The sequence below is a fragment of the Oncorhynchus keta genome, chromosome 7 (genome assembly GCF_023373465.1).
Source record: "Oncorhynchus keta strain PuntledgeMale-10-30-2019 chromosome 7, Oket_V2, whole genome shotgun sequence".
NCBI classification, from domain to species: domain Eukaryota; kingdom Metazoa; phylum Chordata; class Actinopteri; order Salmoniformes; family Salmonidae; genus Oncorhynchus; species Oncorhynchus keta.
Window position 1 is genome coordinate 23,277,957 of NC_068427.1, and position 125,767 is coordinate 23,403,723.

Sequence of the window (125,767 nt, forward strand, 5' to 3'; positions counted from 1 at the left end):
GCCTGGTCTCAGACAGCTGATGTGTTGTGCACTGAAGTCCACAAGCAAGGGAAAGGTGAGAGGTGGAGAGCGTGTAGATGCGAGAAGGAATTATAGCTACAACGATCAAAGGGATGATGCTGTTTGTATGTGGCTGGTATGAAAGTGAACTGTGTTTGCATGTGATCAAGGGTGTATTGATTCCACCGATTCTGTTCTGAAACTTCTTAAATAGAAGCAAACAGAACGAAACGGGATAAACATAACTGAATTTGTCAAATAGAAACTCTCGTTTGCAACTGTTGGGCAAATGATTACACTTTAGATCAGCTAGATTCAGGCAAGAGTGTGCAAGGCAGTATTTAATGTTTCAGTTTGTCACCCTGATTACTCAAATTTCTCTCAACCTACGTTGTAAAATGTAATTCATAGGCTAGGTTGCAGCAGCCTAATGATGGATATAGGGAAGATTTGAGTATCATGTAGTAACCTAAACCTATCAATGTTACATTGAACTAGGTGAATGGAATATGAATGACAGTCATCCAATATGCTGTAATAGAAATAATGCCATGCTCATTAAACATGTTTTGTTTAAACAGCACCAACCTCCACTGGTGTTAATATACTGTATGTTCCAAACAATAAGTATGTACCTGGTGGAACTGTGAAAACATTGTTGCAAGTGCTGCTCTCCAAATAATTTGTCTACACTGAGTGCACAAAACATTAAGAACACCTGCTCTTTCCGTGTTATAGACTGACCAGATGAATCCAGGTGAAAGCTATGATCCCTTATTGGTGTCACCTGTTAAATCAACCTTAATCAGTGTGGATGAACGGGAGGAGACAGCTTAATGAATGATTGACAATTGAAACGTGTATGTGTGCCGTTCAGAGGGGGAATGGGCAAGACAAAAGATTGAAATGCCTTTGAACAGGGTAAGGTAGTAGGTGCCAGGTGTACTGGCTTGCTTGTGTGTCAAAAAACTGCAACGCTGCTAAGTGTCTCAGGCTCAACAGTTTCCCGAGTGTATCAAAACTGTTCCACCATCCAAAGGACATCCAGCCAGCTTGACACAACTGTGGGACGCATTGCAGTTAACATGGGCCAGCATTCCTGTGGAACGCTTTCGGCGCCTTGTAGAGTCCATGCCCAACCATTTGCGGCAGTTCCGAGGGCAAAAGGGGTTGCAACTCAAAATGAGGAGGGTGTTCTTAATGTTTTGTACACTTAATGTATATAGTGTTGGACCACCCCAAAAAATATAGTTGTCTGAAAAAATATCCCAATTCCCCAGGGCAGTGATTGGGGACATTGTCCTGTGTAAGGTGCTGTCTTTCGAATGGGATGTTAAACGGGTGACCTGACTTTATGGTCACTAAAGAACTTACCTGGTAAAATAAGAGTAAATAATAATAATAATTCAATTGTTACACAATATCATCTCATATTGTACTTTTAACCATTACACAAAGAGGTCTCCATCTCTTGATTAAGGTCACTCAGTGTTGGATTAATGGCATTTCATTAATATTTACCAGACTTTATTGCTACATGCTCTTATGTAAGCATTATAAAGACTTCAGAACTGGCAGCAGGCATGCTTAAACTTGAATCTTCTTCTTCTTTGAGATTGGGTTGGCGGAGCGCATCCAACTTTTAGGTGCATTCCCCTGCAACCTAGTGTACTGGAGTGTGTGTTGTAACTTTAATGTGTTAGAGTTAATGTTTAAGTTTATTCTTTGAGCTGTATCTGTAAAGATATTTCTTTAGATTTACTTGCATATGTAATTGTATTGGGTTGTGTTGAATTACGCTTTTTGACTGCAAGTCCCAGAATGCCTTGCGAGAGAAATGAGTGATAACGCGCCAATTATGTGCAGGTGCGAGTTGATTGTGGCTGACTTTCCGACAGCATGGCCTAACTACATTAAATTCTGGTAATACAAAATTGGGGAACAGGTAAATTACTCTGCCAACTATTATCCTTCAAAAAGAAAACACCACCCCATTCCACTATTTAACCCTATCTAATCATACTCCAGGCCCACAGTCTGGGAGGACAGAACACTACCACTCAACACCTCCTGCGAATCTTCTGCAGTAAAAACTTGCAATCACAAGTACTTCTCTGCAGCTGCCAGCACATCCTCTATTTTCTGTGACTAACGTCCCATTTCTGCAGTACAGTTGACAACCATAGCTATGAAAGCTAAGAAACCCACTTTACTCAGGGACATATTATTCTCAACCTCTTCATTGGTCTCTGCCTACTCACACGAATACTCTCAATATCCCTCACCCTGTACCCATCCTCCTCTACCACTCTTTTCCCTGCTTCAGCATGAAACACTTTCTGTACTACTCTGACCATGGCAACCTCAACATGCTTTTCTTTCACCAGACACCAGAAACCTCTGTGCTCCAATCCCATGGTCACCCCACAGCTTACCCAGGTTTGGCACCTTAGTATTAGAGTACTCTAAAAATACTTAACATAACCATAGACCACTTAAACTGGTACAACACTTCCATATATGGGTGGCCCAAAAAATAACTGATTTTACAAGCCCCTGCAAAGCCACACCTCCAATATAATTTCCCAGTGTGACTTGCCTTTTTTAGTCAATTGTATATTTACCACCAATGACTATATTTGTTAGTGACATTGTTGTTAAATTCATTCATTTTCAGTCCTGTGGTCTTCACCAAGTGAGTGTAACAGTATAGCTTCTGTCCCTCTCCTCACCCCTACCTGGGATCGAACCAAGGACCCTCTACACACATCTACAACTGCCTCCCACGAAGCATCGTTACCCATCGCTCCACAAAAGCCGCTGCCCTTGCAGAGTAAGGGGAACAACTACTTCAAGGTCTCAGAGTGAGTGATGTCACCGGTTGAACCGCTATTAGCGCGCACCCCGCTAACTAGCTAGCCATTTCACATGGGTTACACTCACCCCCCTTTTGACCTCATCCTTTTCCGCAGCAACCAGTGATCCAGGTCAACAGCATCAATGTAACAGTATACCTTCCGTCCCTCTCCTCACCCCTACCTGGGCTCGAACCAAGGACCATCTGCACACATCAACAACTGCCTCCCACAAAGCATCATTACCCATCGCTCCATAAAAGCAGCGGCCCTTGCAGAGTAAGGGGAACAACTACTTCAATGTCTCAGAGCGAGTGACATCACCGATTGAAACGCTACTAGCGCGCACCCCGCTAACTAGTTAGCCATTTCACATTGGTTACACGAGGTCCTTCTGTAGGTAAATTATATCAAAATTAAACTTTTTATAACAATACATTACATATCATGCCTTACTTCAATGGCCATGTATTACCCCAACGCAGTGGTGCTAGGAACCTGCTGGTTTACAGGCCACATCAGGCCTGCAAATCACATTATATTGGCTTGCAAAGCTATATGTAATTCCTATTGGAATCAAGACAGAGTTAGGACATCCAATAGTTGGACTTTTTATTCACCACAACCTACATTCAGAGTAATTGTCAAACGGGACTACCTAAACCATTTAAAATGGAACAACCATTTCAGTAACAGGTGCAATATATCTAAGTAACTGATTGGAATAGTTTAGAAAAATGTAGGATATTTATATTTGTGTAGCATATGATTAATCAATCAATCCATGTAAAAACATGCAAAAACACAGATATTAAAAACGATCCCAAAAAATGGAACTGCAGTAAAACATACTGGGAAATAAAATAATGGGTGCGGTTTTGATGGGAAGGTTTTTGTCACCACAGAGTAAAACTGACACAATCAGGGTCTCACACAATACTGGTGACTTTAGGATCAACGTTGTGAATGTACCAGCCAGGGCCGGCTCCAGGCATAACCGGCATAAGCTGTCACATAGAACCCTCGGCCAATAGAGTGCCCACGAGCCCAAAAGAATGAGCTCAGTCAGGATCTCAACTGAGGATAGTAGAAAACACCAAGTGCAATTTCAAAATATGATTGTGCATCAGAAGTTTTTTATCTTGTTATGTCAGTCACTCAATTAGCTGACAATTAGCCATTTACATTTTTAGATTGGTAGTTAGTCAAGACAGCTATCAAAACTTGTAATAATCATGGCTGAATACTGACTTGCAGGGCCACCAAAAGGCTAGAGCCAGCCCTGGTACCAGCTACAGTCATTTTTCATACTTGGGTCAACCTACTATGAACTTTTTTCATCCAAATTTCTTCCAATGTGAAGAAAAAATATTTTTGCCCAAACGTATGATGGCTCTGCTGTAATGGAATGTAATTGTATTTACATCTAAGTCCCCTCCTCTTCCCTAACTTAAGAAATTATGATCACTCAACTCCACTACAAGTGTCAACTCTCTCCTTATTTGAACTGAAGCCATGTCTCATGTGCCCTCTCATCCACTGAATGATTCTTCTCCAAGCACTGTGTAGCCCTGTCAACGTTCATTACTGTATGTAGAGTCAATCACATACACAAACACAATAACATTATTACACATCAGTGTGATTTTAATCCTTGCTCTCGGACTAACTCGTTGTTTTTTTGTCTAACTTGAGTTGGGTTCGTGTTTTTTGTCTTCTCAGTCAGATCCTGTCCTGTCCTCAGTGGAAGAGTTTTATCCCTCCTCCAATACCATCCATCCACGATGAGGCTGTCCAGCATTGAAGCCTCTGAACACCTCAATCCCTGTCCTGCACTGAAATCAAGCCTCCGAACACTTAAACGTATGCCTCATTCTGTGATCATTCCTTCCCAATACTATGTAGTAGCCCCCTCATTCCCATTCCCAATAATATTTTACTATAAATGTATTTATGGAAGGTCAGCAACCTTCCCGCTAGCCATGATTGACTGAGATAATGCGTGGACTGGATATGCCGAGAGATGTGCTTGGATTGTTCTGCCATATAGCATGCCTCTCTCTAATTTAGCTGGTCAGTATGTGTAGGTAATCCTGTGTATCGCGTAGTAAAACTGCATAGGTGTTGCTCTCTACTTTCTGGAGGACCGACTTTTGAAATCAGTGGAATTCAAGTATGAGAGCGAAGGAGATGTCTCCAGATTACATCTCCAAACTAAGGGCAACCATGGCATCCGTGACAGGACACATGTTCATCTATGATAGTCTAGCCTAGCGAGCTACATTTTCAGATATTACACGTTTCTAATTTTGACAGAAAGGGGTTTAATTTCATGTTAAAGTGTACTGTTAGCTAGCTAACATTAGCTGGCTGGCTTGCTAGCTAAAGTTACGTGTATGAGCTTATTATTCGTATCTCAGAGGGATTTGCTTGACTTAGATACAGCCTAATCTTAGCGAGCTGACATTGAACCTGGTTGGTTAGCTACCTGCAGATTCATGCAGGGTAGTAATGTCATGAGTTGGGATTATGGTTTACTGTTTAGCTAGCTAGCTAGCTACATGTCTTAACAAAAGACTCCACTATGTAAGTAACCATTTCAGGTATGTTCGTAAATCGTCTGAGTGTGCCAGAGTGCAGAATAACTGATGTGTAGCTGGTGTCAGTAAAGGTTGGCAAAAACGCATAATTAAAATGTTGCCAGTGTAACAGTATAACTTTAGACCGTCCCCTCACCCATACCCGGGCGCGAACCAGGGACCCTCTGCACACATCAACAACAGTCACCCACGAAGCATCGTTACCCATCGCTCCACAAAAGCCGCGGCCCTTGCAGAGCAAGGGGAACCACTAATTCAAGGTCTCAGAGCAAGTGACGTCACCGATTGAAACGCTATTTAGCTCGCACCACCGCTAACTAGCTAGCAGTTTCACATCCGTTACACCAGCAGCACAGTTACAGTCACTAATATTCTGGATGACATGTAAACAGCCTAACCAACGTTACCACGTTCATCTGTACATACAATAGGACGCAAGTATAGACACCATGGGACCACGCAGCCATCATACCGCTCAGGAAGGAGACGTGTACTGTCTCTTAGACATGAACGTACTTTGGTGCGAAAAGTGCAAATCAATCCCAGAACTACAGCAACAGCATGCTGGAGGAAACAGGTACAAAAACAGGTACAAAAGTATCTATATCCACAGTCAAATGAGTCCTATAACGACATAACCTGAAAGGCCGCTCAGCAAGGAAGAAGCCACTGCTCCAAAACCTCCATAAAAAAGCCAGACTATGGTTTGCAACTGCACATGCGGACAAAGATCATACTTTTTGGAGACATGTCCTCTGGTCTGATGAAACAAAATATAACTGTTTGGAGGAAAAAGGGGGAGGCTTGCAAGCTGAAGAACACCATCCCAACCGTGAAGCACGGGGGTGTGGGGGTGCTGTGCTGCAGGAGGGACTGGTGCACTTCACAAAATAGATTGCATCATGAGAGAGGAAAATTGAGTGGATATATTGAAGCAACATCTCAAGACATTGGTCAGGTGGTTAAAGCTTGGTCACAAATGGGTCTTCCAAATGGACAATGACCTCAAGCATATTTCCAAAGTTGTGGCAAAATGGCTTAAGGACAACAAAGGTATTGGAGTATTGGAGTGGCCATCACAAAGCTCTGACCTCATCCTATAAAACAGTTGTGGGCTGAACTGAAAAAGCGTGTGCGAGCAAGGAGGCCTACATACCTGACTCAGCGACACCAGCTCTGTCAGGAGGAATGGGTCAAAATTCACCCAACTTATTGTGGGAAGCTTGTGGAAGGCTACCCAAAATGTTTGTCCCAAGTTAAACAATTTAAAGGCAATGCTACCAAATACTAATTGAGTGTATGTAAACAGCAGACCCACTGAGAATGTGATGAAAGAAAGAAAAGCTGAAATAAATCATTCTCTCTACTATTATTCTGACATTTCACATTCTTAAAATAAAGTGATCCTAACTGACCTAAGACAGGGAATTTTTACTAGGATTAAATGTCAGGAATTGCCAAATACATTTAAACTCAGTGTATGTTAACTTCTGACTTCAACTGTACATCAGTTACATTATGTCCATGTGTTTGTGACAGACATTGAGTGACAGTGACGGCCACAATAACAGACGTTGGGTCATTGACGTAACGTAACTGTAGCTTTCTAGGCATGGGTCCTGGTTTGTGACCCTGCTGGTATGATCATGTGACTATTCTGGCATTAGCTAATGGCAGAGCTGAGGCGGTGATCCGGTGTATCGGAGGGGTTGTCACTGACACCGGCGCTCAGGGACAAGTGGCCCATGTCTAACCGGGTGACATAAGCAGGGCCAAGGGCCCAGTGACAAGCATTCTCCGTCATCGCTTATGGCCGTTTGCCCATGCTGAAACTGATAGGGCTCAAGTGCCACCAAGAGACACCACAGGGACATGTTATCCACACCATGTGTGTGTGTTTCTGGTGTACATTTTCTGTTATGAATACAGTGGCTTGACTCTCTTCATGTGACAGGTGTCACAATCTCTCTCTCATCCTGTTTTGTCTTAATACTGAGGGTTTGAATGAGCTACAGGCCTATAGTGTGTGTCAATGAGAGTCTGTATGTACACTACATGATCGTCAAACATCTCATTCCAAAATCATGCCCATTAATATGGAGTTGGTACCCCCTTTGGTAATATAACAGCCTCCACTCTTCTGGGAAGGTTTTCCACTCGATGTTGGAACATTGCTGTGGAGACTTGCTTCCATTCAGCCACAAGAGCATTAGTGAGGTCGGGCACTGATGTTGGGCAATTAGGCCTGGCTCACAGTCGGCGTTTCAATTAATCCCAAAGGTGTTTGATAGGATTGAGGTCATGGCTATGTGCAGGCAAGTCAAGTTCTTCCACACCGATCTCAACAACCCATTTCTGTATGGACCTCGCTTTGTGCATAGGGGCATTGTCATGCTGAAACAGGAAAGGGCCTTCTCCAAACTGTTACCACAAAGTTGGAAGCACAGAATCGTCATTGTATGCTGATTTCCCTTCAATGGAACTAAGGGACCTAGCCCGAACCATTAAACAGCCCCAGACTATTATTCCTCCTCCACCAAACTTTACAGTTGGCACTATGCATTCATGCAGGTAGCGTTTCTCCTGACATCCAACAAACCCAGATTCATCTGTCAGACTGCCAGATGGTGAAGCGTGATTCATCACTCCAGAGAACGCATTTCCACTGTTCCAGAGTCCAATGGCAGCGAGCTTTACACCCCTCCAGCCGACGCTTGGCACTGCGCTTGGTGATCTTAGGATTGTGTGTGGCTACGCGGAAATGGAAACCCATTTCATGAAGCTCCCAACTAGCAGTTCTTGCTTCTATATTCAGTTTGGAACTCTGTAGTGAGTGCTTTTTTACGCCCAGCGCGCTTCAGTACTCACTAGTTCCGTTCTATGAGCTTGTGTGGCCTACCACTTCCCGGCTGAGCCGTTGTTGCATCTAGACGTTTCCACTTCACAATAACAGCACCTACAGTTGACCGGGGCTGATCTAGCAGGGCAGACATTTGACAAACTGATATGTTGGAAAGGTGGTATCCTATAACGGTGCCACATTGAAAGTCACTGAGCTCTTCAGTTCAGGCCATTCTACTGCCAATGTTTGTCTATGGAGATTGCATGGCAGTGTGCTCAATTTTATATACTTGTCAGCAACAGGTGTGGCTGAAATAGTCAAATCCACAAATTTGAAGGCATGTCCACATACTTTTGGCCATGTAGTGTATACTGTAACTACATGTCATAGTGGCAACCTAACTACATGTCATAGTGGCAACCTAACTACATGTCATAGTGGCAACTTAACTACATGTCATAGTGGCAACCTAACTACATGTCATAGTGGCAACTTAACTACATGTCATAGTGGCAACCTAACTACATGTCATAGTGGCAACTTAACTACATGTCATAGTGGCAACCTAACTACATGTCATAGTGGCAACCTAACTACATGTCATAGTGGCAACCTAACTACATGTCATAGTGGCATCTTAACTACATGTCATAGTGGCAACTTAACTACATGTCATAGAGGAAACCTAACTACATGTCATAGTGGCAACTTAACTACATGTCATAGTGGCAACCTAACTACTTGTCATAGTGGCAACCTAACTACATGTCATAGTGGCAACCTAACTACATGTCATAGAGGAAACCTAACTACATGTCATAGTGGCAACTTAACTACATGTCATAGTGGCAACTTAACTACATGTCATAGTGGCAACTTAACTACATGTCATAGAGGAAACCTAACTACATGTCATAGTGGAAACCTAACTACATGTCATAGTGGAAACCTAACTACATGTCATAGTGGCAACCTAACTACATGTCATAGTGGAAACCTAACTACATGTCATAGTGGAAACTTAACTACATGTCATAGTGGCAACCTAACTACATGTCATAGTGGAAACCTAACTACATGTCATAGAGGAAACCTAACTACATGTCATAGTGGCAACCTAACTACATGTCATAGTGGCAACTTAACTACATGTCATAGTGGCAACTTAACTACATGTCATAGAGGAAACCTAACTACATGTCATAGTGGAAACCTAACTACATGTCATAGAGGAAACCTAACTACATGTCATAGTGGCAACCTAACTACATGTCATAGAGGAAACCTAACTACATGTCATAGAGGAAACCTAACTACATGTCATAGTGGCAACTTAACTACATGTCATAGTGGCAACTTAACTACATGTCATAGAGGAAACCTAACTACATGTCATAGTGGCAACTTAACTACATGTCATAGTGGCAACCTAACTACATGTCATAGTGGCAACTTAACTACATGTCATAGTGGCAACCTAACTACATGTCATAGTGGCAACTTAACTACATGTCATAGTGGCAACTTAACTACATGTCATAGTGGCAACCTAACTACATGTCATAGTGGCAACTTAACTACATGTCATAGTGGCAACCTAACTACATGTCATAGTGGCAACTTAACTACATGTCATAGTGGCAACTTAACTACATGTCATAGAGGAAACCTAACTACATGTCATAGTGGCAACTTAACTACATGTCATAGTGGCAACCTAACTACATGTCATAGTGGCAACTTAACTACATGTCATAGTGGCAACTTAACTACATGTCATAGAGGAAACCTAACTACATGTCATAGTGGCAACCTAACTACATGTCATAGTGGCAACCTAACTACATGTCATAGTGGCAACTTAACTACATGTCATAGTGAAAACTTAACTACATGTCATAGTGGCAACTTAACTACATGTCATAGTGGCAACTTAACTACATGTCATAGAGGAAACCTAACTACATGTCATAGTGGAAACCTAACTACATGTCATAGTGGCAACCTAACTACATGTCATAGTGGAAACCTAACTACATGTCATAGTGGAAACTTAACTACATGTCATAGTGGCAACCTAACTACATGTCATAGTGGAAACCTAACTACATGTCATAGAGGAAACCTAACTACATGTCATAGTGGCAACTTAACTACATGTCATAGTGGCAACCTAACTACATGTCATAGTGGCAACCTAACTACATGTCATAGAGGAAACCTAACTACATGTCATAGTGGCAACCTAACTACATGTCATAGTGGCAACTTAACTACATGTCATAGTGGCAACTTAACTACATGTCATAGAGGAAACCTAACTACATGTCATAGTGGAAACCTAACTACATGTCATAGTGGCAACCTAACTACATGTCATAGTGGAAACCTAACTACATGTCATAGTGGAAACTTAACTACATGTCATAGTGGCAACCTAACTACATGTCATAGTGGAAACCTAACTACATGTCATAGAGGAAACCTAACTACATGTCATAGTGGCAACCTAACTACATGTCATAGTGGCAACTTAACTACATGTCATAGAGGAAACCTAACTACATGTCATAGTGGAAACCTAACTACATGTCATAGTGGCAACCTAACTACATGTCATAGTGGAAACCTAACTACATGTCATAGTGGAAACTGAACTACATGTCATAGTGGCAACCTAACTACATGTCATAGTGGAAACCTAACTACATGTCATAGAGGAAACCTAACTACATGTCATAGTGGCAACCTAACTACATGTCATAGTGGCAACTTAACTACATGTCATAGTGGCAACTTAACTACATGTCATAGAGGAAACCTAACTACATGTCATAGTGGCAACTTAACTACATGTCATAGTGGCAACTTAACTACATGTCATAGTGGCAACCTAACTACATGTCATAGTGGCAACTTAACTACATGTCATAGTGGCAACCTAACTACATGTCATAGAGGAAACCTAACTACATGTCATAGTGGCAACCTAACTACATGTCATAGTGGCAACTTAACTACATGTCATAGTGGCAACTTAACTACATGTCATAGTGGCAACCTAACTACATGTCATAGTGGCAACCTAACTACATGTCATAGTGGCAACCTAACTACATGTCATAGTGGCAACTTAACTACATGTCATAGTGGCAACTTAACTACATGTCATAGTGGCAACCTAACTACATGTCATAGTGGCAACTTAACTACATGTCATAGTGGCAACTTAACTACATGTCATAGTGGCAACTTAACTACATGTCATAGAGGAAACCTAACTACATGTCATAGTGGAAACCTAACTACATGTCATAGTGGCAACCTAACTACATGTCATAGTGGAAACCTAACTACATGTCATAGTGGAAACTTAACTACATGTCATAGTGGCAACCTAACTACATGTCATAGTGGAAACCTAACTACATGTCATAGTGGAAACTTAACTACATGTCATAGTGGCAACCTAACTACATGTCATAGTGGAAACCTAACTACATGTCATAGAGGAAACCTAACTACATGTCATAGTGGCAACTTAACTACATGTCATAGTGGAAACCTAACTACGTGTCATAGTGGCAACTTAACTACATGTCATAGAGGAAACCTAACTACATGTCATAGTGGAAACCTAAATACATGTCATAGTGGCAACTTAACTACATGTCATAGTGGAAACCTAACTACGTGTCATAGTGGCAACTTAACTACATGTCATAGAGGAAACCTAACTACATGTCATAGTGGAAACCTAAATACATGTCATAGTGGCAACTTAACTACATGTCATAGTGGAAACCTAACTACGTGTCATAGTGGCAACTTAACTACATGTCATAGAGGAAACCTAACTACATGTCATAGTGGAAACCTAAATACATGTCATAGTGGCAACTTAACTACATGTCATAGTGGCAACTTAACTACATGTCATAGTGGCAACTTAACTACATGTCATAGTGGCAACTTAACTACATGTCATAGTGGCAACTTAACTACATGTCATAGTGGCAACTTAACTACATGTCATAGTGGCAACCTAACTACGTGTCATAGTGGCAACTTAACTACATGTCATAGAGGAAACCTAACTACATGTCATAGTGGAAACCTAAATACATGTCATAGTGGCAACTTAACTACATGTCATAGTGGCAACTTAACTACATGTCACAGTGGCAACTTAACTACATGTCATAGTGGCAACTTAACTACATGTCATAGGGGAAACTTAGTGGGTCAGGGATCCAGACAAGGTGATCTGTATACAGTATGCAGGGTAAATAAGAGGACGTCACTGAATGAGTGGTGCATCGGTCTAAGGCACTGCATCTCAGTGGAAGAGGTGTCACGACAGTCCCTGGTTTGATCCAGGCTGTATCACATCCGGCTGTGATTGGGAGTCCCATAGGGCGGCGCACAATTGGCCCAGGGTCGCCTGGGTTTGGCCGGGATAGGCCGTCATTGTAAATAAGATTTTGTTCTTTAACTGACTTGCCTAGTTAAATAAAGGTTTCATGTTTTTTTTTAAGTGTGTCTGGAGCTTAGTGTGCCCAGGCCCACCAACTCAGGTGCCAGGCCCACCCAACCAGAATGAGCAAAAATGTATTTATTTATTTAATGCTCTTTACTTGTCACTCTTCAAAACTGGACATTATTTGTGTTTTTACCTAAACATGCAAACTCCATCAGATAGAATCCATAGCAAGCAGTGCACTGGGTTTGTCAGATTTGATTGAATATAACAGAACAGATGAACTGAAATGACATTCACTCTCACAGGATGGGAAGACAAATAACTAACTACCCCATAATGACAAAGTGAAAACAGGTTTAGAAATGTTTGCAAATTTATAAAAAATAAAAAAACATAAATACCTTATTTACATAAGTATTCAGACCCTTTGCTATGAGATTCGAAATTGAGCTCAGGTGCATCTGGTTTCCATTGATCCGACTTGAGATGTTTCTACAACTTGATTGAAGTCCACCTGTAGTAAATTCAATTGATTTGACATGATTTGGAAAGGCACACACCTGTCTATATAAGATTCCACAGTTGACAGTGCATGCAGAGCAAAAAACAAGCTATGAGGTCAAAGGAGTTGTCCGTAGAGCCCCGAGACAGGATTGTGAACAGGAACGAAAACCGAAACAGTACCGTGTGGGCAACAAACACTCACACATTAACAAACACCCACCACTCAAAAGTGAAACCCAGGCTACCTAAGTATGATTCTCAATCAGAGACAACTAACGACACCTGCCTCTGATTGAGAACCATACAAGGCCGAAACAGAAACCAAACATAGAAAAACATAGACTGCCCACCCCATCTCACGCCCTGACCATACTAAATAAAGACAAAACAAAGGAAATAAAGGTCAGAACGTGACAAGACTTTCCCTAGAGCTGGCCGCCCGGCCAAACAGAGCAATCAGGGGCAAAGGGCCTTCATCAGGGAGGTGACCAAGAACCCGATGGTCACTGACAGAGCTCTAGAGTTCCTCGGTGGAGATGGTGGCCAGACGGAAGCCACTCCTTAGTAAAAGGAACATGACAGCCTGCTTGGAGTTTGCCAAAAGGCACCTAAAGGACTCTCAGACCATAATAAACAAGATTCTATGGACTGATCAAACCAAGATTGAACTCTTCGGCCCGAATGCCAAGTTTTACGTCATAAGGAAACCTGGAACCATCCCTACGGTGAATCATGGTGATGGCAGGGAAAAATGACAAAGAACGTTGATGAAAACCTGCTCCAGAGTGCTGAGAACCTCAGACTGGGGCAAATGTTCACCTTCCAACAGGACAACGACCCTAAGCACACAGCCAAGACAACACAGGAGTTGCTTCGTGACAAGTCTCTAAATGTCTTGAGTGGCCCAACCAGAGCCTTGACTTGAAGCCGATCTAACATGTCTGGAGGGACCTGAAAATAGCTGTGCAGCGATGCTCCCCATCCAACCGGACAGAGCTCGAGAGGATCTGTAGAGAAGAATGGGAAAAACTCCCAATATAGGTGTGCCAAGCTTGTAGTGTCATACCCAAGAATACTCAAGGCTGTAATCGCTGCCAAAGGTGCTTCAACAAAGTACTGAGTAAAGGGTTTGAATACTTTCTGAAATCACTGTATAAAACTGCAATTTTTCCTCTCTGCCCCATGGTAAATTGTGTCATAATATGCAGCAAATTAGCTTTAAAATAGCAACATTTTCTCTCAGTCTCATGGCAAATTGTGTAAAATAGCAGTACGTTTGATTAAATGCTAATATCGGTCCCATGACTTGAATGGGATTTGTGAAACAAATGTTAAAACATTAGCATTTGGAAACAGTGCCAAGTAAACTAAACCAACGAATGTGTTGCTATCATACCTTGTCCACAAGCATGGGTAAGCAACCCTGTTTCTGGAGTGCTGCAGGTACTGCAGGATTGTGTTCCAACTAGGCACCATAGGCTAGCACTGCCCCCTTATGGGGAAAATGTGTACTGAATGTGCAGTCTTCCACTGTAATTGTCTTTAATTGAAGCATTGAGCATTAAGACCATAACACATGCATCCACACCTCTTACCCACATATAAAACTGTGATAAACAGGAAAACATGTACACCCACGTGCGCACATACACCACCCCCTGGTTGATGCTTATTTATAAAACCATTTTAGGCCTCACTCCCCCCTATCTGAGATATCTACTGCAGCCCTCATCCTCCACATACAACACCTGTTCTGCCAGTCACATTCTGTTAAAGGTCCCCAAAGCACACACGTCCCTGGGTCGTTCCTCTTTTCAGTTCGCTGCAGCTAGCGCCTGGAACAAGCTGCAACTAACACTCAAACTGGACAGTTTTATCTCAATCTCTTCATTCAACGACTCAATCATGGACACTTTTAGTGGGCTGAGTCACTGGCTTGCTGGGGCTCTCTCATGCCGTCCCTGGGGGGGGTGCGTCACCTGGGTGGGTTGATTCACTGTTGTGGTCAGCCTGTCTGGGTTGGGTTGGGTTGGGTTGGGCCCCCCCCCCCTCCCTTGGGTTGTACCGTGGCGGAGATGTTTGTGGGCTATACTCGGCCTTGTCTCAGGATGGTAAGTTGGTGGTTGAAGATATCCCTCTAGTGGTGTGGGGGCTGTGCTTTGGCAAAGTGGGTGGGGTTATATCCTTCCTGTTAGGCCCTGTCCGGGGGTGTCCTCGGATGGGGCCACAGTGTCTCCTGACCCCTCCTGTCTCAGCCTCCAGTATTTATGCTGCAGTAGTTTATGTGTCGGGGGGCTAGGGTCAGTTTGTTATATCTGGAGTACTTCTCCTGTCCTATTCGGTGTCCTGTGTGAATCTAAGTGTGCGTTCTCTAATTCTCTCCTCTCTTTCTTTCTCTCTCGGAGGACCTGAGCCCTAGGACCATGCCCCAGGACTACCTGACATGATGACTCCTTGCTGTCCCCAGTCCACCTGGCCATGCTGCTGCTCCAGTTTCAACTGGCCTGGGCCCTAGGACCATGTCCCAGGACTACCTGACATGATGACTCCTTGCTGTCCCCAGTCCACCTGGCCATGCTGCTGCTCCAGTTTCAACTGTTCTGCCTTACTATTATTCAACCATGCTGGTCATTTATGAACATTTGAACATCTTGGCCACGTTCTGTTATAATCTCCACCCGGCACAGCCAGAAGAGGACTGGCCACCCCACATATGCTCTCTCTAATTCTCTCTTTCTTTCTCTCTCTCGGAGGACCTGAGCCCTAGGACCGTGCCCCAGGACTACCTGACATGATGGCTCCTTGCTGTCCCCAGTCCACCTGACTGTGCTGCTGCTCCAGTTTCAACTGTTCTGCCTTATTATTATTCGACCATGCTGGTCATTTATGAACATTTGAACATCTTGGTCATGTTCTGTTATAATCTCTACCCGGCACAGCCAGAAGAGGACTGGCCACCCCACATAGCCCGGTTCCTCTCTAGGTTTCTTCCTAGGTTTTGGCCTTTCTAGGGAGTTTTTCCTAGCCACCGTGCTTTTACACCTGCATTGTTTGCTGTTTGGGGTTTTAGGCTGGGTTTCTGTACAGCACTTTGAGATATCAGCTGATGTACGAAGGGCTATATAAATACATTTGATTTGATTTGATTTAGTGACAGTTGTGGCTGCTTAGTGTTGTCTCTACCTTCTTGCCCTTTATGCTGTTGTCTGCCCAATAATGTTTGTACCATGTTTTGTGCTGCTACCATGTTGTGTTGCTACCATGGTGTCTTATCATGTGTTGCTGCCTTGCTTTGTTGTTGTCTTAGGTCTCTCTTGCTGTGATGTGTGTTTTGTTCTATATTTATAATGTATTTTAGATTTTTTTTTCAGGCCCTCGTCCCCGCAAGAGGCCTTTTGGTTGGTCGTCATTGTAAACAAAAATGTGTTCTTAACTGACTTGCCTAGTTAAATGAAGGTTAAATAAAATAAAAATGTTCAAGAGAAAAAGAACAAGCCTTTATTGGAAGAAAGTAATAATATACAGTAGGGAGAACAAGTATTTGATACACTGCTGATTTTGCAGGTTTTCCTACTTACAAAGCATGTATTTCTTATCATAGGTACACTTCAACTGTGAGAGACGGAGTCTAAAACAAAAATCCAGAAAATCACACTGTATGATTTAAGTAATTCATTTGCATTTATTTTTTGCATGACACAAGTATTTGATACATCAGAAAAGCAGAACTTAATATTTGGTACAGGAACCTTTGTTTGCAATTACAGAGATCCTACGTTTCCTGTAGTTCTTGACCAGGTTTGCACACATTGCAGCAGGGATTTTGGCCCACTCCTCCATACAAACCTTCTCCAGAACCTTCAGGTTTCGGGGCTGTCACTGGGCAATACGGACATTCAGCTCCCTCAAGATTTTCTATTGGGTTCAGGTCTGGAGACTGGCTAGGCCACTCCAGGACCTTGCGATGCTTCTTACGGAGCCACTCCTTAGTTGCCCTGGCTGTGTGTTTCGGGTCATTGTCATGCTGGAAGACCCAGCCACGACCTATCTTCAATGCTCTTACTGAGGGAAGGAGGTTGTTGGCCAAGATCTCGTGATACATGGCCCCATCCATCCCTCCCCTCAATACGGTACAGTCGTCCTGTCCCCTTTGCAGAAAAGCATCCCCAAAGAATGATGTTTCCACCTCCATGCTTCACGGTTGGGATGGTATTCTTGGGGTTGTACTCATCCTTCTTCTTCCTCCAAACACGGCGAGTGGAGTTTAGACCAAAAAGCTCCATTTTTGTCTCATCAGACCACACGACCTTCTCCCATTCCTCCTCTGGATCATCCAGATGGTCATTGGCAAACTTCAGATGGGCCTGGACATGCGCTGGCTTGAGCAGGGGGACCTTGCGTGCGCTGCAGGATTTTAATCCATGACGGCGTAGTGTGTTACTAATGGTTTTCTTTGAGACTGTGGTCCCGGCTCTCTTCAGGTCATTGACCAGGTCCTGCCGTGTAGTTCTGGGCTGATCCCTCACCCTCCTCATGATCATTGATGCCCCACGAGGTGAGATCTTGCATGGAGCCCCAGACCGAGGGTGATTGGCCGTCATCTTGAACTTCTTCCATTTTCTAATAATTGTGCCAACAGTTGTTTCCTTCTCACCAAGCTGCTTGCCTATTGTCCTGTAGCCCATCCCAGCCTTGTGCAGGTCTACCATTTTATCCCTGATGTCCTTACACAGCTCTCTGGTCTTGGCCATTGTGTAGAGGTTGGAGTCTGTTTGATTGAGTGTGGACAGGTGTCTTTTATACAGGTAACGAGTTCAAACAGATGCAGTTAATACAGGTAATGAATGGAGAACAGGAGGGCTTCTTAAAGAAAAACTAACAGGTCTGTGAGAGCTGGAATTCTTACTGGTTGGTAGGTGATCAAATAGGTCTGGACTTTGACTTGGCCATTCTAACACCTGGATATGTTTATTTTTGAACCATTCCATTGTAGATTTTGCTTTATGTTTTGGATCATTGTCTTGTTGGAAGACAAATCTCCGTCCCAGTCTCAGGTCTTTTGCAGACTCCATCAGGTTTTCTTCCAGAATGGTCCTGTATTTGGCTCCATCCATCTTCCCATCAATTTTAACCATCTTCCCTGTCCCTGCTGAAGAAAAGCAGGCCCAAACCATGATGCTGCCACCACCATGTTTGACAGTGGGGATGGTGTGTTCAGGGTGATGAGCTGTGTTGCTTTTACGCCAAACATAACGTTTTGCATTGTTGCCAAAAAGTTCAATTTTGGTTTCATCTGACCAGAGCACCTTCTTCCACATGTTTGGTGTGTCTCCCAGGTGGCTTGTGGCAAACTTTAAATTACACTTTTTATGGATATCTTTAAGAAATGGCTTTCTTCTTGCCACCACAGTATCTTGGACCTGCCTGGTGTGTTCCTTGTTCTTCATTACATTTACATTTAAGTCATTTAGCAGATGACTTCATGATGCTCTCTGCGCTTTTAACGGACTTCTGAGACTATCACAGTGCAGGTGCATTTATACGGAGACTTGATTACACACAGGTGGATTGTATTTATCATCATTAGTCATTTGAGTCAACATTGGATCATTCAGAGATCCTCACTGAACTTCTGGAGAAAGTTTGCTGCACTGAAAGTAAAGGGGCTAAATAATTTTGCACGCCCAATTTTTCAGTTTTTGATTTGTTAAAAAAGTTTGAAATATCCAATAAATGTCATTCCACTTCATGATTGTGTCCCACTTGTTGATTCTTCACAAAAAAATACAATTTTATATCTTTATGTTTGAAGCCTGAAATGTGGCAAAAGGTCGCAAACTTCAAGGGGGCCAAATACTTTCGCACGGCACTGTATACATACAAATAGATCCCTGCTAAAGTAAATAGATCATAACAGCTCTGGGTCCATGGTCATACATAACACATGAATGATTGTACATGAAGTCAACAACTACAGAAAAATGGTACAAAGTTCAAACAACCCAAGCCTTGGCATAAACATCCTGCCCCAGACGGACAGGCCTGTTTAAAAGAGCTGCACTGTGCAAGCTCAGCCAACAAACTATTCAATACAGACTTATTCAATACATCTTGTTTCAATACAAGAACAAAATGACCCAACACAAGTCCTACTGTTTGGGTTGCAGTTTGGTTGTGTGCCAAACTCGCCTATCCTTAACCTGACCTACCCTGCGACCTTTGTTACTTTACCAAAGCCTTCAAACAAAAAGGACAGGTACTCTTCACCGACATCCTATCTCTTTGAATGTTGTCAACGTAACGCTTCTTCTTGGTAACCATTTCACACTGAGCAACCCAAATAGCAATTTTTTGGCCCATGCCCTGTCTTTAGCTGCCACTAGATGGCGATGTAACTTCATTGGTATCAAAGAAGCAGCAAAAATCTATAATGTGCTTTTAAGTTTTAAGATGAAGCTCACATTCGCATATCAGTTATATACAAATCTCAATGCAATACAAATGGTAGCTATATGATGACTATTTAACTGAAAGATTCAAATGTACTGAGTTGTTAGTCGAGCGAGGATATTGTAATGTTTCAGTATCCTCTGCAATAAAAATGACAAGTCAGAGGAACACTATTATTTTTAAGTAGATTAAAAAGTAGAAGACTTTCGATAATGAAGAGGCAAGGCAGTCTAGTTGCACACGGTTTGTTACATGCAATTTCCATACCTTAAAGTTAGAGGAAAACCATGTATCTGAAACCAGCTAAGCTGCTTCAATCACAGTATAAGCTACAGTGAATAATTATTATCATCACAGACAAATAACAAAATCAATGTAGTCAAAAGGGGAGGAAATTCATATTGACTTATTTTAAGACTAAACCACAAACCCCACCACTTCTACATCATCTTCATCGTCATTGTCGTTACTTAGAGGGTGTCAGGTGGGCGGTCACTTCCTCCTCTCCACAGGAAACAGGAAGTGGTCACAGCTAGTCGGTCAGCGAGCACTCTGACAGCGTCCGCTCGCGCGTGGTGATGTAATTAAGTATGTCAATGGCGGTCACCACCCCGAATACCATCTGTCTAAGACAGGGCGAGCCATCCTCCATGTCTTAACAGAGAGAGAAAGAGAGAGGGAAGAGAGATGGTTATTACTACTATTGAGATAACAGACTGTGACAAAGGTTTGTGACGAAAGGTGAATTAAGAGCAATAGAACCACATCAATTATGTTAAATTACTTCTCCAAGTTCAAGATTTGGTAGATGGGAATGTTTTCCACAAAGGAAGTTGGAAACTAACTTCCCAAGCTCTTTATCCAAGGATGCAATAGTTGGAAATTACGGCAAATCAAACCAATCAGTTTACAAGAAGTTATGTAACTAGCTTCCTGTTTTCGAGAGACAGGGTTAGAGTTAGGTCCCAACGAGAGTTTCCAGTGTAACATTTCTAGTGTTGATTCAGGAGTTAAATAAATAACCAGTGTTGAGTGTGTCCGTTTTACTCTGTTGAGAGTAAAACATTCCCATCAAAACCATACCCAACATTTCCCAGCATGCTCTACTGCAGCTAGATTTTTTAAAAGATTGTTTTTTAAATCTGTGTTTTTGCTATGTACAGTACATTGACTGAATGATTGATTAATCTTATGCTACACAAAGATAAATAAAATACATTTTTATAAACTAATCCAATCAGTTAGATTTATTGCACCCGTTACTTTTTAAATGGTTGTTCCAGTTTCAAATGGTTGAGGTAGTTTCCTTTATCAATGTTCCTAACTCTGACAGTCATTATAAATACAAGGCTGCAGGTGAATACAAATTCTAACTGTTAGATGTCTGAACTCTAGCTGGATTCCAATAAGAATTACATATAATTTTGCAAGCCAGCATAATGTGACTAAATCAAACATGGCCATCAAAGTAAGGCCTTATGATATATGTAACATATTGTCATAAAGAGTTTCATTGTAATGATAACATTAGCCTACAGTAGGAGCTCACTTGGTGAAGTCCACAGGACTGAAAAATAAATTAATTTGACAACCATGTATCTGTCATTAGCAAATTCAGTCATGGGTGGTAACTCTACAATTCACTCGAAAAGGCAAAGCACACTGGGAAATTATGTTGGGTGTGTGGCTTAGTGGGGCCGTGGCTTTCAATTACAGTTTTTCTCAATTGCTAAAACACTAAAACCCATTGGCTGAACATAGTTCTCAGTTGCCTGGACTCATTTAGCTAATTATGCAGTCTGTTGTCAATACCTTAAAACATTTCACATGGTAAAACACACTCACTTAGACTTTTCAGCAAAACTCCAAACACATTCTCATTCTCAAAACACATTCTGCACTCTAATGCACATGTCATCCATACTAGTAAACACAAGTGGCAACAATCAAATACAAATAGAGAACACATGTCATTGATTGAACACAACCACTCAAAATTGATTTAACCTGTTTCAAATGATGCAACACAACCAACAAGCCAGTTCAGAGAGGAAACAGGTTGTTGAAGGTGGCAAGGAGAAAGTCTGAGAATGGATAGAAGAAACAATGTGAGAGGACGAGTGCGTATGTGAGGAGGAGGAGGGAAAGAAAGAGGAAGACAAAGAGTGGAAATATCTGATGAAATTCGAGCAAGTTATAGACCATGTTCTTATCCATGAACTGACAATGAGGGAAGCAGGACTTAGAGTGCAACCCAATTTGAGACGATTTTCTGTGTCCGCCATAGTAAGGACATTCAGAGAAGAGAACAGGTACAGTATACTACTGTATTTTTGTAATTGCAAATTTAGTGTACTACACTATATGCAGCTGTTTCAATAGACATTTGTAAAGTTAATCACTGTATGTATTGTACTGCATGAATATGTTTTGTAACTGCACAACTACTTTTTGTAGAATTGCAAGGCTGCCACATGCAGGTGGAAGGACAGCTATATTCACTTGGGAGCAAGAGGTGGTTATAGTTGGCATGGTCCTTCAAGATAATGCTATACAACTCAGAGAAATACAGGAACGAGTGATACAAGACAACACACACTTCCAGGGAATCCACAGTGTGAGCATTTACACCAATGACCGTGTCCTCCATCGTAACAGGATGCGAATGAAACAAGTATACAGAGTACCTTTTGAGCGCCAAGGGTGAAAGAACTGCGAGCTCAGTATGTGCAAGTAAGTGTACATTCAGAAACATTTACTGTAATCCAGATTGTCTACAGTACTAACACATACTATGTATGTGAATCAGAAGCCTAATTGTATTCTACAGTGTAGCACTGTCTCTGTACGACTTACAAAATCCTACATACAGTATATTGTATTTCTACACAGACAATATTTGACTTGGAATCCTTGGACAGACCCCATGAGTTCATCTTTGTCGATGAAGCAGGCTTCAATCTAACAAAGATCGATGAAGCAGGCTTCAATCTAACAAAGATCGATGAAGCAGGCTTCAATCTAACAAAGAGAAGGAGAGGCCGAAAGATGATTGGACAGTGGGCCATTGTTGAAGTCGCTGGTCAACGAGGTGGCAATGTCACAATCTGTGCTGCTATCAGCAACCATGGTGTTCTACATCACCATGTTACTCTCGGGTCATATAACACCCAGCACCTTCTAAGATTTATTGCCAATCTAAGAGATATTTTGCTTGTGATGTCGACAAAGTGCTCTGGCCTGACCCAGCCCAAAGACAAGAAGAAGCACATTGATCACATTTACTCCTTTCATTTGTCACTTTTAGTATTGTATACTGTAGTACACTGCATTGTAGGCTGTATACTGTACAATGGACAAATTGTATGGCCCTGAACATTGTGCTTTCCAATTATGAACAGTACTGACTGCTCAATAGATTTTGACTGGTTGCAGGTTCATATCAACAAAGAACAAGAATTACAGTATCACAGAGACAAAGGACAAGTTTGTGAGATGCAGGGTACAGTACTGTAAACATAGGGGTATAAGGAGGAGGAAGAACAAAAAACAAAATAGCAAAGAGCAAAGCAGAGTAGTAATTTCTGATCAATTTTGAGCTACTATGACAGAACATGTTTGCGTTCATCAAAAGACAATGACGGAAAAATATTCTTTTTTTTTAGATGAAAAATGTACTTCTCCCTGAGAATTGTATGTTTTGAACAATGTGTTTTCTATTTTTCGGTGTATTGTTTACTGACTGCTTGAGAGTGTATATCATTTTGATCACTTTGTTTATGATTTGAGAGCAGTGTTTGATTTTGAACACAGGTAAAACTGTTTTGTGGCGAATGTTTCATTTTGCAAGAGGAGTCAGAGGTTATGTAAATAGTGCTTGAAGATGAGGTTTAATGTTTTCGGGAAATGGAGCAAGGTTTCAGAAATGGTGTTTTAGCAATTGAGAAAAACTGTAATAATTTTTGGCCACCCGAGAGTGGAAGTGGTCTACGGTTATGTTGATTCAATTTTGAGCACGTCTGCTGCCAGTTCGGATGTCTTTGTACTGTATGCTTACATAAGAGCATGTCGCAATAATGACTTGTAAATATTTAGAGACACAGGCCTCTTGGTGTAATGGTAAAAAATACAATATGATGGGTTATTGCATAGCACCATTGGTGCAAACTATATACACTTCCTAGTGTTAAAAATACTTTATAAGGTGTTATTACACAACACTGACAGTGTTAATTCCCTAACACTGAAAAAGTGTAACAGTGTCAGCACTAAGCACAGTGTTCATTTAACGCTCAAAGTGTGGACCCATATAGACACTGGCCAAGTGATATATTGAATACTGCTGATTTGACACTGGAGAAGTTGCGGTCTACCAATGAGTATAAACTAAATACATGTTGAAAGTTCTTTGTCTTCTGATAAAGGTGTGGTAGTGGGTTGACAAAAATAACATGACCTATTAAGCAAAGTCCCCTCGTCTGTCCTTACACAACAGTCTGATTATTGCATCATCATCTACTGGTGGCCAGGCACCTCCAGGCACACAGTCACCAAAACACCACAGGTGGACTTTGACAACCAACACACACCTTGTTTAGCTAGTAGACCACACCACTGCCAGGAAGCAACAGGGCCTTAGAGCAAGCTAATCCGATTCATAGAGAAACATGGGAAAAACACCAGCGAGGGAAATCAACCGCTATGTCGCCTCTGGCTGGGAGAGGGGCTGGTCACCTTCAACAGAAGAGAGCAGGGCTGCATTCAGTGCGTTTTTACGTTCTGGAACGTTTGAACAGACACGCTGCTGTACTTAACAATCTATTGAAAAACGGGGAGGGTTGTGGGTTGGGGAACGCTGGCCACTGCCCTTTAAATACGTCACTCATTGCTTCGAGCCTCACCTCGCCACACCCACCAAACGGGCGCAAACGTTCCTCAAAGTCTGTTCAAGAACGTAAAAGAGCGTTTTAGGGAAATGTGTCGTTCAGTACAAACCGTTCCGCAACGTAGCAAATGTCCAGGCGAACTGAACGCACCCCAGGTGTTTCTAAGACTGTTCGTCTCTACTGTCTGACAGAGGTAACTAGCGGTGGTAGAAAAGGACAGAAGGAGCAAAGTGGGGGCTATAAAAGGAGGGAAGAAAGAGACGGCATTGGTGAGAAGATTTCTTTTAAAGGAGCGAGAGGAAAAATAGGATGATGCAATACAAGAAGAGTAGGAGTGTGATAAGAGGAAGTGAGAGTGAGAAACAGGAAGACAGAAAGATGGGAAGATGAAGGTCGATAAAAGAGAGGAAGGAGGGGTAAACTTACATTGGATCTGCTCATGCACCACCAGGGCAAAGTGATCTGTCTCCAGGATACGGGACAGCTTACCCAGGTTATCTGTCAGTCGCACCTGAGGACGACACATGACAATTAGGAAACCCTACTCAATGATGACCTTTTTGTTTGAAAGCTATTTGTTTAGGAGGTTACGGTTGAGTCGAATTATAAGAGCATATAGGTGAGGTAACTGACCTGTTTAAATTGTTTGTAAAGCACCTTGGCGACAGGGTCAGAGGCCTTGACCTTCCCAGCCAGTACTGAAGACAACATATTGCCCAGGGTAACCATCCCTAGGATCACGCTACACAGACAAAGATAGAGAGGATATGGTCATTATTATTATGACAACTGAAACATTTGGCACATGGCCTCTATGGCAACCAGGTAACTAGGGTAACCAGGTAAAATCGTACCCTGACTCATCAACGACGGGTGCCTGGTCGAAGGCCTTCTCCTTGAGGATCTTGATGGTCTTCTTGATGTTGACTGAAGGCAGCACAGTGAGGGGGGAAAATAGGTTCAGACCCTGCAGACTCAGGTTCCACCACCAGGGTTTGGACACCATCAGGTTTTCTGGGGTTAGGAAGCCCTTATCACACATCCAGTTATCACTCAGGAACTTAGACCTGGGGGGGTAGGGGTTAGAACTGGGTTAGAACTGGGTTAGAATTGGTCCTACTAAAGTTAAATCCCTGGTATCCCATAAAAAACCTTAGCAATTCTCCTTCTCCCCAAACTTAACTCCCCCACATTATCCTTTTCGCCTCAACCTCCCTCCTCTTCCACTCATCCCCCTCTTCTCTCCCTCTCTAGTTGCTTACATGTAGTTGCGGATGGAGTCAGGCAGGATGACGACACAGCGCTGGCCCTCCTTCAGCTCTGTGGCCATTCTAACTGCTGCAGCCATGGCCGTACCTGAACTACCTCCTACACTTACAGACAGACAGAGAGAGAGAGAGAGAGAGAGAGAGAGAGAGAGAGAGAGAGAGAGAGAGAGAGAGAGAGAGAGAGAGAGAGAGAGAGAGACAGACAGACAGACAGACAGAGAGACACCAAGAGAGAGAGAGAGAGTGAGAGAGAGAGAGACAGAGAGAGACACCAAGAGAGAGAGAGAGAGAGAGAGAGAGAGAGAGAGAGACCAAGAGAGAGAGAGAGAGAGAGAGAGAGAGAGAGAGAGAGAGAGACACCAAGAGAGAGAGAGAGAGAGAGAGAGAGAGAGAGACACCAAGAGAGAGAGAGAGAGAGAGAGACACCAAGAGAGAGAGAGAGACAGAGAGAGAGACAGAGAGACACCAAGAGAGAGAGAGAGAGAGAGAGACAGAGAGAGACACCAAGAGAGAGAGACCGAGACAGAGAGACAGAGAGAGACACCAAGAGAGAGAGAGAGAGAGAGAGAGAGAGAGAGAGAGAGAGAGAGAGAGAGAGAGAGAGAGAGAGAGAGAGAGAGAGAGAGAGAGAGAGAGAGAGAGAGAGAGCTAGACCATACAGTACTACACAGAGACACACACTATTAGAGAATTATGATTTTTGGGAGCACCAGTCAGTGTGTGTGACATCAACCTACCGCAGAGAAGCCCCTCCTCCCTGATCAGCATGCGTGACATGGCAAAAGACTCATCGTCATTGGACTTATACCACCTGTCAACTACCTGCAAAAGAGAGAAACATTCATATGCATTCTACCATAGCACTCAGATACAACATACAGTATGTATAGATGGTGAGTCATTTAACTTCCACAATTTGAACACACTTGAGTTTGAGCTGTCATACTGTATATTATTGTAGATCTTACTGTATCCAGAATAGTAAACCCGGCGCTACCACAGTTTCACACACAGCTCATCTCAGGAGGTCACTGTCACACACTCACAGATCTGTCTAGTACAGTAGGGATGAAGTCGTATCCGATGCCCTCCACCTCGTACTGGGTCTTATCTGTTTTGTTCAGCTCCTCTGGCTCAGCCAGTATAGAACCCTCAGGGTCCACACCCACGATCTACACAACACAGAACAACAATGTTAACTAACCATTACATCAATGGGCCAAAATAACACGGTAATAAATACATCACACACAAAGGTAACGCAAAGGCAAGTGAGGCAACTGTTTGATCTTTACTTTATCAATTTGAGATACATGTTATGGCTTTATTTATCAGTGGCAGGATTAATATTATTTTAGGATCCAACTTCATGGCTTAGCGCAATACGTTACACTACATGACCAAAAGTATGTGGACACCTGCTTGTCGAACATCTCATTCCAAAATGATGCCCATTAATATGGAGTTGGTTCCCCCTTTGCTGCTATAACAGCCTCCACACTTCTGGGAAGCCTTTCCACTAGATGTTGGGACAATGTTGCAGGGACTTGCTTCCATTCAGCCAGAAGAGTATTAGTGAGGTCAGGCACTGATGTTGGGCGATTAGTTCCAAGTTCCAATTAATGCCAAAGGTGATTGTTGGGGTTGAGGTCAGGGCTCTGTGCAGGCCAGTCAAGTTCTTCCACACTGATCTCGACATTACAATTCTGTATGGACCTCGCTTTGTGCGCGGGGGCATTGTCATGCTGAAACTGGAAAAGGCGTCCGCAAACTGTTGCCACAAAGTTGGAAGCACAGAATCGTCTAGAATGTTAGTGTATGCTGTAGCTTTAGGGGCCTAGCATGAACCATGAAAAACAGCCTCAGACCATTATTCCTCCTCCACCAAACTTTACAGTTGGCACTATGCATTGGGGCAGGTAGCGTTCTCCTGGCATCTGCCAAACCCAGATTCGTCTGTCAGACTGCCAGATGGTGTAGCATGATTCATCACTCCAGTTGATGCTTGGCATTGCACATGGTGATCTTAGGCTTGTGTGCGGCTGCTTGGCCATGGAAAACCATTTAATTAAGCTCCTGACGAACAGTTCTTGTGCGGACGTTAGTGGTCCTGTTCTGTGAGCTTGTGTGGCTTACCACTTCACGTCTGAGCCTGTCACGATTTCCGCCGAAGTTGGCTCCCCTGCCTGTTCGGGTGGTGCTCGGCGGTCGTCGTCACCGTCCTACTAGCCGCTACCGATCCCTTTTTCGTTTGTCTGTTGGTTTTGTCTTATTAGTTTCACCTGTGTGTATTTTAGTTTAATTAGCTTCCCTATATGTAGTAGTTTGACCCGCCCTTGTTTTGTGCGGGATTGTCTTTTGTTACGTGTGTACATATTAAGTTGTGGTGTATTTTATTTTCTATACTGGACACCCTGTGATTTTGGGGTTGTCTGGTATAGTGTCCTGCGCCCTGTATTGTATTGGGCTTATCAGTTTGGTGTGCAATAGTAAAGCACTTTACTCCATTACTCTCTCTCTGCGTCTGATTCCTGCACACACACCTAGTCCCGCGTGACAGAGCCGTTGATGCTCCTAGATGTTTTGCCTTCACAATAACAGCAGTTACAGTTGACCGGGGCAGCTCTAGCAGGCCAGAAATTTGACGAACTGACTTGTTGGAAAAGTGGCGTCCTTTGGCGGTGCCACGTTGAAAGTCACTGAGCTCTTTAGTAAAGCCATTCTACTGCCAATGTTTGTCTATGGAGATTACATGGCTGTGTGGTCGATTTTATACACCTGTCAGCAACGGGTGTGGCTGAAATACCCTATGGGTCTTAAATTGATGTTGTTGCCTTAAACGTTCAGCTAAATGAATTTGGAATTGTCTCTCCAAGACAAAGAACACGAGGCAGGGCAATAACATGTCAGATTGCCTTCTTATAGATCTTGAGCATTGTGTTTGTGACTCAGTGCACTACCTTGATGTTGGGGCATCTCTCCTTCAGCTTGCGGGCGATGCCAGTGATGGTGCCACCGGTGCCAGCTCCTGCCACCAACATGTCCACCTTACCTGCAAGAGCAGAGTGGCGCAGAAAGATTTGTCTATCAGCACAGTAGTACGAAAAGGGTATTCTTCACTCAATTTCTCTATCGCACACACACACATACCATCACACTGCTCCAGGATCTCCTCGGCAGTGGTGTCGTAGTGGGCCAGGGGGTTGCTAGGGTTACGGTACTGGTCCAGGATATGAGAGTTGGGAATCTCATTCTTCAGACGCCAGGCCACGCCTATGTGGGATTCCGGCGAATGAAAGCGGGCAGCGGTTGGGGTACGCACGATCTCCGCCCCCAAGGCTCTAAGCACATCCACCTGAGGAACACAAGACCAGATTACAGTTAATTCCATAACAAATGCCTACGCAATGACACACAGACACAGACACAAACACACAGCAGCCTCACCTTCTCCATGCTCATCTTCTCAGGCATGACGATGATGCAGCGATAGCCTTTAACTGCAGAGGCCAGGGCCAGACCAATACCTGCAGCACAGAGAGAGAGAGACAGAGACAGAGAGAGAGAGAGACAGAGAGAGAGAGAGAGAGACAGAGAGAGAGAGAGAGAGAGAGAGAGAGAGACAGAGAGACAGAGAGACAGAGAGAGAGAGAGAGAGAGAGAGAGACAGAGAGAGAGAGAGAGAGAGAGAGAGAGAGAGAGAGAGAGAGAGAGAGAGAGAGAGAGAGAAATACTTGCAGGTCATGTCAGCGGTACAGACCATACTGCACAACTCAGGGCTGCAGTAGATCCTAATGTCAAAGGTAGGCTGGGAGGTCTCAGTGATCACACCAGGCAAAACTCATTTTAAACGCACACACACGTGTACACACACTTGTACAGGCATACTCACACACAAAAAACACAAACAAAAATCCTTTAACTGGGGTGTAATCTTTCTGCTGTGAGTCACATAGCCAGTTCCACAGAGAGGGCCTTGTCGGTCTCTCTCTCTCTCATGCATACCTGTGTTGCCAGAGGTGGGCTCGATGATGGTGTCTCCTGGTTTGAGGATCCCATTTCTCTCTGCATCCTCCACCATCCTTAGACTGATACGGTCCTTCACACTGCCCCCTGCGTTAAAGAACTCACACTTGGCCACTACACACACACACACACACACACACACACACACACACACACACACACACACACACACACACACACACACACACACACACACACACACACACACACACACACACACACACACACACACACACACGTGTGAGGAAATGTTGAATTATGAATATGTACTGCGCTGGCTCATATTATCGTTTACTTAAGCGTAACAACATATGGGCAAAACAAACCAATTTAGAAAACACTTAAGATCTTTTAATAACACAGAAAAGACTCAAACTAAAATCCCACTATGTACAAGTTAACTATAAAGCCAATAAAAAACACAAGGGATTACATTAGAAGTTGCCACAGGCATGGGAGGGGGGGATCATGGGAAGAGACTGAGCCCCCATGAGCCGATTTGGAAAATGGGGGGGGGTCGTCCAAAGGTCCGCACACATACCACACCCACTCTCCCTTTCACACGTACACAAGTACAATAGCCGATTGGCACAGATTCCAAACTGCCCCACATCTACTATAGACAGCCAAAAAGTACATCTGAATCACGTGAAAATCCATGGAAGTACCATGGAAACAGGCCTCTTTGTCCCACTAAGCCATGTGAATCAACCAGAGATGGACTCTAAACAATCAGGCCCATAAAAAACACTCACTGGCGAGAGGGGAAAGATTTAGACCGGCACTATTATTAAGTCTAGTATTATCGTACTTTACCGGTCATTGGTCAACTGTACCAATCAATCAGAGAAAAAACAAGGATCTGTCTGAGCTAGTCGCCGGGCAGAATAACTGGTCTTTAACAAAAACAACAGATGCTACTATGTAATGACGGGAACATTTCCCTCAGAATCGACCTCCTGACTTCCCAAGACTTCCCAAGCCTTGTGACTGTCACAATCCTGCCTAGTGGCACCTGATACAAGAGCTTGCCCCTCTCCTGCCACCCCTCCCACCCCACCTTGCTACAGTGGCCCTAAGGTCACCTATTCCCACACAGCAGAGGGTCTTTCAGGTGACCATACCCTCCTCCACTCAGAGTGGACTAACCTACGTCAGACAAGACTTCTATCATACAGTGAAGCCTAGTGGACTGTAATGTCAGGAAAGGAGGCTATGTGATACCCTTACATTTACTTTGAAGTAATGACAGTATAACAAAGGGTTCACAGCTAAACTGTACTACAGGAGGAGTCTAGAGAGCCTCCTCTACCTCGCTCTTGCACACTTCTTTGGTCAATTATTTAATTCTCCCTCACTTCTATTTTATCCCTCTGTCTTTATTTCTTTCTCCATCTCCTTCTCCCTCTCTCCATTCCTCCTAACCCTCGCTCCTTCCTCTCTCTCGATCCCTCCCTCTTTGTCATGTCCTCTACTACTGGATTTATGGATTCATGCTTTAAAACATATAACTGCTCTCTTGAAGACAGCTGATCGCCCACAATGTGTAAATCAAACACACTTGCACAGTTTTTTTTTGGGGGGGGGGACAGAAAATGTGAGTTAAAAATGACACAGCCTGATAAGTTACTGTATTTCCATCATGTTGACACAAACAAGGAAGTGCAAATACAGACATTGCCTTTATCTGGTTGTCTTCTGGCTAGTGTCAATATGCTTAGTGGGTGCCGTGCTGTGTGTGTTGACTGTGTGTCATGCCTTCAAGGTTGACTGTGTGTGTCATAACATGACTGTGTGTGTATGTGTAAATACTCACAGAGTTCACACTTAAGGCCGAAGGCTTTGGGGATCTTGTTCATGCGGACCAGAGGTGTGTCTCCGATCTTCCCGAGGATGTTGGGTAGAATGCTGGGAGCTTCAGTCCTGAGAGGCGGGTATGGGATGGAGACTCAGAGACTCAATATACACAGAGAAAACATGGATCATTCCCAAATAGACAAGGAGACAAGGCAACAAAAACAAATCAAATTGTATTTGTCAAATGCTCTGCAAACATGGGTATATTTGATCCAAAGTACACTATATAAAAAAAGGTATGTGGACACCACTTCAAATTAGTGGATTCGGCTATTTCAGCCACACCTGTCGCTGACAGGTGTATCAAATTGAGCACTCTGCCATGCAATCTCCATCAACAAACACTGGCAGTAGAATGGCCTTACTGAAGAGCTCAGTGACTTTCAACGTGGCAACGTCATAGGATGCCACCTTTCCAACAAGTTAGTTTGTCAAACTTCTGGTGTGCTATAGCTGCCCCGGTCAACTGTAAGTGCTGTTATTTCGAAGACTGGGAGCAACAACGGCAAAGTGGTAAGCCACACAAGCTCACAGAACAGGACCACTAACGACAGCACAAGAACTGCTCGTCGGGAGCTTCATGAAATGGTTTTCCATGGCCGAGCAGCCGCACACAAGCCTAAGATCACCATGAGCAATGCCAAGCGTCGGTTGGAGTGGTATAAAGATTGCCGCCATTGGACTCTAGAGCAGTGGAAACGCGTTCTCTGGAGTGATGAATCACGCTTCACCATCTGGCAGTCTGACAGATGAATCTGGGTTTGTTGGATGTCAGGAGAAACGCTACCTGCATGAATGCATAGTGCCAACTGTAAAGTTTGGTGGAGGAGGAATAATAGTCTGGGGCTGTTTTTCATTGTTCGGGCCCCTTAGTTCTAGTGAAAGGAAATCTTAACGGTACGGCATACAATTATATTCTTGACGATTCTGTGCTTCTAACTTTGTGGCAACAGGTTGGGGAAGGCCCTTTCCTGTTTCAGCATGACAATGCCCTCGTGCACAAAGCGAGGTTCATACAGAAATGTTTTGTCGAGATCGGTGTGGAAGAACTTGACTGGCCTGCACAGAGCCCTGACCTCAACACCATCGAACACCTTTGGGATGAATTGGAACGCCGACTGCAAGCCAGGCCTAATCTCCCTACATCAGTACCCAACCTCACTAATGGTGTTGTGGCTGAATGGAAGCAAGTCCCTGCAGCAATGTCCCAACATCTAGTGGAAAACCTTCCCAGAAGAGTGTAGGCTGTTATAGCACCAAAGGGGGGACCAACTCCATATTAATGGGCATGATTTTGGAATGAGATGTTCGACCAGCAGGTGTCCACATACTTTTGGTCATGTAGTGTATCTTCTTGAATGTTGTTACAGTTTTGTCATTTGGAAACTTATGTAATTTGGCTACTTTTGTAACCTCTGTATCAACCTCTGTATCATGAAATCTTTGGGACAGAGAGTTTTGTAACATGGTACTGTATAGCCTATGGATTCTGTTTGTCAGTGAGACAAACACGCCTGTGCATGTGGCAGGCAGCACTGAGTTGTTGATGCCTTACATAACAACATATAACAACTTACATTTATTGAGTGGAGAGACTACAGTGTCAAACAGCCAGACTGTGCCAGAGAAATGCACACGCACATACCCTTTTCCCTAGGCCAAAATGCCAGCTCACTTCAGTGTTGCTGGAAACCATCCTAAAATTGCCATGTCATGGTGACACCAACCATCTTTTGCCCAACCCTTCCTCATTCCTGGGTCCTCTCTGTGGCTCTGGCCCTTTCAGGTGTGTCATTATGCAGGAAAATCGAGCCAGGCTATATATCAAATTCTTCCAAGTCAAAACAACATCCTGTTTTTAATGTTGTTGCTCAACCAAACGAGAGACATAAAAGTACATGGGGCTGGGTTATCTTGGTTCTTTTTTCCCCTTTCAAGTGAAGCAAGCTGGTGACTATATCTTATCTACACAAGGGAAATTAGTGGAGTCAGTGAACTATGTAAACTATACAGTGCATTCAGAAAGTACTCAGACCGCTTGACTTTTTCCATATTTTGTTACGTTACAGCCTTATTCTAAAATGGATTAAATCAAATAAAAATCCTCATCAATCTACACACAATACCCCATAATGACAAAGCAAAAACAGGTTTATAGACGTTTTTTTGCAAATGTATTAAAAATATAAAAACACATACATTATTTACATAAATATTCAGACCCTTTGCTATGAGACTCAAAATTGAGCTCAAGTGCATCCTGTTTCCACTGATCATCCTTGAGAAGTTTCTACAACTTGATTGGAGTCCACCTGTGGTAAATTCAATTTAATGGACATGACTTAGAGAGGCACACCAGTCTATAAGGTCCCATAGCTGACAGTGCATGTCAGAGCAAAAACCAAGCCATGAGGTCGAAGGAATTGTCCGTAGTGCTCCGATATCTGGGGAACGGTACCAAAACAATTCTGCAGCATTGAAGGTCCCCAAGAACACAGTGGCCTCCATCATTCATAAATGAAGAAGTTTGGAACCACCAAGACTCTTCCTAGAGCTGGGCGCCCGGTCAAACTGAGCAATTGAGGGAGAAGGGCCTTGGTCAGGAAGGTGACCAAGAACCCAATTGTCAAATTTTGACAGAGCTTCAGAGTTCCTCTGTGGAGGTGGGATAACTTTCCAGAAGGACAACCATCTCCGCAGCACTCCACCAATCAGGCCTTTATGGTAAAGTGGCCAGACGTAAGCATCTCTAAAAGGCACATGACAGCCTGCTTGGAGTTTGCCAAAAGGCACCTAAAGGACTCAGACCATGACAAACAAGATGCTCTGGTCTGATGAAACCAAGGTTGAACTCTTTGGCCTGAATGCCAAGCATCACGTCATGAGGAAACCTGGCACCATCCCTATGGTGAAGCATACTGGTGGCAGTATCATGCTGTGGGGATTGTTTTCAGTGGCAGGGACTGGGAGACTAGTTAGGATCGAGAGAAAGATGAACGGAGCAAAGTACAGAGAGATCGTTGATGAAAACCTGCTCCAGAGTGCTCAGGACCTCAGACTGGGGTGAAGATTCACCTTTCAACAGGAAAATGACCCTAAGCACGCAGCCAAGACAACACAAGAGTGGCTTTGGCACAAGTCTCTGAATGTCCTTGAGTGGCTCAGCCAGAGCCTGGACTTGAACCGGATCAAACATCTCTAGAGAGACCTGAAAATAGCTGTGCAACGACGCTCCCCATCCAACCTGACAGAGTTTGAGAGGATCTGCAGAGAAGAATAGGAGAAACTCCCCAAATACAGGTGTGCCAAGCTTGCAGCGTCATACCCAAGAAGATTTTAGCCTGTAATCACTGCCAAAGGTGCTTTAACAAAGTACTGAGTAAATGGTCTGAATCCTTATGTAAATGCGATATTTCAGTTTCTTATTTTGAATACAATTTCTAAAAAACAGTTTTTGCTTTGTCATTATGGGGTATTGTGTGTAGATTGATGAGGAAAACATGTGTTTTTATCCATTTTAGAATAAGGCTGTAACGTAACTAAATGTGGAAAAAGTCAAAGGGTCTGAATAGTTTCCGATTGGACTGTAGGTGTTCAAAGAGGACGGAGGATCAGCAGAATATGTGTAAATACTCTGGTTCTGCTATGGAGATGTGACTCACAGTTCAGAGTGGCAGTGAGGGGACTCTACGGAAGACCCGCCCAGTTTCCAAGTGCATTTGCTGGGCAAGTCAGGACGGATCCACAGCCTCTCCTCCACGCCTGCGGCTGCCTTCTCTAGACCGTTCTCCCCCTCGTGCCCGTTCACATGGACCGACCCATTCTGGGCCTTATGGCCAGCACTGTCCTCGTTCACTTGAGCCGATCCATTCATGGAGAGCTTGTGGCCGTTCAACATGGCTTCTCCGTTGACCTTGGAGCCCCCTTTCAAAATGGCAGCCACTTCGTTGGCTTGTGCGTTGCTGAGCTTGGCTGCGTTGGGGCAGACGGAGGGCTCGGCGCCTACAGAGTCCGTGCTGGAGAAAACCGACGACATGACTCACCTGAGAGAGAGAGAGAGGACAGAGAGAGAGAGGACAGAGAGAGAGAGGACAGAGAGAGAGAGGACAGAGAGAGAGAGGACAGAGAGAGAGAGGAGACAAAGAGTAACTGAAAGATTATCAAATTATTGTAGTAAAATGTACTACCCTTCTCAGCTAATATGCAGTTCTATGAAAAATAACACACACCCAATGTGGTTACATGCTGTATATATATACATTATTACCATTCCTGTCCTTACATAACAAGGACAAGCCAGGATATGTCCAGGTGAATACTGCCAGGGAGAATAGAATGCTCCCCCAACAGACCTACCCAGACTTTCACACAAGTAACCTATATAGGCTACACACTGCAGAGACTAGAGTATAAAGCACGAAACCTCGGTCTCTGCCGTTGGGTCTCTTTTATAAGGGCCGATTAGCCTAGCTCTGCATACACAGACACACACGACTTATCCTGATTACTCTATTGGATAACAATGACAACTCTCCCTTTCTGTACGGCTTGAACAGACAATCAAAGTACTACTGAAATAGCAGTCTTCTCAGAGATTGCAGGTGGGAAAGATCGAATAGAAAGCCTAACAGGTCAAAATGGACGAAATGTACAGCAACTTTGACCAAAGGTCCAATGTGGGAAATAATGCTCTGTCCAGGGTTAATTTGTAAATTCTGTTCGTGCTCAGCTGGATTGGCCATCTGTATTCAGCAGCACTAACATTCAAGAGAATTAAACAAGCAAAACACAATTGTATCATTTTAAGGCTCTTGCATTTCTGAATGTTTTAAAAGCCTTCACATCCCTACTCTCGTGACTGACAGACCATGACATGTGATAATCTGTAATCACATATAAAACAAAAGGGTCCAGGAAAGTAAGACATTCTTACTAAGTTGATGGAGTTCAAACTCGAGATAATCTCGTACAGATCCCAATGCACTTAACATTTTCTTAGCTGGCAAACACCCAATCGCCTACTAATCTCATTGCAACCCCCCTCGAGGTCTCTGATCACTACTTTTTTCCTTTTCTGTCTCCCTCTCCTCCAACCCCAGCCTCTCAGCCTCTACCCTGATAGTCATGTGTCGTCGCAATCTTCGCTCTCCTGATTCTGCCGCTTCGAACCTACTATCCTCCCTTTCCACATCCTATGACTCGCATTGTACCTTTTCCTCCCGGCCGGCTCGGCACTCCCACCTTGTTCCGTGGCTGAGTGACTCATTGCGAACTTACAGAACAGGGCTGCGGGCAGCTGAGTAAATATTTAGAAAAACTCAACTCGAATCATCTTTTCACTCTTCCTCTCTACCGCTGCTAATGCTACTTTCTATCACTCTAAATAATGTCAAGCTTCTGACTCTAGGAAACTATTTTCCACCTTCTCCTCCCTCCTTAATCCTCCACCCCTCCTCTGAGTCAGTATCGTTTCCTTGTTATTTCAGGATACCCTTTCAACATTGCATCAACACTGCTATTAGGATGAATTTATAACCTGAGTCTATATGTGTTTTTGTTTAACACAGGTTAACAGAAAAAAGTCTAATGTTTCTACTTTGTTTTTAAAGGTCCAATGGAGCAGAGCCATCTATCTCAACATCAAATCGTTTCTCGGTAACAATTAAGTACCTTACTGTGATTGTTTTCAATTAAAATGGTCAAAAAGAAACAAAAATAGCTTCTTAGCAAAGGGACATTTTTCAAGCAAGGACTGTCCATGAGTGGTCTGAGTGGAGAGGGAAAAACTGAAAAAATAACAAATATTCTTGGCAGAGAGGTTTGGAACGTGTTCTTATTGGTCTATTAACTTAACTACCACATGGTGATGCCACCATGGAAGGCCAATTCTCCATCCCACCAAAATAAATTCCAACTTCATAGTTTGGAAATAGATATAAAACACAGAGAAATGTGTTTTTGACTGCACTGGGCCTTTAGAATGTCAGATTGTGTGGGTTGACAACTCAATCAAATAACTATTATCACTGGACAGTGGTCCGTCATCTTTTCCTGCGATTACAACGAGCTTCTCCTCTGCCTGGCTGAGCATAACCTATTCTATGGTGAACTAGTCTGAACTTAAACGACTTAAACCAGGTAGAAAGTGTGTAGAAATGATCATGAACATACATGTTTTAATAATTTAATCTCTGACAAATGTTTCTTCAAATCACAGTATTTTCAATATAGAGCTATTAGCAGCGCTATTTTGGTTGATTTTTTAGGTTTCAAACCAGTAAGTTGATTAACATTCATCAAGAATATGTTCAAAATGAATGAGATGGAAACTATTTACCCGTGTCATGTAATTGCTACATTTACTATCAACATTGCATTAAAAACTGTTTTCCAGATTGGAAACTTGGGTCGCGACTGAGACAACTTGGTTCAATTTGGGTCCCGAGGCAAAACCAGTTGAGAACAACTGCTCTCGTGTAATCTACTGTACTCTACTTTTCTTTACTGTTTCTGTGCTGTCCAGACTTGTGAAACATAGACGTCGATGATTGGTTTAGATTTGGTCTGGTCACCAATCATGGACGTTGTTGTTTGGGCCAAATAAAGGCCGTCAGTGGACGTTGAAACCACAGACGGTCCGGCCCAAAAAACAGTGAAACCACAGACGGTCCGGCCCAAAAAACAGTGAAACCACAGATGGTCCGGCCCAAAAAACAGTAAAACCACAGACGGTCCGGCCCAAAAAACAGTGAAACCACAGACGGTCCGGCCCAAAAAACAGTGAAACCACAGACGGTCCGGCCCAAAAAAAGCTGTCAGTCTGCATAGAGCAGCCAGAGATGCCAGTCTACATGGAGCAGTCAGAGCTGTCAGTCTGCATGAAGCAGCCAGAGCTGTCAGTCTGCAAGGAGCTGTCAGTCTGCAAGGAGATGTCAGTCTGCATGGAGCAGCCAGTCTGCAAGGAGTTGTCAGTCTGCAAGGAGCTGCCAGTCTGCAAGGAGCTGTCAGTCTGCAAGGAGCCGCCAGAGCTGCTAGTCTGTAAGAAGCCGCCAGAGCTGTCAGCCTACATGGAGCAGCCAGAGCCGCCAGTCAGCGTGTAGCAGCCAGATCTTCCAGATCTGCCAGTCAGCCAGATTCTTCCAGATCTGCCAGTCAGCCAGAATCCTCCAGATCTGCCAGTCAACCAGGCTCTTCCAGATCTGCCGGGATCTGCCAGAACTGTCAGTCAGCCAGGCCCCGTCAGTCGGCCAGGCCCCGCCAGTCGGCCAGGATATGCCAGTCAGCCAGGATCTGGTAGATTCATCAACGTGCCTGAGCTTCCTCTCACTCCTGAGCTTCCTTTCACTCCTGAGCTTCCCCTCAGTCCCGAGCTTCCCCTCAGTCCCGAGCTTCCCCTCAGTCCCGAGTTGCCCCTCAGTCCCGGTCTGCTCCTCAGTCTAGTGGGGTTCTGGGTGAGGACTACTAGGCCATGGTCGGCGGCGAGGGTGGACTATCCAAGGTCGCGAGGAGGAGGGACTAAGACAGGTTTTGAGTGGAGTCCACGTCCCGCGCCGGAGCCGCCACCATGGATAGACGCCCACCCGGACCCTCCCTATTGTTTTGAGGTGCGTTCGGGAGTCCGCACCTTAGGGGGGTTCTGTCACGCCCTGGTCGAAGTATTTTGTGCTTATCTTCGTTTATTTGGTCAGGCCAGGGTGTGACATGGGTTTTTGTATGTGGTGTGTATGTAGTGGGATTGTAGCTTAGTGGGGTGTTCTAGGTAAGTATATGGCTGTCTGAAGTGGTTCTCAATCAGAGGCAGGTGTTTATCGTTGTCTCTGATTGGGAACCATATTTAGGCAGCCATATTCTTTGGTTGTGTTGTGGGTGATTGTCCTTAGTGTCCTGATGTCCTTGTTCTGTGTTAGTTTACACAAAGTATAGGCTGTTTCGGTTTTTGTTACGTTTATTGTTTTGTAGTGTTTCTGTTTATTCGTGTTTACGTTGTTTATTAAACATGGATCGCAATCTACACGCTGCGTTTTGGTCCGACTCTCCTTCACCACTAGAAAACCGTTACAAAAACTAAATATATAAGTGTTGATATTAGTTGGCGGGGTCTATTGGTGTATTTGTAATATCTTTTAAGACGTTTTCTTGACCAGAAATCAAAGACTTTACTTATGCCAAAAACATTTATTATGGAAAATGGTTGAAAAATGAATCTATGCCTTCATTTCCCTAAAATATAGACTTAGCTTTAATTTGACACCCAATTTGATATGCTCCTATGAACTTGACGTTGTTGCTCATGGGTCCTTTTACATGGAAATCATCCACCTCTGGCCTGCTCGCCTCCCTACCACTGAGGAAGTACAGTTCCCGCTCAGCCCAGTCAAAACTGTTCGCTGCTCTGGTCCCCCAATGGTGGAACAAACTCCCTCACGACGCCAGGACAGCGGAGTCAATCACCACCTTCCGGAGACACCTGAAACCCCACCTCTTCAAGGAATACCTAGGATAGGGTAAGTAATCCTTCTCACCCCCCCTAAAAGATTTAGATGCACTATTGTAAAGTGGCTGTTCCACTGGATGTCATAAGGTGTATGCACCAATTTGTAAGTCGCTCTGGATAAGAGCGTCTGCTAAATGACTTAAATGTAAATGTAATGGAAATGACAATAGGCACACACAGTCTGTATCCATCAACTCTAAAAGCAGCTGTTAATGAGTGCTAAGGGAAAGGAACACACACAGGAACACACACACCTGCCCGGCACACACTGATTGACTGGTTACATGATGATGATGATGCAGACCAGCTCACACAGACAACAACAGCATAAGAAGCAACAGTGTTAACCGTTTCCAAGACTCTGTAATTCAGTATGAGGCTGCAACGCGCACACCCAGGAAACTTAAACGTTCTGAGCTTTAGTTACTGCCACTGATGTTGGCGAGACCAACACAGCAACACCACACACACTACATTTTACTACAGCTACTATTAATACCCTAGGTGTGCTCTTTTGAATACCTCTATAAAGCAGGTGTGTTGGTGTTTGGCCCTGCTACACAGACCCCAACAACAGCTGGGGCTGTGAGGAGAGAGAGACCACATGGGGATATGAGTGTCCATGTGCTGTAACAAATACTGAGTGGGAGAGCACACAGTCTGCAGAAACAGATACTGCCCATTTCAATGTATGTGATGCTTGGCTCTACAGTGCTACCATGTTGGTTGCATATGCTCCAAAACATTTTGCTGTGCTACCTGGGGGAAAAAATGTGGAAGCACTCTTGCTCCTAGGAGAAAGAATCACGCCAATAATCATTTTTCGAACGATTACTTCGCTATGCTGCAGCCTCTGAGTGCCATAAAAAAATGCTTGAACCATTACTGCAAGGAAAACAGTTTAACAGTTTATATAAAACTGTTCAAATGTTATAACCCAGATTACAGTTTTTTTTCTTGCTATCGCATATAGGTGAGACCGGATTTTAACTTTCAGAAATGTCGCAGACCGTTCACGAGCCGCTTACCTTGTTCAGTCATGTTACAGTAGTAGCTAGCTAGCTAACAACCTGATAACCACAGATGAAATCTGGATTGGTCATGTCAACATCATACCTTCCAACATTTTAGATAGTAAACTAGACAAGCCGTCATTATTATGAATCACGTAGACAATCTACTGGCAAATCCTTTTCAATCCAAGTCATATGAAGAGAAATTACAGATAAAGCGTATCGGTGCTCATCTGCCATGAACATTACACATGTCGGAAATTGCAAATTCAGCAATGAGTGGTTTGGAAGGAATGCGTGGACAATTGTTAACATCGCAAACAATCACTATTTTGCTTCCCCTACCTCCTATTCGGTGGAGAGGGTGTGTGATCCAAGTCTGGGTTTACGAATTTAAAACATCTGTCTGATAGGGCCTCTTTTCCCAGATTAAAAGGATAAACATTCACATGCAACACCATGGATCAGAAAAGGTTGAACACATTGGCCATGTTGTCAAACCAGTATGACTTCTGCTGTGTTAAAAAAAAAACTGGAAACTCAGAAATCTCAGACTTCAGTGCGTTCAAGACAACTGGGTTCTGACTGGAAAAATGTGTATTGAACACAGTGTGTAAACAGTGAGGTCTCGGGAATTGTACCACTTTAGAATAGCCTATCTATAGGTCAGGGATGGGAATATTTGAACGGTTCTGGGCCACAAAAAAATTCTGAATTCATCATTGAGGGGCCGCAGTGGATTGCGGGTCTGCGTACCCATCCATCCATACCCAAACATGAAGTCAGAGCCGGTCCTAGCCTTTTGGGGGCCCTCGGCTACATTTTGTTGAGTGCCCTGCCCGCTCTCTCCTTGCAAGCAAAACATTTTAGCGGCCCCCCTCTTGACAGCAAGCGGAGAGAATTGATCTGTGACCTACAAAAACACCAATTGCACATCCCTGCTATAGGTAAACTGATAGGGCTTTCTGAATATTCAAGTAAGCCTATGCAGACTAAATTGACGTCTTACACATTTTTCCAAGGATCATATTACTTTTTTGTTGTACTTATTTAACCCTTATTTTACCAGGCAAGTTGACTGAACACATTCTCATTTACAGCAATGACCTGGGGAATAGATACAAGGGAGAGGAGGGGGGATGAATGAGCCAATTGGAAGCTGGGGATGATTCGGTGGCCCTGATGGTATGAGTGCCAGGTTGTGAATTTAGCCTCAATGAATAGTAATTTAGTCTGCCAGCTATATCGGATCATTAAAAAATGATGTTTTCCTACATTTATTCTACTAAGGCAAAACCAGGATGCACTGGTCTTACATCAGTCTACACAGTGGGAATTAAAGCACGTCATTTCCCCCAATCCAATATACCATTTGCAAATGTAAAATGTTTTGCAATTACAGGCTACACTACCTAGCAAGTACTGATTTAATAGTGTACACATCATTTTTTTTAAATCGAATCAAAATGTTATTTGTCACAAGCGCCGAATACAACAGGTTACAGTGAAATGCTTACTTACAAGCCCTTACCCAACAATGCAGTTTTAAGAAAAATTAGTGTGAAGAAAGTATTTACTAAATTAAACTGTAATAACAGCGAGGCTATATACAGGGGGTACCGGTACAGAGTCAGTGTGTTGGGGCACACAGTCGAGGTAATTGAGGTAACATGTACATGTAGGTAGAAGTAAAGTTACTATGCATAGATAATAAACAGAAAGTAGCAGCAGGTGGAGGGGTCAATGCAAATAGTTTGGGTAGCAATTTAATTAGTTGTTCAGGAGTCTTATGGCTTGTGGATAGAAGCTGGTAAAAAGTATCTTGGACCTAGACTTGGCGATCCGGTACTGCTTGCCGTGCGGTAGCAGAGAGAACAGTCTATGACTAGGGTGGCTGGAGTCTGTGGTCATTTTTAGGGCTTTCCTCTGACACCGCCTGGTATAGAGGTCCTGGATGGCAGGAAGCTTATGTGATGTACTTCAGTTGGTAGAGCATGGCGCTTGTAACGCCAGGGTAGTGGGTTTGAATCCCGGGACCACCCATACGTAGAATGTATGCACACATGACTGTAAGTCGCTTTGGATAAAAGCGTCTGCTAAATGGCATATATTATTATTATTATTATTATTATTACTGGCACTTATGCACTACCCCCTGTAGTGCCTTGCTGTCAGAGGCCAAGCAGTTGCCCTACCATTTATGATTCTAGTTATTGATTATAGGTTTAGTGTCAATCTGTTCAAGTGTCAGTCATCTATTCAGCATTAGATAAAGTGGACAGACAAACCTGTAATAAAGTGCACAGACAAACCTGTAGAGACGAATCTATTAAAAAACAGTTTTTAAGTAACATTAGACCTAAAGATAAATTCTGACATCAAATTGGTAGCTGCTATTATGTATCCTTTCTATTGTAGGCAACACTTTTCCCCCTTCCGTCGTATGCTACTCAATTCTACATATCTTCCATTCACCAGCATGTCAAATTATACGTTTTGTTAGGCTCCAAAATGTCGTAAGAGATAGATGATGCAATCGCCGCATTTTACACTGAGGAGGTTCGTTTATCTGGCCCGGGTTACCCTAGTGGGAGGAGTTTATCTCGGGTTAAAAGTGATTGCATTCGTTTTGGAACAGGGATGCGTCTCGGTCGTGAGCCAGGTGTTCCGCTCTGGCGGATAGCGAAGACCCCTAAAAACAAAAGTGACGTAATTAATTGTTATACAACCAAAAGTGATTGCTTTTGAAAAAAAACGCTTTTATCTGCCTTCCCAATGAAAACTAGTTTGAAGAGACAACATTTATTTCATGGAAAAGAGATGTTTGTTTCTGGACGATGCAACATCTGCCTTGTTGACACCATGACCAATCGGCGCAGATTACCGTTTGATATGAGACGGGCGCTCCTCCCTATCTTGACGGGCGGGACATTGCCCGGTTCATCCCAAACCAGCGTAATAGGACTCCACCATTGTCCCTGTTGGCTACAGTAGTCTACCTTGGCGCGACTGATGATGCTACTGTAAATTGTATTTCATCATGCTTGTTCATGTCACTCAGTTGTTTCAGATGGTCAAGTCACTCTACATGACACCACACAATCAATGAACCCTATAACATAACACTGTAATAGGTTAGAAAAAGTAGTAAAGAGACAGAGCGCTATGATGTTCAAGCGCCACACGTGAGGAATGATGGAGTGTTCTGAATCAGTCAAAACAATACTCAAAAATAAAAATTCTAGGGTTATTAATATCGTTCTTTGGTAGTAACATTGATGTCCACTCACCTTTGAGTTAATTAAGGAAGCTAGTGGTGATGTACCGATATGTGATTCAATGTCAAAGGTCTTTCGTAGAATGCGACTATTTTAGCATTGCCAGCAGCCCAAGAGTGACAACGGTCCAATCTGATTCGAGTGTAATTTGTCTGGTGTGTGCGTTGATTGGCTATCGTGGGGGCTTTTGTCGGTCTTGCTCTTCCAATCAGAGTTTACACATTTGTCGGTCCTTTGCGCACATAAGACGCAAGATAGATCTACCAGAGATTTTAGAAAAGGAGGAGATAAGAATCAATTGGTAAATAGATGGCAAAACGTCTCATGCTCCGCTCAGCAGACCGTAGACCAATCGTGTTACCGTTGTCATTCTGCGTCACTCAGTTGCTAAGGGAATCGTCACGTAATCGTTTCTTAAAAGGTATGATGCCTTGTTCAGGGGAGATATGGCCTATTTCAGTCATGGATCGATTCATTCTGCTGGTGTTTTGACACTTATTCACAAGTTTAAAGGTGACGTTCTAGATTCCACATCTTCACAAGGCGGGAGATGGGTCATAGTAACTGTTAAACTTGACAATGCTATTTACATAATCTGTAATGCATATGGACATAACACACATGCTCCTAATAAGACCCTTTTTACCCAATTTACCAGGAAAGTACAGGATTTAAGCAACAAATACTCAAAGGCTTTTCTAATTATTTCAGAGGATTTTAATGAAACACCTGATGCATCTGCTGATCGTTTTCCTCCTAGAATGAGTCGAAACCCTCAAAATAGTAACATTTTCATTACATTATGCAAGGATCTCTGTGTTGAGGATCTCTGTGTTGAGGATCTCTGTGTTGAGGATGTCTGGCGTTATTTCAATCCGGATGCAAAGGGTTGTACCTGGACCAACAAAACTATGTCACGTACATCTAGAATAGATTTATTCATAATTTCCCCTTTTTTGTTACAATTTGTTATAGATGTAGATCATCAGTTGGCTCCCTTTTCTGATCATCACTTGATTTCCCTGAATTTACAAGCTACTAAAAAATCAAAAGGTATTCGAGGATATTGGAAATGAAACAACACACTTCTTAAATATACTGCTCTCATTGAAAACATCAAATCATTAGCTAAAGATATTTTTGCAAGAAAAGACTTGGGTCATAGAAGTAGATTGGAATTGTTCAAATATGAAATCAGAGTGGTAGCCATTAAACGTGCCAAAGAGCTGATGCAATTAAAGAACCTTAGAGAAAAGGAGATGATGAGCAAGCTTGACAGTTTTCTAAAGAAAGATAATCTATCTGAAGAAGAGGAATCTGTATTCAAGTCTTTACAACTAGAATTAGAACAGCTTTACACGGATCTGGCAAAGGGTGCCTTTGTAAGGTCAAGAGTTAAATGGATTGAAGAGTGGGAAAGAAACACTAGTTACTTTGTTGCACTTGAAAAGAGAAACTACCAAAGAAAATCTATAACTGCACACAAAATTAACAATGTTTTATGCAAAGATCCCATTACAATATTATCATTTGTCAATTCCTTTTATGAAATCCTTTACAGCTCTCAATTTCAGGAAGATGGTTGTGAAAGCTACATTTGCCACATTCAGAATTATGTCCCTGTAATTGAGGATGATTTCCACTCAGTTTGCGATTCACCTGTGTCAATTGAAGAAATTAGAGGCTCTGAATTCAATGAAAAAAGGGAAATCACCTGGCCCTGATGGCCTGTCAGTTGAAATCACCTGGCCCTGATGGCCTGACAGATGAAATCACCTGGCCCTGATGGCCTGACAGATGAAATCACCTGGCCCTGATGGCCTGACAGATGAAATCACCTGGCCCTGATGGCCTGACAGATGAAATCACCTGGCCCTGATGGCCTGACAGATGAAATCACCTGGCCCTGATGGCCTGTCAGTTGAAATCACCTGGCCCTGATGGCCTGACAGATGAAATCACCTGGCCCTGATGGCCTGTCAGTTGAATTCTATAGACAGTTTTGGGAGTTACTAGAAGACCCGATTTTCAATATGTTTCAAGATTGCATTAAAAATTGGGAAATGGTCTCCACTATGAACCAGGGCCTTATTCCGAAGCTCGATAAAGACCCTTCTCTCATTGACAATTGGAGACCAATTACTTTAATAAATATTGATTACAAATTGATTGCTCTGGTTTATGCCAAAAGATTAAAGAAAGGAATAGATACCATTATAAATGAGACTCAAACAGGATTTATGAAGGGCCGTCACATAAGCTCTAACAACATTAGTTTAGTCTTGGACCTTATAGATTATTCAGATGCAATTGACTCAGATGCGGTTGTCCTATTTTTGGACTTCTGTAAAGCCTTTGACACAATTCAACATGAATTTCTCTTTTATTAAAGTAATTCGCATGTTTTACAAAGATATAAATAGTTCTGTGCTACTAAACCATAATACTTCCAAAAGATTCAGTATCAACAGAAGTGTACGACAGGGATGCCCAATTTTGCCATTTTTATTCATTTTGGTTGTGGAACTTCTATCTCTAGATATTCTGAATGATGCAAATTTGTATGGCTAAACCATTTTTAACAAATAAATCAAAATGTCCCAACTGGCTGATGATACTACTCTTTTCTTAAGAGACAAAGACCAGGTTGCCCCATGCCCTTAATGCTGTAACTGCATTTCCTATTGCATCAGGATTAATGCTGAATGTTTCTAAATGTGAAATCTTATGTTTATTTGACTCTGATGATAAAGAAATAGAAAATATTCCTGTAAAGGACTGTGTTAAATATTTAGGAATACATCTGTCAAAAAAACACTTAGTCAGACAACATTTGAATTTCTCTCCCAAAATTAAGAGAACTAAAAATCTATTTAATAATTGTCTACAAAGAGATCTTTCTATACTTGGGAGAGTACTTCTGTCCAAGGCAGAGGGACTGTCTCGTTTTGTGTACCCCTCATTATCGTTATGTGTAAATCCAGCTACTTGTAAAGAGATCAATAAGACCTTTCTTGACTTCATCTGGAAGAATAAGTCTCACAAACTAAAAACATCTGTCCTTTCTAACAAAAGAGCTGAAGGCCGTCTATAAGTGTTGGATTTTGTTGACATAAATAACACTTTCAAGATAAACTGGTTGAAAAAATGTTTGATCAATACTGATTCAATATGGTATTTCATTCCAAATAATGTGTTTAATAAATCTTCAATTTTTACTGAAAATGTAATTATATTCCTGAAAGATGACCTGCTGAATTGGCTAGTTTTCACCAACAAGCTTTAATGGCCTAGAAAATATGTTTCCTGCACAATTTTCCCCCACATAAAGCTCTTTTGTGGAATAATTCAGACATAACTGTAAGGAATAAGTCATTGTTCTATCCCAGCTGGCATGAGAGGAATATTGACTTTGTTCTTGACATTTTCGACAACAAGGGTAATATTCTCACATATGAACAATTTATAACATTGAAAGAGTTTCCAAAACCTTTCAGAGAGTTTATTTCTGTGATCCAAGCCGTTCCCAGTGGTCTCACTACACTTATGAAAACGCATCTTAATTTTGGGACTGATCACAAAGTTTATCCAGAACTCAGATTGGAAGGCATGGGCTTACTTGAGAGATCTTGTTGTAATAAATATATAAGACAAATTCTTCATTCACAAAACCAACTTACACTGAGAGGAAAGTTTTTCTGGAACATGCTTATTCCTGACATTGTCTGGAAAAATGCATGGTTAATGCCTTACAAATACTGTATACCAAACAAAGTTAAAGGAAGTGTAATTCAACATTTTATATAAGATATATCCATGTAATTCTATGATATCCACATTTGTGGCTATTGATGATATCTGCGTTTTCTGTGAAGAAGAAGGTGAGAATCTGTCTCACTTGTTTTTAGAATGTAAATTTGTATCAGAATTTTGGAAAAACCTTGCAAAATACTTATTTACCATCATGAACACTGCCTATGTTTTTGACATGAAAGATATAATATGTTACTATTGCAATGATAACAAGACCACTGAAATGATTGTTATTTTTCTTCATACACAAACAAAAATTCTAAATTCTGGAAAATAATTTTAAACGGTCATACAGAATTCCAAGGTGGAAACACTGGCATCCTTCTACAACTGACTCTCCGACCTGAAGATCACTGACCATGATTTGACTTTGTTTTTTTCAGAGTTCCCAGATGTCCCAGATGTGTAGGCGGTCATTGTAAATTATAATTTGCTCTTAACTGACTTGCCTAGTTAAATAAAGGTTATATTAAAATGGTCCTTCTGTAGCTCAGTTGGTAGAGCATGGCGCTTGTAACGCCAGGGTAGTGGGTTCGATCCCCGGGACCACCCATACGTAGAATGTATGCACACATGACTGTAAGTCGCTTTGGATAAAAGCGTCTGCTAAATGGCATATATTATAATAATTAAAGGCACCGTGAGTTGAGAAACCTGCCTATTATTTTCCTCTTAAGTATTAATGTCACGATTTCAAAGCTATATGATATTACAGAGAACAAGTTAATTATCTGACATCTCGGGAAAATAATTGTAATGTTTTAGCTTTACTTTATTCATGTTAATGTTAAGATTTCAAGCTAGTGCCCAATTGACTCCCATTCACTCCTTCCAATGGAGTTTCCCATCTAATCAAACATATCTCTGCCTGGATCTACTAAGTATTTTGGTCAGTACTATCCAGGGTCCTTGGGATGTTCCCTTAAACCCTATCATTAACACCTACCCTTACTACAACCTTAACCATAACCTTTACCTAACCTTAACCATTTTAAAGTTCTACTTCAATAGAGTAGGGATGTCCCAAAGATCCCGGATAGGACAAACGTTTTCTAAGGCTAACCAGCTTCAGCTTCACATTCCAGCTCAGGCTTCATCCGTACTATAACGGTGGATATTGCTCGTCCTCCTGCTGCTAAAGTGTAAATCATAGTCCACAGACGCTGAGACAAGATAGTTCGCTGACCCATTGTGACATACATTAGGTACGCGACTCTGAAACCACACCCACGAACACTCACCTCCACACAATTCCCAACCAACGCGTCTCCAGGTATAAGTCCTCTATTAATTTGAGTGTGTTGACAGTTGGAGCAATTGCGTGGCATTTTCCTGTAAAGATGACAAAAAAAGAGTAAAAAAAACAAATACAATTCCATGTTCAGATAAATAGTTAAGCAGTTAGATTAAACAACTCCATTGTAAAATAAATGTTTTAAAATTAAACATGTATGGAAACAGGTGAATTAACACTTCTCAGTTAGCAGACTCAAGCAAGCTAAAACCCACATGGTAGCGAAAACTAACTAGCAGAAATTGTTAACTACACTTTGCTGTAGGCTACTATTTACTAGTTAACAAAAAAATCATGTGTCATATAAAATATATTCATACCACCCAGAATTGTAATCAAAACTTACCAGAAAGCATGTAGTCCTTGGCTCTTGTGTGCAAGATCTTGAGAATCAGCAGTACATGTGATGGAGGAGTGCACTGTGCATGCAGAGGGTTGCAATTCCATTGAACCAAAATATGCCACAGGACCTAGAATTGCCTCATGTGTATCCCACAAAAAAAGGTTCACTGTTATAAGCTAACATTTTTGATGAATTTAAGCAAAAGTCCTGGGCTTAACTTCCCATGGAACATTTTTGGGAAATGTATGACCCTTTGAAATCCTACTTGTAACTGGTCAAAATGAAAGAAAAGTTATGTTGTAGCTATTGTGTAAAAAAGGTTTTTAGAAGTGCCACCTATATTTGAGTCATTAATGCAGACTTTGTTGTGCTTTGGTGTGCTTATCAATGCACAACAACAATCACCTTTTCCCTACACTCCTATTGATAAAAGAATGTACTGAAGTCATACAAAAGTGTTACTGAGCATGAAGTTGAAATATAATTCTGTCATTACTAAATGCGTAATGTGATATATTTTAATATTACATTTATTTTTTTGTATTTAAAAAAAAACATTTGATTAATACAATATGTAAAGCTGCAATATGTAACTTTCTGGGAGACTGACCAAATGCACATAGAAATGTGAGTTATAGATATGTCAATCTCATTGAAGGCAAGTCTAAGAAGCGGTATATTTGTTCTATGTAGGCTATTTCTATGCTTCCCTTTCTTATGTTTTGTTTTTGTGTCTTTTACTTTTGGTTTTGTACACCAGCTTCAAAAAGCTGAAAATACATCATTTTGGGTGCGTTGGTAAATTCACTGTCTATCTACTGCGATATCAGAGTGTAACAGTACAACTTTACGTCCGTCCCCTCGCCCATACCCGGGCGCGAACCAGGGACCTTCTGCACACAACGACAACAGTCACCCTCGAAGCATCGTTACCCATCGCTCCACAAAAGCCGCGGCCCTTGCAGAACAAGGGGAACTACTACTTCAAGGTCTCAGAGCAAGTGACGTAACCGATTGAAACGCTATTTAGCGCAGACTGCTAACTAAGCTAGCCGTTTCACATCCGTTACAAGAGCACTCTTGTCTAACTGTGCCAGAGCGCAGAACAACTGATTTGAGCGCTTAACACCCGTTGAATATGGCCATGCCAGTAAACGTTGAGTAAAAAACATAATTACATTGTTGCCAGCAGCACAATTGCAGTCACCAATGCCAACTCTGCTAAGGCAAGGTGTTTTCTCATTTGTGTCTGGAAGAAGCTAGCAAGCTAGCCAACTTTAGCCAGTTAGCTTGAGTGCTTCACTGCTGTTGTGAGCTCGGATCAACCCTACTCCTTGGTCAGAACATCCAGTGTGCACTCTGAACGCTCCAAGAGCGAACCCTCTGAATTTGCGAACCCCAGAGCATACTCTGAGCGCACTCAGGCACTCCAGAGTGAATTTACGAACTCACCCTCAATGGGTGTTGCGCATTTGTAAATTCTTCAGTTATTCTGCTCTCTGGTACACAGAGGAGAGTGCTCTGAAATTGGAGTAGATAGCCTGAGTGAATTTACAAATGCACCCTTTGAGTTATAGAAAATATAATTGGATACTACGAAATTGGGGAGAAAAAGGGGTACAAAAAACACAAAAAAAGAATCTATATCCACAGTAAAATGAGTCCTATATCGACATAACCTGAAAGGCCGCTCAGCAAGAAGAAGCCACTGCTCCAAAACCACCATAAAAATGCCAGACTACGGTTTGCAACTGCACATTGGGAAAAAAAGATTGTACTTTTTGGACAAATGTCCTATGGTCTGATGAAACAAAAATAGAACTATTTGGCCATAATGACCATCGTTATGTTTGGAGGAGCCGAAGAACACCATCCCAACCGTGAAGCACGGGGGTGGCAGCATCATGTTGTAGGGGTGCTGTGCTGCAGGAGGGACTGGTGCACTTCACAAAATAGATGGCATCATGAGACAGGAAAATTATGTGGCTATATTGACATCTCAAGACATCAGTCAGGAAGTTAAAGCTTGGTCGCAAATGGGTCTTCCAAATGGACAATGACCCCAAGCAAACTTCCAAATTTGTGGCAAAATGTCTTAAGGACAACAAAGTCAAGGTATTGGAGTGGCCATCACAAAGCCCTGATCTCAACCCTATAGAACATTTGTATGCGGAACTGAACAAGTGTGTGCGAGCAAGGAGCCCTACAAACCTGACTCAGTTACACCAGCTCTGTCAGGAGGAATGGGCCAAAATTCACGCAACTTATTGTGGGAAGCTTGTGGAAGGCTACCTGAAACATTTGACCCAAGTTAAACAATTGAAAGGCAATGCTACCAAATACTAATTGAGTGTATGTAAACTTCTGGCCCACTGGGAATGTGATGAAAGAAATAAAGGTTGAAATAAATAATTCTCTCTACTATTATTCTGACATTTCACATTCTTAAAATAAAGTGGTGATCTGGTAACTGACCTAAAACAGGGTTTTTACTCTGATTTAAAAAATATAATCAAATCAAATGTTATTTGTCACATACACATGGTTAGCAGATGTTAATGCGAGTGTAGCAAAATGTTTGTGCTTCTAGTGCTGACAATGCAGTAATATCCAACGAGTAATCTAACCTAACAATTTCACACAAGTGTAAAGGAATGAATAAGAATATGTACATAATATGTACATAAAGATATATGAATGAGTGATGGTACAGAATGGCATAGGCAAGATGCAGTAGATGGTATAGAGTACAGTATATACATGTAAGATGAGTAATGTAGGGTATATAAACAAGATGCAGTAAATGGTATAGAGTACAGTATATACAGTGCCTTGCGAAATTATTCGGCCCCCTTGAACTTTGCGACCTTTTGCCACATTTCAGGCTTCAAACATAAAGATATAAAACTGTATTTTTTTGTGAAGAATCAACAACAAGTGGGACACAATCATGAAGTGGAACGACATTTATTGGATATTTCAAACTTTTTTAACAAATCAAAAACTGAAAAATTGGGCGTGCAAAATTATTCAGCCCCCTTAAGTTAATACTTTGTAGCGCCACCTTTTGCTGCGATTACAGCTGTAAGTCGCTTGGGGTATGTCTCTATCAGTTTTGCACATCGAGAGACTGAAATTTTTTCCCATTCCTCCTTGCAAAACAGCTCGAGCTCAGTGAGGTTGGATGGAGAACATTTGTGAACAGCAGTTTTCAGTTCTTTCCACAGATTCTCGATTGGATTCAGGTCTGGACTTTGACTTGGCCATTCTAACACCTGGATATGTTTATTTTTGAACCATTCCATTGTAGATTTTGCTTTATGTTTTGGATCATTGTCTTGTTGGAAGACAAATCTCCGTCCCAGTCTCAGGTCTTTTGCAGACTCCATCAGGTTTTCTTCCAGAATGGTCCTGTATTTGGCTCCATCCATCTTCCCATCAATTTTAACCATCTTCCCTGTCCCTGCTGAAGAAAAGCAGGCCCAAACCATGATGCTGCCACCACCATGTTTGACAGTGGGGATGGTGTGTTCAGGGTGATGAGCTGTGTTGCTTTTATGCCAAACATAACGTTTTGCATTGTTGCCAAAAAGTTCAATTTTGGTTTCATCTGACCAGAGCACCACATGTTTGGTGTGTCTCCCAGGTGGCTTGTGGCAAACTTTAAACAACACTTTTTATGGATATCTTTAAGAAATGGCTTTCTTCTTGCCACTCTTCCATAAAGGCCAGATTTGTGCAATATACGACTGATTGTTGTCCTCAGCTGTAGATCTCTGCAGTTCATCCAGAGTGATCATGGGCCTCTTGGCTGCATCTCTGATCAGTCTTCTCCTTGTATGAGCTGAAAGTTTAGAGGGACGGCCAGGTCAGTGGTCTGATACTCCTTCCATTTCAATATTATCGCTTGCACAGTGCTCCTTGGGATGTTTAAAGCTTGGGAAATCTTTTTGTATCCAAATCCGGCTTTAAACTTCTTCACAACAGTATCTCGGACCTGCCTGGTGTGTTCCTTGTTCTTTATGATGCTCTCTGCGCTTTTAACGGACCTCTGAGACTATCACAGTGCAGGTGCATTTATACGGAGACTTGATTACACACAGGTGGATTGTATTTATCATCATTAGTAATTTAGGTCAACATTGGATCATTCAGAGATCCTCACTGGACTTCTGGAGAGAGTTTGCTGCACTGAAAGTAAAGGGGCTGAATAATTTTGCACGCCCAATTTTTCCGTTTTTGATTTGTTAAAAAAGTTTGAAATATCCAATAAATGTCGTTCCACTTCATGATTGTGTCCCACTTGTTGTTGATTCTTCACAAAAAAATACAATTTTATATCTTTATGTTTGAAGCCTGAAATGTGGCAAAAGGTCGCAAAGTTCAAGGGGGCCGAATACTTTCGCAAGGCACTGTATGTACAAGTGGGACACAATCATGAAGTGGAACGACATTGGTGGCCATTTTAAGCATGTGGGGACAGCAGACTGTGATAGGGAAAGATTGAATATGTCCGTAAACACACCAGCCAGCTGGTCTGCGCATGCTCTGAGGATGTGGCTAGGGATGCCGTCTGGGCCGACAGCCTTGCGAGGGTTAACACATTTAAATGTCTTACTCACATCAGCCACAGAGAAGGAGAGCCCACAGTCCTCGGTAGCAGTGGCACTGTATTATCCTCAAAGCGGGCAAAGTTGGTGTTTAGTTAGTCTGGAAGCAAGACGTCCATGACATGGCTGGTTTTCTTTTTGAAGTCCGTATTTGTCTGTAGGCCCTGCCACATACGTCTTGTGTCTGAGCCGTTGAATTGTGACTCCACTTTGTCCCAATACTGACATTTTTCTTGCTTGATTGCCTTGAAGGCAATGGAGCTTTTTTAAAATTTGGCACAGGGAGAAGCGTAGGCTACTGAGTGATAGTGAAAGGGGAAGATACAGTATGTCTGTTGGCTTTTTTCACCCGATTTGTCCAACTCAATACCTCTAAAATGTAAATGAAACACTATAAAGAGTGAATATAATGTCTCATTACATACATATTTGAAGGTTTGTGTCAAATTTGAATAGGGGTTTTAGGGAGGCGCTAAAGTTATCTTCACAAGTAAACTGCGGCTGTCACGGGTTTTGAGAGTCATGATGGCTCGCAGTGATGACATAAAAAAATTAACGATTGATTGAATTAACTGTTGATGAACTCAAAAGTAATTAACTTTACACTCACCATTGATCATTTCTTGATAAATAAATAGCGTTAAATATACGAGTTACACAAAGTAGGGAACTTTATTTTCAGAGGGGATGGATGTGATCTTTTTTAAAGATCTTCATTTTATTGACTGTTGGAGATTTTATAATCCCACAACTAAGGACAGCTATTATATCCCTACTATTTATTTTGTTTTTATTTAACTAGGCAAGTCAGATAAGGAAAAAAAAAACGTATTTTCAATGACAACCTAAGAACAGTGGGTTAACTGCCTTGTTCAGGGGCAGAATGACAGATTTTTACCTTGTCAGCTTGGGGATTCGAACTTGCAAAATTCTGGTTACTAGGCCAACGCTCTAACCACTACGCTACCTGCCGCCCCATAGAAAGATGAATAACTTTCTCGAGAACTGACTATGTTTTAACATCTACTGATATTACAGGTAACATGGAATTTATAAAAACATTACCGGCCATTCTCTCTGATCATAATCCCATTCTTTGTCAATGTCCAATGTTCCCAATGAAAAAGCGTGCACTGAGATGGAGCCTTAATAATACTTTATTACATAAGTCTGATTTCATCTTTCAGTTTAGATCCAATTTGAAGTATGTTTGTGAAATAAATGCCCCCTCAGTGGAGGACTCAACTATGGTATGGTTAGCTGTAAAAGGTTTCATAAGAGGAAACATAACACATATTTCCTCTAATTTGCAGAAATTAAGACTTCAGAAGATCAGTGAATTGGAATATCATTGTAAAATGCTGGAAGGCGTTTTGAGCTAAAAACAAGTAGACTGGAACTTAATGATCTGTTGCCACGTAGAGCAGAATTCACTATGCAGAGGGGGAAAAAATATTTTTTTCAAGGGAGTAGGCTGGGCCACTTACTGTTGCTGCTGTTTATATCTTGAAACAAGATCAATACAGCTGATCAGATCCCATACTAAGGGACTGATATCTGATCCTGCAGAAATAAATACAACTTTTAGAGCATGTTATTCAAATTTATACAGTTCCTCACGTAACTTTAATACTTCTGCTTGTCGGCAGTTCCTGGAGAACCTTACGTTGCCCAAACTTTTCTTTTAGAGGAACCTGTCACTTTATCTCAACTGAAAGCAGATCTTTTAAATATGAAGAAAGATGAAGCGCCTGGTATTGATGGAGTACCTCCTGAACTCATTTTCAACTTTTGGGATGAGCTAGGACCAGTTATTCTTGAATCGCTTAACATTGCTATTGAAAAAGGACAATTTCACAGAGACATCAATACGCTATTATATCCCTTATCCCTAAGAAAGGAAAATACCTCCCAAATTGTGATTATTTTTGGCCAATCAGTTTAATCGGAACATAAATTAAGATGACAAAGTTCTAGCCATGTGATTAGAGAAAGTTATTAACAACCTCATACATCCTGACCAAACAGGGTTTATTGAGGCTCGTCAGGCAAGCTGATAACATGCACCGCACCCACCACCTGTTTCTTTTTTTTAATATATATTTTTTTACCCCTTTTTCTCCCCAACTTTGTGGTATCCAATTGTCCCATCACTGCAATTCACATATGGACTCAGGAGAGGTGAAGGTCAAGAGCTGTGCATCCTCAGAAACTTAACTCAGCCAAGCCACACTGCTTCTTGACACAATGCCCGCTTAACCCGGAAGCCAGCTGCACCAATGTGTCAGAGGAAACACCGTACACCTTGCGACCTTGTCAGCATGCTTGCGCCCGGCCCGCCACAGGAGTCGCTAGAGCGTGATGAGACAAAGACATCCCGGCCAGCCAAACCCTCCCCTGACCTGGACGGCGCTGGGGCAATTGTGCGCCACCCCATGGGTCTCCCGGTCGTGGCCGGTTGCAACAGAGCCTGGACACAAACCAGACCACTGCCCCACTCGGGAGGCCCCATGCCACCTGTTTCATGTGGTTGCTAATGCTTCCAATCTGGATTCCCCATGTGCTGTGTTATCATTAGATGTAGAGAAAGCCTTTGACCGCTTAGAGTGAGAATATTTATGGGTTGTTCTTGAACATTTTGGTTTTGGGGCTACATTTATACTTATGATTCACAGCATGTATGTGAATCCATCTATTATATCTACTGGCACTACCCATTCTAATCCATTTACCATACAACGAGGATGTAAGCAAGGTTGTCTTGACTCCCTTGTGCTATTTGCTCTCGCTCTTGAACTGCTGGCACAAAGCATAAATTACGCTTCATCACATATCAAAATCAAACAAACTGAACAAGCAATTTCTCTGTATGCAGATGACATACTGCTCTACGTCACAAATGTTCAGAAACCCTCCAGCCAATAATGTCTATTTAAACAGCATTCAGCTCATGGTCTGGTTACAAGATCAACTGGTCTACATCAGCTCTACTACCTCTTAACTCAGCTAAGGGAAGTGTTCAACTACCACCCATGATCCCAGTGAAGAAACAAATCACCTAATGTACCTAGGTATTACCATAACCCCCTCTATTCACACAACTTGCAGGAAGAACTACTTAAAAACCTTTCAAAATATCAAAAAATACATCAAAGACGGTCCGCTATGGCCACTTCTTTGCATGCTAGAATCTCAACGATTCAAATGATTGTCCTCTCTCGTATCAATTTGATCAGTTCCATGTTTCCACTGCCTCGTCCTGTAGACTATTGGTCTAAACTTGACTCTGTCATAAAGAAGTTCATTTGGGGGAGAAAGAGACCACAGATTAAATATGCAACACTACAGAGGACAAAAGCATTAGGTGGTCTTGCAGTTCCAAATATAACATTTTATCACCTAGAAACCCCAATCACCAATTAATTAATTTAATTAATCTAACACCTCAAAAAAGATATCAAATGGGTATCAGTCCATCACCATTATGTGTGTTCTGCACCACAGGGGACCTTGGTACCTTTCAGCATCTGGTTGAATTCTGGGGGAAAGTCAATGATGTCATCTCTGTACTTATAGATACAATTCTGCCATTAGATCCAATAGTGACGCTGCTTTATGATGACTCTGATTTTCACTTGTCAGAACGCCAATGGAGAGTGTGGTTGGCAGAAACCACAGCTGTTTGCGGAATCCACCTCATCAGTTACCATTGCGACAATGGCTGCTCACATTTAAAGAAATTGTACTTATGGAGCTCTCCACGGACAGGATCCACAGGGCCAAGGTGTCCACTCTAGACACAGAAAAAAGCAGTAATGGACATTTCTGAACTCTTAACCAACGGGCCTTTACATCCATGAATGTGTATAAATAATGTAATACTATTTCTGAGATGTATTGTTCAGTAGATTTAGTATGTAATATAAATGTATTTGTTTTTATCTAATGATTTATTTTGCATGCTATCAGACCGCTGTTGGGGCGTGGGGTGGGGATTCAATTGAGTTTATCTATAAATGTATTGTATGAATTCTATGAATTGAAATTGTAAAAAATCTACAGCAAGACTTGAAAATGGCTGTCTCGCAATGATCAACAACCAACTTGACAGAGCTGTAAGAGGAGAATGTGCAAATATTGTACAATCCAGGCATGCAAAGCTCTTAGAGACTTTCCCAGAACAACATACAGCTTTAATCGCTGCCAAAGGTGATTCTAACATTGACTCAGGGGTGTAAATAGAACTTATGTAAATAATATATTTCTTAATTTAATTTTCAATAGATGTGCAAAATTGTCAAAACATTGGTTTTCACTATTGGGTATCGTGTTTAATAATAACAACTGAAGCTTATCAAAGCACTTTGCTATACTCCTTCATTGCAGCTGCAGTACTGGTTGTAGCGTGAGTGGAAGTTAGCGTTGACAGTGCTGAATGACAACTTAAACTTGAACTTACTCATGAAAACTGCAAATCTTTGATGTATTCGTTGAGTCTCTCAAGTCACGGTTTTAAAAGTTTTAAAACCTCACATTATCAGCTTTGCTGTGCGTTCAGTCTATGACGCGAGGAAACTGTGCAGACAAGTTGATCTTATCTATCTGATTGGCCAGCGGTAGACCTATAGGTGCACTTGATTTGCTCTCTGAGTTCTACCTTCAGACACATGAAATGGTTCAAAATGGGAACACTTTGCCTTCCCGGCGCTACTGCTGAATCATGTGCACCTTCCGCCAACAGCGCAAAACAAATATAATAAATAGGAACGCAAGGCTTTATTGTTGGGTGTTTATGCCTTGGAGACCAGTTGTGAGCAATGCAATAATAGCACAGATATAAAGATGAGTCCTCTATTTATCTCTATGGACTGCTTCTACTCGGGAGTGCCAATACGTCCGACCTGTGGCTTTAATGACTCTCAATAGCCAATGCATAGCATCAGAAATCCAGGGTTTATACAGTGCATTTGGAAACTATTCAGAGTACTTGACTTTTTCCAGATTTTGTTATATTACTTATATTTGTATATTACTTCATTAAATAAAAATGTTTCCTCATCAATCTACACACAATACCTCATAATGACAAAGTGAAAACAGGTTTATAGAAATGTTTGCAAATTTATAAAAAATAAAAAAATATCTTATTTACATAAGTATTCAGATTTTTTGTTATGAGACTCGAAATTGAGTTTAGCTGCATCCTGTTTCCATTGTTCATCCTTGAGACCTTAAATTGATTGGACATGATTTGAAAAGAGGCACAGATCTTGGGGAAGGGTACTAAAAGATTTCTGCTGCATTGAAGGTCCCCAAGAACACACTGGCAACCATCATTCTTAAATGAAGATGTTTGGAACCACCAAGACTCTTGGCCGCTCGGCCAAACTAAGCAGTCGGGGAAGAAGGGCCTTGGTCTGGGAGGTGACTAGGAACCTGATGGACACTCTGACAGAGCTCCAGAGTTCCTCTGTAGAGATGGGAGAACCTTCCAGAAGGACAACCATCTCTGCAGCACTCCACCAACCAGGCCTTTAATGGTAGAGTGGCCAGATGGAAGCCACTCCTCAGTAAGTCACATGACAGCCCGCTTGGAGTTTGCCAAAAGGCACCTAAAGACTCTCAGACCATGAGAAACAAGATTCTCTGGTCTGATGAAACCAAGATTGAACTCTTTGGCCTGAATGCCGAGTGCCATGTCTGTAACAATGTGATATTTCAGTTTACTTGCAAAAATGTCTAAAAAACAGTTTTTACTTTGTCATTATGGGTATTGTGTAGATTGATGAGGTGAAAAAAACAATTGAATCCATATTAGAATAAGGCTGTAACGTAACAAAATGTGGAAAAAGTCTGAATACATTCCGAATGGACTGTATACATCATTGGACACAGCCCACCCTGTTCCAGCTCACCCTTCCAGTCTAATCTGGGAGGCCAAGTCAAAGCATTTTTACAGTGACTAACAACCACTCACGACCAGATGTAGCACTTCCAACATCTCAAACAAGATCGAACATCAACGTGTGTACAATTTCCCTACAGACATACATTGTTTTTAGCTCAAGAATTCTCTATCCTTCCCACTCGTGCTCTGTTCTTTCTAAATGGAGTGGTCCCTTTTTATGGTGCTGTATAACAGTGTGTACCGATGAGTAGGTACAGCCAGACTGTTTGACATTTCTGCATGCTGTTTAAAGAATGATGGTACAGGTTCTCAACAAGCTATAACATTTGTTTTTCAGCACAAAAAAGACAACCATTACATAGGCCGCCTTCCTGTTACCAAACTTAACCATGATGTACTGGCAATTACTGTCTAGGGTTCTCTGTACAGAGGTGAAGAGACAGTGTTAAACTAATGGGATATTGTGTCATTGATAGGTGGAGTGCTTTGTAAATCAAGCCTGTAGTCCAACACTCACTGAACAAAGCCTTGGTTTCAGTTTGAAATAAAGTTGAAACTTTCAGACTTTGCATCCACCTCATGTTCACTTTCCATATGAAGTGCTGCATCTGGGGCAGTATTCTTGTCTCTGGCACTGTGCTTCTGTCAATTCTGAATGGAAACTACTTACAGTGCCAGTCAAATTTCGACACACTTACTCATTCAAGGGTTTTCCTTTATTTTTACTATTTTCTACATTGTAGCATAATAGTGAAGACATCAAAACATTGAAATAACACATATGGAATTATGTAGTAACCAAAAAAGTATTAAACAAATCAAAATATATTTTAGATTCTTCAAAGTAAACACCCTTTGCCTTGACAGCTTTGCACTCTTGTCATTCTCATATTGAATGCAAGTAACCAGAAGAATTCTGTATTAAATGTTACTTCAACCACACTATGGCCTTGACTCCTCCCTCTCCAGCCAAGTCAATTTATCCAAAATTATAGGTCAACAGTCAATAATATGTACTTGTAGACATAATCCAAACAGGCAAATGTTGGCATGGGAAACTGGGAAAAAAAAGAGGTATGATATGGTTTAGGAGATAATCCTTCATATCTATGGCAACTGTCTTTTTGAGCCAAGTGAACACTCAGTTCACAGCTGAGCATGTTCTGTGTGAGAAATTAGCTGAGGGAGTCAAGTTACTGGGAGTCTATGGGAAGTATTTAAATTCCCTCACTTACAGTAAGCCCAGTCTAGAGCATGATGACTCAAGGCAAAAGTAACAGTTACTCATAGGTGTTCACTATAAAAACATTACTTTTTTGTTTTCCAGAGTAACTATTTCAAAGAAATTTGTACAAATCATATAGTTTTTAAAATTGAAAACAAAAGCGTTCCATTTCTTGGGAAAAAAATAATAATAATAAACATGTCCAACATCTTCCAATTAATTTGTCATTGGGACGCAATTATATGAAAGGGCCAAGGGTGAATTGATAGGCCGCAATGGAGGCAAGGATAGAGGGATTTGGGGATGGATGGAGAGTGATAATGGAGATGGGAGGGATGGCTGTTTGGTAGATGCTCTGTTTAGAATCTTCCAGAGCGTTCTCGGTCTCTGGAGCGCCTTTTCTCGCGGTCGCGTCCACCTCCACCACCTCCCCTTCCTCTGTCCCTTGAGCGCGAACGACGTTCCCTGGAACGGGAGCGAGAATGATGCCCCCCTCTGAGGAAGAGGGGGAAAAAAAAAGAGAGCTATGAGAACTTGAGAACTTTCCCCCTCAAACATACGTGAAAACTATCACGGCAGAAAGGTGCATTCCGGAGAACACTTGAAAGCAGCATAAGTTTAATGATTAGCGTTGACTCTCAGAGCCTGAGCTTACCCCCTCTTCCTGCGGCGTCCGTATAGCTCCCTCCTCAGCTCCCTAGAGATGGGCTTCAGGTGCATGAAGTTACAGAAGCCTCCTCGAGTGCACTCCCTGTAGAGAGAGCGAGAATGCAGTCAGTGCACTCCCCGTAGAGAGAGCGAGAATGCAGTCAGTGCACTCCCCGTAGAGAGAGCGAGAATGCAGTCAGTGCACTCCCCGTAGAGAGAGCGAGAACGCAGTCAGTGCACTCCCCGTAGAGAGAGCGAGAACGCAGTCAGTGCACTCCCTGTAGAGAGAGCGAGAATGCAGTCAGTGCACTCCCTGTAGAGAGAGCGAGAATGCAGTCAGTGCACTCCCTGTAGAGAGAGCGAGAATGCAGTCAGTGCACTCCCTGTAGAGAGAGCGAGAATGCAGTCAGTGCACTCCCTGTAGAGAGAGCGAGAATGCAGTCAGTGCACTCCCTGTAGAGAGAGCGAGAATGCAGTCAGTGCACTCCCTGTAGAGAGAGCGAGAATGCAGTCAGTGCACTCCCCGTAGAGAGAGCGAGAACGCAGTCAGTGCACTCCCCGTAGAGAGAGCGAGAACGCAGTCAGTGCACTCCCTGTAGAGAGAGCGAGAACGCAGTCAGTGCACTCCCTGTAGAGAGAGCGAGAATGCAGTCAGTGCACTCCCTGTAGAGAGAGCGAGAATGCAGTCAGTGCACTCCCTGTAGAGAGCGAGAATGCAGTCAGTGCACTCCCTGTAGAGAGAGCGAGAATGCAGTCAGTGCACTCCTGTAGAGAGAGCGAGAATGCAGTCAGTGCACTCCTGTAGAGAGAGCGAGAATGCAGTCAGTGCACTCCCTGTAGAGAGAGCGAGAATGCAGTCAGTGCACTCCCTGTAGAGAGAGCGAGAATGCAGTCAGTGCACTCCCTGTAGAGAGAGCGAGAATGCAGTCAGTGCACTCCCTGTAGAGAGAGCGAGAATGCAGTCAGTGCACTCCCTGTAGAGAGAGCGAGAATGCAGTCAGTGCACTCCCTGTAGAGAGAGCGAGAATGCAGTCAGTGCACTAACTGATACAATGCATTTCTGTAGGTGTCACCATTAATGCAATGTTGAACTGAAAATGGTGTGCGTGTGGTCCAGCGGTGGAGTACTGACCCCATCTCGTACTGGCGGCAGCAGGCTTCTCTGAAGTCGGTAACGGGAGAGAGCTCGGCGTGGATGGGCTGACCGTTGAACCAGCGGTTATTCAGATCCATCACTGCCTTCTCCGCGTCTTCTTCACGACGGAACTACACAGAGACCATCACCGAGTTAGTGTGTGTGCAAATGTAGGTTCTAATGAGGCTGAGAATGACAGTGTGATTGAATGAGAAGAGGAACGTGTTTTCGTCAAAAAATGTACACAAAACCCACCATTACACACACAGTCAGTGACACACCTTCACATATACGTTTCCGACCAGATGGTCTCCCAGGTTATCGCACACGTTCATCTCCTCCACCTCTCCATACTTCTCCTCCATCTCCGTGAAGACCTCCTTAAGCAAGAGAAACCGAGGGAGAGAGAATGGGATTGACAGACAGAAGGGCGAATACACTGTTATAAATGGATTTAAATTCAAAGTACATTTCCCACACATGCTCAAAATATATTTCTATTCTTTTTCAGTATTTTATACAATGATTCCCACATGGGCTGTGTGGAGGGGGAAGAGAAGCATGGTAGACCTGAACTGCATCATCCACACCATTCAAATGGGCGTACTACCGCATCACTGACTCACCTCAAAGAACTCGTCATAGTGCTCCTGCATCTCCACATCACTGACGGCACCTAGTGGCCACAGGGGAGAAACTCACACATCAGGGACCAGTCAACGTGTTACAGTAGGTGAAATCAGCATTGTGGTTTCATAAACTACATGCACAGGATAAATATTTCTAACACCTAGGAGTCTGGACTACTATTAAAAATGTATTCAATCTAATAGCACACAGTCCAGTACAGATGAAATAAGGACGACAGCAAAGACAATACTGTCCGGAGGCAAAGGGTCAATGCGAAAAATACGCTCATTGTGCCTCTGCACACCAAGGACGACAGTAAGCCTGGACATTTGACCTTTGAGAGGACAGAGTCTTTTGAGACTAATTTTAGTTACATTCAGTGAGTGCTAAGTAGTAATGGTACGTACGGTCTGGCATAGACAATACAGCCATCAATTGATGCTAAGGAATGGGACTTAATGGGGCCTAAACACAATGTCAGTCATACTCAAAATCACACCCCATGTGTCATCTCATTTTGTACAATAAAAACTAAAAATGTATCCTAAATGAGTTTGACCACCTGAGACTAGAGCAGGGTTAACCTCTAGAATAGAATAGTGTTTTTTTGTGTGAAGCTGTAACAACGATGAATAAAATGTTTTCCTAGAATACGTGTTAGGTTTTGAATTAATAGAAACATACTGTATGCATCAAAACATAATTTGGACTATTTCAGTTACACTGACTACATGGCACCAGAACGGTAGTATACATGGTCTGTTTTACGTAACATTAGTACCCGTTGTATTACATGTATATTACAGCACTAAAGGGCAGAGAATGTATATCACTGATCATGTTAAAGGGCTAAATCTTAACATGTCAGATAAAGAGGTCAGATGGCACCTCCAAAGGGAAGTGTGGGCAAATGAAGAGAAAGATAAAATTATAACATTTTGTGCCACAGGTCCCTGTTAACAAGTGGGAAACTTACAGCGCAAACCATCGGCAGACTGGGCAGTGTTTTGAGGGTTACGGTAAATGTTCAAGAGGGCAATGGTCTGAAATACAAAATGTACATTTTTGAGATAGTTTCAGGCAGATTCCTAAAATGGTAGTTAAATAGGTGCATTTACTCCCATCCCCCTCCCTCAAAACTGTGTACTTGTGCCCCAACCAGGCCCAGAACAGGGTAGGAAGGGATGACTGAAAGAGGTTAAGATGATCCATGGGACTGGTCCACGCTGAAAGAGATGGAGCTGGAAGAAGTGAATGTCTCAGCATGACAATATTTGACTATGGAAAATGGTGGAAAATCCAATACAACCGAAAATTTATCCTACCCAAACATTACATACCAGGTCATGGAGGCTTGAAATGACCTCTAGAACTTGCTGAATCATAGGTGATTGGATGCCAAGATGTTTCTATTACTAGTTATCATTTCTTCCTTTTAATACATTTTTAAAAGTAACTTTTTGCCAGTCATTCTGAGTTTCTCAGCTGAGAAACAGAACAGTTACACATGACAGCAACAAGACCACAAACCCACGACTTACCTTAGAGGAAGCGAGTGGCAACGCATCCGCTCTGCTAGCCGGGGCTCAACAGCATGGGTACCATTTACACATTTACATTATGGCTGATGACGTCTGAATCAGTCTAACATATAGGGGCGGCAGTATTGCAAGAGCGAAAACTAAAATCCCAAACTGTTCTGTGTCTAGACAGTAACTCATGTAGATGTTTTTGCTGTCTATAACCAGGTTCTTCTCCAACCTTTTAATGCGAGTAGAAACATGTCGGATGAAAAGAAGCCATGACTGGCCTGATGGAAACATTTTTCATTCAACTTTCCAAATGTCGACAAAACAAAATACGCTAGACAAGGTGGGATCTTTTTGAGTTGGTAAAATTAATGCGAGAAATGTTGGTGGAAACGCTTTTAAGCGCAAATATTGATATATGACATGTGGTCCTCCCACTATGACTCGTCTGTAAAGCATGCAGTTTATTAGACCTCAGATGAACGTTACGATGAACTTCACAGGGTGGTGAAAGTCCAAGGTGATGAGCTTGATGCTCCTTTCCAATAAATATTGAGGGTCTTGTTCTGGTGACATGATTATCGATACTTGGCTGCCGTCTGACAAATAATCTCACTCTTTTGTCCATAATAATAATAATAATAAATGTAATCATGTAGGCTATACACGCACTCTAGCCAACAGTGCGCAGATAGCGCTGCTAGAGAGAACGTGCCAATACCAGAGTGGGCACACTGGCGATAACCCACGTTCTCTTGTGAGAAAACCATCAGTAGAGTTGAAAATGCAATGGAAACCAATTAAACAGCAAACTGTTTTTTTATGTTCACTCATCACGCAGAGCCTTTTATCTGCAATAGAAAAATATCTCACGGGGGAAAATGTGCACATCGTTTTAGGCAGATTTTCGAATATTCTCATAAAAGGTTGCCAATTGGATGGAAACCTAGCTATTCACAAACGCATGTTGGGCACTAGGGCAGGTGTATTGTCAGTTCTCTGAAAGCGCCTGAAAAATACCTAAAGTCTGTCATCTGTGCATTATAACTGTTAGTACCTGTTTTCTATGTGGAGATTTCCTGTGGATAATAACTTTAAAGATCCAATGTGAATTGTGGGGATCAAGGCATTATTTTTTGGAGTCCTTTTCAATGTCACTATCAGAGCATGTCATTCTACACCTAGGCTTAGACCTCTGAATGGCAACAGATTAAAACATATATATTTTTTAAATTGATTCAATTGGCGATATACTAAAGTGTTGAGGTAGTGTTGTGGTACCCCCTGCTACCAGTGCTGAGACAGACCCTCCGAAGCCCTGCAGGAAGCCAGTGGAGACGCAGACCTAAAATCTGAGGAGGGGGAGAGAGCTAGAATGACCTGGTGGGCTGAGAGGACTGGACCGGAGGCACTTACAGTGGGAGCCGTCTGCCGTCTGCGCACTGTTTTGGGGGTTACGGTAGATGTTTTGAATCACGATGGTCTGCAGAGGGAAAAATCAAAAAATGGTTTATAAAAATACAAAAACTAAACCCCCCCCGCCAAAAAATAGGCTATATAGCTAACTAAAACAGACTTTATTTTTAACCCACAGGTGGTGCTGAAGGTAGAGGACTGTTTGGCCCCTCTTGCTAAAATGTAAAAAGGTTTAATCAATAAAATAAGAAATCCCGATACCTAGAACCTATAGGAGGGGGGCGGACCAAATCCCGATACCTAGAACCTATAGGAGGGGGGCGGACCAAATCCCGATACCTAGAACCTATAGGAGGGGGCGGACCAAATCCCGATACCTAGAACCTATAGGAGGGGGGGCGGACCAAATCCCGATACCTAGAACCTATAGGAGGGGGGGCGGACCAAATCCCGATACCTAGAACCTATAGGAGGGGGCGGACCAAATCCCGATACCTAGAACCTATAGGAGGGGGGCGGACCAAATCCCGATACCTAGAACCTATAGGAGGGGGGGCGGACCAAATCCCGATACCTAGAACCTATAGGAGGGGGCGGACCAAATCCCGATACCTAGAACCTATAGGAGGGGGGGCGGACCAAATCCCGATACCTAGAACCTATAGGAAGGGGGGGACCAGACCCCGGTACCTAGAACCTATAGGATGGGGGGACCAAATCCCGATACCTAGAACCTATAGGAGGGGGGGCGGACCAAATCCCTGGATGTAGAGGAACCTTGAGTCTGTAGGAGGGGTAAGGGCAAAATAAAGCAGGAGTCTGTGCTTGACCGGTGGACACGCTGGGGAGTTTGTGTCTCTTCTCTGTCCCATGCAGGCAAGGCGAGCTGTAGGGAAACCTAGAGGAAGCCTAGAGTATAGATGTGCTATGTTCTAATAATCTGTTCAGTGAGAGAGATACATCTGACTTTGAGATGGGAACGGGCCACAGATAAATCCTACCACTTCAGACAACCCATTGCAGAGAGTAGGCCAACTGGTGGAAAAGTGCTAGCTGTTGCAAAAGCTTGAGATTACTGTTGATAAAGAAGACTGAAATTATGTTCAGTGACTCGGTCATATTTAGTCGAATGCAGTCACAATATGTATTAATAGGAGGGAACGATGTAGGGGTGTGAAAGTTTAAACCAAATTGGGATCATTGGTCCTTCTGTAGCTCAGTTGGTAGAGCATGGCGCTTGTAACGCCAGGGTAGTGGGTTCGATTCCCGGGACCACCCATACGTAGAATGTATGCACACATGACTGTAAGTCGCTTTGGATAAAAGCGTCTGCTAAATGGCATATATATTAATGTTAAGGAAAAAAAAATGTCCAATAAAAATTGCAGTGTAGTTATCACAAAACATTTTCCATTGTATCGGCTAAAGACATGGGGAACGTTGCGCAATTTAAATAAAACCAGAGAGAAAGAGGCAAACTTGAGTCGATTTTGGTGAATTTGGCATGCAAGAGATTACCAAGACATATACGTGTGTTTAGTCTTCGGTCTGTTGTGTATAGAATACCCTAGCCTATTCATTGATGATAGGCCCTGCTTTACTGAAGTTGCGAGACATTGCAAGCCAAGAAATTGCGAGATACAGCATTTGATTGCCAATAGATAAGCCTAGGGCACGTTTCTGACTTGTCTGCCTGGTGTCCGACCTGCCTATACGGTACCCCTCTCCTCTCTCTCCACCTAGCAGTTAAGAGCATTGGGCCAGTAACTGAAAGGTCGCTGGTTCGAATTCCTGAGCAGATTAGGTAAAAATAAAAAATGTTGATGTGCCCGTGTACAGGCCACTTAACCCGTATCAGTGGATCTGCTAAATGACCAAAATGCCAATGTTTGAGTTGTTGAAAGTGCATAAATAAAGTCTCATCTGTTCCAAAAATACAGAATCTTAAAAGAGTTGACTCAGAAATAGGCGTTAACGTGCAAGGAAAAAAGGAATCAATTATTTTTGAGTGAACTGTCCACCACTACGCCATCATTGTTAATAGTTGGGGATACCAAGTGGGGTTGCACAACTGAATGGATTCAACCAAAATGTGACGTCCAAATTTAACCCCTCGAGGTAGTACAGGTGCCATGCTTAACCATCTGAAAGGAACGCACCATAAGACCCAAACAGTTGCTAGCAGCAGCAAAGCTGCATTGTGAATTCACATGGAATCTTCAGATTTTTTGTTGTTGTTGTCACATCCCTACAACAAGGGACATCAGGCGCATGACTAAGTCAATAATCCAGCCAAATGCTTTGAGCTCTGTCAAAAAAACTAAGAATGATTACCAACAACCTGGAGAGAATAGTGAAAAACCCACTCTAGGATAGGGTCAGATCTAACAGAGGCTGGCCAGAGTAATTTGCAGTCTGTTCAAGCAGGCAACTTTCTGCATGGAATCTCTTGCAAAAGGCATGGCCAGCAATTTCAATGGAGATGCAGAGGCCATGTCACTGAATTACACTCCACTACATACACATGTGTGGATAGTGATGCTAACATTTTTAATGTGGCTCTATATTCCAGCATGTTGGATTTGAGATCAAATGTTTCATATGAGGTGACAGTATAGAATCACCTTTTATTTTAGGGTATTTTTACACACGTCGGATTTTCTGTTTAGAAATGAAAGCCCTTTATAGATCTAGTCCCCCCCATTTGAAGACATAACAAATGTCACATAGTATTAAAGTAATCAAAAGTTTAGTATTTGGTTGGTATTCCTTGCACACAATGACATCAAGCTTGTGAATTGTTGGATGCAGTGTTGCCAACTTCGCGAGTATTCAGACCCCTCTAGTGACATATTTTCAAGAAAGCGACTAGCGGCAAATGTAGCAAATTTTTCTGGTGTTATTTGAGACTTTTGGAGACTTAGTGCTTGCGTATCGTTCTTACTCTTCTCAACAAGCAGAGTGTGCAGCCGTGGGCCCCACCCCTATCCAAAGCACTCACAGGCGGTCCTCGTGCTGCAGTCAGAGCAGTAGATGTTCACCCCTCCTCGTCCACACCGCAAATTAATCGTGCATGCGGTAAGCCGCTGCTGGCTGATCCCGCCCTGGCTTACATTAAAATAAAATAAAAACTGAATTAGGGCAAGACTAGTTACCATAATGCTCTAACATTGCCATTGACAGTTTTTTCTATTGTCTCTTTTTGGTCCATTTAGATGGTATACAATTGTTTTAATTTTATGTTATGGTTAAAAATGTCATGTTTTTACTGTGACTTGTTGTAGGCTCCTAAGTGGACCATAAGATTAAAAACCAAACCAAATTAAGAAAACTTAAGCTAAAAAACAAAAATGTTTAATAAAAATATAAGTAACTCCGCCAGTCTCTCTTTTGGGTCACCTTTGCAGGTCCCAAGCCTAGATAAAGGAGGGTTGAAATTGTGACATAAAAAATAAAAAAAAGAATTGACAGAAGAAATTAAATTTGTAGTTCTAAACACATTTAGGGTGTTTTTACTCACTTTTTGTCTCTCCTACAGCGTCCAACACAATTACATGCACATGGCCAATTATGAAAATTAGGCGATGACGTCATTTGGCGACTTTTAGGATGCCAATAGCTACTTTCCTTACTGAGGAGTTGGCAACACTGGTTGGATGCATTTTTTGGTTGCGTTTCAGATTATATTGTGTCCAATGGGAAGTGAATGATGAATAATGGATTGTCATTTTGGAGTCACTTATAGTAAGTAAAAATAGATGTTAACACCTCAACATGAATGTGAATGCTACCACGATTACAGGTAATCATGAATTAAATTGTGAATGGTGAGGAGTGAGAAAGTTAGAGGGACAAAGATCATACCCCCCAAACAATGCCGATCTACCCCATTATTGGTAATGGTGAGAGGTTAGCATGCTTTGTTGTAGCCTACAACTTTCTCACTCGTCATCATTCATGATTTTTCTTCATCGTGGCATTATCAAGATTATTTACTCAATGTTTCTGAACACTTCTAAATCACTTTGAATGATAAATTACTCCAGTCATCATTCAGTTCATATTGGGAAAAACAACCACAAACAATCTGCAAATGCATCCAGAGTTTGTAAAGTCACAAGCTTGATGTAGCTAGACATTGTGTGCTAGGAATACGGGAACCATATACTAAACTTTTGACTACTTTGGTACACTATAAGTGAAATTCCACCAAACACTTACGACATCTTCAAATGGGAGGGGGGTCAGATGTGTATGAAAATGCCATCAACATCCAAAATGCTGGAGTAGAGACAAATGAACAAAAACAGAAAACAGGGAGTGTAAGGGAGCGACTCATGGGACCCCCGGGTGAATCTAGCTCTCCAGCTCTTTAGATATTTAAAATGTGACCGAGTGAAAGGGATGGAGGAGAGGATGACCTAGATTCAGGGCAGACATTTCCCTAAAAATTAGGGTTGTGACAATGCCAGTATCGCAATGTTATCCTTGGCAAAAAATGAAAACAAAAGCAGACCAACCTCTTTGGTCCTTTAAAAACCTGCTGTATGTAAAGTATTGTGTGCTATAGCTTGGGGGAAATGTTTTATGTGACTCTGGATGACACCATAATGATGCTAGTTTCCAACCTTAGGGGTGTTTTCCTGAAGAAGTTCAAATCAGCTTTGTCATTTGTTTCCTTGCCACGACACTAGCGAGTATCGCAATAATGGTATCATCCTGGCCCTACTAAGATGAGGAATTATTTGTCCTATTGGCATTAGAAACCGTACCTGTTAATTTATGATGGACTAGCTAGAAAAAAACAGTAAAGCAGGGAGACACTGTCGTTTGAGATGTTTTTGTCTGGTATACTGAGACGCAGGATGCAAGAAATGCTTTGGATATTCGAAGAGAGGTCGCTGAACAGGCTTGAACCACCAAAAATGGAGGAAGTGTGTATGTCGCTGTGCTTGTGTCAGTAGTATAGCTGCATAAAACACACTTCCTGTTTCATATATTTAGGACACTAACTTGACCATTATTTAGTGATCTACATTCAAACTCATAACTTTCATCTTTTAGTAGTGTTATTATTCAAGAGGATTATTGACAAGCCCTTCTGTTTTCATCAAAGGCTGATGCACAATCAAGCCCACATACACAAGCACACATCCATCTCTCTGCTAGAATGAATCAAAATATATGTTAATGGTGGGAGAAAGAGTTATTCACACAACATTGAATAACACTCCAATTCAATGTTAAACAATTCCACTAAACAAAGCATCAATCACTGGATCAAAGATAAACCAAAGAAAATGGCCATTTTAATAATCTTGGTTAAACCAGAACTAAAATCTCACATAATTTGGTCATGCAGCATAGTTCCACGAGAGGTTACCAATTGTCAAACCAGCCTAGAGCATGACAACCACTTCATCTTGGCAGGAGAAGTTTTACACATGCTATTCCATTTCATGCAGCACATCTGGTAGAAGCAAATATTTTAAACAAGTTTTCTTTACTGAATTGACTTACCTGGCTGAAAGTTGGTTTATTATGTAATCTGGAGCATCGGTCACCATGGCGGCAGGCACCAATTTTAAAGTAGAAAGAACAGTTCACCCTGAAGGACGAAAAATAGCTAGCTAAACAGTCCTGAAATGCATAACTAGCTAGGTACATGAGTTCACACTCATGTACCCAGATGCAAATTAAACTAAATGTGCAACATTCCATTAAGTGATCAAGTTTGGAAAACAGCAGCATGTTCAAAGTCAAATTGCATTGGATTTATCAAAGTCACATTAGCTAGCTAGAGCAGATAGTATAACTAGGACCGAGGTAAAGTTGGTTTTATATTCACACATTCGGACATTGACAATCAGACATTCAGACATTCGCCAAACGCAATTTAAAAATCAATAACTAATAAATTGATCGTCACAGAAACATAAAACTATATATGGTTTATGCTATAAATGTCTAGAATACTTTTAAAACCTTTGTTTTGAGGAAAAAAATCCAGTTGACTTGATAGAAATACATATCTATAAAATGCCATGTTTTCAATGATGACAGAATCAAACTAGGTATGATTTACTCTAGAAATGTCTAGTATACTTTTACAACCTTTGCTTTGAGAAGAAATTGCGGTTTTGATTTGATAGACATACAAAAAAAAAATAATGTCAGTCTTTGAAATCAAAATCAGTTTAAAATCGTGACTTGTGACAGATATGTGTACCTATTAAAGTGAATCTAGTGTCTCTCATAGTAGAATAATAAAATAAGAGTAATGATATTAGAACAGAGAAATAATACAAGGATAAACCTGATAGATGTTATGCATTTCTAGCCAAACTGGAATTGCAAAGGTTGTAAAAGTATACTGGACATTCATAGAATAAACCATACATAGTTTGATGATTGTCATAGTCAGTGAAAATGTTATTGATTTATATAGCTTTAAATGGCATTTTATAGATGTTAAGCATTTCTAGCAAGTCAAAACTGGAATTTTTCCTCAAAACAAAGGTTGTAAAAGTATGCTAGACATTTATAGAATAAATCATACATAGTTTGATGACTGTGACAAATGGGTGAATAAGGCCTTTTAAATATTGTATGCATTTCCATCAAAACTGGATTATTTATTAAAAACAGAAGTTTGTAAAAGTATACTAGACATTAATAGAATAAAGTATATCTATTTTTTTACAATTGTAAATGGCTTTTGGCTAATGTCTGCTGAATGTCCGAATATAAAACTATATATAAAAAAAAACTGTATAACGAGGGCCCATATCAACTAACGTTAATAAAAAAAATTGTGAACGGCCTAGTTACCTTTAGTCTCAATTTAACTTGGATACACAACATGGGCATCAGTGGAGGAATTTGGGACTTGGGAGCTAGCTAACTAGTTATCGTTAGCTAGTGACAATGTATAGCCTTGGATTAAATAAATAATTGGTACAGCTAGCCTAGCTGGCTAATTTGGCAAATAGTTGCCCAGGTCTCACACGAAATAATGCCCCAAGCCAAGCCTAAATTGTCTTAAAATGTTAGCTAGCTAACTTCAGTAATATAGCTAATGCACATTTTAGAGAGGTGGGACTGACAAACTGCTCAACACACACACACACACACACACACACACACACACACACACACACACACACACACACACACACACACACACAAAAGATCCCATCTATACACACCATTGAGCTATAAAAGAACGGTCTGTGCATACGTTCAAACAGGTTACCCCATGCTAATGTTAGCTAGCTACACTAGACGCTAACACATTGACGTTTCACAACTTCTAATGCTGCATGATATATCATAGGTAAGTAGCCGAGACAGCCAAATGCAAAGCGAAAGTTATCGTAGGCCTAAATCGTATGATTGTTTGACCAAATAAGCAAGCTTATTAGAACATTTTACTCACTTATCTTTCTCTGTACCGAAAATGGACGCCAGGTATTCCGCCATTTTCGATTATGTCGACTAAACCAAAGAGTGTAAAATGTGGACCACCGACAGAAAGGGTAACCCAGACACGTCAAATGGGCTATAAAGCTGAAGCATCCGTTTAGAACGTTTTCTCACCCCCAAATATGGTAGTGAGAGGAAGTCCAGTAGCGGGTAGTGGATGGAACTAGGCCAATATTCTACCAATTTCCTCATAAATTAAACATCTGATCTCAATACATTTGTCTGTTGCCGAAACTATAATATATTACGAACACAGTGCACTAAATTTTATGGACTTGAAGCTTTGCCAAAGTCGAATGGAGTTTGTGCACACCCGCGCTTTTTTTCATAACTATGCAAATATATGCTACAGGTCGCCAATAGGATCTCGCTCGTTCGTGCTTGGCTTTGCCCACCTCCTTGCTTGTTCTGCCCACTAATGCTTAATTTGCTCCCACTGTAAAGGACACACATGAACTATCTTGGGTTATTTATAAATGTCTTTGGTGTGAATACACTTTTTACCCCACAAATTATACACTTCCGGTCTCGTTTGTGCACTGATTTTATACTACCAGAGAGCATAGAAAACCAACACTACACCCTGTACCAAACACTGCCAGTTTACAACGTACATCAATCAAATGTATTTATAAAGCCCTTTTTACATCAGCCGATGTCACAAAGTGCTGTACAGAAACCCAGCCTAAAACTCAAAACAGCAAGCAATGCATCAATCAATCATGAATATTTTTGATGAACTTAAATTAGGTATTAAAAGCTTTGATAAATCTAGAATGGAAGAAGTGGAATAGTTGGCCCATCTTATCAAAAATTATCAGGGGAGCTCTGTTGCGCATAGAAATCAAGGCTATCGTTAAACTTTGTAGGTAATCTTGATATGCCCCATAACTTGATTGGCCCTTTAACTTGATAACATACAAACACTGAACTTGGCTTATAACTGTAATATATTGTGAGATTGATTGATTGATGTACGTGAAGAGGGCACAACAAAGTCTTTCCCCCTCAGGAAACTAAAAAGATTTGGCATGGGTCCTGAGATCCTCAAAAGGTTTTACAGCTGCACCATCGAGAGCATCTTGACGGGTTGCATCACTGCCTGGTATAGCAACTGCTTGGCCTCCGCCCGCAAGGCACTACAGAGGGTAGTGAGTACGGCCCAGTATATCACTGGGGCCAAGCTTTCTGCCATCCAGGACCTCTATACCAGGCGGTGTCAGAGGAAGGCCCTAAAAATTCTCAAAGACTCCAGCCACCCTAGTCATAGACCGTTCTCTCTGCTACCGCACAGCAAGCGGTACCGGAGCGGTCCTAGAGGCTTCTAAACAGTTTCACAGCTTCTACCCCCAAGCCATAAGACTCTTGAACAGCTAAGGGGGAAGCTGAACAGCTAAGGGGGAAGATGCGATGTCATGCCCTCTTCACAACTGTTACGGTGTGTTTGGATCATGATAGGGCCTTAGTGATGTTGACACAGAGGAACTTGAAGCTCTCAACCACTCCACTACAGCCCCATCGACTATTTACACCCCCCCCATACACTGCCGCTACTGTTATTATCTATGCATAGCCACTTTAATAACCCTACCTGTATGTACCTATTTATCACAATTACCTCGACACCAGTGACCCGGCACATTGACACATTGACTCTGTACCGGTACATTACATTTACATTTAAGTCATTTAGCAGACGCTCTTATCCAGAGCGACTTACAAATTGGGTACCCCCTGTATATAGCCCCGCTATTGTGATTTACTGCTGCTCTTTAATTTGTAGTTTTTCCTATCTTTTACTTTTTTTTGTATTTTCTTAAAACTGTATTGTTTCTTCGGGGTCGGTGTCCCTTCCACGGGACGTTTGAGCAAGTAAGTAACAACATTTCCCAGGACATATACAAATCTGATATTGGCAGAAAGCTTAAATTCTTGTTAATGTAACTGCACTGTCCAATTTACAGTAGCTGTTCCAGTGCACAATTTTAAACATGAAAAGTTAATAAACAAATTAGGCAAATTTGGGCAGTCTTGATACAAAATATTGAACAGAAATGCAATGGTTCATTGGATAAGTCTAAAACTGTGCACATCTAGTGGCCAAAATCTAAATTGCAACTGGGCTGGAATAATACATTACGGCCTTTCTCTTGCATTTCAAAGATGGTACAAAAAAATTCAAAAGAACGGTTGTTTTTTTCTTTGAATTATCTTTTACCAGATCTATTGTGTTATATTCTCCTCCATTCCTTTCACATTTCCACAAACTTCCAAGAGTTTTTCCTTTCAAATAATATGCAAATCCTTGCTTCAGGGTCTGAGCTACAGAGTTAGATTTAAGTCATTTTAGGAAAAAATGTATCAAAAAAAGGGGCAGATCCTAAGAGGTTGGGCTTGTAAGTAAGCATTTCACTGTAAGGTCTACTACACCTGTTGTATTCACCACATGTGACAAATACGATTTGATTTGATCATGGCTACTGAATGTGTTGCCCAGTCTGAAATCAGTCTATTGCCAACCACCCACTCCTTCCTTGCTTACTGTACACCCCATCAAATGATTTCTTCCCTTGGGAAATTATTTTTGGAGTGGGAATGTTTGAGGTGTCTGAGCATTATGGATATGTCACTTAATGGTACAAGATTAGTATTCTTGGTGATTAGATATATCAACAATACATACAATATGTATTCATTATGAACAGGCACTGCAGCATAAGGATACTATTTAGATAATTACATTTTTTGTAATATTAGCAGATGCTCTTATCCAGAGCGACTTACAGTTAGTGCATTCATCTTAAGAAAACATATCCCAGGCATAGTAAGTACACTTTCCCTCAATAAAGTAGTTACATGTATCAGCAAAGTCCGATCTAGAAAGGGGTGGTGGGGGGGTCAAGTGCAAACTAGATAACACTTTGAAATTACTAACACATCCTTCTGTAATAAGAACTCATTCACTTTACATGTTTGTTTAGGGATTTTATTAATAACATTCTAATTTAGAATTTACTAGGATATCTATGGGAGGGACATTGTGGAATAAGGATTACTGATGGCTGGTTTATTTCAATACATAAGTGCAAGCATACAGCGACTATCTACAACAGCCTGTTGTTCCAAGTGGGTTAAATGCTAAAAATCTATAATTATGCTTGATATCAAACATCACATACTTATATATAATTAATTACAACCAAATATCATTATGTATTGTTTACAAGAGTAAACGCTGGTCTGTCTAAAAGGCAAGCTTGTCCCCGCCCCCTCGTTGACCAAAAACTTGCATGAATTCGATTTGAGTGAAGGCTAGCTAGCTTGTTATCCTACATCGACTCATAGCAAGTCCACAATCGTGGAGTGTACATGTGAAGAGGTATGAGTATTAACAATTTTTAATTTATACATATGAAATCCATAATTTATGACAGGAAGTGTATCTCCTTTTACTATGCCTCATCGGTCTTCCCGCTTTTTGTATCAAACTATGTTTGCTAGTTAGCTGCTAGCTAACTAACGTTAGCTTGTTGATCCGCTAACGTTATGCCACATGCCATGGTGGATGCATTAACCTAACTAAAAACAATAATCTAATCCTAAATACTACTGAAATGAATAGTTTTCAGACGACTTTACAACTACAAAATAGCTTTCTACAATGAGTTGCCCTCGATGTACCTCAAATCCAAAATCCAACTTTCGACACGTTTGCTATTAACGTTAGCTAGCTAGGTATAGTGCTAGCTAATGCCAACGACAGCTTGCGCGGTCCAGTTGTTCGCCGTGTTGATAAGTTATACGGTTAGCCAAATATAAATAAGCTTTCTTAATGTCATAGCTAGCTAAATATAATTTTATAATCGAGCAAATTACTCCGGAATTTTCCTCTCACCGCTCTCGGAAGTCTTAGACAACACTGTAAACTTAGCCAGGATTTCCGGCTCCTTTGCATTTGCCCCTCTGCTGTTTTGTTTCCGTTTCTTCCATTTCCGTTTCAAAGTTTTCCAGATTATAAGTTTCATAGTATATTTTCATCGACATTTAAACAGTTATTTTAGTGAATACTTTTTTTACAGTCAGTATCAATTGTGTATTTCACATGAGAACCAATCTCCGTTTGGCGCTTGCCTCCCCCCTCCACGTAACATCACTGACAAATATGCTGGCTAGCGAGCTTTGTATTGCTACAACATTGTAGAGCTATGCTACGCGTATAATGAGTATTCGTACCGATATATATATACACGAAGTGTTTGCTTTCAAGGGCTTTAAATTGATAAAATATATGTCATGATTTATAAACTAATGGCCCACCGCAAGGCCTATGCGTTGGAGAGGCCTCGCCCTGGAGTTAGTACTTAAGCGCACACAACTCTCTGCCGCCCAATGAGAAACCGATGAACTCTATATTCATCAAAACTGTCAGTCACTGGTCATAAAACTTGTATATTTTATTTTTTAAAGCATTTTATTTGGCAAAATGCCACTTCATTAAATGCATTCAAGGTAATTTACTAAATGTTTTACTGAAGTGACAATTTTGTTGCTATTCCTCAATGTTATTTTAATTGTATATGGAACAATATACCACGGATATGACGAAAAACATTGTTTTACTCTTCTAATTACGTTGGTAACATGTTTCATAATAGCAATAAGGCACCTCCCGGTTTGTGAAATATGGCCATATACCACAACCCCTAGGGCCTTATTGCTTAAATATACCAATCAGCATCCAGGGCTCAAATTACCTGGTTCATAATTGATGATATCTGATGTGAAGCCATTATATGTGTTTTTAACATAACATCAGAAAATAATTGATGTAATCTAAATGTTGATTTGATACTTACCCCCTGCTTGTCTTTTCCTCAGAATAGGTTTAATCTTGGTGTACAGCGATGTCTAAAAGCGAGACCGAGGAGATGATAGAGATCGAGATCGATGGACAGGAGAAACAGGAGTGTCTGGAGGAGGGGTGTGTGATACATTTTACAATGTGAAAAGGCACCCATAAGCCCATCAATTCAAACCCAGCTCCCTCCCTACTACTGATGACTTAACGTTACTATTTGAGTGTTTTTGTTTGTGTGGTTGTGTCATTTTCAGGGTTGAGGAGCAGACCATCACATCAGCCGATCTGATCCAACAGGACATCGACATTAATGAGCCAATCGGTAACCTGAAGAAGCTCCTGGAGCCCCGTATCCAGATGCCATTGGACGGATATGAGATCTGTCTACAGGACATTCAGGTACTGATAGAGGCCTGTATTTAAGGGGTTGAAATATCTGTCCGACCTGATACTAATGGAGAGTCTCATGTGTTTTAGAGTTTATCATTTGATGGAGAAATGTGTTTAGCATTATCTAGTTTATTTTGATCTCCCTTTCTGACCCTCCCATTTGCTCCCTCCTCTCTTATTATTCTGCCCTTTTCTTTCTCCCTCTCCCATCCACTTTCTTTCTGTCTTTCCAGCTACATCCAGACCACAGCCTCTTTGATCAGGGAGTGAAGACCGATGGCACAGTGCAACTCAGCCTACAGATCATCACAAAGCCAGGTACACACATAAGACTCTTCACTAAGACTTTATCAAAACCCAGCCACCCAAACTATAGACGCACACAAATGTTGCACCATAACAATTAGATTGTCGATACTATTGAATAACACTCTAAACTCCACCCGCCTCCTTTCATCCAGGCGAGGAGAAGCTGAACATCCTGGAGATTGTGAAGCCGGTGGAGACGGTGGAGGTGGTGATCGACCCAGATGCAGCGGGGGAAGAGGGCACCCTGATGGAGGAGGAGGGCCAGCTGATCTCAGTGGAGCGCTCTTCCCTGTCAGACGACACATCAGAGCAGGTGACCCGCTGGGCTGCCGCACTGGAGGGCTACCGCAAGGAGCAGGTCCGCCTGGGGATACCCTACGGTGATGAGTACACACATGAATAAGACACAACACAGATACACGCACACTCTGAAACACAAAAACATAATTAATCAGGCAGTTACACACCATTGTACAAAGTGAGGCCATTTTGCTGCAATTGTCTTGACATTTTTAACAGACAAAAAAGCTGTAGTCCGCATCCTAACAGTCTTGTAATGTGTCTCTCCTCTCAGACCCAGTACAATGGACGGCAGACCAGGTGATCCACTGGGCAGTGTGGGTGATGAAGGAGTTCAGCATTGACGAGATGGAGGTGGGTGGGATTCACATCCTGGGTTGCGACCTCTGCACTTTCACCCAGGACGAGTTCCTGCAGAGGGTCCCCAGTGGAGAGATCCTCTGGAGCCACCTGGAGCTGCTTCGCAAGTGTGAGTCACTGAGTTAGTGTGTTAGGGTTAAGGTTTAGCCTAAGTAGAGCCATAATAATCATATTGTTTACACATGCTTTGTCCCTTCCCACTGAGAACAGACATCAAATAAAATTGTATTTGTCACATTTTTTTAATTTAACTAGGCAAGTCAGTTAATAACAAATTCTTATTTACAGTGACGTCCTAGGAACAGTGGGTAAACTGCCTTGTTCAGGCACCTTGTCAGCTCGGGGATTCGATCTAGCAACCATTCGGTTACTGGCCCAACGCTGTAACCGCTTGGCTACCTGCCGTCACATGCACCAAATGCAACAGGTGTAGACTTTACTGTGAAATGCTTACTTACGAGCCCTTTCCCAAAAATGCAGAGTTAAAAATGACAAAAAAAATAGCACAATCAAAAAAGGAAATGGTAACACAATAAAATAACAAGGCTATATACAAGGAGTACCAGTACAGAGTCAATGTGCAGGAGTACAAGGTAATTGAGGTACATGTAGGTAGGGGTAAAAGTGACTAGGCTATCAGGATAGATAATAAAGGTGAAATAAATAAAAAATAAACATAACAGCAGTGTGTGTGTGTGGTGTCAATATGCATATGTAGTGTGTGGGTAGAGTCAATGGCCCCCAAATCCATTTTCCATTTAATTCACTTTTCAGCAGTCCTATGGCTTGGGGATGGAAGCTGTTCAGACTTGGCGCTCCGGTACCTCTTGCCGTGCAGGTAGCAGAGAGAACAGTCTATGACTTGGGTGGCTGGAGTCTTAGACCATGTTTTAGGGCCTTCTTCTGAAACCGCCTGGTATAGAGGTCCTAGATGGCAGGGAGATCGGCCCCAGTGATGTACTGGGCCGTACACACTACCGACTGTAGCACCTTCTGGTCAGATGCCAAGCAGTTGCCAAACCATGCAGGGATGCAGCCAATTAGGATGCTCTCGATGGTGCAGCTGTATAACTTTTTGAGGACCCATGCCAAATCTTTTCAGCCTCCTGCGGGGGCAGATGCATTGTCATGCCCTCTTCACAACTGTTATGGTGTGTTTGGATCATGATAGGGCCTTGGTGATGTTGACACAGAGGAACTTGATGCTCTCAACCGCTCCACTACAGCCCCGTCGACGTGAATGGGAGCATGCTTGGACCTCTGTTTCATGTAGTTCACAATCAGCTAATTTGTCTTGATCACGTTGAGGGAGAGGTTGTTGTCCTGGCATCACAATGGCAGGTTTCTGACCTCCCTATAGGCTGTCTCATCATCGTCGGTGATCAGGCATACCAACGTCGTGTCATCGGCAAATGTAATGTTGTGTTGGAGTTGTGAGCGGCCACGCATTCGTGGGTGACCAGAGAGTACAAGAAGGGACTTAGCACGCACCGTTGAGGGGCCCCCGCATTGAGGGTCAGTGTGGCGGATGTGTTGTTGCCTACACTCACCACCTGGGGGCGGCCTGTCAGGAAGTCCAGGATCCAGTTGCAGAGGGAGGTATTCAGTCCTAGGGTCCGTAGCTTAGTGATGAGCTTTGAGGACACAGCATTCTCACATAGGTGTTCCTTTTGTCCAGGTGGGAAAGGGCAGTGTGGAGTGCAATCGAGATTGCATCATCTGTGGATCTGTCGGGGCGGTATGCGAATTGGAGTGGGTCGAGGGTGTCTGGGATGATGTTGTTAATGTGAGCCACGGCCAGCCTTTCAAAGCATTTCATGTCTACAGATGTGAGTGCTACGGGGCAGTAGTCATTTAGGCAGGTTACCTTCGCGATCTTGGGCACAGGCACTATGGTTGTCTGCTTGAAACGTAGGTATTACAGACTGGGTAAGGGAGAGGTTGAAAATGTCAGTCAAGACACTAGCCAACTGGTCAGCGCATGCTCTTGAGTGTTCGTATTGTCAATCCGTCTAGTCTTACTCACATCGGCTACAGGGAGTCTATTCCACGTTGATTTCATTGAAATTATGTGGAAACATTGATTCAACCAGTTTGTTCCTAGTGTGTTCAGATCTGAACATTCTGAAGGGATAGAGGCTATGAAAGGGGATTGAGAGCCTGGGCAAGCATGTTAATTGAAGTTGGTTTTAGCTCATACTGTATCCGTCCCTGTTCTTTACAGATGTGTTGGCCAGTCAGGACCAGTCTGGACAGGAGGCCACAGTCACCATTGACCAACGTATGTTTATTTCCTCTCTCTCTTGACTCACTGTCACCCTGAATGCACCTACCACACTATCTTTCCTCTGTGTGAGTTGTTCCCTGTAATAAAAAGCATGAGCTGGTGCACACCCAGAGATAATTATTTTAATGTGGAGGTGCTGACTAACGGGAAATAAACTGTAAGCTATAAAAAAAAAATGTTTCAGCATCACTGTGCCTTTTTCGGGGTCTTGAAAAGGCACGGTGATGCCGAAACATTGATGATTTTTTTTTTTATAGCTTACAGTTTATTTCCCGTTAGTCAGCACCTCCACATTAAAATAATTTTCTCTGGGTGTGCGCTTTTAATTAGGAACACCAAACTGACCATAGATCAGTGTCTAACTTAATCATGTATGTTTTTGAGTGTTTGAACCTTCTGTCTCCGCCACCAGAGGTCCAGATCATCCCGGCTGCTGTGCCGACCTCGCACACCACCATTAAGGTGCTGAAGCAGAGCCGCGGCCCCAAAACACCCCGCATCTCCGGAGGAGAGGAACGCAGCTCACCTGGCAACCGCACAGGTATGCATACATGTGTGCGTACACTTGAAGAGCATAAGTCTTGATGTTTTTTATGAGTGTCTTAATGGTGTAAGTGTATGTGCTCAAATCTGATGTAGATGTACACACACACACACAAACGTCCTCTCATCTGTCCCTGCAGGTAACAATGGTCAGATCCAACTATGGCAGTTCCTGTTGGAGCTGTTGACTGATAAGGATGCTCGAGACTGTATATCCTGGGTGGGAGAGGAGGGAGAGTTCAAACTCAACCAGCCTGAACTGGTGGCCCAGAAATGGGGCCACCGCAAGAACAAGCCGACCATGAACTACGAGAAACTCAGCCGAGCACTCAGGTATGTCAATCCCCCATTTTCCCCTCTTAAATTTCCTTGGCAGAAATTCAATCTCTTATCTTATGTCTTGAACTTTCTTATCTTGTTTCATTTGAGCCCTTTGGCCTATGATAGGGCTAAATTGAAAGATTTCTTACAGAAGAAATATGAAATTCATATGCATAAGCATGGTAGCAATTGAAAGGGAACAGTTTGGAGTTTACGGGAAAATGATGGGAAAAAATTATGGGAAAAGCCCAAATGTGCGTAAACAACAGTTAACCCGACACAAGACTCAATTCAAACATTACACTGTAAACGTGTTGTGCATTTTACATATACTGTACTTTTTGCCGCATTTGTTGATAGCTAAATATGAACATACTGTGAATACATTCAGTCACATGATTAGGATATTCCTGTAAAATGTGTGGTAGGTGCAACATAAGAAGAAAACAAATGACAAAGGTTTGAGTGAGAGGACTAACTGGTGTCTCCAAGTGGCCACACACTTCTAAAAAAGTGTACAGTTCCTAAGTCATTTCAATGCACTTTTATGAACAAATGTATTGAACTATAATAGGCTTTCTTTGAGCTCTCCTAGCTGTGCCGTTGAGGAACTAGAGCAAGCACACTTGTAGTCGTTTTGTTTGGAACACAACCCTGTATCCCCATCGCACAATTATTGTTGTTTACGCAATCCAAAAACGGCCCATTTATAAATCACAATCTGGGTCAGGAGGCCATCATTTGAAAGCTTGTTCTTTTACCAACATGACCAGCTAAGTTATAAAATCCAATCTTAGTGTTAGTTTCACAATGCAATTCAGAGATGTTTTGGTGTGCATAGAAAGATTCAGGTGTGTGTTCCACAACAAATGATCTTAAAAATAGACTGATATATTCTGTTCAGAACAGCCCAGGTTATGACGCCATGTCATCTTGTACCTCGAACATAGTGGCCATAAACGTTGACACTGTAAATTACATGAGTGTTTTATGGAAATGTGAGAAGAAAAAACACGACTTAGCACCCTTATGTAGACATAGCTCCACCCACATCTGTTCCATACACCAAGTATAAATAAATAAATATTCTAATAAAGTGTTTACGTAAACACGTCTGTAAAACCACAATGAGGACAACGTGGTTTTACAAATATGTTTTATGTTAACACTATTAGAATATTTATGAAATGCACATTGTTATATTTGGTAACCTGTATTTCCCCTCGACTCAACCCCATTCGATGCGTGGAACGGATGTGGGTGGAGCTATATCTACATAAGGGTGCTAATAAATAAAAGTCTCAAGCTCTGACGAAGGCCGTGAGGCCGATACGTAAGACGTATTAAAGATCAGTGATTACTATCGAGAGCAGTGTGCGGGTTTCTTTTTTCTGTCTCATCTTATTCAACTGTTACCATGCACCTGCAAAAAACCTAGCTCAGATGTGCAAGTGCCTTTTGAATTATGATATGGAAATGTGTAGTGCACATTTGAATGGTTTGGATTGCTTGTCTGGCATCACAGCGGTATTTATTATAATCCTCAACATCTCATCTTTCAAAATACATTGAGTCCTCTTTACAGCATTTCTCTCACTCTGATAAAAAAAAACGTTTGCAAAAGTTGCCCAATTAGCGGGAGGGATGTGGGCAACTTCTTGTCGCGTGCAGTGCTCAAGTTCAGAACAGCTGTCAGTCAAAACCCATACAGTGCTGTGAAACGTAGGGCCTGGGCTCTGGCCATTTCATAGCATGTTAATGTACAGCCACTGCATTCCAATGTAGGTGCTTATCAGTGCACAAATCTGCCATTTTCAACCCCTATACAGGTATGAGTGTAAAAGGATACTTAATCTGATTATTTTCTCAGGTATTACTATGACGGGGACATGATCAGCAAGGTGCAGGGCAAGCGCTTTGTCTACAAGTTTGTGTGTGACCTGAGGACTCTGATTGGCTACAGCGCTGCTGAGCTCAACAACCTGGTGACTGAGTGTGAGCAGAAAAAGCTGGCCCGCATTCAGTTGCACGGAATTGGCCAGCCCATCACCACTGTGTACGCCTCCGCACAGGACAGCTGAGGGGGAGGAGCCTGGGGCTCTTTGATAAGGGTAGAAGTTGCCCATAGGCACAGATCTAGGATCAGACTACTATGACCAGCCCTACTAAGCTTAACCATTAGAAGGTGGAAATAATAAACTGACCTTAACTGTCTATGGGCAACTTCATCCTACTCCTTTGGGTTTGATTGGAGACAGGGCTGAGGCAGGATGGGGAGGTTGTTTTCTTATTTTATTTTAACCAGGGCGGGAGAGTGTCTGTGGATATTGTGTGTGTGCCTCGGTGTGTGTGCATGAGCGTTTGAATGAAGGAGTGTCTGGATATTGTGTGTGTGTGCCTCAGTGTGTGTGCATGAGCGTTTGAATGAAGGAGTGTCTGGATATTGTGTGTGCCTCAGTGTGTGTGCATAAGCGTTTGAGTGAAGGAGTGTCTGGATATTGTGTGTGCCTCAGTGTGTGTGCATGAGCGTTTGAGTGCATGAGCGTTTGAGTGAAGGAGTGTCTGTGCTTGAAATATGAGCTTTGCATTTTTTTTTGTTCCTTTATCTGTAGCTTAGTATCCTTTCCATTGTATATACCGGTTCTCCATGTTTTTGATAGCCACAAGGACAGTGTATTTTCATATTTTCCATTTATAAATGATCTGTTTTGTATTTTATTTTGAGTGTCTTTTTCCCTGATGAGCTGGACGTTTTCTGTCCTCCAGGGGGATTAAAGTTTCAAGTTTTTTCCTAAGGACTCAGTGTAACATTGCTCCAATGTAATGTGTATACACAAACACACTCTTGCGCCATGATAACGTTTTCAAATGTTTTATAGTTCCTCCTATATAAAACACTTGTCATTATTCACACATTACTCAAGCTCTGTCATGAATAGAACAGAGATCTGTATGTACAAAACATTATTATTTATTTATGGGATGTGTGTAGAAAGCTTTGTAAAGGTACAACGAAAGTCAGAATTAACAAATGAAAGATGGCACGAGTATCCTTGACAACACATTTACCTGATTCAGTTTGTGTGTGTGTAGATCTGTGGAATAATTGCACAATATGAATGTCACATTCATGTCTATTGGAGGCTGTAGTTTGACCTTAATTTTGGGAGGGGGTATGTCTGGTCTCTACTACTGCCTCTAAATACTGATCCCAGATCTGGGGTGTGTTCAGTGAGGTGAAACATTCTGAATGGTGCAGATAGAAATGTAACAAACACTACTTAATAGACAATGACATCTGATCTAAACATTGACGTTGTGTCCTCCATATCAGGATCCAGATTCACAAAACCTTAAATGTATTCTTAACTGGCATTTTTTCCTTAACTATAGATTTAAGAAGGAAATCAAGTTGCTATTCTTCAAAGGTTATTGGGGAAAACAATTGCACTATTTCTTAAGTTTTGCCTTGAGAAAAACATTAATAAATTAGATTGTTGAAAAGAATGTCCTTAATTCCAAGATATAGCTAAACTCAGGGCAGTGAGAGAAAAAGCTCATGAAACCAATTGAACATATTTAATTCCACTCAACCTTCATCTGAAAGCTTCAGTATTGATTATTTTAAATCCAAGAACATGTTTTACAACAGTATTTTCAGTAAGGAATATGCTAACACATTTGCCATGGCTAGCTAGACACCTTATTTTTTTTAATGGCAAGAAGATATTAGATGTTCGTAAGAAAATATGATTGTTGAGGAATTGCACTTAGGAGCTTATTTGTCTTAGGTTTTTGCACAATATGTGTTTTGTGAATCTGGGCTCAGGTCCGTTTTTCGCCTCGCACACATTGGTCCGAGATCAATTTTACCATCAAACTGGTCTGAGGTCAGTATTTCTTTAGCCTCTGTTTTTAAAATCAGGAGGTCTGAGACTTTGAGATTTGACAAGACAAGCAAGAATGGGGATATCCACCATGAAACACATAGGTACATGTATCAAACACTGGAGGGAATGTGTGTGTGAAGAGTGATGATACAAAAGGTGACAGGGAATGTCAGATTTGTACATTCAAATTTTTATCACACTCAATCCCTGCCCATCTCTATCTACTTAATCTAATTCTCTTACACACCAACTCCAAAGCGCCGTGCACACACCAAGCCGACACAGCACAAAGAGAGAGGGAGTGGTAGAGAAGGGATGGGGAGCAGGGCTGTTGGGGGTCTATGGGACAGAGAGAGGGAGTGATAGAGAAGGGATGGGGAGCAGAGCTGTTGGGGGGGTCTATGGGACAGAGAGAGGGAGTGGTAGAGAAGGGATGGGGAGCAGAGCTGTTGGGGGGGGGGTCTATGGGACAGAGAGAGGGAGTGGTAGAGAAGGGATGGGGAGCAGGGCTGTTGGGGGGGTCTATGGGACAGAGAGAGGGAGTGATAGAGAAGGGATGGGGAGCAGAGCTGTTGGGGGGGGGTCTATGGGACAGAGAGAGGGAGTGGTAGAGACGGGATGGGGAGCAGGGCTGTTGGGGGGGGGGTCTATGGGACAGAGAGAGGGAGGGATAGAGAAGGGATGGGGAGCAGGGCTGTTGGGGGGGTCTATGGGACAGAGAGAGGGTGTGATAGAGAAGGGATGGGGAGCAGGGCTGTTGTGGGGGTCTATGGGACAGAGAGAGGGAGTGATGGGGAGGAGGGCTGTTGGGGGGGGTCTATGGGACAGAGAGAGGGAGTGATAGAGAAGGGATGGGGAGTATATATATATATGCCATTTAGCAGACGCTTTTATCCAAAGCGACTTACAGTCATGTGTGCATACATTCTACGTATGGGTGGTCCCGGGAATCGAACCCAATACCCTGGCGTTACAAGCGCCATGCTCTACCAACTGTGCTACAGAAGGACCACAGTAGGGCTGTTGGGGGGGGTCTATGGGACAGAGAGAGGGAGTGATAGAGAAGGGATGGGGAGCGGGGGTGGGTCTATGGGACAGAGAGAGGGAGTGATAGAGAAGGGATGGGGAGCGGGGGGGGGTCTATGGGACAGAGGGAAAGAAAGAAAATGAGTGAAAGCCTGAGAAAAATATAAATGATTTCTGTTCCATAAATTATTTTCATAGATATTCACAGATTATATAGGAATGGGAAAGATTTCTGGAATAAAATGAGGAATGGAGCTGAAACACAATTCTATGGACATGGAATATCAGTTAACAGACAGGGAGTGCCGATAAACAGAGCAGTAATACCAGTAAATCATCTGACTCTAAATGAGTGCATAGAACGCAAACAGTAACACATTCGACTTCCTGTCAGATACTATTACACTTCATATTATATTACATATAGGGCATTCAGCCCATGCAGCTAAGACAGAATGAGGCATGGGGGGAGAAAACAAAGGAGAGCACAGATTCTGTTTAAAGCATGTCTCGGTGACAACAAAAAAAACAGATTTGAAAACCTTTTTTTCTCTTCATATCACAAGATAAAAGAAGACAGTAACATGTTCGATCCTGCTAAGTGTACATGTGAGGCCCAGTCCCCACGACAGGAGACAGGTTCTCTATGTATATCTGTCATCTATCACCATGCACTACATATAGTTACTGCTTTTTTCTGCCTTGTTTCAATACATTTTGCACAAAATAAAAACATTCAATATTTCTTCATTTACATATTTCTGAGGACATATATATATATTTTTTGTATATATGTTTTACCTGAAAAACAAACCTGAAACTCTTGGGATATAATCCTGCAGAGAGGAGCTCAAGGTAGACTAGCACTAAGAGCTGTTATATCATCACCAAAAACAGCACAGCTGTCATCTGAGAGGGGCAGTGGGAGAGATGGAGGGAGGGGGAGAGGAGAGTACTTCAGAGGGAGGAAGATTACAGGTGTATATGAGGCCTCTGTTTAGCCCTCTTAGAGATGTGAGTGCTGTACTGTGGGGGAGGGCCAACCCACAGATACATGGACAGATAAATCCATGTGTTTCTCTACTCTGTACAAATGCTATGGGATCTCACCTGTGATTGGCTAAAAATGTGTAGGTGAAGAAGGATACCCTTGTCTGACTAATGGCAGCTATGGATGTTGATGTGCTGCACTCTACGAGGAAGAGATGGTGAGTGTGTGGCTTGGTTCCATTTTGCCTTCACCACCCCTGGGTAGCTATAAGTAATATGACCACGGCTCTTTCTAACCCAATAGATGTACGTGGAGCTTCAGTCATACTGGTTTCACCAATCCAGTCCTTTAAGATCCATTGAAATTAAGAGTAGGAGCGAGGAAAAGGGTTTAGGGATCAAAATGCAACGGGGCCTTGGTGTGAGGGGTTAAGGAGGGTTCAGGGTCAGTGAGGGATCAAAGGGTAGCTCCTTAGTTCTGCATCTGTTCGAAGAACTTGTAGGTGGGGTTCTCATAACCATTCTGCTGCATCTTGGACAGGTGTCGCTCCTCTGGGGTCACTGCAGCATCCACCTGCAACACACACACCAGGTTAACACACAGGTACAGAATACACACGCACAGACAAACACAAGCACTCACGCAAACACACACACTCTGCCTTACCTCGATGACCCCGTGATGGATGGAGGTGTACTGCTTCTTCCTCAGCATGATCAGAGTGATGACGATGACTGTCGCTATGACAACCCCACCCACCATCAGCCCAATGATGGCACCTTTGTTGGAGCCAACATCCTCAGCAAAGAACACCTGGTAATAATCAACACAACACCTGTCAATCAAACTGGATATGGTGAGTATTTGTTGAGTGTTTCTACAGGTATAGACTGTGATGAGAACTGTGCTTACAAGTCTCCAATGCAAAAAGATAAACCATTATAGAAATGTTCCCGTTTCTATGATAAACATGTGAACTACTGAGCCAGTTTGTGATGTATACATGTACGAACATGTACCAGCGTATAGGTACTGAATGTTTACCGTACCAATTTTTGATGATGCAGTCCATAGCTGGCGCTTTGCCACTCTCCTTTCTCCATCCGCACCTCATGGAACTCCTCAGGCCTCAGAGCAGAGACTCAACACACACAGAGAGAGAGAGCATCATACACCATCCAAACATACACACATAATCAAAGAGACAAACACAACCGAAACCACAAACATACCCATACAGCGTAAACACAATCATACACATACTATAGGAACACACACACACTTACCAGGCCGAGTGGGCAGACCTCTATCTGGAAGTGGACGAGCGTCAACAGGCTCAACTGCTTTAACTGAGGAAACACTCACTGACAAAAAGCTTTAGAGCTTGACCAATTTAATAAATAATGCACGAAACAGCTGTTCTGTGTGTGTATTTCCGTGGTTTTCTAGGCTGTGTGTTAGGCTGGTTGTGTTAGTGTGTTACCATGGTTGTCGGTGTTGGGTTGGTTGAAACTCTCTGGGTGGGTGAAGCCGAGTCTGTCCAGGCGCATGCCAGGGTCCAGAGGGGCAGAGCTGTAGGCCTGGTTAGGCATCACGGCATCGTTCCCATAGCTCACCCTGACATCAGTCTGCAAACACAGGATTCACATGCCTGACTTTCAGTGTGTGTATCAAGTAAACTTCAATAACAGTTATATATATTTTTTTTTTTGTATTAGATCACTTCCTGAATTGACTGCCTTCCATTTGAATTGGTCCCAGCCCCTGGTGTGTGTGAGATAGGAGAGATTGTAACATTTTTATGAATGAGAGTGTGCATGCCTGTGTGTAAAACTCACCCTCTCATCACTCTGCAGAGATGAGACTTGCTGAGACAGCTCTGACTGAACCCTCTGCATCAGGATTGCTACACACACAGAGACAGAGACAGGAGGGGAAAATAGAAGGAAAAGGAGACAGAATGAACAAGCCAGAAAGGAAAAGGTATAGTCGGTACATTAACTCTGTATTAACACAATATAGTATTACACTGTGTATGGACCGAATAATAACATGAAACTGCAGTATATGGGTAGGAGTAGGGCGGACACTCACAAACTTGGTCTTGGATTTTGTTGGCCATGCTGGGCACTTTGAAGAGCAGCCCCAGGGATTGGTTCATCCTCTCGTCAATCACACGCAGGTGGGTCATCACCTGGAAGTCAGAAGTGCCAAAGGAGGTCAAAGGAGTTACACGGGACACAGAGTGGATGAATGGGCAGAATGTAGTGTATTATAGTAGGTTGAAGGGTGAGCATAGGGGTTTATGGGTAGTGTAGTGTGTTATAGTGGGGGGGTGTACCTGGGGTCGGATCTGAGCAGCCTTCTTGGGGTCCACCATGCGGACGTGTTCGTAGTGTTTCAGGGTGTGTTGTCTGTCCTTCTGCTCTGCACGGACATACTTCTTCAAAAGGCCCAGCACCTGACGAGGCTAAGGGGGGGATGGGGGGGAGGAGAAGAAAGTGAAATGAGGGAGAGAGGAAGTGAGAGAAGGGGGACAGAGAGACAGAAAAACTAAAAGAGAGAAATAAGAGGTATTGATGTGGACAACATGGGTGTGTACAAGTGAGGATGTGTTTGATTATAGTGAGAATGACTGGTCAGTGGGTATCCACATGTATCCATATGTACAGTATGTAATGAGTGAGTATCTGTGTACATTATACATGGTTAGGGATATATATATATATATATATATATATATATAGACAATATGTATATCTACGGTAGTGTGTGTGTAATATGTAATATATATACATATATTCAAAAGTTTGGGATCACTTAGAAATGTCCTTGTTTTTGTAAGAAAAGCACAATTTTTGTCCATTAAAATAACATCAAATTGATCAGAAATACAGTATAGACATTGTTAATATTATAAATGAGTATTGTAGCTGGAAACGGCTGATTTTTTTGTGGAATATCTACATTGGCGTACAGAGGCCTATTATCAGCAACCATCACTCATGTGTTCCAATGGCACATTGTGTTAGCTCATCCAAGATTAGCATTTTAAAAGGCTAGTTGATCATTAGACAACCCTTTTGCAATTATTTTAGCACAGCTGAACATTTTTGTTCTGATTAAAGAAGCAATAAAACTGTCCTTCTTTAGACTAGTTGAGTATCTGGAGCAAGCATCAGCATTTATGGGTCCGATTACAGGCTCAAAATGTTGAGAAACAAACAACTTTCTTCTGAAACTCGTCTGTCTATTCTTGTTCTGGGAAATGAAGACTATTCCATGTGAGTTATTGCCAAGAAACTGAAGATCTCGTACAACGCTCTGTTCTACTCCCTTCACAGAACAGCTCAAACTGGCTCTAACCAGAATAGAAAGAGTAGTGGGAGGCCCAGGAGCACAAGTGAGCAAGAGAACAAGTACATTAGAGTGTCTAGTTTGAGAAACAGATGCCTCACAAGTCCTCAACTGGCAGCTTCCTTAACTAGTAACCGCAAAACACTAGTCTCAACGTCAACAGTGAAGAGGCGACTCCGGGATGCTAGCCTAGGCAGAGTTCTTCTGTCCAGTGTCTATGTTCTTTAGCCCATCTTAATATTTAATTTTTATTGGCCAGTCTGAGATATGGCTTTTTCTTTGCAACTCTGCCTAGAAGGCCAGCATCCCAAAGTCACCTCTTCACTGTTGACGTTGAGACTGGTGTTTTGCGGGTACTACTTAATGAAGTTTCCACTTGAGGACTTGTGAGGTAAGGGCCTTCCCCAAGGGCCTTCCCCAAACTGTTTCCACAAAGTTGGAAGCACAGAATTGTCTAGAATGTCATTGAATCCTGTAGAGTTAAAATTACCCTTCACTGGAACTTAGGGACCTAGCCCGAACCATGAAAAACAGGCCCAGACCATTATTCCTCCTCCACCAAACTTTACAGTTGGCTCTCTGCTTTGTGTCAGGTAATATTCTCCTGGCATCCGCCAAACCCAGATTAACCCGTTAAGACTGCCAGAAGGTGTGAGCGTGATTCATCACTCCAGAGAACGCGTTTCCACTGCTCCAGAGTCCAATGGAGGCAGGCTTTACACCACACCAGTCAACGCTTGACATTACGCATGGTGATCTTGTGTGCTTGTGTGCGGCTACTCTGCTATGGAAACCCAATTTCATGAAGCTCCCGACAAACCGTTATTGTGCTGAGATTGCTTCTAGAGGCAGTTTTGAACTCAGTAATGAGTGTTGCAACCGAGGACCCTTTTTACTCGCTTCAGTACTTGGTGGTCCTGTTCTGTGAGCTTGTGTGACCTATCACTTCGTGGCTGAGCCGTTGTTGCACCTAGACGCTTCCACTTCACAAAAATGACACTTACAGTTGACCGGGGCAGCTCTAGCAGGGCAGAAATTTGACAAACTGACTTGTTGGAAAGGTGGCATCCTATGATGGCGCCACGTTGAAAGGCACTGAGCTATTCAGTACGGGCCATTCCCCTGCCAATGTTTGTCTACGGAGATTGCATAGTTGTGTGCTCGATTTTATACACCTGTCAGCAACAGGTGCTGGGACATTTTCAGCTTCCAGGAATTGTGTACAGATCCTTGCGACATGGGGACGTGCATTATCATGCTGAAACATGAGGTGATGGCGGCGGATGGCATGACAATGGATCTTGACACTATCTTGATAAAATCCAATTGTGTTCATTGTCTGTAGGTTATGCCTGTCCATACCATAACCCCATGCCACCATGGGGCACTATTCACAATGTTGACATCAGAAAACAGCTCACCCACACAACGCCATATACGTGGTCTGCGGTTGTGAAGCCGGTTGGATGTACTGCCAAATTCTCTAAAACAACATTGGAGGTGGCTTATGGTAGAGAAATTAACATTAAATGATCTGGCAACAGCTCTGTTGGACATTTCTGCAGTCAGCATGCCAATTGCATGCTCCCTCAAAACTTGAGACATCTGTGGCATTGTGCTGTATGACAAAACTGCACATTTTTTAGATATATATATTTTTTGTCCCCAGCACAGAGTGCACCTGTGTAATGATCACGCTGTTTAATCAGCTTCTTACTATGCCACACCTGTCAGGTGGATCCTTCTGTGGCTCAGTTGGTAGAGCATGGCGCTTGTAACGCCAGGGTAGTGGGTTCAATTCCCGGGACCACCCATACGTAGAATGTATGCACACATGACTGTAAGTCGCTTTGGATAAAAGCGTCAGCTAAATGGCATATATTATTATTTATATTATTATTATCTTGGCAAAGGAGAAATGATCACTAACAGAGATGTAAAATAATTTGAGAGAATTATATTTGTGTTCGTATGGAATATTTCTGGGATATTTTATTTCAGCTCATGAAACCAACACTTTACATGTTGAGTTTATATTTTATTTTTGTTCAGTATATACTGTATATACCCTGGGTGGGTTGGCCTGCAGGGCGCTAAGGTAGTTATCCAGGGCCATGCGACGGCAGCTGTTGAGCAGGGCCTCCACCCAGGCAATGTGGGTCTCAACCAGCTGCTGTCTCTCTCCTGCTGCCTCCTGCTCCAGGGCCTCCACCTTCTCCTGGAAGTGCTGCACACAAGAGCACACAGAAACATTAATACACACTAGTATACACACACACACATTACTGACACGCACATAGGCACGCACGTGTATTGATGGGCTCATCTGTAAGGGCTCATCTGTAAAAGAGACCTTGGTTTCAGCATGACTCTATGTCATAATTAAGGTTAACTTTTTATGGCTGCAGGGGCAGTATCGAGTAGCTTGGATGAAAAGGTGCCCATATGAAACGGCCTGCTCCTCAGTCATAGTTGCTAATATTAGCATATTATTATTAGTATTGGATAGAAAACACTCTGAAGTTTCTAAAACTGTTTGAACGATAACAGAACTCATATTGGCAGGCAAAATCCTGAGTTGAAATCAAAACAGGAAGTCAGAAATCTGAGCTAGGGGTTCCACTAGATGTCAACCATCAATAAAAATTATAACGAGGCTTCTATGTTGTTGTGGGAGTGAATGAGAGCAGAATATATCAGCTGTCCATCAAGCAGTCATTTTGTGATCCCACTTTTTCCTCATGGTAGTCACTTGCTTTCCATTGCTCACGAAGACAAGAAGGAATACTCCGGTTGGAACTTTATTGAAGCTATATGTTAAAAACATCCTAATGATTGATTCTGTACTTAGTTTGAAATGTTTCTTCGACCGGTAATATCACTTTTTGAATTTTTTGTCCGATATAACGCTAACCAGAATTAGCGTTTGGATATGTATACCAAACGCTCTAACAAAAGAAGGTATTTGGACATAAATAACGGACATTTTCGAACAAAACAAACATTTATTGTTGATCTGGGATTCCTGGAGTGCTTTCTGATGTAGATCATCAAACGTAAGGGAATATTTATCATGTAATTTCTTGTTTATGTTGACGCCATCTTTGCGGCTGTGGTGTTTTTAAATTGAGCGCCGTCTCAGATTATTGCATGCATTTTTTTCCCCGTAAAGTTTTTTTGAAATCTGACACAGCGGTTGCATTAAGGAGAGGTATATCTATAATTCCACGTGTATAACTATATTATCATCTACATTTATGATGAGTATTTCTGTTGAATGATGTGGCTATGCAAAATCACTTGATGTTTTTGGAACTAGTGAATCCTATGAGTGTCATCTGATGAAGATAATTCAAGGTTAGTGATTTATTTGATCTTTATTTCTGGTTTTTGTGAAGGCTATATTTTGCTGGGAAATGGCTGTGCTTATTGTGGTTTGGTGGAGACCTAACATAATCGTTTGTAGTGCTTTCGCTGAAAAGCCTATTTGAAATCGGACACTTTGGTGGGATTAACAACGAAAATAGATTTAAAACGATAGACACGTATGTTTTAGGAATTGTAATTATGAGATTTCTATGGTTTGAATTTTGGCGCCCTCTATATTCACTGGTAGTTGTCATATCGATCCCGGTATCGGGATTGCAGCCATAACAGGTTAAATAAAAACTATATATACTGCGCGCGCACACACAGCCCAGGGACCTGAATGACAGCCTTCTTGTCAGCGTGAGGGAGACTCCTGGCCTGCCTCTCTGCCTCCTCCCACTCTCTCATCACCTGGAGAGAGACACATCAGAAAACACACCTTTTAGTTCACATCAGAGAAGGGATCTTACACACACACACACACACACACACACACACACACACACACACACACACACACACACACACACACACACACACACACACACACACACACACACACACACACACACACACACGATAATGCCCCTAATATAACATGGTGAGGTAACTGGTAATGTGTAACATTGTTCATTTGGAACCTTTGCATCATCACATCATAAACCCAAGGTCATTTATTGTCACTCTGTGTGTGTGTTGATATGCTGTGTTATGGGCAGAATGTAACTATTCTCACTGATAATGCGGTGACGTGCCAAAACTGACTGACTGACTCTCTCTAGCTCAAACACACACACCTGGGACATCCTCTCGCGGTGCTTGGCCTCCAGACTCTCCTTGGCCTTCTGGAAGTCGGCGTGTTCGTTGTCGTCTCCAGTAGACTCCAAGTAATGGTAGACTGCGTCAGGGGGGGCAGGGGCCATGGTGGGCACTGGGGGAGAGGGGAGGAGAGGTAGAGCGGAAAGTGGATGTCCACAAAAGGTTCCAGAGAGAGAAGTTAACTGTTAAACAGTGACATAGCCTCCTCAACAAGTCTACATTATCTGCCACTGTAATCTAAAACTGTACTAAGACGTTCGAGTCCTGTCTGGCGGCACAGACAGATTACAGCAGCTAAGCCTGTCAGCCAGTGAGCGAACGGTCATATATCTGTTTGTCTTGACGTGTGTGTGTGTGTGTGTGTGTGTGTGTGTGTGTGTGTGTGTGTGTGTGTGTGTGTGTGTGTGTGTGTGTGTGTGTGTGTGTGTGTGTGTGTGTGTGTGTGTGTGTGTGTGTGTGTGTGTGTGTGTGTGTGTGTGTGTGTGTGTGTGTGTGTGTGTGTGATGTGGGAGACTGGAGATAAGATATGTGAATCAGGGCAGGTGCTGAGTCATCCTCTCCCGCTGAGGAGTGTTGTGCTTAACTGGGTGGAAAGTACCAGAAAAGAGAGGGACAGGAAAAACAGACTCAACCCACAGACCCACACTGATAGTCATATGAAGAGAGACTGTTGTTGTTAGGTTAAACCAGTTAGGACATGAACTCATTAACACACACACAGTCAGACGAGCATAAATCACTAGACATAAATATTGTCGCACACACAACACTCATAAGCTCCAATGTTATTGAGCTGATTAGTAAGTGATGGAGTGAGTAAGATAATTGTTGTGAAAGCAGTAAAAGGTTAAGTGAGTAAGTGAGGGAGGGAGTGTGGCTATTTTCCTGCTTAGATAGTTCCTAATTTCTCAGGTGTTTCTTAAAAGTCTCTATATCTCTTTTTTTAAACCAGAATGACCTAATCGAAAGGTTAACCTCTGTCTGTACACCCACTAGATCAAACTATATTGATAGGAACCCTCTGCACTTCCCACAGTATTCAGACCAATGAAAGACCAATAAAAGGTCTGAATGCAGTGTTTTTTATTGACCTTCCATTTTCCTTCATTGCTTAATCTCGAACAGAAACATCTTCCCCTTTCAGAGTATATAAGGGAAGAGGGATACCTCGTCAGTTGAAAAACTGAATGCATTCAAGCAAAATGTGTCTTCTGCATTTAACCCAACCCCACTGAATCACTTATGCTCCACGTGTCTAAGAGACATCAGACAGACAGGTAGACGGTGTTAGACAGACAGACGGCAGGGTGGACAGTCCCCAAGGCGGCAGGGTAGCCTAGTGGTTAGAGTGTTGGACTAGTAACTGAAAGGTTGCAAGTTCAAATCCCCGAGCTGACAAGGTACAAATCTGTCGTTCTGCCCCTGAACAGGCAGTTAACCCACTGTTCCTAGGCCGTCGTTGAAAATAAGAATTTGTTCTTAACTGACTTGCCTAGTTAAATAAAGGTAAAATAAAAATAAAAAAAGGCCCAAGGTAAGGGGCACAGAGGGCCGACTCAACACGTGTCCTACATACCTCAGAGACACACACACTTTTTTTTTTACCCCCTTTTCTCCCCAATTTCGTGGTATCCAATTGTTAGTACCATCTTGTCTCATCGCTACAACTCCCGTACGGGCTCGGGAGAGACGAAGGTTGAAAGTCATGCGTCCTCCGATACACAACCCAATCGAGCCACACTGCTTTTTAACACGGCACGCATCCAACCCGGAAGCCAGCCGCACCAATGTGTCGGAGGAAACACCGTGCATCTGGCAACCTTGGTTAGCGCGCACTGCGCCCAGCCCGCCACAGGAGTCGCTGGTGTGCGATGAGACAAGGATATCCCTACCGGCCAAACCCTCCCTAACCCGGACGACGCTATGCCAATTGTGCATCGCCCCACGGACCTCCCGGTCGCGGCCGGTTACGACAGAGCCTAGGCGCGAACCCAGAGTCTCTGGTGGCACAGCTGGCACTGCAGTACAGCGCCCCCTTAATCACTGCGCCACCCGGGAGGCCTACAGACACACTCTTAAACACACACACTGCTTGGGTGTGTGTTTACACATAACATGTTCAAACATACACACTCCATCTTATCCATCTCCACAAACCAACCAACAAGTATTTCTCTCTTTCCATCCATGGCATGTTCTTACCTCTGACAACTTCCTCAACCGACTCGGTGGTGGTCGTGGTGGTAGTTGTCATGGCGATGTTGGAGGTGCGTTCACCACTGTCCCGTTTGTCAGTCACATCATCTTCATCCTCATCACCGTCACCGTCCTCGTCCCTATCGAAGGCATCCTCATCATCCTCAGTGGTGGCAGCCCCGTGATCCGCCTGGTGAAGCATGCTGTAGGGACGGTGGGTGTTTGTGAGTGTGTAGTCTGGTAGTGAAGGTTCTGTCAAAAGTGTTTAACCACTGGTTTATGAACTTGAGTAATAACTTAAGATCATATATGTGTGCTTAATTGTCTGTGTTTTTGTGTCTGACTGTATGCACCTGTGTGTGTGTGTGTGTGTGTGTGTGTGTGTGTGTGTGTGTGTGTGTGTGTGTGTGTGTGTGTGTGTGTGTGTGTGTGTGTGTGTGTGTGTGTGTGTGTGTGTGTGTGTGTGTGTGTGTGTGTGTGTGCGCGCATACCCGTTATCGGTGTATTCAGTCTCGGCTCCGCCCCACCACACGTCAGACTCAGTCAGCTCGACGCTCTCTGACTCGCGATGCGTGTCTGCCGGGCAACACAAAAACTCCACCCCTCGGAAACGGTCGATGCCACATGGCAACAGCATGCCGTAGTCATGGAGATTCATGGTGCGGTCTCCACAGGACTGATAATAATAGCAATTTGAAAGAATCTCTTTTTGAGACACAGGTCTTTACACGCAATTACATATCTCTAGGCGGTTTCCTGGTAAGGTCACATTGTCAGGAAAAAATCAATCATATGAAGCAAAAAATAACCTTCTTACAATTATAACTCTGGTTGATTATTTCTGTGAAATAATTGAAGGAGGGAGGAATGCAGGAATGGATGGAGACAAAAAAATTGCTGAGTCACCACAGCACAGCACACACTCTCCCAGAATACTAGAGAGAAAGGAAAGAGAGGAGAAAGAACACTAGATAGATAGAAAGTGGAGAGGAGTAGAGAATACGAGAGAGAGAGCGAGAGGAGGAGAGAATACTAGATAGATGGAGAGAGCAGAAGAGGAGAAAACACTAGAGAGAGAGATACAGAGATAAAGAAAGATATTAAAATGACAAGGCACGGAAAGAGTACAAAGAGAAGCTCCTCATGGACAATCCAGAGACACTTTTTGCTGACTGCTACAAAAATGGAAACGTAAGCAACCTAATCTCAAACACTGACCATCCCTGGGCATGGCACACAGTGATAACAGCACACTACCCCTTTTTTAAGAGGGTATTGGTGGAGGGAGGAAAATCAGTATAGTGGAAAACAAGGACCCTGAGACTGAGACACCCTCTGTCAACCTGTACAACAATGGAACAGTGGTGGTGCAGGGCAACTTCATATATTTCCAAAAGGACTTCCACAGAATCAATGAGAGAGCACGGCAGGAGAAGACTCGCAACATGACAGCTGCACATATTCCCAGGCTGTGAGCAGAGCAACAGGCCCAACCCCCACTAATAACCCACTCAAGCCACATCCTGCGACCTAAGAGGTATGTATCAGATGCTCAACATGCTCTGCTCACACCTACTGTAATGGTCCGGGCCTAAATCACACAAAAACACTAGACAATATGGAACACAAAGCTTTTAATATCTCATCCTGGAACATACAAGGTCTGAGGTCATCTGCCTTTGGCCTAAAGAGCAGGAATCCATACCTCCAAAAATTGGAAATACAGACATTGTCATCCTACAAGAAACATGGTACAGAGGAGATGGACCCACTGGTTTCCCTCTAGGTTACAGAGAGCTGGTAGTCCCATCCACCAAACTACCAGGTGTGAAACAGGGAAGAGACTCAGGGGATATGCTAATTTGGTATAGAGCAGACCTAACCCACTCTACTAAATGAGTCAAAAAGGGAACATTTTACATCTGGCTAGAAATTAATAAGGAAATGATCTCAACAGAGAAACATTTCCTCATGTGTGCTACCTATACTAGAGGTCGACCGATTATGATTTTTCAACGCCGATACCGATAACAATTATTGGAGGACCAAAAAAGCCGATTAAATTTTTTATTTTTTTAACATTTGTAATAATGACAATTACAACAATACTGAATTAACACTTTTAACTTCATATAATACACCAATAAAATCAATTTAGCCTAAAATAAATAATGAAACATGTTCAAATTGGTTTAAATAATGCAAAAACAAAGTGTTGGAGAAGAAAGTAAAAGTGCAATATGTGCCATGTAAGAAAGCTAACGTTTAAGTTCCTTGCTCAGAACATGAGAACATATGAAAGCTGGTGGTTCCTTTTAACATGAGTCTTCAATATTCCCAGGTAAGAAGTTTTAGGTTGAGGTTATTATAGTATTTATAAGACTATTTCTCTCTATACTATTTGTATTTCATATACCTTTGACTATTGGATGTTCTTATAGGCACTTTAGTATTGCCAGTGTAACAGTATAGCTTCCATCCCTCTCCTCGCAGCTACCTGGGCTCGAACCAGGAACACATCGACAACAGCCACCCTTGAAGCAGCATTACCCATGCAGAGCAAGGGGAACAACTACTCCCAAGTCTCAGAGCGAGTGACGATTGAAACGCTATTAGCGCGCATCCCGCTAACTAGCTAGCCATTTCACATCGGTTACACCAGCCTAATCTCGGGAGTTGATAGGCTTGAAGTCATAAAGAACGCAATGCTTGAAGCATTGCGAGGAGCTGCTGGCAAAACGCACGAAAGTGCTCTTTGAATGAATGCTTACGAGCCTGCTGCTTCTGGAGAAAACGTGAAGGTGTAAACTTGGCAGTAGAAAACCTAAACAGTATATTTGATGTCTCCGTTCTCCTATGAAATCAAAACATGTAAATCAGACAACCTAAGAAAATGAACAACAATGACAAATGGTTTGTTGAAGAATGCAAATACCTAAGAAAGAAATTAGGAAACCTATCAACCACAAACATGGAGACCCAGAAAACCTGAGCCTACGCCTTCACTATGGTGAATCACTAAAACAATATAGAAATACACTGCGGAAAAAGGAGACAGTACGTCAGAAATCTGTTCAATGTAATTGAAGAATCCATCCACTTCTGGGAAAAAAGGAACACACTAAACAATGAACAACCTATTCAAAACAGAGATGGATAAACCACTTCTCCAATCTTTTTGCCTCTATAACAAAAAACAAACAGCAAAAACATACATGATCAAATTCAAATAAAAAAATAAACTATTAAAGACTACCAGAACCCACTGGCTTCTCCAATTACATTGTATTTTGTTCAGTAGTTCATTCAAACACTCCAACCCAAAAAGCCTTGTAGTGTTGATAAATGATAGTTTTTAAAAAATCTATCTATCTATCACCTTTATTTAACCAGGTAGGCAAGTTGAGAACATGTTCTCATTTACAAATGCGACCTGGCCAAGATAAAGCAAAGCAGTTTGACACATACAACAACACAGAGTTACACATGGAGTAAAACAAACATACAGTCAATAATACAGTAGAAAAATAAGTCTATATACAATGTGAGCAAATGAGGTGAGAAGGGAGGTAAAGGCAAACAATAAAAAAGGCCATGGTGGCGAAGTAAATACAATATAGCAAGTAAAACACTGGAATGGTAGATTTGCAATGGAAGAATGTGCAAAGTAGAGTTAAAAATAATGGGGTGCAAAGGAGCTGAATAAATAAATACAGTAGGGGGAGAGGTAGTTGTTTGGGCTAAATTATAGATGGGCTATGTACAGGTGCAATAATCTGTGAGCTGCTCTGACAGCTGGTGCTTAAAGCTAGTGAGGGAGATGAGTTTTTCCAGTTTCAGAAATTTTTGTAGTTCGTTTCAGTTATTGGCAGCAGAGAACTGGAAGGAGAGGCGGCTAAAGGAAGAATTGGTTTTCGGGGTGACCAAAGAGATGTACCTGCTGGAGCGCGTGCTACAGGTGGGTGCTGCTATGATGACCAGCGAGCTGAGACAAGGGGAGACTTTACCTAGCAGGGTCTTGTAGTTGACCTGGAGCTAGTGGGTTTGGCGATGAGTATGAAGCGAGGGCCAGCCAACGAGAGCGTACAGGTCGCAGTGGTGGGTAGTATATGGGGCTTTGGTGACAAAACGGATGGCATTGTGATAGACCACATCCAATGAATGAATAGGACTGAAATGATAAACTATACAGACCACAAATTCCAATTGACATTTTTTAATTGGCAATATTTGGAACCAGGGACTGATCACCCCAATCCACAAAAGTAGAGACAAATTTGACCTCAATAACTACCGTTGGATATTCGTCAACAGCAATATTGGGAAAATCCTCTACATTATCATTAACAACAGACCCATACATTTCCTCAGTGAAAACAATGTACTGAGCAAATGTCAAATTGACTTTTTTACTAAATTACCATACGACAGACCACGCATGTGACCCGTTTAAGGAACCTAGGCGCATGTCGCAGGTCACTACTTCACAGCAGAGCCTTTTGTTTTTTTAACTAAATGTGTTTTTTTTGGCCGAAATACCTTCTCGATCATGTGAACTTCATGTGCCTTAATAACAAAATTGTAAGCCATCTTTAAATACAAATACAATTGTTCAATTACAAGCTTAGTTGTTTTAGCCACAGAAAAAGTCAGCAACCTTCCCACTAACCATGATTGGCTGGAATAATGAGTGGGCTGGACATGCCGAGAGATTAGTTTGGATTGGTCTGCCATATAGCACACTTCTGTCTATTTGAGCTGGTCAGTATGTCTAGGTAATCCTGTCTAACACTGTTTATTTTTTAAATGTATCGCGTAGTAAAACTGCATAAACTTAATATCAAATTAAAGTATACTGTTAACTAGCTAACATTAGCTGGCAGGCTCGCTAGCTAACGTTATGTGTATGCTCTCCACTTTCTGGAGGACCGAGTTTTGAAATCAGTGGAATTCCAGTATGATAGCTAAGGAGATGGAGAAAACACCTGTCTCTGGATTACATCTTCAAACTAAGGCCAAACATGGCATCTGACAGGAGACGTGTCCAACCATGATGTATACATGTAAGATAGTCTAGCTAGCTACATTTTCAGATATGACATGTTTCTAATTTTGATAGAAAGTGGTTTCATTACAAGTTAATGTACTGTTTGCTAGCGTTAGCTGGCTGACCCACTAGCTAATGTTATGTGTATGATCTTAGTCTTCATATCTCAGACATATTTGCTTGACTAGTTATAGCCTAATGTTGGCTAGCTAACATTGAACCTGGTTGGTTAGCTACCTGCAGATTCATGCAGGGTAGTAATGTCATGAGTTGGGTTTATGGTTCATTGTTTACATTCATTGTTTTGTCTTAACAAAATACTTATGTGCCAGCATTTACGAACGCTCAACACCCATTGAATATGGCCAGTGTCAGTAAACGTTGGCAAAAAAGCGTAATTAAATTGTTGCCAGCAGCACAGTTACAGTCACCAACGCTCTGGATAACATGAAAATAGCCTAACCAGCTCTACTAGGGTGAGAAAGTGGTCAGAGTGGGGTGTTCTCTCATTACGTGTCTGGAAGTAGCTAGCAAGCTGGCCAATGTTAGCCAGTTAGCTTGGGTGTTTGACTGCTGTTGTGGTCGAACCAGCTCTGCTAGGGCGAGTAATGTGCAGTGAGCTGTTATCGCTCACTTAGATGTCTGGAAGTGGCTATCAAGTTAGCTTGGGTGCTTGCCTGCTGTTTGTACAGAATGCTTGGATCAACCCTTAAAGAAATGGGCGGGTCTAAAGCTTAAGAGGGTGTGAACAGTGCTGAATGGGTGTAGACAATGAAGGGCTCTCCAATAGTAGTACCAAAACATTCAAAGGCCATTTTCTCAAAAGTGAGTTTACAACTTAATCTACTTTCAAATAAAAAATTACTTTCCTATTGTTCCTCAAATGTAGTGTATGATATACAATTTTGAAGCTCTGAGTCTCTACTACATAAAACTGATTTCTGCCGGTCGGTCATATTCACCCTGTAAACTCTAACTGACAGTCAAACAGTCTTCTCATGCTTTGTTGATTTCAAAAAAGCTTGAGACTCAATTTGGCATGAGGGTCTGTTATACAAATTGATGGAAACATGTTATGAAATCCATGTACACAAACAACAAGTGTGTGGTTAAAATTAGCAAAAAAACACACTCCTTTCCACACAGCCATGGGCTGAGACAGGGATGCAGCTTAAGCCCCACCCTCTTCAACATACATATCAACGAATTGGAAAGGGCACTAGAACAGTCTGCAGCACCTGGCCTCACCCTACTAGAATCTGAAGTCAAATGTCTACTGTTTGCTGATAATCTGGTGCTTATGTCCCCAACCAAGGAGGGCATACAGCAGCACCTACATCTTCTGCACAGATTCTGTCAGACCTGGGCCCAGACAGTAAATCTTAAGACAAAAATAATGGTGTTCCAAAAAAAAAGTCCAGTTGCCAGGACCACAAATACAAATTCCATCTAGACACCGTTGCCCTAGAGCACAAAAAAAAACCTATAAATACCTTGGCCTAAACATCAGCGCTACAGGTAACTTCCACAAAGCTGTGAACAATCAGAGAGAAGGAAAAAGGGGCCTTCTACGTCATCAAAAGGAACATCAAATTCGACATAAAAAAATACTTGAATCAGTTATGATTGTGAGGTCTGGGGTCCACTCACCAACCATTTTTTTTTTAAATATATAAAAAAATGGGACAAACACCAAATTGAGACTCTGCATTCAGAATTCTGCAACAAATATCCTCATGTACAACGCAAAACACCAAATAATGCATGCAGAGCAGAATTAGGCCGATACCCACTAATTATCCAAATCCAGAAAAGAGACGTTAAATTCTACAACCACCTTAAAGGAAGTGTTTCCCAAACCTTCCATAACAAAGCCATCACCTATAGAGAGATGAAACTGGAGAAGAGTCCCCTAAGCAAGCTGGTCTTGGGGCTCTGTCAACAAACACAAACAGACCCCACAGAGACCCAGGAAAGCAACACAATTAGACCCAACCAAATCATGAGAAAACAAAAAGAGAATTACTTGACACATTGGAAAGAATTAACAAAAAAATCTGAGCAAACTAGAATGGTATTTGGCCCTAAACAGAGGGTACACAGTGGCAGAAAACCTGACCCCTATGACTGACCCAAAATGAATGAAAGCGTTAACTATGTACAGACTCAGTGAGCACAGCCTTGCTATTGAGAAAGGCCGCCGTAGGCAGACATGGCTCTCAAGAGAAGACAGGCTATGTGCACACTGCCCACAAAATGAGAAACTGAGCTGCACTTCCTAACCTCCTACCAAATGTATGACCATATTAGAGACATATTTCCCCCAGATTACACAGACTTGTTGCCACAAGAAAAAGCCAACCAGTGAAGAACAAACACCATTGTAAATACAACACATATTGATGTTGATTTATTTTCGCTTTGTACTTTAACTATTTGCACATCGATACAACACTGTATATAGCCATAACATAACATTACAACACTGTATATAGTCATAACATGACATTACAACACTGTATATAGCCATAACATGACATTAAAACACTGTATATAGCCATAACATGACATTACAACACTGTATATAGCCATAACATGACATTACAACACTGTATATAGCCATAACATGACATTACAACACTGTATATAGCCATAACATGACATTTGAAATGTCTCTATTCCTTTGGAACTTTTGTGAGTGTAATGTTTACTGTTCATTTTATGTTGTTTATTCCACTTTTGTTTATTATGTATTTCACTTGCTTTGGCAATGTAAACATGTTTTCCATGCCAATAAAGCTCTTTGAATTGAATTGAGAGAGAGAGAGCTAGATAGAGAACGAGAGAGATAGGAGGAGATAATACTAGATTGATATAGCGAGAGAGGGGAGACTGGGGAAGAACATACCTGAACACAACAGAATGGCGGGAAAATTAAGTGAAAAGCATTTGTCCTCACCTCTTTAGCCACGGTGTGCCAGTGCAGGTGCCTCTCACACATGTCCATTCTCTCCTGGTGCAGGAACTTGCACTTATCAGGAACCAGCAACGCATCACTCACAAACTCCCCAACTGCAAAACACACACAGATTACAGAGTCTCTCACACACACTCAAGTACACACACATACACCGCTTACCCAGGCAGCGGTAGGGCACCACGATGTGTGTGTGACTGCGACACTGCTTGCGTCCCTTCTTGCACCAGTTCTGGATGCTGACTGGCTGATTGGCCTCCACCACGTTTGTGCTCTGGAGCTCAGGGTACACCTGCGGAAGGAGCAGGGTTCTATGAATGTCCAAGACTTCACACAGTTGTTTTGTATTGGTGTAATATTCACAACATTTACCTCAGATCTCCCTTGTTTATCTTTCTCGCCCTAATTTAATTCCGGTTCCACCCCTATATCTTCCACTCTCATTATACCTTTCTTTATTTCTCTTTTTACTACCGCTCACCCTTTCCACCTTTCCCTCCCCCCTCCCTCCCTCTCCTCCAACCTCCTGGCAGTACTGCAGGATGCCCTCCTTGGTTCCGATGCAGCTCTTGGTGCCGGAGGGGTCTGGCTCCCACTTGCCACTCTGGACGTTGACGTGCATGTTGAGCTTCCCACAGAACATGGCTACCTGGGGCTCCGCTAGCAGAGCCACTGAGTCATCAGATGGCACCTGGAGGGATGGAGGAGAGAGACCAAGAGAGATGGTAGATGGGAGGAGCGAGGGAAGTTAGAGGGGACAGAGGGAGAGAAGGATGGTAGATGAAGGAATAGAGGGAGGACATAAGAATGGCCGGGGAGGAGAGGGAGGTTGGAGAGTGAAATTACTGTAATTACAGTTTAAAAACTTTAGTTGCAGTTGAAGTGCACTCAAAAGCTAAAGTGACTCAAAACACAAATGTATTCATTCCCACGTTGCAGCTGAGATCAGGTCAATCTGGCTGTAGCTTTCATAATTTCCTCTTTGAACAGACACCACCGTGACAGAGGTCACACACTACTTGGGTTAATGTTACCCTCTCTCTCTCTCTCTCTTTCACACAGACAGACAGACAGACAGACAGACACACACACACACACACACACACACACACACACACACACACACACACACACACACACACACACACACACACACACACACACACACACACACACACACACACACACACACACACACACTGACAGGCAAACAGGCAACAGCACTGAGAACAGGTGTGTGTGTGTGTGTGTGTGTGTGTGTGTGTGTGTGTGTGTGTGTGTGTGTGTGTGTGTGTGTGTGTGTGTGTGTGTGTGTGTGTGTGTGTGTGTGTGTGTGTGTGTGTGTGTGTGTGTGTGTGTGTGTGTGTGTGTGACTGTGCTTGTATGAGCTCGTGTTGGTGTCCTGAGTGAATTGTGTTGTTCATATAGGAAAGGACGAGCTCAGAAGCATTAGGTGAGAAAGAGAGAGAAATAAAGAAATATAGAATGTGTGCAAGAGGGAACATCAGACACAGACAGATAGCGCTAGAAAATGTGTGTGTGTGTGTGTGTCAGAGAGGGAGGTGGAAACAGAGAACTGTATAAAAATAGATCCACTTTGTCTATCACTTAGTGTTTAGTTTGTACCTTTTTACCTCTCCCTTCTAACTGAGCTAAACACAAAGCATTCTGGGATCATTTTCATTCCGTGATGCAATCGGAGGAAGTTTCATTGTAGCTGGATGTCTAGCTCTCCTTTTCGTCTTGCGCACATCCGAATATACAGATGCTGCAAACTACCAAACAGGATCCTGCTGCCATTCTGCTGGTAAATTACCAAAACAAAGATGGTGCTGTGTTTGCCTTTGAAAAAACTAGGCCTTAGTTATTTCAGCAGCCTGTAGTGTAGCAGATTATGATTAATATTAACCACATAAACTTGAGAAAATCTGCTACAGCTTTTCTCCCCATATTCATGGTTGCCATTTTGTATGCAATACATGTGTTATAGAAGCACACATTGTCCTTTTATGCAGCAGTTAACAAACAGTTCTCAGTATTTTATATTTTTACCTTTATTTATGAGCTAACACCCTGTGGAGTTCAGGGAGTGTGCTTTTCTCTCACTAGCTGCTCGTTGCATGATACCTGCAGGAAAGCTCTTTGACACTGCCAGTTAATTGCGTCTTTTTTTAATGTCTTGCGTGGGTGTGTCCGTGAGTGTGTGCGTTTAATTTTAAGGGACCCTGATGGAACATGGCTGACACGAGGAACACAATCATAAATCATAGCTATCATCTTCCAATGAGCCTGAATGGCGGTTGATATTATGAGGAGGTGGTGGGATGCCAGAAACAACTGATGCGATGGGGAGAAGGTCGCATTTCCAAGATGGTGTCTCACTCTCAACAGCAATGCTGTTGGCATGGCAACAGAAATACACAGCATCAGCAGGGTTGCAGGTGGTCCTAGAATCTTAATTCACTTAATTTCATCAAGAGTTAAGACACATTATCTACACTGAACAAAAATATAAACCCAACATGTAAAGTGTTGGTCCCATGTTTCATGAGCTGAAATAAAAGATCCCATAAATTTTCCATACACACAAAAACTGTATTTCTATCAAATGTTGTGCACACATTTGTTTACATCCCTGTTAGCAAGCATTTCTACTTTGCCAAGATAATCCATCCACCTGAAAGGTGAGGCATATCAATAAGATGATTAAACAGCATGATCATTACACAGGTGCACCTTGTGCCGAGGTCAATAAAAGGCCTGTTTTGTCAAGTTTTGAGGGAGCATACAATTGGCATGTCTACCAGAGCTGTTGCCAGATAATTTAATATTCATTTCTCTACCATAAGCTGCCTCCAATGTTGTTTTAGACAATTTGGCAGTAAGTCCAACCGGCCTCACAACCGCAGACCATGTGTATGGCCTTGTGTGGGTGAGTGGTTTGCTGATGTCAACGTTGTGAACAGAGTTCCCCATCATATGGTGGCCGGTGGGACTATGGTATGGGCAGGCATAGATTCCAAGAACACAGGAGGAGATGTTACTATCCTTTGTGCAAGCACTTCCAAGAGTTAATGAACAGTGAGCGTGGTGAAATTTGGGGAGCGCATCGTCAGTAGTGTACCTTTGGTTCCTAGGGTGTTTCGGCCTTTCACACTATACACCCTCCTCAAAGGCGGCCAGCGACAGGGTGATCAATCCTACGCTTGCGTCCCATTCCCAATTAGTCATAGGAGTTGCCTTGTTGTTGATAGCCAACATCCCATGGGACTATGCATGGCAGGGGCGTCCTCCTCCCTGAGTCAAGCATTGTTGACCGCATACCTCCTGGCCCTCTCACTTCGGGGCCCAGCTGGGGTCTTTCCTCTTCATCCAGAGCCACTGACTGCTGCCTTCAGCCGCCTCTGATACAGCTTTGATTGCCGAACGCTGGCTCTGGCCCTTAATTCCCAGGTCTCTAAGCAGTCTGGTTGTAGATGTTGCCACAAAACCTCTGCAGCCCACCTCCACTGGTCAGACTTCTGTGTTCCAGCCATGATGCCGTGCTTCGGCAGCTAGATCAGCATAGCGCAGATGTTTTCGCTCATAAGCCTCATCTACTGAGTTTTCCCAGGGTACTGTGAGCTCAATGATGAAGACCTTATTGAGTGAACGGGACCAGAGCACCATGTCAGGTCTTAGGGTGGTAGTTGCGATCTCCGGAGGAAACACAAGTTGCCGGCCAATGTCAGCTAGCATTTTCCAGTCGCGGGCCAAGCTCTAATGGTGTAGAGCCGCTCTTCGGTGGTTTAGCCCCTTTGCGGACAAAGTTTGTCCGTAAGGAGTGTGATGCTGCTGTTGGTGGTAGGGAGTTGGTGGCAGCTTGCTTGTCCTCCAGGGCGGACGCAAGGTTTTTAAGGACTTGGTTGTGACGCCAAGTGTAGCGTGCTTGGGCGAGGCTTGTTTTACAGCCTGTGAGAATGTGCCTGAGGTTGGCTGGCATGGAACAGAGGGCACAGTCCGGATCTTCACCATACCATTGGTGAAGATTAACTGGTGTTGGAAGGACGTCATATGTTGCTCTGATGGAAAAGCTCAACCGCCTCGCTTCCATGGCCCACATATCCTTCCAGCTGATCTTCCTCTTCTCCACACTGTCCCATCGAGTCCACTATCCCTGTTTGGCAAGAGAGACTGCCTTGGCCCACCTTGCAGCCTCCTCCTGATGGCGTACTTCCTGCACTACCATCTTCCGCCGCTCTGGTGCAGTGGCCTTACTCCAAGCAGCACGGCTAGTTAGCCCAAGGCCTCCTCTCCCTTGCTGAACATGACCCACAATGTCAGCATGTCTGAGGGCTGCTGTTGCCTCCTGGACTGCTTTTCCTGGCCTCCATTTGCGCCCAGTTGCCAAGGTCGGCGCGTTGTTGCTCACCACTGGGTCTCAAGATTCATTCAGTGTCATCTGGAGCCTGGTTTTTGCACACTTGAATTCCTCTGTTAGACTGGTGAGGGGCAGCTTGAGGACACCATCTCCATAGAGGCCTATGGTGGTAAGGCATCGTGGAACTCCGAGCCACTTCTTTTAGTAGCCTGTGACACCTCTTTCCATCTTCTCCACTGTTGAGATTGGAACCTCATACAGTGCTAAGGGCCACAACACCCGGGGTAGGAGACCAAACTGCAGACACCAGGCCTTTAACTTTCCAGGTAGCTGGGTGTTGTCGATGGACTGTAGGCTACTACTGATGTCTTTGCACAGCTGTTGCACCTGGTATAGATTTGTCAGGCATGAGTCAGCACATTGAACTAGGTTACGGTGCTGGTCAACGCTCTGTGTAGGAATTTAAGAATGAGGGGAGAGGAGAAAGCCATGTAACAGTAGTGTAGCTGGGACAAAGATAGTACTGCAACTGCACTTTTGGCCATGGTACGTAACAGACTAGCCTGCTTTTAGTCACTCGACATTTATACAGTAGGCTATGTGACAGCCAGGTAGTAAAACAATCCAAAGAAAAGTCCTTGTTATTGAGGGGGTCAGTTGCAACAGGAGTAAGAGAAACCACATTCCACAATGTTAGGACCTTGGGAGTGTCTGTTATGCTTAGGAAAGAGGATGCTTGTGTTTATGTAGCTTGCCTTGTTCCAACCCTGCCTAGATGTTATATGATACCTGCCACTGGCTGACTGGCACTCTGCACTCTGGTACCAACTAACATTTACTAGCTAGCTAGATGACAGTTGACTTCAGGTCCCATCGTCTCAGGGAAGGTGACATCCCCAGAAGAGGCTGCACTATAGCAGAGAGTAAGAACCACTTCTCTTTGACCTCCTCTTCTCTGCCGTAATCGCAGCAGCTGAGACATCCAGTATGTTCCCCAGGAACAGCGATGAAGCATGTTACTATTCTGTGTCAGTGTTCAATATCATACTCCCTCCCAGCCTCCCACCAGCACTTTTCACCCTGAAGCCAACCCTACACACCACACCACCCTACACACCACCGCGAGAAGTTGACCTGTCACTCTAGAGACAAGTTGACCTGAGGTGTGAGAGAACCCTTACGGAAAAAAACATGAATTTCACGTGAACACATTTGATCTCATGTGATATAATTTGATAACATGTGAAGCAACATGTGACTAGAGGTCGACCGATTAATCGGAATGGCTGATTAATTAGGTCCGATTTCAAGATTTCATAACAATCAGAAATTGGTATTTGGTATTTAGGGACACCGATTTGGCCAATATTTTTTTTCATGACCTTATTTAACTAGGCAAGTCAGTTAAGAACACATTCTTACTTTCAATGATGGCCTAGGAACAGTGGGTTAACTGCCTTGTACAGGGGCAAAACGACAGATTTTTACGTTGTCAGCTCGGTGATTCAATCTTGCAACCTTACAGTTAACTAGTCCAACGCTCTAACCACCTGCTTTACATTGCACTCCACGAGGATCCTGCCTGTTACGCAAATGATGTAAGAAGCCAAGCTAAGTTGCTAGCTAGCATTAAACTTATCTTATAAAAAATAATCAGTCATAATCACTAGTTAACTACACATGGTTGATGATATTACTAGTTTATCTAGTGTGTCCTGCGTTGCATATAATCTATGCGGTGGCATTCGTGAAAAAGGACTGTCGTTGCTCCAATGTGTACCTAAACATAAACATCAATGCCTTTCTTAAAATCAATACACAAGTATATATTTTAAACCTGTATATTTAGTTAATATTGCCTGCTAACATGAATTTCTTTTAACTAGGGAAATGGTGTCACTTTTCTTGCAACAGAGTCAGGGTATATGCAGCAGTTTGGGCCACCTGGCTCATTGCGAACTGTGTGAAGACTATTTCTCCTAACAAAGACAGCCAACTTCGCCAAACGGGGGATGATTTAACAAAAGCGCATTTGCGAAAAAAAGCATAATCGTTGCACGACTGTACCTAACCATAAACATCAATGCCTTTCTTAAAATCAATACACAGAAGTATATATTTTTTTAACCTGCATATTTAGCTTTAAAAAATCCAGGTTAGCAGGCAATATTAAACTAGGTAAATTGTGTCACTTCTCTTGCGTTCATTGCACGCAGAGTCAGGGTATATGCAACAGTTTGGGCTGTCTGGCTCGTTGGGAACTAATTTGCCAGAATTTTACGTAATTATGACATAACATTGAAGGTTGTACAATGTAACAGGAATATTTAGACTTATGGATGTCACCCGTTAGATAAAATACGTAACAGTTCCGTATTTCACTGAAAGAATAAACGTCTTGTTTTCGAGATGATAGTTTCCGGAAACGACCATATTAATGACTTATGGCTCGTATTTCTGTGTGTTATTATGTTATAATTAAGTCTATGAATTATTTAATTTTACTTCCTTTCCCCCCCCCCAATTTCGTGGTATCCAATTGTTAGTAGTTACTATCTTGTCTCATTGCTACAACTCCCATACCGGTTCGGGAGAGACGAAGGTTGAAAGTCATGCGTCCTCCGAAACACAACCCAACCAAGCCGCACTGCTTCTTAACACAGCGCACATCCAACCCGGAAGCCAGCCACACCAATGTGTCGGAGGAAACACTGTGCACCTGGCGACCTGGTTAGCGTGCACTGCGCCTGGCCTGCCACAGGAGTCGCTAGTGCGCGATGAGACAAGGATATCCCTACCGGCCAAACCCTCCCTAACCCGGACAACGCTAGGCCAATTGTGCGTCGCCCCACGGACCTCCACACAGAAAATATTGAGTGTTAAATCAACACTGACAGTGTTAAATGCAACACTGTGTTTAGTGCTACGCTGTTACACTATGTCAGTGTTAGAGAATGAAAACTTTCAGTGTTATGCAATAAAACATGATTTTAACACGAGGAAGTGTATATAGTTTTCACCAATGGTGTTACGACATAAAACCTCATAGTATTTTTAATCATTACACCAAGAGGTCTTACTCTCTTGTTATTCCGTGTTGTGTTAAGGACATTACAATAATGTTAAAAAGTCTTTATTGTCATATGCTCTTATATAAGCATTTATGAAGACTTCGGCACTGACAATAGACATACTCAAACTTTTAATTCAAATAACCATAGACTACTTACACGGTACAACACTTCCATTCACAGTTGGCCCAAAATAACTAATTGAAAGCCACATCCCAACTAAGCAATGCCTCCAATATAATTTGCCAGTGTCCTTTCCTTTTTCGAGTTAATTGTAGAGTTACCACCCATGAAAGGCAAGGCACCCATGAAAGAAGGCTTTACACTAAGCAGTGTGTTCATTTAAGACTGAAAATTATGGACCTGTATTGACACTGGGCCAGTGTTAAATGTAACACTAAGGGTTTTTTTAACACTGGAGAATTTGCTGTATGGTAATGTTTTACTCTCCGCAGATTAAAACAAATACTCTCACACTAAAGACTGGATATTAACACCAACACTGGTGTTCTTTTATACCAGAGTTAATTGAACTGCTGAATCAACACTAAATTGTTCACTAAAAAATATGAACACTAGTTAACACCACCTGATATATACACTAAGAACTAGAGATTGCCTCAAAGATGACCAACCTTTGTTTTCAATATAATCTACTCACGTTTGCATTTGCCGTTACGTGGATGCTGCCATCTTTCTTACTGGGAATACTCTGCCTGCGCACTAGCACTCAGTGCGAACTGGACAGCGAATATGCTATGGAAACTCGGTCAGAGCAAGTGGACAGCTAAACAAGCCAACCAGCACTTCCCTGGCTAGCTGTGGTCATGACCGCAGAGCACGAACGTAAAATGTTAATATCTTTAGTGATAAAAAATATATATGTTCATTTTTTTATAACTCACAGCCAAAGATTAACATTTTACATTCGTGCCTTCCCGACAATAATTTTAACAGATGTTTTGTGCACAAAGGTGATGACTAAAGTGTCTTACTAGGGGTTTTATAATTTGACTTCTCTATGGGGCCATTAATGGGAATTGTCTTTGTCGGCCGTCATTGAGTTAAACTGCAGTACCAAAGCAATACTGCCGGTGCAGTCAAAAGCATGCTTTCAGACCGGAACCCTTGCCCCTTGGGTAACACTGCTCAATTTGCTGTGCAAGTATCTTAACACTGCAGCACTGACACCATCTTGCTTGTGTCAAGCTTCGTCCTTTTCTGTTCTCCTCACCACATAACCAACCCACCAGCCTCCGCTGGCCACTATGTGACAAATGCAACATTGTATTATGTTAACGTAAGGTCAATAAAGGCATCCACAGGCTTCTCAATCCGAAACAGTTTGTGCCAGTGTTGTCAATATAGCAACTTTGATGCTAGATTAAGCAAGATTTCAGACACCTCCAGCGATTTTAGGATTGTGACAAATGAAGCTACTTTTTAAGGCTGCCGCCAACTTTTGAATGATTTAGCGACATTCCTGTATGTGTCCGCTCTGCTGAGCCTTGTTGCGCTGCTCTGCAGTCTGTACCCTCTCTGCGGCTCTGCCTGCTGCTGCATGTGTCACTTGTGGCCCTTTCCCTGCCTTTCTCTGGTCCTCTCCACGCTTCTACAGCGACTTGAGGGAATTTATTAAAATTGGTTCCTTGTTTTTAAATGACACCAAAGCTCTCCAAGGCATAACTAATATTTACATTTGTATTTATTTATTTATTTTATTGGTTCCTTTTTACTCTCTTTCAAACATTCTATTTAGTATTGCTTTGGAAAATGTGTCATTCATTGCATGAGACACTGAGGGACAACATGAGCATTAAAAAATATACAGAACCAGTCAAACGTTTGGACAGACCTACTCATTCCAAGGTTTTTACTCAAACGCATTAAGGAAATAAATTCCACAAATTAACTTAACAAGGCACACCTGTTAATTGAAATGCATTCCAGGTGACTACCTCATGAAGCTGTCTGAGAGAATGCCAAGAGCGTGCAAAGCTGTCATCAAGACAAAGGGTGGCTACTTTCCAGAATCTCAAATATAAAATATATTTGGATTTGTTTAACACTTTTTTGGATACTACATGATTCCATATGTGCTACTTCATAGTTTATTTTTACTATAGAAAATAGTACAAATAAAGAAACCCTTGAATGAGTAGGTGTGTCTAAACTTTTGACTGGTAGTGTATATATACACACGTAAGGAAGCCTTGAGATAAATCATCCACTTGTTTTTTAGTAAAGTAGTAATATGTTAGGTTAGTATGTTGGGGGAAAATGCCCCCTCCTTCCAACTGGGCGAGAGGCCCCTGAGGGTTGATTATTTGTTTTTATCTGTAATTTGCTAGCCCAGTTAGGTAACGAGCGACTTCAATAGCAGAAAGTCTGAGTTTAACTAAATGCTAGCCAGCTAGTTAGCATAAGATCATGTCTGCTAGCATAGCTAGCTAACCTTCAGTTTGCAGGGTTAGGGTCAGAATAGGGGGTTAGATTAGGGGTCAGTTCTCCACTGTTCCTAAGAAATACATACATACATACATACATACATACATACATACATACATACATACATACATACATACATACATACATACATACATACACACACACACACACACACACACACACACACACACACACACACACACACACACACACACACACACACTACCGTTCAAAAGTTTGGGGTCATTTAGAAATGTCCTTGTTTTCGAAAGAAAAGCACATTTTGTTTGTCCATAAAAATAATATCAAATTGATCAGAAATACAGTGTAGACATTGTTAATGTTGTAAATTACCATTCAAGCTGGAAACGGCAGATGTTTTATGGAATATCTACATAGGCGTACAGAGGCCCATTATCAGCAACCATCACTCCTGTGTTCCAATGGCACGTTGTGTTAGCTAATCCAAGTTTATCATTTTAAAAAGGCTATTTGATCATTAGAAAACCATTTTGCAATTATGTTAGCACATCTGAATACTGTTGTTCTCATTAAAGAAGCAATAAAACTGGCCTTCTTTAGACTAGTTGAGTATCTGAAGCATCATCATTTACGGGTTCGATTACAGGCTCAAAATGGTGAGAAACAAAGACCTTTCTTCTGAAACTCGTCAGTCTATTCTTGTTCTGAGAAATGAAGGCTTTTCCATGCGAGAAATTGCCAAGAAACTGAAGATCTCGTACAACGCTGTGTACTACTCCCTTCACAGAACAGCTCAAACTGGCTCTAACCAGAATAGAAAGAGGAGTGGGAGGCCCCGGTGCACAAGTGAGCAAGAGGACAAATACATTAGAGTGTCTAGTTTGAGAAACAGAGTCCTCAAGGCCTCACAAGTCCTCAACTGGCAGCTTCATTAAATAGTATCCGCAAAAACACCCGTCTCAACGTCAACAGTGAAGAGGCGACTCCAGGATGCTGGCCTTCTAGGCAGAGTTCCTCTGTCCAGTGTCTGTGTTCTTTTGCCCATCTTAATCTTTTATTTTTATTGGCCAGTCTGATATAGCTTTTTCTTTGCAGCTCTGCCTAGAAGGCCAGCGTGGTAATGCAAAACACATTCAATAAAGAAAGGGGGTTGGCAGGCATAGGCTAGTTTTACGGTTTTATTAAGCATTTACATTTAAGTCATTTAGCAGACGCTCTTATCCAGAGCGACTTACAAATTGGTGCATACACCTTATGACATCCAGTGGAACAGCCACTTACAATAGTGCATCTAAATCTTTTTAGGGGGGTGAGAAGGATTACTTACCCTATCCTAGGTATTCCTTGAAGAGGTGGGGTTTCAGGTGTCTCCGGAAGGTGGTGATTGACTCCGCTGTCCTGGCGTCGTGAGGGAGTTTGTTCCACCATTGGGGGGCCAGAGCAGCGAACAGTTTTGACTGGGCTGAGCGGGAACTGTACTTCCTCAGTGGTAGGGAGGCGAGCAGGCCAGAGGTGGATTAAGCAACACCCAGAATTCTCCATCCATATCCCACAAGCAACCAGTCTGGCTCAAGCTGTTGGCTTCACCCCAATTATGACCTCTAACCTTGCCACAACATCAAATGCCGCCACATCCTCCACCCCCAGCACCCACATGTCTCCAGTGACCTTGCTCCGAATGTTGGTAAGAAAAACATCAGCACTAATTTAAGGAAATATATAGTAGCATATAGAGTGATTAGAAATAATTGTTTTTTGAACCAATACTCATGAGTTCTTGTTGTTAATTTGTTTGTTTGTTTTTATTAAAAGTACCAGTTGTACAACAAACAGCAGCAGAGGTCATATTGGAATATCCATGCCAAGGATACAGGAGGCAAGGTCTGGGAAAAGAAAGGCTGAGTCGGCTACAGTCCTGACAGCCTCACTTCACAAGTTTCCAGGAGGACAAGGCAATAAACACTAAGAGAGAAGGAAGAAAGCAAAGGGAGAAAGAAACCAGTGACACTGAAGAAAGCTGTGGCACCACTGAAAAAGGTTGTTCCAGGTTCCAAAACCACAACAAACACTCTAAAAGAAGGGGATGCCGAAGGCTTGTTTTGTAACGAGCTCTTCTCTGTTACCGGTGGGGTCCGGATACGGCGTGAACAGTATCAGAGGTGGGCTCATGAGCTAAACTCAAATTTAAATGGGGTGGGATTCATTTGAAACCTCTTTGTCAATAAACATTTTTGAGAAAATGCCATTGTGTTAAATGATTGTCCAATTCATTGTTTTATTTTTTAAATCATTACAAACTATTGAAAACCGTTTGCTCTTGAACTTTATTTTAAAGGTTGCTGGGATTTAAAATATTGCTTTATTCAAATGGTAATGAGTTTAGTTTAACTGTACATAATGAAGTGTAAGGAAAAGGTCAAAGAAGACAAGGGACACTTCTGTGAAATCCTATGTTTTTTGTGTGTGTTCAATTAGACAATGATCTGAAGGGGGGTAAACCTAATTATCTGGTTTGTTTATCAGGTCTAAACGAAAATCTGCTTAATATTCTACAGAAAGCTCACACACCCTTGTAAAATACCAGATCAGCATGCACGTAGGTTACACCAGTGAAACAAAAGCAATCGCACAATAAAGGCCCTATCATCTTCGTTTAGATATTTGGAAGGCTAAAATAGTGGTCTGTAAGAAGAAAAACTGAACAAACATGCTTGTGTAATTCTGAGCCCCTTTAATCTACAGTGCCAAACTGTCAATCCAGTGTCGTTGACAACTATAAGGGTAGGCCTAAAAAGTAATAGTTTTAGTCAGGTCTTTTGCTTTACGCATTATGATATTCTACTCCACAATTAGGCTGATAGAGATTTTTTTTAAAGAAGAAGCTTCTCGCCACTACGAAATTGGAAAAGGAATGTAGCCTAATCGCAATAACATCTATGGCATTGACACGTATGGTGTCTTAAAAACATTGTAGGCTATCAACGTAATTTCTAACATTTTTGTATGTATCCAAACAAATGCAATCTTTACTCACCCTTGGTCTGAATTCCGTTATTTTCACTCCTGATTTTAGCCTCACCCGTATCCTCCGCTGCTACAGTGAGGGGAAATACCTTATGAAAGCTCGTGCATCATCCAGAAGGCACCAGTTTTCTCCCTTTTACTTACCTCCGATGTCAGCGTCAAGGTTGCCACCCATAACAACAGAAATGCTGTTCGCTCGACCATGCCGTTGACCCTAAATCAGTTCCGTCCAATATCTTGAAAATATTCAGATCAATCCGTTAGTATGAGCCTCTATCCCGTTCCCGTGCACTCTCGCCTGTTACGAGCATAGGATGATGGAGAGCGACGAGGCTGGCCAGCCGCTCCAAAGCCTGTCACCTGACCGGGTCCCGAGAAAGCACTATGGGAAGAAACTAGTGTGGGGGAAGAGGTGGGTGGGTGGCAGTTCCTATTGGGAAGTAATGTAGGGTAATAGGTGAGGATTTTTTTCTCACCTTTATTTAACCAGGTAGGCAAGTTCTCATTTACAATTGTAGCCTGGCCAAGATAAAGCAAAGCAGTTCGACACATACAACGACACAGAGTTACACATGGAGTAAAATAAACACACAGTCAATAATACAGTATAAACAAGTCTGTGAGCAAATGAGGTGAGATAAGGGAGGTAAAGGCAAAAAAAGGCCATGGTGGCAAAGTAAATACAATATAACAAGTAAAACACTGGAATGGTAGATTTGCAGTGGAAGAATGTGTAAAGTAGAAATAAAAAATAATGGGGTGCAAAGGAGCAAAATAAATAAAATAAATACAGTAGGGAAAGAGGTAGTTGTTTGGGCTAAATTATAGGTGGGCTATGTACAGGTGCAGTAATCTGTGAGCTTTGATTGAGATGTGTAATTAAGCAGTAAGGCCCGAGGGGGTGTGGTATATGGCATCTCCTATTGGGAAGTACTGTAGGGTAATAGGTGAGGATTGAGATGTATAATTAAGCAATAAGGCTCAAGGGGGTGTGGTATATGGCCAATATGCAGGCTCGTCAAATTCTTCCACAAGATCTCAACATACCATTTCTGTATAGACCTCGCTTTTGTGCACGGGGGATTTGTCATGCTGAAACAGGCCACGATGTTGGAAGCACAGAATCGCCTAGAATGTCGTTGTATGCTGTAGCATTAAGATTTCCCTTCACTGGAACTAAGGCGCCTAGCCGGAACCATGAAATACAGCCCCAGACTGTTATTCTTCCTCCATCAAACTTTACAGTTGGTACTATACATTGAGGCAGGTAGCGTTTCTCCTGGCATCTGCCAAACCCAGATTCGTCTGTCAGACTGCCAGATGGTAACGCGTGATTCATCACTCCACTGCAGCCAACACTTGGCATTGAGCATGGTGATCTTAGGCTTGTGTGCTCCAGACGAACAGTTCTTGTGCTGACCGTGCTTCCAAAGGCTATTTGGAACTTATTAGCACTCAGCGGTCCCTTTCTGTGAGCTTGTGTGGCCTACCACTTCGCGGCTGAGCCGTTGTTGCTCCGAGAGGTTTCCACTTCACAATAACAGCATTTACAGTTGACCGGGGCAGCTCTAGCAGGGCAGGATACAGTATACAGTATATACATATGAGATGAGTAATGCGAGATATGCAACATTCTTAAAGTGGCGTTATTAAAGTGACTAGTGTTCCATTTATTATAGTGGCCAATGATATCAAGTCTGTAAGTAGGCAGCAGCCTCTCTGTGCTAGTAATGGCTGTTTAACAATAATAATAATAATAATAATAATAATATATGCCATTTAGCAGACGCTTTTATCCAAAGCGACTTACAGTCATGTGTGCATACATTCTACGTATGGGTGGTCCCGGGAATCGAACCCACTACCCTGGCGTTACAAGCGCCATGCTCTACCAACTGAGCTACAGAAGGACCAATCTGATGGCCTTGAGATAGAAGCTGTTTTTCAATCGTTCGGTCTCAGCTTTGATGGACCTGTACTGACCTCGCCTTCTGGATGGAAGCGGAGTGAACAGGTAATGGCTCGGGTGGTTATTGTCCTTGATGATCTTTATTGCCTTCCTGTGACATCGGGTGTTGTAGGTGTCCTGGAGGGTAGATAGTTTGCCCCCGGTGATGTGTCGTGCAGACCGCACAACACGGTGCTCACTTTGCTGTTTCCTGAAGTCCACGATCATCTATTTTGTTTTGTAGACAAAAGTCATGTCTGCTCCTGCTCTTCCCCCCTGGCGCTCGACGGCGCCAGGCTGCCCTGCATCACGCACTCCTGCCATCATCAATTACGCACACCTGCCTTCCCTCGTCATGCACATCAGCGATATTGGATTCACATGGACTCCCTCATCTCCTGTTTACTACCTCCCCTATATTTGTCAGTTCCCCTGCTCTGTTCGCTGCTGATGCATTAATTGTTTTTATCTTCGTTACCCTTGTGCTGACGGTGTTCCTGTCTAGTTCCATGTCCGTTATTTATTAAATGTATGACTCCCCATACCTGCTTTGTCTCTCCAGCGTCAATTATTGTGACAGAATGCATCAGCCAACATATGAAGCATCGGGGAGTACTGGCGTTCCGGTTGGTGGTGACGTCGGCTCTGGGTCACCGTCGATGGAACTGGGGGTGCCTAGCCAGCTCATCGGGCTTCCACGCCCTAGCTAGCTCGAGAGGTTTCCTTGCCCCGGGTTGGCTCGGAAGGTGCCCATACCACTTCGGGCCTCAGCCGGATCGTCAGGTCTTGTTTGCCCAGCTGGCCCAGGAGTTTTTTTGTTTGTTTGTTTTGTTGGTGACGTTGGGTTGGAGTCCGCTGCCGATGGGAACCAGGAGTGCCTAAGCCAGCCCGTCGGGTTTCCACACCCTGGCTGGCTCGAGAGGTTTCCGTGCCTCGGTTGGCTCGGCAGGTTTCCATCCCACGTCACGCTCAAAATTGTTGCAACCCCTATTACTAGCCTGTTCCACCTCTCTTTCTTATCGTCTGAGATACCCAAATATTGGAAAGCTTCCGCGGTTATCCCCCTCTTCAAAGGGGAGTCACTCTCGACCAAAACTGCTATAGACCTATATCCATCCTGTCCTGCCTTTCTAAAATCTTCAAAAGCCAAGTTAACAAACAATTCACCGACCATTTCGAATCCCACCGTACCTTCTCCACTATGCAATCTGGTTTCCGAGCTGGTCATGGGTGCACCTCAGCCACTCTCAAGGTCCTAAATGATATCATGACGATAAAAGACAATACTGTGCAGCCGTCTTCATCGACCTGGCCAAGATTTTCGACTCTGTCAATCACCACATTCTTATCGGCAGACTCAATAGCCTTGGTTTATTAAATGACTGCCTCGCCTGGTTCATCAACTACTTCTCAGATAGAGTTCAGTGTGTCAAATCAGAAGGCCTGTTGTCCGGACCTCTGGCAGTCTCTATGGGGGTGCCACAGGATTCAATTCTCGGGTCGACTCTTTTCTCTGTATATATCAATGTTGTCGCTCTTGATTTGATTTGTATCTCTTTTAGTCCCCATTTGGACTAATCTTCCAAGAGTCCTTAAACATTAAAATACAATTTATAATACAAACACACTTTCACATACAACACACTATTACAAACATACATAATACTAGCATAATGACCCAATAAATACAGCAGCTCTTACTGCTGGTGATTCTCTCATTCACCTCTATGCAGACGACACCATTCTGTATACATCTGACCCTTCTTTGGACACTGTGTTAACAAACCTCCAAACGAGCGTCAATGGCATACAACTATCCTTCCGTGGCCTCCAACTGCTTTTAAATGCTAGTAAAACTAAATGCATGCTCTTCAACCCACCCGCCCGACTAGCATCACTACTCTGGACGGTTCTGACTTAGAATATGTGGACAACTACAAATACCTAGGTTTCTGGCTAGACTGTAAACTCTCCTTCCAGACTCACATTAAGCATCTCCAATCCAAAATTAAATATAGAATCAGCTTCCTATTTTGCATCAAAGCCTCCTTCACTCATGCTGCTGAACATACCCTCGTAAAACTGACTATCCTACCGTTCCTTGACTTTGGCGATGTAATTTACAAAATAGCCTCCAACACTCTACTCAGAAAATTGGATGTAGTCTAACACAGTGCCATCCGCTTTGTCACCAAAGCCCCATATACTACCCACCACTGCGACCTGTATGCTCTCCTTGGCTGGCCCTCGCTACATATTCATCACCAAACCCACTGGCTCCAGGTCATTTATAAGTCTTTGCTATGTAAAGCCCCACCTTATCGCAGCTCACTGGTCACCGTAGCAACACCCATCCGTAGCTCGCGCTCCAGCAGGTTTATTTCACTGGTCATCCCCAACGCCAACACCTTATTTGGCCGCCTTTCCTTCCAGTTCTCTGGTGCCAATGACTGGAACGAATTGCAAAAATCACTGAAGCTGGAGACTTATATCTCCCTCTCTCTAACTTCAAGCATCAGCTGTCAGAGCAGCTTACCAATCACTGTACCTGTACACAGCCCATCTGTAAATAGTAGACCCAACTACCTCATCCCCATATTGTTATTCATTTTTTTGCCCTTTTGCACCCCAGTATCTATACTGGCACATCATCATCTGCACAGCTATCACTCCAATGTTAATGCTAAATTGTAATTATTTTGTCTCTATTTATTGCCTTACCTCCCTGATCTTACTACATTTGCAAACACTGTACATAGATTTTTTTCTATTGTGTTATTGACTGTATGTTTGTGGCTACCCGGACTATTTGCATTGTGTGTGTGTCCCAACCCCTATTTTACGCTGCTGCTACTCTCTGTTTATCATATATGCATAGTCACTTTAACTATACATTCATGTACATACTACCACAATTGGTCTGACCAACCAGTTCTCCCGCACATTGGCTAACCAGGCTATCTGCATTGTGTTCCGCCATCCACCACCTGCCAACCCCTCTTTTACGCTACTGCTACTCTCTGTTCATCATATATGCATAGCCACTTTAACCATATCTAGATGTACATACTACCTTAATCAGCCCGACTAACCGGTGTCTGTATGTAGCCTCGCTACTGTATATAGCCTCGCTACTGTCTTTTTACTGTTTTTATTTCTTGACTTTACTTACCTATTGTTCACCTAATACCTTTTTTGCACTATTGGTTAGTGCCTGTAAGTAAGCATTTCAACTGTATGGTCTACATCTGTTTTATTCGGCGCATGTGACAAACTTTGATTTGATTTGTTTATCCCATATG

At 42.5% G+C, this 125,767-nt stretch overlaps 4 protein-coding genes across 15 annotated transcripts; 1 reads left to right on the forward strand and 3 right to left on the reverse strand.

Annotated features, from left to right (window-relative positions):
• Positions 1-16,759: 16,759 nt before the first annotated feature.
• On the reverse strand, positions 16,760-44,796 carry LOC118386170 (cystathionine beta-synthase-like). Of its 4 annotated transcripts, none has more exons than XM_052522307.1 (14): positions 44,569-44,796; positions 35,434-35,814; positions 31,731-31,837; positions 29,894-30,028; positions 29,336-29,415; positions 29,039-29,243; positions 28,849-28,940; positions 26,935-27,060; positions 26,626-26,710; positions 25,883-25,988; positions 25,475-25,687; positions 25,254-25,362; positions 25,047-25,131; positions 16,760-20,388 (listed from the first exon to the last, which is right to left on the reverse strand). In XM_052522307.1, the coding sequence occupies exons 2-14, from the start codon at positions 35,805-35,807 to the stop codon at positions 20,267-20,269; spliced, it is 1,839 nt and encodes a 612-aa protein (XP_052378267.1). In that variant the 5' UTR covers positions 35,808-35,814; positions 44,569-44,796; the 3' UTR covers positions 16,760-20,266. The 4 variants fall into 4 exon arrangements, with proteins under 4 accessions (XP_052378267.1, XP_035629561.2, XP_052378269.1 ...); XM_035773668.2 differs by lacking the exon at positions 44,569-44,796 and adding an exon at positions 41,624-41,772; XM_052522309.1 differs by lacking the exon at positions 44,569-44,796 and adding an exon at positions 36,982-37,112.
• A 16,426-nt stretch (positions 44,797-61,222) lies between these two features.
• On the reverse strand, positions 61,223-74,696 carry LOC118386182 (splicing factor U2AF 35 kDa subunit). Of its 3 annotated transcripts, none has more exons than XM_035773689.2 (8): positions 74,546-74,696; positions 72,628-72,715; positions 65,139-65,205; positions 64,159-64,208; positions 63,814-63,912; positions 63,530-63,663; positions 62,405-62,500; positions 61,223-62,244 (listed from the first exon to the last, which is right to left on the reverse strand). In XM_035773689.2, the coding sequence occupies exons 1-8, from the start codon at positions 74,587-74,589 to the stop codon at positions 62,109-62,111; spliced, it is 714 nt and encodes a 237-aa protein (XP_035629582.1). In that variant the 5' UTR covers positions 74,590-74,696; the 3' UTR covers positions 61,223-62,108. The 3 variants fall into 3 exon arrangements, with proteins under 3 accessions (XP_035629582.1, XP_035629583.1, XP_035629585.1); XM_035773690.2 differs by lacking the exon at positions 65,139-65,205 and adding an exon at positions 67,108-67,174; XM_035773692.2 differs by lacking the exon at positions 74,546-74,696 and adding an exon at positions 67,108-67,174 and having other exon boundaries at positions 72,628-72,709.
• LOC118386173 (GA-binding protein alpha chain-like) lies at positions 74,428-86,751 on the forward strand. Of its 4 annotated transcripts, none has more exons than XM_035773676.2 (10): positions 74,428-74,443; positions 79,471-79,573; positions 79,705-79,849; positions 80,074-80,158; positions 80,302-80,529; positions 80,724-80,918; positions 83,034-83,090; positions 83,509-83,637; positions 83,780-83,972; positions 85,831-86,751. In XM_035773676.2, the coding sequence occupies exons 2-10, from the start codon at positions 79,497-79,499 to the stop codon at positions 86,039-86,041; spliced, it is 1,320 nt and encodes a 439-aa protein (XP_035629569.1). In that variant the 5' UTR covers positions 74,428-74,443; positions 79,471-79,496; the 3' UTR covers positions 86,042-86,751. The 4 variants fall into 4 exon arrangements, with proteins under 4 accessions (XP_035629569.1, XP_035629565.1, XP_035629567.1 ...); XM_035773672.2 differs by lacking the exon at positions 74,428-74,443 and adding an exon at positions 77,823-77,971; XM_035773674.2 differs by lacking the exon at positions 74,428-74,443 and adding an exon at positions 77,861-77,971 and having other exon boundaries at positions 79,476-79,573.
• A 164-nt stretch (positions 86,752-86,915) lies between these two features.
• Positions 86,916-120,871, reverse strand: LOC118386185 (amyloid-beta A4 protein-like). Of its 4 annotated transcripts, none has more exons than XM_052522311.1 (18): positions 120,662-120,871; positions 120,528-120,584; positions 108,156-108,323; positions 107,795-107,924; positions 107,615-107,727; positions 100,100-100,284; positions 99,615-99,811; positions 97,391-97,524; positions 96,930-97,004; positions 95,293-95,451; positions 92,209-92,337; positions 91,962-92,061; positions 91,706-91,773; positions 91,351-91,495; positions 91,154-91,231; positions 90,917-91,008; positions 90,534-90,680; positions 86,916-90,440 (listed from the first exon to the last, which is right to left on the reverse strand). In XM_052522311.1, exons 1-18 carry the CDS (start codon positions 120,719-120,721, stop codon positions 90,339-90,341), a joined length of 2,139 nt encoding a protein of 712 aa, XP_052378271.1. In that variant the 5' UTR covers positions 120,722-120,871; the 3' UTR covers positions 86,916-90,338. The 4 variants fall into 4 exon arrangements, with proteins under 4 accessions (XP_052378271.1, XP_052378272.1, XP_052378270.1 ...); XM_052522312.1 differs by having other exon boundaries at positions 91,154-91,216; positions 120,528-120,587; XM_052522310.1 differs by having other exon boundaries at positions 120,528-120,587.
• Between the last annotated feature and the right edge of the window lie 4,896 nt (positions 120,872-125,767).

Coding starts and splice junctions, on each gene's coding strand:
- LOC118386170 (XM_052522307.1), bottom strand. CDS start 35,807: ATGTCGTCGGTTTTCTCCAGCACGGACTCTGTAGGCGCCGAGCCCTCC. Junction 30,029..31,730: donor CGGCCTTAAGTGTGAACTCT/GTGAGTATTTAC, acceptor GTGTGTGTGTAG/TGGCCAAGTGTGAGTTCTTT. Junction 25,132..25,253: donor TTTACAAACAATTTAAACAG/GTCAGTTACCTC, acceptor TGTCGTCCTCAG/GTGCGACTGACAGATAACCT.
- LOC118386182 (XM_035773689.2), bottom strand. CDS start 74,589: ATGGCGGAATACCTGGCGTCCATTTTCGGTACAGAGAAAGATAA. Junction 72,716..74,545: donor TTCGGTACAGAGAAAGATAA/GTGAGTAAAATG, acceptor TTCGTCCTTCAG/GGTGAACTGTTCTTTCTACT. Junction 62,245..62,404: donor GGACGCCGCAGGAAGAGGGG/GTAAGCTCAGGC, acceptor CCTCTTCCTCAG/AGGGGGGCATCATTCTCGCT.
- LOC118386173 (XM_035773676.2), top strand. CDS start 79,497: ATGTCTAAAAGCGAGACCGAGGAGATGATAGAGATCGAGATCGATGGA. Junction 80,530..80,723: donor CCGCCTGGGGATACCCTACG/GTGATGAGTACA, acceptor CTCTCCTCTCAG/ACCCAGTACAATGGACGGCA. Junction 83,973..85,830: donor AAACTCAGCCGAGCACTCAG/GTATGTCAATCC, acceptor TTATTTTCTCAG/GTATTACTATGACGGGGACA.
- LOC118386185 (XM_052522310.1), bottom strand. CDS start 120,721: ATGGTCGAGCGAACAGCATTTCTGTTGTTATGGGTGGCAACCTTGACG. Junction 97,005..97,390: donor ACCGCGAGAGGATGTCCCAG/GTGTGTGTGTTT, acceptor GTCTCTCTCCAG/GTGATGAGAGAGTGGGAGGA. Junction 95,452..96,929: donor ACAAGAAGGCTGTCATTCAG/GTCCCTGGGCTG, acceptor TCTTGTGTGCAG/CACTTCCAGGAGAAGGTGGA.